The sequence below is a fragment of the Adiantum capillus-veneris genome, chromosome 15 (assembly GCF_014529385.1).
Source record: "Adiantum capillus-veneris isolate H3 chromosome 15, ASM1452938v2, whole genome shotgun sequence".
Taxonomy (NCBI): domain Eukaryota; kingdom Viridiplantae; phylum Streptophyta; class Polypodiopsida; order Polypodiales; family Pteridaceae; genus Adiantum; species Adiantum capillus-veneris.
Window position 1 is genome coordinate 105,744,301 of NC_140945.1, and position 144,179 is coordinate 105,888,479.

Genomic DNA, 144,179 nt, shown 5'->3' on the forward strand with positions numbered 1-144,179 from the left:
ATTGAGTTCCACTGGACCGCGGAGTGTGACCATGCTTATGAGTCATTAAAAAATACCTTGACTAGTGCTCCTATTATACAAGTGCCCGATTGGAATGTAATTTTCCATGTGCATATTGATGCATTGAACTTTGCTATTGGATGCGTTCTAGCTCAGCCAGGAGAACATAAATTGGACTACCCCATTAGCTTTGCAAGTCATCAATCAAATTATGCTGAGAGAAACTACACCACTATAGAGAGGGAAGGTTTAGCTATGATGTACGCAACGAAGAAATTTTGCTACTACCTTCTTGCCAACAAGTTTGTTTTCTATGTTGATCATCAAGCGTTGTTGTATCTAGTAAATAAACCTTGTCCCACGGGAAGAATTACACAATGGTTGTTAATTCTTCTTGAATTTGAATTTATTTTTGTGGTGAGACCTGGTAAAATATTGGTCATGGCGGATCATTTGTCTCACGTACCCAATGGTGAGTCCCCTAGTGGAATGGACAATGAATTGCCTGATACTTGCATGTTCCTAGTCAAGACTATGCATGAATGGAGTGAGAAGATTGTGAACTTTCTAGTTAATGGTTTTTCACCTAAGGAGCTTCATAAGGATACAACTCAAAAATTGTTAAAAGAAAGTGAACCTTATTCTCTATTTGCAGGAAATCTCTACAAGCTAGGGAAGGATGATATTATGATGTTGTGCTCATGAGGATGAGTATTTATACATATTGCAAGACGCCACATGGGTATAGCCGGAGGACATTTTTCAGGGGAGCTAACTGCTAGAAAGGTGTTGCAATCAGGCTATTGGTGGACTAATTTACTCAAGGATGCATCACTTTTTGCAAAAGGATGTGATGAATGCCAACGTTACAAGATCAGACAATGAAAGGATAAGATGCCCTTACATCCTATTCAAGTGACTCGACCATTTGAAAAGTGGGGTTTAGAATTTGTAGGCCCAATTAGTCCGGCAGCTTGTAACACTCAGTCTTGATATATTATTGTCGCCACCAACCATGTGACAAAGTGGGTGAAATCTAGGGCGACGCGCAAAGCTGATGTAAGGTCAACCGCCAAGTTTCTCTTTGAGAATGTTATTACAAGATTTGGTTGTCCCTTTGAAATTGTGAGTGACAATGGTACTCATTTATAAATGGCGTGATAAATGAACTCACAAGAAACTTCATGATAGCTGACCATAAGTCTACACCGTATTACCCATAAGCAAATAGCCAAGCTGAGAGCACTAACAAGACCTTAATTTCTATCTTGACCAAAATAGTGGAAGCTCACCCCACAGATTGGGATTTGAAGCTGACATCAGCTCTATGGGCTTATCGTACTTCTTACAAAGTGGCAATTAATTGTACACCATTCAAATTGATATATGGCCAACAAGTAGTTATGCCATGGGAGTTTGTAATTCCTAGTATGCGCCTAGCTTCACAAGAAGGTTGGGATGATAACCCTTTAGTTGAGCGTTTATATATTCCTTGAAAGGTTAGATGGTGAAAGGTAATTGTATGTGCAAAATGCACTTGTGGAGAAAGATAGGAGGAAGAAATATTTTGACCGTCATCTAAAGAATAAAGATATCAATGTTGGTGATAAAGTCCTTATGTATGGAGTGCAACGAGAACAAAAAGTTAAAATATGCGGGAAAATGAGTATTACCGTAGCCCAAGCGAGGTTTTTTGAGTGATCTAAAACCCGAGAAATTTTCTAAATGGTTAGGACCCAATTTGTGCTATGTGTTGCACTCTATATTGCGATGGGTGGAATGATTTTTTCTTTTTTCCCTTATTCTTGTATTATCCACAATGACCCAAGTGTCTAAGAACCAATATCAATCCCTTGAAAAGGGAGAATTAAGCCCTTGCCACTAGGCGTTCTCACGTGGTGATACATGGAACTACATAGGAGTTTGTTTTGCCCAATTCTTCTCTAGTCCAAAAGGGACTAATATCTTGGAAGAGAAAATTACACCCTTTTCAAAGATTCTTGTAGTACCATGTGTCGTCACATGTTGCTATATGAAGCTTTGCAAGGGATTTATTATGGTAGGGTAAAGGCAGTTGCCTTACCCTGAGACAAACACTAGATATGGATGCCCATTGTTTCACCTTTTTTATTGAACATATACAAGCAATAAGGAGTGCTCTTGCTTCACTTTTGAGAGTTCTCCCATCCACTCCCCATGTCATCTCTCCTATTCCCCTTTATGCATCGTGCATGCAAGCATCACACACTCATAAATTAGTCCCTCTAAAGATTCCTACATCACAATGTGATGACATGTGGTGCTACAAGAATCTCCACAAATTTCTTAAATGAGCCCCTTTGAATCTTCCTATAGCACTAAGTGTTAGGAATTGGATCATGCTAGCTAGGGTGGACGAAAGAGAAACATAGTGTCAATGTGTGAGTGTGTGTGTAAGAAAGATTATCACTCAAGTGAATTAGGTTCCAAGATAGGATTAGCTTGGACTCATAAACATAATCTTGAGTATTGACTTAGCTTAGCACAAGCTCACCATAGACAAGCATGTAGTGCAAAGTGAAGTTGTTGTTTATTCATTCATAAAATGGGCTTTAAGTAGCTCTACAGCCTTGCTCCACAGCATGTGGGATAAATCCAGTCTCCTCTCCTTGACTCACACCTTAGGAAAAAGCTCACACTTTACAATCCTCCCCTTGAGGTTTGGACTAAGACAAGATACTGAAGATGCATGATCCACATGGGCTAACAAAATCCACATAGGATGGTGATATCCACACAGGAAAAATCCACAAAGGATGGTGATGTTCACACAGGATGATAAGCTGGTATCCACACAGGAAAAATTCCTCCCCTACAAGTAGAGAGTCTGCATCTTCAAAATGGGTCTTCATAAAAGACAACATTGCTCTCGTCTTCATCCTTTTTTTCTTCTACTATGTGAGCTGATCCTCTGTCAGGTCTCTTTCCTTCGTTGCTTCTACTGTTGCTTTCAACTGCTTCATGGTCTGACTTCGTATCCTCCCCTCGAACGAGGGCTTCTGTCCCCCTTTTTGTTATGCAATCAGGCTTTATTCCATGCGTCATAATGACATGCAACAATATGCTAAAATATCCTATGAAATGGTTTATGCAAAAATTAATGCTCTCTTCCATCTTGGTCATACTCCAAGAGCCCAAGCATGCGGTGTTTCTCATACACTTTGTCACAAAGTCTTCACACACAGAGAGATTTTAGCGATTTGGAGACTCTCCAATGCCACTGTCTATCCCATTACAAAAGCACATAATGTCATCCATGTAGACAAATACAATTACATACATTGCAAGAAATTGTTGTGCTTGGTTGCAAGATTCCAGTTTTAATGTCTTCTTAATAAAATGTGAAGTACCTCTTCACTCGAGGTGAAGTCACCCTTCACAGCCTTGAGTTCTTCTTTGATGATTGACTTTGAAGCTTGATGCCCTTGCATGGTTTGGGAGGCTTCTAAGCCTTTAGGCCATGGGAAATTCCTCTTACAAGGTCAGGGATAGTTTCTTGGTGAGCTCTTGAGGCCGTGGGAATGGTTTCTTTTGTGGGGCACCAATTAATTCGAGGCTTGGAAGAGTTGGCCACATGATGGGAACAATGCCTTGTAACAAGCTTGGGGTTTTGAGCCTCTGGGAATTGCTGCTCCGTGGGAGCAGGGGCTTAAAAAGCCTTGAAAATTTGCCTTGGAGCTTTGAGTCCGGGAGCAGTGCGGGAAGGAGGGCCCAACAAGGGTCCGGTAAGCCATGGGAAATAAGGCCACAGGAACCGGCTCCGGGTAGTCGGGGCAGTGTCGTCGAGCAAGCGCGGGCACGATCGGGCAGACGGGGAGGAGCATGGGCAGCCCGTCGGAAAAGAGTTTGAGCAAGGGGCACGACGCCTGTGGGAATCTGCCCCAACGGACCCGCCAGGTCGAAAAATCCAAGTAGAATCAAATTTCGGGTCCGCCCGCTCTCCCCCACTTTAGGCAATGGAATTTGACCTCGAAACGTTAATGCCAAATATAAATTACTCAAATTGGGCTAGCCAACACGCCAATGTGCTTCCTTGTGAAGTGCCTCCGAAAATTATATTCTTAAGAAAAGCTCAACACGCTTTCCAGACACACACACACCTAAATATAGGCAATTTTGAGGATGGAGTTTGAGATGCTTTTGAGCTCGGATTGCAGAGCTTGAAGGCTCTACGGAGAGCTTGCGTCGAGCACTTCGAGATGAGGTCAATGTTGTTAGGCCACTGCAAAGGTAGAGAGATTAATTGGAGGTGCAAACCACTTGAAAATTGACACAAAAATGACTAGAAATGCAAAAATTGGATGCTAATCTTCTCCCTAATCAAGCCTATCTAGCCATGGAGGGTAGTGGCCTCTTGGGTGTGCCAAGGACATACCCACACATAACTAGATTAGGGCCTAATTAGAGAGATGCAACTAGTTATGAAAAATCTTAATGGGCCGTGACAATGAAATGCTAATCGGTCTAATGGAGATGCTAATGATTAACACACAGTAATGCATAATGAAAATCCTAGCTAGCACACCATGGCTCTGATACCAAATGTTAGGAATTGGATCGTGCTAGCTATGGTGGATGAAAGAGAAACGTAGTGTCAATGCATGAGTGTGTGTGTAAGCAAGGTTATCACTCAAGTGAATTAGGTTCCAAGATAGAAGTAGCTTGGACTCATAAACACAATCTTGAGTATTGACTTAGCTTAGCACAAGCTCACCATAGACAAGCATTTAGTGCAAAATGAAGTTGTTGTTTATTCATTCATGAAATGAGTTTTAAGTAGCTCTACAGCCTTGCTCCATAGCATGTGGGATAAATCCACTCTCCTCTCCTTGACTCACACCTTAGGACAAAGCTCACACTTTACACTAAGTGCCGACAGGTGGTGCTATAGGCAACTCTACAAAGCGCTTAAATTAGTCCCTTTGGAGCTTCCTATAGCACCACATCACACATGATGACACATGGTGCTACATGCAGCTCCATAAAGTGCTTAAATTAGACCTTATGAAGCTTCCTATGGCACCACATACTGACACATGGTGCTACAAGCAACTTTGCAAAAGACTTAAAGCTCCTTTTAAGATTCCTAAAATATCATGTGCTGATACATGGTTCTACAAGCATCTCCCTTTGAATATTCCTATAGCACCACATCCCAGCACGTGGTGGTATAGAGAATTTCAAAAAGTGCTTAAATTAACTGCTTTGAAACTTCTTTAGCACCAGGTGTTGACACTTGGTGCTACATGCAGCTCCACAAATTGCTTAACACTAGAATGGTAACCTAACAGGACATAAAAGTGTCCTTTCAGGGTTTTGGGAAAAAATTCCAAAACCATAGTGGATCCACTCATTTTGAAAAATCCTTTCATGAGCTTATAGTTCAATAACTACTACATATGGAAAAAATGAGAAACTTGTAATTTTTCTCATCCCTTGGTCACTACAAGCCTCCAAAGTTGATGGACCAGTGCATTTTGCCCAAAAGAGAAACTTCTTACGGTTGATTGCATATAAATAAGAGTGGAGATTTTTGTAGGACATGAGATAAAATGCCCCATTAACTTCAATGGGTTGGTGACTAAACATATGGTTGATTTTACCTCACTAATGTTTTTTTTGGGCAAAAAAAATAGGCACAAAGAAGTTGCATTTTTGCCATTCTACGGACCTATCATCAAAGTTTCTATAGTCACGCTCAATACAGATACTATATACATGTTTTCTTAGTTCCCTTTGGGCCTCTGGATTCAAAAGGATCCATGGAGCATGTCAAAAGGATAATGGATCTCTTACAATTAGAACCTTGGGGGCAATGATAAAGTGCTAAATACAGCAAACATGAAAAAACTGGGTTTAGCATTATGACCTCTAGAAAACCATAGAAACTAGTCAATATCTAGCCAAGTTTGTAGTCTATGATTAGATATGGTCACTACCTACAAAATACACACAATTGGCCTAAGAAACTAGCAATATTGAGAAAGTTATACTTGCTACTCTAAAATGTATCGTATTCTTCAGCAATCAAAAAACTCAACAATCATCATATACTATGCTATATAGCATATTAGGTCCCCCAAAACTCAAGGAATATTAGCTTTATGTTATACATTACGCTTACACAATCAAAATTGAATTTGGATATCAAGAAAGCCACCAAAAAGTTCATAAAAGTGCTAATTTTGCCCAAAAAACAGGATTATGCAATTCTTGTAAATTGGTCATAACTTTCAATTTTAACACTTAGCTCTCCCTACAAGCATCAAAACATGTTGAGAACTATGAAGGCCTAGCCTCTAGCCATCTAAACCTCATAAACATGAAGTTTAGAGTGGTATAGGTGCCAAAAATTGGAAAAAAGCCAAAAACAAGACCAGTTTTTTCACACAGTTTAGGTTCAAAAATGTTGTGCAAGAGTAAGGTTAATGGTGAGATCGATACTCAAAAAAAAATGCTAAGTTTTTTTCAGCTCATAAGGAAACTTTGTGGATATATAGCACCTAGAAATTCATCTTCATACTCTTCAAATAATTCAAGCAAAATGGTCACTTAACAGGACACAAAAGGACATAAAAGTGTCCTGTTACCATTCTAGTGGTAAGTTAGCCTCTTTGAAGATTCTTATAGCACCATGTGCTGAAAGATGGTATACTACCAGTAGCTCCATAAATTGCTTCAATTAGCCCTTATGAAGCTTCCAATAGCACCACGTGCCAACACATGGTGCTATAAGAAACTCTACAGATGGCTTAAAGTCTCTTTTAATATTCCTATAGCACCACATACCGACATGTGGGACTACAGAAAGCTCCACAAAGCACTAAAATGAACCTCTTGAAGCTTCTTAGAGTAGCATGTGCCAACACATGGTGCTACAAGCAACTTCATAAAGCGTTTAAATTTTCCCTTATGAAGCTTCCAATAACACCACGTGGTGACATGTGGTGCTACAGAAACTTTGGAAATGGATTAAATCCACTTTGAATATTCCTATAGCACCATGTGCCGCCATGTGGTGCTACAAGCAGCTCCACAAAGTACTTAAACTAGCCTCTTTGAAACTTCCTTTAGCACCACGTCCTGACACGTGGTGCTACATGCAACTCCACAAATCACTTAAATTATCCTCTTTAAAACTTCCTTTAGCACCACGGGTTGACACATGGTGCTACAAGAAGCTCCACAAAGTGCTTAAATTAGCCTCTATGAAAATTTAGCACCAGGTGTCGATACATGGTGCTAGAGGCAACTCCACAAAGCGCTTAAATTAGCCTCTTTGAAACTTCCTGTAGCAACACGTGTTGACACCTGGTGGTACAAGCAGCTCCTTAGAGTGCTTAAATTAGCCTCTTTGAAAATATCTTTATCACCACGTGTCAACACGTGGTGCTACATGCAACTCCACAAAGCGCTTTAATTAGCCTCTTTGAAACTTCCCGTAGCACTACCTGTCAACACGTGATGCTACAAGAAACTCCACGAAGCGCTTAAACTAGCCTCTTTGAAAATTCCTTTAGCACCACGTGGTGCTACAAGCAACTCCACAAAGCACTTAAATTAGTCTCTTTGAAAATTCCTTTAGCACCACGTGTCGCCACGTGGTGCTACAAGAAACTCCACAAAGCGCTTAAATAAGCCTCTTTAAAACTTTCTTTAGCACCATGTGGTGCTACAAACAACTTTTCAAATACCTTAAATCCACTTTGAATGTTCCTATAGCACCACGTGTCGACACGTGGTGCTACATGCAGCTCCACAAAGTACTTAAACTAGCCTCTTTGAAAGTTCCTTTAGCACCACATGTCGACACGTGGTGCTACATGCAACTCCACAAAGCACTTAAATTAGCCTCTTTGAAAATTCCTTTAGCACCATGTGTCAACAAGTGGTGCTACAGCAGCCCCCCAAAGTGCTTAAATTAGCCTCTTTGAAACTTTATTTAGCACCACGTGTTGACACGTGGTGCTACAGGAAACTCCACAAAGTGCATAAATTAGTGTGTTTGAAACTTTATTTAGCACCATGTGTCGACGTGTGGTGCTACAGGCAACTCCACAAAGCGCTTAAATTAGCCTCTTTGAAACTTATTGTAGCACCACGTGTCGACATGTGGTGCTACAAGAAACTCCACAAAGCGCTTAACTTTCTTTAGCACCACGTGTCGACACGTGGTGCTACATGCAACTCCACAAAGGGCTTAAATTAGCCTCTTTGAAACTTTTGGTAGCACCACGTGCCAACACGTGGTGTTATAGGCAACTCCACAAAGCGCTTAAATTATCCTCTTTGAAACTTTCTTCAGCCCCTTGTGTCGACATGTGGTGCTACATGTAACTCCACAAAGCGCTTAAATTGGCCTCTTTGAAACTTCTTGTAGCACCATGTGTTGACATGTAGTGCTACAAGCAGCTAGCACTTAAACATGACTCTTTGAAAATTCCTTAAGCACCATGTGTCACCTCGTGGCTCTACAAGAAACTCCACAAAGGGCTTAAATTAGCCTCTTTGAAACTTCTTGTAACACCATGTATCGACACGTGGTGCTACAAGCAGCTCCACAAAGTGCTTAAATTAGCCTCTTTGAAACTTTCTTTAGCACCACGTGTTGACACATGGTGCTACATGCAACCCCACAGAGCACTTAAATTAATCTCTTTAAAACTTCCTCTGACACGTGGTGCCAACAAGTAGCTCCACAAAGAGCTTAAATTGGCCTCTTTGAAACTTCCTTTAGCACCATGTGTTGAGCCATGTGCTCGACACATGGTGCTACATACAACTCCACAAAGCGCTTAGATTAGCCTCTTTAAAACTTCTTGTAGCACCACGTGTCGACACATAGTGCTATAAGCAGCTCCACAAAGCGCTTAAACTAGCCTCTTTGAAAATTCCTTTAGCACCATGTGTCGCCACATGGTGCTACAAGAAACTCCACAAAGAGCTCAAATTAGCCTCTTTGAAACTTCTTGTAGCTCCACGTGTCGACACCTGGTGCTACAAGCAGCTCCACAAAGCGCTTAAATTAGCCTCTTTGAAACTTTCTTTAGCACCACTTGTTGACACATGGTGCTACATGCAACTCCACAAAGCACTTAAATTAATCTCTTTGAAATTTCTTTTAGTACCACGTGTCGACACGTGGTTCTACAAGTAGCTCCACAAAGCACTTAAACTATCCTCTTTGAAATTTTCTTTAGGACCATGTGTCAACACGTGGTGCTACATACAACTCCATAAAGCGCTTAGATTAGCCTCTTTGAAACTTTCTTTAGAACCACCTGTCAACACATGGTGTTACAGGGGTCTCCACAAACCTTTGAAGCTTTCTATAGCACCACATATGGACACGTGCTGCTCCACTCTGCTCCATAAAGGGATTAAATTAGCCCTTATGAAGACTCATATAGCACTATGTATGGAAATTAAGTTGAGAATAGATGATGATAACACATTGCAAAGAATAGAGTGGATCTTAGCTAATTCAAGCCAAGACAACGCCTCTATCTTGGGTTGACTAGAGTGTAGGAACTAAATAAAACCACGTGTGAATGATTATTAAATTAAGTAGAAGTATCTTGATTAGTTTGGGATTTTCAAAATTGTATATTGATTATTTTTTCGCGGTTTAGTAATTGCTCGGAAAAACTCGCTCGAGATTTGGGATTCCTCCGGGAAAAGGAGGATATAGACTATGTGAAATCACCGCACAAGGTACCATTCCTGTGGGAACTCTTGATGGAGTTGAAACCATTGGATTTCTCAATGGGAGTAAATTTAAAAGATATTATGATCCTTTAAGCCAAGAGGAGCTACGTGCCATCCATCAAAAAAAGGTAGCCAAGGCACAAGCGGAATTGAATAAGATACAAGCTCAAGCTGAGGCTCAGGAGCGATTACAACGCATAAGATGCCAACGAGAAGCGAACCTTGGAATTACAAATGCATTTCACATTGAATGTCATAATAATCAATATCTAATTCTCCTAAATGATTTTCTCATATTAAACTGATCATTTAATGTGGGGAGGTACCAGAGGAGAAAAAGCTAGAATATTGGTTAAGCTAGCAGACCGGCCACAGTAGGGATCCAAAGGAGGTAAAATAGGGATCAAAAGGGGGGGCCATCTGCAAAAGAGCCATGTGTAACAATGGTCTAAAAAGACCCTAAGGTTCAGCCCATTAAGACTTCCAAAATGGTAAGGTTGTGTCCAAAGGTCAACCCTAGGGAAAATTGGATGCTTAGTGTGTGTACAAAAGTCTTCTTCAAAGCCTACAAAGGAGGGGGAGAGCCCATTTAGTAGGGGATGAGAGAGAAAACCACACACACACACACACAGGCTCCCTTTACACAAAGGGAATTAGGGACACATGTCAGCTCCCTAGGCCAGATGCCCACAAGGTGTGCCCAATTCCTATTGGAAGACCCTTCAAGTGGACCAATGAGAATTAAGCTAGATTAAATCTAGTTTAATTATTTTAAAACCATTTAATAAAAGAAACCAATGAGAATTAAGTCTCCTAGAAGACTATTGGGCAGTCTCCCAAGGGGTCTAATGAGCATTCAGGAGCCCAATGGCTTGCCTGATTCGTATTGGCCAGGAGGAAAAGGGGTCCAATGAGAGTTTAGTTTAATTATTTAATTACCTAAAGATCTCACAAAAGGGTAAAGGGGGACACATGTCAGAAGGCTATCACTTATGCTGCTTAACACCCATTGGCTTGACTTGGGGAGGTTCAATGAGGCAAAAGCCAGACCAATTTAGCAGGAAGGGCTCGCCCAAGAGAGAGAGGGGGCTGATTTTTGCTTGGCATTGACACACACACACACACACTCACACTTGACCATGTGTGAAGAAAGAATACTCTATCTCCTCCCAAGCTTTAATGGAGAGCTCATCACCTACTCCAAGCTTGTGAGATAGAAGCCTACATTGATAGTCTCTTGGCATGTGGATGCTCATCTCCTCTACCAATCTAATTACTAAGCTAAGCTATGCTAATATGAGTGATTATGTGAGGAGATGTACATCTTTCTCGTAAGATACTCCTTCCTCTGAATCTACTCTCATATCCTGCTAGCTCTCACCATCTTCGAAGGTGTGTGAGGTCTTGGGTCTGAGAACGGGGATAATTCAAGTTGTGTTTGATTAAGTGCTTTGCTTAGTGCATGAAGCTTCCATCTTCATTGCACTAGGTAGTCTTGAAGGAACACAAAGAATTGTATTGTACAATGTCTCTCTTGATGGGAGAAACCATAATACAAAGCCTTTTGGAGGGGGGACCGGCTCCATGCAAATCCGGTCCTCAACTGTTGTCAATAGCTTAATTTCTCTCTCTTTTGAAAGTATTGTTGATGCTATCTAACTAGGTGTTATGCTTTTTGTTGCTCTCTCCACCCAAGCACTCTTGTAATTCTCATTAGGAATCTATTCTAATGAAATTCCCACTATGTTCATGCTAATTTCCGCTACACATAAGTTTTTGGGCCATTAAATGTTACATTGGTATCAGAGCTCAAGGTTTCTCTTTTCTTGCTCAAGAAGGGAGGTCCTCAAGCTAGCTACAAATGGTTGGTATTATTAATTGCCTGTGAGTAAGTAGAATAGGGATTTTTCAGCCTTGTAGTGCACCTGCCTTCGTGCAGTTAACGGGGCATCACCGTCGAGAGCTATGGTCTTAATAGTGGAGTCCTACGGGGCTTGCCTATGGCTTATCCACTATTGAGCTATTAGAAGCTTGACAGGAGCCGGTGTTGTTTTGGTGTCGAAAGACCCTCTCTTCTATTCCTTGCAATTAATGGTATTCGAGCCGCGGGTACAGTAGCTTGAGTGCTTTTTCTAAAGGGTTAAAGAGGAGTAGCAACTAGGGCTTGAAGTGCCAAAGTACACCTAAAAGTTGTTAGAATGGCTGACAATAGTAAAGAGAGTGAAATTAATGTTGATAACTTTGATTTTGCTCATGAGCAAGCTACTAATGATGCTTCAATGCTTGTTAACTATCTTGTTTCTAGGCTTCAACAAGCCATGGGCAATCCATCTCTCCAAAGTGAAGTGCAACGGTAGCTCCGTGCTCACGGGATTCTTCAAGCTAATCACCATGACGAGAGAACACCTAGGAAACCTCCTTGTGAGACTACCAAAAGAGGTCTCTCTCCGATTCGGGAAGAAGAAGAGAATCCTTATGAAGGGCTCAAGAATTTACTTCTTGATGATGTATCTCCTTCCCAAAGGAGAACTCAAGAGCCTCCACTGAAGGAACGAGAAAGAAGCGAATCTCCCGCCACCTCGGCGGAGATGGCTCCACGAAGACGGCGGGCTAAACGCTCTCCATCACCACCAAAGCGGAGAAGACCATCATATTCTTCTCCCCACCACAATTCAAAGAGGGATGATAAAAAGCAAGAGAAGAAAAAGGCAAGAAAGATGACTAGAAGTTCTTCTCCATCTTCTTCATCCTCTTCCTCTTATGAAAACTATGGTGAAGATGACAAAGATCAAGACAAGAAAAAGGCGAGAAAGAGGTCACCCTCTTCTCCACCTTCTTCAAATTCTTCACCCTCTGAAGAAAGTGATGGTGCAACCTTTGAACCATCAAAAAGAAGAGGCCATAGGAAATCCTATGGCGCATGGAAGAGGTCGTCCAAGCTGAAGAAATTCAAAGAGGGAGGGAAGAGAATATCTTTCCTTACCTATCATGGTACCTTTGGTGCTACGGACAAAGTCTTGGCCTTTATCGAGCAATTCGATGCGGCGTTTGGAGATGAGGGCTTCACGGAGTCCTCTAAGCTACGCCATGTAGCTATGCACTTTCAAAAGTCCGCCAGACAATGGTGTTCTAGATTACGAGCCAACGGTGAAGCTCCACGAACATGGAAGGCTTTAAGATCTTCCATTATGAAGCAATTTTTGGCCACCGATGCCAAAGACAAAGTACTCACCGAATGGCGAAGCTTAAAGCTCTCTCCCAATGAATCCATCCACAAATATGTAGACAAGTTTTGGGACCTACAACTCAAAGCCACTGTCTTCAAAAGGTTGGATTTTGGAGAGCAAAAGCACCAATTTTGTGCGGGCTTAACCGAAGAAATGGCGGAGTATGTCAACTCCCAAAGGCCACGCACCATATCGGCGGTAATACACCATACTATGGTGGCCTCTCGAATCAATTTCCAAATGGGGGTTAAAAGAAATAATAAACCCCTGAAAAACAAGGGTTCCAATGAGCCTAAGGGGAAGGACAATGCCCAAAAGTCTCCTAAGGGCAATTTCAACAAAGCTAAAGAGAAGGGAGTTTATAAAGGTAAGAATAAAATCTCTCCTGAAGAGCTTGAGCGTTATCGTAAAGATAACTGGTGTTTCAAGTGCGGCGAACAAGGGCATGCATACCGCGCTTGTCCCCAAAAGAACAAACGCCAAGATCCTCCTAGAGCTTCCTTGGTTGAAATCCAAGAGGAGGAGACTCACCAAACTCACCACAAAGGATCTCCTCTATGCCATGCTTGGGGAAAGGTAAGATAACATGATTCTTTTATTCTCTTTAACCTGGTTCTACTCACAATTTTATATCTATAGAGTTGGCCACCAAGCTAGGAAGACAATCCTATGAGATGGGAGATGTCCTACCCGCAGACAATGCCTTCAAGGGGCAAGAAGCTTCAGTCACTCCCTTAATTGGGAAATTGAGGCTTCATGTCCAAGGCTATGTGGACAAAGAAGACTTCTTTATCTCTCCTCTCAATCATGAGGATGTAATCCTAGGGGCACCATGGTTTTACCGCCTGGCTGCCGATGTTAAATTTCCTGAAAGGAGAATCTCCTTTAAGTTCAGGGAAAAATACATGTATATAGATGCTAAGGAAATGGGTAACACCATCCCCATTGTACATACACCAGCTTTCAACAAGTCAATAAAGAGCTCTATTTCCGCGTACATGATTTTTGTTAAAGACTTTCAAAATGAACCTAATGCTTTAGCAAAAGAAAATAAAAGCAACCAAAAGGAATTAGAGTTATCCAATTTTCTCAAGGGGTTTCAAGATGTTTTTATTGATGACATCCCTTGTGAGCTACCTCCTAAACGAGGTAATGATGACCATGCAATTGAACTTCTTCCAGGAAGTTCACCGCCTAATAAACCTCCTTATAGAGTTTCTCAAGCTCAAAAAGAGGAGATTATGCGGCAGGTGCATGAGTTAGTTGAGAAGCGTATGGTTAGGCCAAGCTCATCTCCATTTTGCTCACCTGTGCTATTAGTGCAAAAGAAAGACGGAACATATCGTATGTGTGTCGACTATAGAGCACTAAACAGGATCACTATCAAGAATAGGTTTCCCATTCCACGGGTACAAGACCTATTTGATAAGCTACAAGGATCGACCTACTTCAGTAGAGTTGACCTAAAAAGTGGCTATCATCAAATAAGGATAGTTGATCAATACATTGTAAAGACCGCATTTCGTACTACATTTGGTCTTTACGAATACATTTTCATGCCTTTTGGCTTGACAAATGCACCAGCCACATTCAACCGCTTGATGGAGAAGTTGTTCAGGCCTCATCAAACCTTCACTGGAGTGTTCTTTGATGATATTATCATCTACTCTAATTCATTGGAGGAACACAAGCAACACCTCCAGGTAATATTTCAAGTTTTAAGAGAGAATAAACTTTATGTTAATCGAAAGAAAAGTGTATTTTCTTGCAAGAGATTCAGTATTTAGGTCACATTATCTCTCAAGATGGCATCCAAATGGATCCATTCAAGTTAGAGGTAATAAAAGGATGGCCTAAACCAAGGAATCTTCATGAACTAAGAAGCTTTATAGGTATGTGTGCATACTATAGACGCTTCATAGAAAAGTTATCACAAATTGCGGGACCATTACATGACCTAACAAAGAAAAGCATTAGGTATACATGGTCTGCTAAGGAGAACAATGCTTTCAAAAATCTTAAAGAAAAGCTTATCTCTCAACCTGTGCTTACACTACCGGATCTCTCAAAACCATTTGAGGTCCAATGTGATGCTTGTGGTGATTTCCTTGGAGCTGTTTTTCTCCAAGAAGGGCACTCCATAGGCTATGAGAGTCAAAGGCTCGACCCTATTGAGCAAGCTCTAGGCATATATGAAAAAGAACTCCTTGCAGTTCTACATGCCTTACACTCATGGAAACACTATTTATTGGGGACTCCTTTCTTTCTGCGAACGGATCACCAAAGTCTTAAGTACTTCATGACGCAGACCAAGCTCTCCGACAAACAAATGAGGTGGGCAAATTTCCTTTCGCAATTTCATTTTCATATTGCTCACATTGCTGGCAAGCATAATCAAGTAGCTGATGCACTCTCAAGACGGCCGAGAGTGAATGCGGTTTCCATAGCAACTCACAATGATCTATCTTCAATGATAGATGAGTATGCTATTGATCCCAATTTTAGAGATGTGATTTCAGCCCTTGCATTAGGGAAGAAAGAAGAACCATTTACTTTACAAGATGGTTATCTTCTCTATGGCAATAGACTATGCGTTACTAAATCACTACGTGAGAAAGTAATGTATGAATCTCATGCTCCACCTTATGTGGGGCATAGAGGGATTCAGTCTACCTTAAAGGGAATTGAAACATACTTCTATTGGCCTACCATGAAAGTGAACATACAAGAGTATGTTTCCGAATGTGTGGTATGTCAAAAGACAAAATTTGATAGAGGGAAGCAACCTGGATTGCTTCAACCCTTGCCAATCCCTAATTCACCATGGGAGAGCATATCCATGGATTTTATCTTTGGATTGCCTAAGTCTATCCATGGGAATACGGGAATATGGAGGATAGTAGACAGGTTCAGTAAACAAGCTCATTTTATACCTGTCAAAAAGACTATCAAAGCCCATCAAATGGCAACCCTCTTCATTTCACAAATTTTCAAATACCATGGCTTGCCAATGTCCATAGTGTCGGATAGAGATCCTAGAATGACCAGTAATTTCTAGAAGGGTCTCTTTGAGAATTTAGGGACAAGGCTAAATTTCTCTTCGGCCTATCATCCACAAACGGATGGCCAAAGTGAAATAGCTAACCTAACCATTCTCGATCTACTAAAAGCCTATGTAACGGAAGTAGATCAGAAATCCCAATGGGAGAAGTACTTACCCTTAGTGGAGTATGCTTACAATAACACTGTATATACTTCCACGGGAAAAACACCTTTCGAGGTAATTGAGGGAAGATAAAAACGTCCCTTGCTACTTAAGGTACATGGGAAGATCTTTGTTGCAGATGAGTATAGCCGAGACCTACAAGAATCTTTTCAAAAGATTAAAGATGCTATCTCTATCTCACAGCAAAGGCAAAAGGCTGCTGGTGACAAGCACAAAAGAGCCCAAGCCTTTAAAGAAAACGATTGGGTCTTGTTAAAGTTTCCCAAGGCTCGATTAAGGCACACGACGGGCAAGAATCCTACGGGCCACCAAAAGTACTATGCTAAACTAGCAAAAAGGTACTATGGTCCCTTCCAAATTCTTAGGCCAATCAATGACATGGCCTATCAACTTAAGTTGCCCAATCATTGGCTCATACACAATGCTTTTCATGTGAGCCTATTAAAGCCTTACAAAGGAGAGCCACCTCAAGAACCAACTATTGAAGACCCACCGGAGATCGAGGACCAAGAGGAGGTGTTGCAGCCCGAGTCCATTCTCCAACATGAAGACAAGGTATTAAGAGGCGGTAAGACTATCCGACGATATCTTATTAAGTTTAAGAATTATCCTTTTGAAGATGCTAGATGGATGCAAGGCATACAATTAAAGGATAACCTAAACCTTGTCAATGCTTACAATGCTTCCCAAGAGTAGGCAAATGTACAAAATGTTAAAAATGAACAAAGTTTTTGTCTTATAAGACTCTCTTTTTCTTTATTTGTGCACAAAAATAAAGTAGTATGCATGCTTAGATCAAGTTTGTGGAGACGACGTCTCCCAAACACCAAGTAGAGCTTGTCACTCTACTATGGAAGACTGATAGGACTGATGTGCAAACATGCTTGCGGCAGCCTTAGGCTCTCAAGTGCCAAATGGACTAGTCATCCATTATGGAATGATGTCGTAGGGTAACATAGGGATCCTCTACCCGCTAAGAAAAGGACTCATGAATATGCTTTATCTTCTCTACACCATAGTCGAGGACGACTATGATTTCAAGAGAGAGGTAATGTCATAATAATCAATATCTAATTCTCCTGAATGATTTTCTCATATTAAACTGATCATTTAATGTGGGGAGGTACCAGAGGAGAAAAAGCTAGAATATTGGTTAAGCTAGCAGACCGGCCACAGTAGGTATCCAAAGGAGGGAAAATAGGGATCAAAAGGGGGGGCCATCTGCAAAAGAGCCATGCGTAACAATGGGCTAAAAAGACCCTAAGGTTCAGCCCATTAAGACTTCCAAAATGCTAAGGTTCCAAAATTCAAAGGTTGTGTCCAAAGGTCAACCCTAGGGAAAATTGGATGCTTAGTGTGTGTACAAAAGTCTTCTACAAAGCCTACAAAGGAGGGGGCGATCCCATTTAGTAGGGGATGAGAGAGAAATACACACACACACAGGCTCCCTTTACACAATGGGAATTAGGGACACATGTCAGCTCCCTAGGCCAGATGCCCACAAGGTGTGCCCAATTCCTATTGGAAGACCCTTGAAGTGGACCAATGAGAATTAAGCTAGAGTAAATCTAGTTTAATTAATTTAAAAACATTTAATAAAAGAAACCAATGAGAATTAAGTCTCCTAGAAGACTATTGGGCAGTCTCCCAAGGGGTTCAATGAGCATTCAGGAGCCCAATGGCTTTCCTGATTCCTATTGGCCAAGAGGCAAAGGGGTCCAATGAGAGTTTAGTTTAATTATTTAATTACCTAAAGCTCTCACAAAAGGGGAAAGGGGGACACATGTCAGAAGGCTATCACTTATGATGCTTAACACCCATTGTCTTGACTTGGGGAGGTCCAATGAGGCAAAAGCCAAACCAATTTAGCAGGAAGGGCTCGCCCAAGAGAGAGAGGGGGCTGATTTTTTCTTGGCATTGACACACACACACACACACTCACACTTGACCATGTGTGAAGAAAGAATACTCTATCTCCTCCCAAGCTTTAATGGAGAGCTCATCACCTACTCCAAGCTTGTGAGATAGAAGCCTACATCGACAGTCTCTTGGCATGTGGATGCAAATCCAACCAAGAGCCAAGCTTCAATGCATGCTCATCTCCTCTACCAATCTAATTACTAAACTAAGCTATGCTAATATGAGTGATTATGTTAAGGATGTACATCTTTCTCGTAAGATACTCCTTCTTCCTCTGAATCTACTCTCATACCCTGCTAGCTCTCACCATCTTCGAAGGTGTGTGAGGTCTTGGGTCTGAGAACGGGGATAATTCAAGTTGTGTTTGATTAAGTGTTTTGCTTAGTGCATGAAGCTTCCATCTTCATTGCACTAGCTAGTGTTGAAGGAACACAAAGAATTGTATTATACAATGTCTCTCTTGATGGGAGAAACCATAATACAAAGCCTTTTGGAGGGGGGACCGGCTCCATGCAAATCCGGTCCTCAACTGTTGTCAATAGCTTAATTTCTCTCTCTTTTGAAAGTATTGTTGATGCTATCTAACTAGGTGTTATGCTTTTTGTTGCTCTCTCCACCCAAGCACTCTTGTAATTCTCATTAGGAATCTATTCTAATGAAATGCCCACTATGTTCATGCTAATTTCCGCTACACATAAGTTTTTAGGCCATTAAATGTTACATTGAAACATAGGGTAATTGGTTGGAATATGACACACGTCTATGATACCCTATTGAGCTAAGTAGCACCTATGGAAAAGTGCTATATAATGCCTTATTGGATATTGGTGCTAAATATAATCTGTTGTCATATGGGGTGTGGGGTCAGTTAGGAAATTCATCTCTATCTAAGAGTATTTTCCAAGTCAAGAGTGCCAACAAGAAAAAAATCACAGTTTTTGGAATTTGGCACACTTTTGAAAATTATGACAACGGGGTTGTAGCTCAAGACTTTTTGGTCATGCGTGCTGGAACTACAAATGTACTATTGATTGGGGGAATTGGAGTGTCACAACACAGAAACTAGCTCTTAGCCCTGCTACTCAAGCCATAGCTCCTGCGATATTGGCTCTTGAGAAAATAAAACCCAAAACATTGCATGTCTAGGAGGCTCAACCATATGTCCCTATTGCCCAGCTCTCTAGCGCTTCAACTTCTGTTGTTGAAACAAAGCTTGAGACACACAAGACCCATCTTAATATAACGAAGAAAATATACAAGTAGATCCTAAAGCTTCTTTAGCGACCATTATTGATGCTAAAAAATAGGAACCTTGTAAGAGACGTCCCACTTGCTCCCAGAAATGTAAGAAAATGTTGCGTTGGATTCCTAAACGACTATTGGAAGCCGAAGGCTACTATCAAGTAAATGATTGAATCCGGGTGCCAAAATGTAAATTTTGTTCTTAACTGTCACATAACTCATGTGAGACAAATCTTGTAACAAAAAAGACGATTGAAGATCGTGGGAAGGGAAAGATCACAAAACACTATACACTTGATACGGAGATAGTTTGGGTACCCAAGCGAGAAAGGCTTTTTTTGCTCAGCTCAAATAGAGAAAACAAATGAAGCTTCTTTCTCTTCATGTAGTTCATATATGGAAATAGATGCTTCCACATAACCTCCACCTACCATTGTACATATCCATACAAACAAGAAAGAATTTGTAGCTACCGTTGTAAGTTCACCACCTACAACAACGTTGCAAAATAAAATGATGGGAAAGTACCTTACAACCCTTGAAACTAGATGAGATTCCTAGGGTGTTCAACAACTATTGGTCAAAATCTTAATCCATGAAAAATTGGAACAAATGGTTTCAAAAGGTGACGATATCATTCCAAAAGGTATGATCTACCAAAGGAAGGGGGGTGTTTGCTGACATCTATCATTCATTTGCTCCCCTTTTAACCTTTCTCCCTGACCTCTCAACCTTCCAATCTTAGGTAATATATATATATAGCCCTATACTCAAGAGTACATGTAATGGAAATGGCCTATGAACTTTGAGAATAGCAGAATTAAGAGAATTAGAGCGAGCATTTTTGTGTGATTACTTTGAGAACATAGAGGGTGAACTTAATTGATGGTAGCAACATGGACATAGTACTTAATGAACTTGGCATGAACAACACTTTTGCAAGAGAGAGAGTATTAGAGAACATGACAATATTTGAGGACCCGATTTAATTGGAGCTGCGGTCCCCCTTCCAAAAGGCGTTTGTATTATAGATTCTTCCATCAAAAGAGACTTGGTACAATACAATATTTGTGTTCCTTGTGACCTTGGTGATGCTATGAAGATGGAAATCTTCATGCATCACGAGCATAACATAAACTTTGCAAAAAGCATTAACTATCCCAAGCCTCAGTCCCAAGGCCTCAAACACCTTCGAAGGTGGAGAGAGCTAGCGCGGAATGAGGGTAGGGAAGAGGAAGAAGAATCATTCATAGGAGAAAGAAATATTTCCTCACTTATCATCACTCTTCTTGCTTAGCATAGCATAATAACACATTAATGAAGATGAGGAAGATGTCACGCTTAAGCATTGAAGCATGGCTCTTGGTTGGATTTGCATTCCATAGCCAAAAGTGTTGGTGTAGGTTCTTCACTTCTCAACAAACTTGGAGAAGGAGATTGAGTTCTTTCACTTTGCACTCCAAAAAATAGAGAATGTTGTAAGTGTGTGGGAGAGTATACCCCACTCTCATGCTTGGTCACACCTCTCTCTCTCTCTCTAATAATATTTTATTATATTATTTGGGACATGGTATCCTCTTTTTCCTCTTTGAGAGAAAGAACTTAATTATTTAATTTTATGCATCTAAATTCTCATTGGACCCCTTTAAAGCCTATCCAATAGGATTCAAGCACATCATGTGGGCCACATGTGGAGATTTTTTTAAACAATGTTTCTTTTATGCTTCTTAAGTCATTTGGTTTGATTTGAATACTTTAAGCACTTAGTCAATCAAACATGTGTCTTTTATGCTTCTTAAGTCATTTGGTTTGAATTGAATACTTCAAGCCTTAGTCAATCAAGCATGGAAATGTTCATGCCTCTTGAGAATTCATATTTGAATTTAACATTTCAGGAACCTTAGTCATTTAAGCATAAAAATCATCTCAAGCTTTGGGCAAAGTTCCCACAACCACTTTAAGCATCTTAGCACCTCATGCTTAGGTAGGATTCCCACCTCGAGGCTATCCCTTGCTTGCGTAAGGTCAAAGAACTTTTTGACACTAAATTTTGGAGTTCTTTAATGAAGCTAACCCTAAGGTCTTATTAACTCCATTAGATTCCCATTTCTCTTTGATAGACTACCTCCTTTTGGACCCCTATTGATATGTAACTATCTCTCCTCTTGGTCCCTTGCTGAGGTAAACCTAGAAGCACTTGTTGCACATTGCTCTTTGGTAGACCGTTTCCTTTTGGACCCCTATTGAGATGCAACCATTTCTCCTTTTGATCCCCTATTGAGATAGGTCTAGAGGCACATATCTATATCCTAACTCTTGTTCCCCTTTTATCTTCCAATATTAAATGATCAATTTAACATGAGAAAATCATTTGGTAAAGTTAGATATTATATTTTATGACATTACCTCTCTCTTGAAATCATAGTCGTCCTTGACTATGAGGTAGAAAAGATAAAGCCTAATCATTACTTTGTGTTTCTTAGCGGGTAGAGGATCCCTTTTCACCCTACGACATCATTCCAGAATGGGTGACTAATCCATTTGGTGCTTGGGAGACTTAGCTGCCTCAAGCATGTGTGCTCTTTAGTCCATATCATACTTCCAAAGTAGAGTGACAAGTTCTACTTGGTGTTTGGGAGACGTCGTCACCCCCATAAATGATTAGTTTAAAATGAGGAAATCATTGGGTCAAGTTAGATATTATATTTTATGACAGTACAAAAATCAAAAAATTAAAAGAGCAAGAGCCACCAAACAAAAATCAGGAAATACAAATTCTATATATGACACAAAATCATAAAAACACAATATGCACAAGGACACGACCTTTTGACATGACCCTTATAATATTTTTACTCTGACAATCATATATTTGTGTGTACATATATGGCTAGTATGCTAGAGTCATCCACTCCTACCTTGGGTGAGAGGTACCCTCTTTACTTTTCACAAGTGTTTCACATAGTCTAACCGGATGATTGCATGTGAATGGGATTTGGTAGATACGCTAGCATGTGAGAATAATTTTGAGGAGTTAGAATGGTTGATATGTCTCTTGATCGCGATTGATCCATGCTTAGTAGAAGAAGTCTCTCCGATTGCACAAGATTACCCACTTGACAAAGATGACTATAGACACCTAGTGATGTTCTTAGTGAACATTTATGCCTCTAATGATGAGGAAGAGTTACATGATTACATGGATGGCACATATGGTCTCACGGATGATGACTTTGTTTTTCTCAAGGATGATGAGGATAGTAGTTTAGCCTTAGGGTTACCTCTCCATCTCTCAATATCATGTTCACTTGACTCTCTGCGGGGGGGGTGCAAATAATTAGGTTAGGGTTCCTTATGTTGTTTGATTGTGTTGAATAAAGGTTGGTGTCTCTTCCCATTGATGTGCTTCCTAGAGGTATTCCTTGTGTTTTCTAGTGTGTACAAGAACATGTTGCCGTTGTTAGGATTTTGGACTTCATGGAATCTTTCTCTTGTTCACTCTTTGAATCGAGCATGATCATCAACACGAACAAGTATTTCTTGTCCATTAGCATTGTCCCTTGTCTTTGTTTTTGCATCCATGTTTGTTTGCTTTAAATGTGATTGATAGCACAATATTCAACACATTTGTTTATATTAAACATTAGATCCTATATAGATTTTTTTTCATAATCCCTTGTCTAGGTTAAAGAATTAAGCAGTCTGACTAATCTAGTTTGACCAAGTTAGGCGTTAGAGATCTTCTCTTAATACCATGGAGAATACCTTTTTAATAATCAATGGTTACTTTAGGCTCTTAATCTAATTTAGGTCGCATTGTGTGCAATATACTAGGGCTTTCTAGTGGGCTTTCTAGCACACACATCAAAATTAAATTAATGTGAAAAGACCTTGGGGGGTTCAAAGAAAAGGGAATAAGTTAGGCGATGATTTCATGAGAAATTCCTTTTATCATAGCTTAACTACAAGTTCTTCTAGGTATAGCCTCTAGTCAGCCCTGGGACATGAAATACTTGGCTCTCGCAATTAAACAGCTTAATTGACCAGCAAAAATTGAGAATCTTATTACTACTGAGAAGAATCCTTTGTAAATAAGAAGAAATAATCTGTCAGAGGAGGCCCGAATGTCCTCAGGCTCAACAAAGGTTCACTACGTGCTGCCGCTTTCTATCCATCCCTTGCCAACACCTATTGCCCCCCCCCCCCCCCCCACCCCCCTTCCCTCCCGCCATCGCTAGCTGTCCACCCCCCCAACCTCCCTGCCCTTGTGCTGCCAGCAGCCACTGCTGCGCGCGCACTGCCTCCCACCCTCCCCTTGCCGTACGCTACCCTCCTTGTCCACCCCTCAGCTGCCTACTCGATTCCCGCCATCCCCTTGCTGCCTCCGCTGCCAACCTGCTACCCTAACCCTTTGCCCTTTCCAGACCCCCCCCCCGTTATCTTCGATCTCTTCCACTCTCGCACGTCGAAGTTTTCTTGAGATTGTCTCTAACAAGTACTGGTTTCTGGAAAGTGCTCGTTGGGGATCTTGTGCAGAGAAAATTTCTTTCCGTTTCTTCTCCAACACAGTAGTAGACACAGATGAAGGCTCAAGATTTTCCACAGGGGGACTCTGATGAAGTCCCCTCACCCGACCCCGCTCAGCCCACCATTCGACTTGCTCTTACTCCGACAGAGCATGTGAGATTAGTCGTAGAGGTGGATCATCTACAGGTGACTTCCGCCATCTGCAAGATTCTCGGCACCATACCCATTAGAGGAGAGCTACATGACCTTCTCTAAGCCCCCCTTCTTGCAGAGGTGGGCAAGATCTTGGACGTTTAGTTCCTCGGATGAGGCTACTATCATATTGAGTTTGAGACCTCTGAGATGAAATCCAAGGTCATAGCTATAAGCCCCTTGACCATCTGAGCAGTTCAAGCCCACCTTCAACAGTGGAGACATGGTTTTGACCCTTCTGCAGATGTTCTGGTAGAGGAGGCATACCTTCCCATCTCTGTCTGCTTTCTTGGATTGCGGAGGGAGTATCTATCACTTTTGTCCAAGATAGGCTCAGTGATTGGGACAGTCCTGGAGACACCTCGCACGGCAGCATTAGTAGGTTGCCATTAGGAGAAAGTTGGACTCACTTTTGGGCCCTATAAGAAGTTCTACATCGGCTTAAAGAGAGAAAATGAAAATGTTAAATTGTGCATTTTATGTGATACATTTTTGCATCAACAAAAAGCCAAAATGACATTCTTTGGTAGGTAGCCGTCGTCTTTATCATTCTTATCCTTCGTTCTCTTGTCAGGAGTCCAATTAACCATATGACTAACGATTTCAAATTCCAACTTACAAGCGTTCCCTCCAGAAACATAAGCCACACAAACTCTATAAACTCTAAACATGAGAATATGGCCTTCCCTCCCAAAACCTGAGATATTTCATGAGTTTTGAGTGTCTGTCTATTTCTCTATCAACTCTAGGAATGGAGAATGCTTCTTTTTCTCACGAAAACACCAATTTGAACTTGCAATCCTCAACCGCTTCATATTTAATAGTTATCCAAAGAAAGAACACACATCATCTTCATGTTGATGTATTGCAAGAGTACACACCGTTTTGCAGAAACGTATGAGGGAGTCTTGCTTATCTCAGTGGCAGAAAGAACTTAGAAGGACAAACAAGGAACATCATTTGGATTTTTGGACCGATGGGTCTATTTATCCAAAGGATCCTACGACAAATGTGCCACCTCCCTTTGCTAATATCACCAACCTCTTACATTTCATAGGCGATGGAAAGGATGGGCTATTGGGATACACCGAACATTTGGAAATGAGAGGATTGAATGGGGAAAGGCAAAGAAACTTCCTGGAGATGGAGAATATGCAGCTAAAGAAACTTAATGAAGCATGCTCTCGGAAGATTTCACAAACAAAGAGACAATCCAAGGCCTTGAGAAGAAGATCACAAGTTTGCGAGAGAAAGACACCGTGCTTGGTAGTCGGAAAGGAAAACGAGATCTCTGCAACATTGATAATATGAAGATTGGTAGTGGGGGCCTGAAAAAACAAATACAAGCTTTAAGGTAACTCAAAGTTTGGTTCTGCTTTTGTATCTTGAATGTGCTTCACTAAGAAATGGATACACTTTCCTATACATGATCATAACGCATGGTGATTTTTTGGCAGGTCTTACTGTACCCAAACTCGAATGGTGTAGGCTTCAATGCTGGAGTGCATTACAGCCGTCTAGTTCCAAAAGAAGTGGTTGAAGAGATGATAACTTAGAAAAAAAATTGTAAGTTGAAAGGAAGGCTCTTTACCTCCTTCATGAACGAGAACCAATTGGAAACAATGGAAGTGCAAGCAATACTTGATGAGAGTGACATCTCGTAGATGGGGTACAGGGCACTCTTCAAACCATTACCTAAAAAGTATCAAAATAAACTACAAAGAGGATCATTGCTACCAAAGCCATCACATGTAAAGGATGCTCGTCGGCACATAAATGATGAGGTGTTTGAGAAACTTGGGTCACCATTCCATATTGAAGAAACACTTAGGCAAGGGTAGCAGAGAGGTACAGTTTAATGACACAACAACCTCTTCGTTGATCTTGAAGCATTGCAAAGGTATGCAGTTCGCTTCTTTGAGAGGAGTGTAGTGGGGTTCTCAAGTTTGTTTTGAAGCTCGACGAGTGCGAGGTCCTGAAGAACAAGAAGCTGGAGAGAGTCACCATTACCCTCATGAACAAAGCTTTGGATCCATCCATAACGAAAAATAATCCATGATACTTTAGCGTGCAATCCGAAAACAATATTCTAACTCTAGGATCATTCCAGATATACTTAGTTTACTCTATAATAACAAAAATATTGATTATTTGACTGTCGATTTTGCGTTTTTTTTTTCACTCCTACACGTTGATAAGGAAAATTTTGAAATACTTGATTGGGTTTTTAGTCAAACCCAAATTCCTTCTATCATTAGTAAACAAAGAAATGGAGTCGTTCTTGAAGGAGTACGAGCGGAAGTGCGACGCGAGAGAGAGTGCAAGAAGAAGAGCACGACGATATGGTGAACTCGCTCTACTGTAATCTGTAGAGCATAGTGAGTTCTTATTAGGTTTTTACAAAAGAATATGTGTACATACCTGGCGGCCCACCCACTTACCTGGGCGACCACATTGAGCTTTATACCCCAACAACCTCCCACTTAAAGTCCAATGTGGTACTTTAAGTGTGAGAGAAGCTACTATACAAGCTAATATACAAGAGATGTAGAGAAGTGATGTACTACCCTACACCTAACTACTTGCGAAAATGCGCAAAGCTCTCTGAGGGAAGTCCTTTTGTAAGTAGATCAGCAGGATTTTCTGTGGTGTGAAATTTGACAAGCTGAAGTTGCTTATCCTCGAGCATTTCCTTGATGAAATGATACTTCACATCCACATGCTTTGTGTTTGAGTGATAAACTGGATTGCGAGCCAATTGTATAGCACTTTGACTATCACAATATAACACAGGAATCTCTTCTTTGATTCCCAAATCTGTTACTAGTCGATTAAGCCAAATTGATTCTTTGCATGCCTTTGATGCTGCAACATATTCAGCCTCTGTAGTAGATTGAGTAACACAATCTTGTAATCTAGAACGCCATGATATTGCTCCACCAGCCAATGTAAAGACATACCCTGACATAGACCTTCGGTTGTCTAAGTCACCTGCATAATCTGAGTCTGTAAAACCCTTTGCACTTAGCTCCTGACTCCCATAGAATATGCGCATATTCTTTGTAGCTTTCAGGTATCTCAATATTCCTTTCACTGCCTCCCAATGTTTCTTGCCTAGGTTTGACACGTATCGACTTACTACTCCCACTACAAATGCAATGTCTGGGCGAGTAGTAATCATTGCATACATCAAACTACCCACTGCAAACGCATATGGAATCCTATCCATTTCAGCCTGTTCTTCCTCAAACACAGGACAATCTTGTTTGCTAAGTTTCACATATGGTGGCAATGGAACACTCAATGCCTTTCCCTTCTCCATATTGAAACATTGCAAAACCTTGTCAATATACTCTGTTTGAGATAACCAAATCAACTTCTTTGATCTGTCTCTCTCAATGCACATACCAAGTATATGACTTGCATCACCCATGTCTTTCATGTCAAACGATTTTGCCATCTTTGACTTCAAAGCTGAAATTTCTTCCAAGTGATTGCCAGCAATCAACATGTCATCCACATACAAAATAAGGATCAACCAACTTCCATCCTTAGCCTTCTTTGTATATAGACAGTGATCGAACTCACTACGTTTGTAGCCTTGAGAAAGCATAAACTTGTGGAATTTATGATACCATGCCCTCGGTGATTGTTTTAAGCTATAAAGACTCTTTAACAACTGGCATACCAAACCTTCCTTGCCTTTCTCAACAAACCCTTCTGGCTGCTGCATGTAAATTTCCACATCTAAATCACCATGCAAGAACGCTGTCTTGACATCCATTTGGTGCAACACCAAATCTAATATGGAAACCAATGCAAGAAAGCATCTCAATGTAGTCATCTTGACCACCGGAGAGAAAACTTCATCAAAGTCAATGCCTTGTTCTTGCTTAAAGCCCATGGCAACAAGCCTTGATTTGTACTTTGGCGACTATCATGAGCAGTGATCTTATACCTGTAAACCCATTTACAAGGTAGAGCCTTTTTGCCCTCTGGTAATTTAACTAGCTTCCATGTCTGTTTTTAATGCAGAGTTGTCATCTCTGATTGCATGGCCAATTGCCAATTCCCGAAGTCCTTCATTTGCACTTCTTCCTTGTAACATGAAGGCTCATTGCAATCAGTCAACATGACATAGTTCATAGATGGAACAAACCTATCAAGAGGTCGCGTGATACGTCCAGATCTACACACAATAGGTGGCTCAAGCTCAGCCACAACCTGTGGTTCCACTCTATCATGTCCTTGCTCCTCTTGAGCCCTGACATTTTGTCTTGCACGTGCAGGTCCATCTTCTTGGAAGACAACTCTTCTAATCTCCTCAACCCTCTCTGGTTAAGAATGATATTTGGCTTCATTAAAGTGAACATCATTGCTGTGGATAACCTTTCTGGATTCGGGATCCCAAAGTATGTACCCCATCTCACCAGAATTACCATAGCCTAGAAAGATGCACTTTCTACTCTTTGGCTCAAGTTTGTTCCTAAATTCCTTTGGAACATGAGTATATGCCTCACAGCCAAAGACTCTGAGATGCTTGTATGAGGGCATTTTGATTGACCATACCATCTCTGCCATTGAATCCTTTTGCAAAACCTTGCTAGGAGATCTATTTATAAGATGAACAGCTGTTGATACAGCTTCAGCCCAAAACCCATTTGGCAGTTGTGCATTAGACAACATACTTATGACCTTCTCTTGTATGGTCCTATTCATCCTCTCAGCAACACCATTTTGAGGAGGATTGTAAGGAGCAGTAAGTTCACGTTTTATACCTTTTGACTCACAAAAGTCCTGAAAGACCTTTGAAACATACTCTCCACCATTGTGAGTGCATAAGCATTTAAGCTTCTTGCCACTCTGATTCTCCACAAGTGTCACAAATGTTTTGAAAACACTAAACGCTTCATCCTTGTGCTTGAGAAAGTAAACCCATACTTTCCTCGAGTAATCATCTATAAATGTCATAAAGTAAGAAGCTCCCCCTAGAGATAGGTTAGGCATAGGTCCACACAAATCACTATGAACAAGTGCCAACTATGTATCTCTTCTACTGCTTCTATGCTTATGTGGCTGCTGTGTTTGCTTACCATATAGACAATGTTCAGAGAATTCAAAATCGTTAAATGACAAGCCAGACAAATAACCAGAACGAGACAAGATTTCCATTCCCTTCTTGGACATATGTCCTAACCGGCTATGCCACAAAGAAATGTTCGACTGCTCTGTTAGATTGATTACATTTTTAGAGACATTTGATACATAAATCATGTAAAGTCCTCCAGACTTTACTCCATGTGCTACTGTCATAGAACCCTTGGATATCTTCCACATGTTCTGTCCAAAAGTGGTGACGTAGCTAGCATCATCAAGTAAACCTGTGCTCATCAAGCTCTTTGTAATTGCGGGAACATGTCACATTCTTGAGCGGGAAAGAAGAGCCATTCTAAAACTTCAATTGAACATCTCCAACACCTAAGATATCACATGTCTGCCCATTGCCTAGCCGAACATGATCTTAGTGGTCACATAAGAGGTAAACCACTCCTTGTTTGGAGACACATGAAGTGATGCCCCTAGGTCTATAATCCAGTCACTCAGTGCATTTCCATCAGATGCTGTAAGAAGAGCTGAGTCCATTGTATTTTTCAAGAATTAGATATCTCCTTACACTAGACTTTCATCCTTTGCAACAGTGTTTGTCACATTTATTTCTTGAATCTTCACTGAGGACTTGTTCTTCTCACCATGCTCTTCTGCTTTCTCTTTGCCTTTTTCTGCTTTCCATTCTCTGCAGTCTCTTTTCATATGACCCTTCTTGCCACAATGGTAGCATTCTATGTCACTCTTGCCTTTAGCACTGCGGCACTTGCTACGAGACTGATCCCTCTTTCCACCTTTGTACTTTTCTTTGGTCCTTTCCCTCACAACTAAGGCTGTTCCTTTGCCTTTGTCCATTGTCTTTCTGTTGGTTTCTTCAGTAAGCAGACTGCCTTCTACACCTGCTATGGTCAAACCATCTGGAGGTGCAGAATTACTCAAAGCTGTGCGAAAAGTGACCCAAATTTTTGGCAATGTGATCAACAGGAACATAGCTCTAACAGGTTCATCAAACTTGACACCTTGAGCTGACAACTGACTGTAGATGGTGTTGAATTCATTCAGATGATTGGACATAGGTGTCCCTTCTTTCATCTTCAAGTCAACAAGCTTCTTAAGCCAGTATACCTGTGAAGATGCACTCTGCTTCTCATAAAGATCACTCAGCTTTTTCCATGCTTGATAAGCCGACATCTCGTCTGCTACATTGAAGTAAACGCTTTCTGCCAAAGTCAGCATAATGGTAGAAAGTGCCAATTCATCCATTTCGCTCCATTCATCTTTGTCCATATCTTGTGGTTTTATCCCCTTGAGCTTTATAGGTTTTATCTGCTTATTTTGTACTAACACATGCCAAATGTACTTCTTCCACAATGGGAAATTGGTTCCATCCATCTTCTTGATATTGTAAAGAGCAGTGTCCTGTGATCCAGCCATAGCTACGCTTCACAGTAGTTTACTTTCCTGGGAAAAATTCGGCAGAGTTTCTCCTGTAAACTGGCCTCTGAACCAATATCAACCTGTCAAATGAGCCAATAAAGCTTCAGATTCTGCAGAAATTTTGACAGAGTCTCCTTTGTAAAATGGCTCTGGTGTACTAAAAACAGACCAAAAACAACTCAAAAAACCACTGTCTCTCTAACACTATAAGCTGTGGGTAAACCTGTCCTGCACCTGTATTGTCTCTCACTGTCCTGTCACTGTCCTGTAAGCATAGACTGTGACAATGCCTCAATGGAAGTAAAGCAAAGATGCAATCCCAACTATCTAACTCACTGTCAATACATCCTAGTTGCCTATCTAAGGGTGCTCGAGGGATCGCTCCAAGACCTGTATCACCGAAAGGATCTCAACATTCGAGAATCCCCTAGCTCAATAAAACCTCACTAGACCCTCAACAAAGGCTGCAGTAAATCTGACAGTACATAGACTTCCCACAAAGTCATACATCCACAAATTTCCGTATGCTATACCCGCTACGGCGGTTGTTTGCTGCGTGACTCACAGCCAGCAAACCCTCAACAGACATACATCATCTCTGACAATACATCCCATGTGGAAGTATCTACAATGTCAGGATGAAATTTGGAATATCAAGCAACAAACACAAGCTACCTGATGAACTAGTGGATGTCGCCTACAGTCTGTGTGTAGGTTCGCCCGTGTCGTATGTGACACGCCTCCGAGAATTGTAAGCCGTCCTTCATTGTGTAGATAGCCACAAATCAGCACTCTGGAAGTGCAGATATCCTCAGCACTTGCAGTCATAGGCAGAAACCCCAAAATTGCAGAGTCGGATCTGCACCCGCTGAGACCACGTAGTCGAAAATGGCCTGCGCAGATCTTTGTCAAAGCCGAACGGTGGTCGAGATGACCTCAGAATGAATTGGGGCCGTGTCTTCGCTTGTCGAATCTCACTCCAATCTGAGCAGGTGACTCTGGCTACCTGCAAATGCTGCCTCGAGCCTCAATCTGAGCTCTGATACCAGTTGAAGGAGTACGAGCGGAAGTGCGACGCGAGAGAGAGTGCGAGAAGAAGAGCACGACGATAGGGGGAACTCGCTCTATAGTAATGTGTAGAGCATAGTGAGTTCTTATTAGGTTTTTACAAAAGAATATGTGTACATACCTGGCGGCCCGCCCACTTACCTGGGCGACGACATTGGGCTTTATACCCCAATAGTTCTTTTAGTGGAAGGATTTGGTGACTATACGATGGAATGGCACATGGCAAGTGACTTAAATACTCTTAAGTGTATGTACAACATAACACATGGAGCAGCTATGGAAAATCCATGCAATATTGCATGGCTGATGCCCAATCTCTTGAGAGCGTGTAATGGAATAGAGCTCCCAATAGACATCATCAAAATAAAACTTTTAGGCCAGTGCTTGATATTCCTCTGAGTAGAGTTCACGTTTGTACACTTCATGCACTCTGTCGAATAATTGAAAAGGTGGTTCACTTGTACATATGTTTTGCATGGACATTAAAGCCAGAGAGTGAGTCAAAAAGAGTGATCAAAGCATTAGAGGGAGTGCGCTCAGACATTGGTTTGCATGGAGGCAATGTCAAAATTGAAGAGGACCCTAAGATGTCTCAAAGTTGTTACAAGGTACCTAGGAAAGCATCGATAGGTGGCGTGAAGGCTAGCAGGTTTCTTGGGTTTAGCCTCAAAGATTCAGATAGAGAAGAGAGGAGAAACCTATTCAAAAAATGAAAACAGTTACATGCAGTGGTTAAAGACAGTGTTGGTGGTGGGGCAATCCAAAATCAGAAGGTGAATGTGTGGAAATTAGTAGATAAAATTTTCCACTACGTTGAGCAGCATTCTTGGGAACAATGTAAGCTCACATCATTTCAAGCAGCCTTGCTGGATTGGAAGAAGGCTCACCTTACAGGGTGGGGTGGGAAACATATCACACATTACATGGTGAGTTAGCAGTCTACGTATACAAAAAAAAATTTGAATTATACTCTATTGACCATTTTGTTTTATTTCAATGCAGCACATACTGTTCAACCATGGTCCATATATTGCCAAGACATACAGCTCACTATCAATATGGTCCACACAAGGCATGGAAAAAACCCACTACATGGCAAGAGCAGGTTATTTTAAGCACACTAGACATGGGGGAGGAAAGGATAAGGCCAATAGCCTATTAGAGTTACACCAATGAACTTATAGACGACTAATTCATAGAGCAAGGCAGAAGGAGCTTCTTAAGAGTTCAAAATTACATGGTCTTTACAACACATCCGCAAAGAGAAGAAAAAAATGGCTTGGGGAAATTCAAATGCGAGGAAGCACCATGCAAAGTGGTGAAAATCACGAGTCAGGAGCGCGAGAAGATGGACCAAAGGGATAAGATGGACCTAAACCCGTTGTTTTTATCCTCCTCTATGCACCTCCTTCTTCCTCACTTTTTAACTCTTCGATGTGTAGGCTCTGTGGATGAGCTCATTCCTCTGTTGATGGTAGTATCCCCATGAGCATTAGGCGTCTTCTTTCCCTCAAAAATAGCTGCTTGTTGTATGGATCTAAGCTCTCTGGGTCTTCAACCCCTGGAGTGAGAGCCTAAGCTATGTAGACATGAAATAGGGGGATCTGAGTGCCTAGCACACATACCCAATGCCAAAGATGCATAGAGAATTTTTTTTCTCAATAGGAATTATTCTTTCTGCATTTAGTGGGATGGGGTGCCCACCACACAATCTTGTAACTTTCATTGCAAATAGTGGGAACTTTGCATTGTCCTCGGAGTATTCCTTGTGGTATATTATGATCTACAAAAAAATAATGAAGTATTTATGAGCCGTAAGTGAGATGAGTACAAATTGCCAAGTACTTGAATTGTTTCTACAAACCTTTTTGTGGTTGAAACGCCCAATGTAGTGAGACAACGCCGCATCCTTGCCTTGTACTCCAGTGACAAGCCCTTGCCGTGAGCCTCCCACCCTTCTGAGAAAACTATCGTCATACACTAGTACATGTCAACAAAAATATTGATCATGATCTTTTATCACTAGTCCATCTCCAATACCATATGAATGCCTTTAAAAATTACCATATGATTATCATCCGTTTTCAGCATCGACCTTCCCCACAAGTGAATAGAATGAGTATTCATTACCTGAGCTCTGGGTGCCACGGGCCTACCCATGTTTTCCAAGCTGAGTTGTTTTGTTGTCGATTGAAACTGCTCATCCGTTGGCAAATTGGCCTCTCCAGACTTTGCTTCATTGAATGTATCTTTGATCAGTTTTCACTCTGAAGTAAACTGTGAGTCTAGACAGCTGTGTCAGCAACAATAAGATGTTGGTCCACTCCATCATCATCCACAAATCCCATGTCTGCCTCACAAAAATTTGCAATTGCTTCTAGGAAGTATTCCTCCGGTATATTCAGCTCATGCATGATATTTGTGAGCAGAACGTAGTGGGTGTCGCTTGTCATAGCAAAGCTGGGAGCACAATTTAGAGAAAAATTCACTTCCTTATTTGTTCTTTCTTGCTGCATCCGCAAGAGAAGCAAGAGTTAAGACCACATCAAATGTTTCCTTTAATACTCTACCCACTCTTCTTTTGGGTCAAATTGCACGTCCACATCCTCTACCTCTACCTCTTCCTCTGGCACCAATGGACAACTACCAAAAGTTTTTGATTGGGAAGTCTCTAACTCACCATCCATCTGTAAGTACAAGTAATAGACAAACCCGTGGTAGAATTCCACTAAGAGACACCTTTTTAAGTGCTTCATAAACCTATCTTGTACTAAGTAGTACATTGGAGGGACACTTTTCTAGACAACGATTCGATCTCCTTGAAGCACTCTTGTCAGGGTCAAGGTCGGCTGGGTGCACATATCTCATGCCATCAATTGTCATGGCATTGTCACAAATGATTGCCTCATACTGTTGCAAATGGGTTTGTAGGTACTCAAATGAGCAATCTATGATACTCTGTATAGAAAACTCTGCATTAAACATTCCTGATAGTTCTGGTGTACGGTGATGAGCACAGACGTTGTATAAGAATGTGAATACTTTTTCATCACATGTATCCTCACCCACATCGTCTGTCTTCAGGGTTATGATCCCCATGACTGAAAGAAAAAGCAAGCCAAAACTACTATTCAAAATTGATCTGTATTTGGTGTCATAACCAAGAAATATTGAGCCTCGAGTATCTGTCAAGGTCTCTATTCGCTTGGTTTTGTCCCATGCGCTAATGTCATAATAGGTTACGTCACTTGAGTCAAAACGAGGCGAATAAGGATCCCAAGAATCTCCGAAGGGCCCTATTTTCTTGGTTCTGACCCAAGTTGAATTTACATTGTACCCACATCCATTTGGAACAAGTAAATTGGAACAGATAATTTAATGTTATCGGTAATAAATATATAGGCCTACTCACTCACTATGCCCAAACATAGAATTGAATAACAACTCACGTACGCTCACATAAGGAGTAATTATTCCAACCATGCGGTGCAAAAATTCTAATCTTACCCTAACGACCACTTTGTCCCCTGGAGTGGTGTTCCCCTTGTGCTCTAACCCCGTAACGCAGTGGCTTCCGTGCACACACAGTTAACAACACACAGGTAGGGGGGGGGAAAGAGAGAGAGAGAGAGAGAGAGAGAGAGAGAGAGAGAGAGAGAGAGAGAGAGAGAGTCTGAGGGCCATACCCAGACTCAACCCTACTCACCTCCCTCAGTCCTCTAGACCATTCCAGGGAATGACGTAGATCTATCTGCAGGTATCCCTGCCACTTGGGACCGACACTCAGACAGGACTCATGTCTATCTCGAATGCCAACCCAACGGGGTACATTGCTTCATTCAACAATTCTATCCGCTTCTCTTTATCAATCTATCCTTGAAAATTTTTCTCACACAAAATTGTGGTCCTTAGTCTTGATTCTCTTGATCTTTAACTTGAGGATCTGCTCTTAATTTCTTGTTTTCCCTTGGTTCATGGCGATAACCCCTTTTTCCTGACAAGCAAGCATGGCAATTATCACTTTCCCCTAACAAGAGGGATCTAGCAAGCCTATCTAGTCTTGCTCGTCCCCGATTACCCATTTTTATTCCACGTAGTCCTAGCGTTTAACATAAAAATTTTAAATCAACATCCGGTCATCTGACCCTCCAAATCCTCCCCCACCCACCGAACCATTTCATGAAAATCTCTTCCCGAGGTAGTACTTAACTACTACAAAATCAGGAAGACATTTTATCAGACATCATCAGACAACAAGCAGTATACAATCTGTTGCATACCCTCATTTAGGGAAATTCATATGGTTTTTCCCACCAGATATTTATTTAGAAACTTTTAATTCATTTCTTTACCTTTATCTGCTACAATTAGCTTGTAACTAGTTTCCTAATTAATCATGGAACACATTTAGTTTCAACCAATTCAACTTGCCTCACTCAGGACCAAGATAATCGGTTACAAGCCATCAAAATGGCAGCACCTTGACAATATTTCCCAAAATTAAGTGTTTGGGAAAGGCTCATCAAGTAATATAATCATTCCTAACTAAGCATTTTATTTTGAGAGGTATAGCACCATCTGGTGACAGATGCACAGGATAGCCCCTATATTCTTAGCCTTTCCAGTTCCTTTTTAAGCAACCAAATCGAACAAATTTCTTTAATTAAATTCACATCATCCTCCCTAAGCATGAGCTTCTCATCCAACTATTAGCATCAGGCCATACCCGGATTATGGCCATTTTCCAATAAGAAACTGCGAGTACTTCACCAGGCGAGGCAAAAATAAAACAAACCCATTCATCCCTTATCCCTCGGGTATGAATGACCTAGGTATAAAAAACTTGCCGGTTACGCTACCCTAGCCATAAAGGGCCAATCTCTGTCAAGTTCCCCAAGAGAATCCTCTCAATGGGCCGGCCTTTCAATCAAATTGACCCCAAGAAGGTCCATCTTGGTTTCCGATCATTTCCAGGCAAACTTTAAAACTCTTAGTTAAATCTATGTTTTGCAATGGGCTATCCCTATCACCTCTCTAGATTCCTTTTTAATTCCTAGTTGGTAATTTCAAGGCTCATTCATTTATCAACCTTAATTCATACTTTCGTTAATTATCTACCAGCCAAGTTTATTTAGAAAATACAAGCGAGTTTTTGTCATAGGTATTTGATGGTTAATGTTTCTTTGGAAATGCCGACTTTTTAAGTTCAATCCCTGTTTTGTACGATTCCCAAGTTTTTTTGTAATCCTTTTCCATCGATGGGGAATCTCCATGGAAGCTTCTAGCTTTTTCAGTTCAAACAACACGGAGATCAATTCTGCGAAGTTATCCCCTATCTCCCCCATCCCGTATTGCAAACAAACGTGAAATTGACAAATGTAGGAATGCTCTTCAATACCAAAAATTTAACTACTTCTATCGAGCTTAGACAACCAGTTTTCTCTTATGGTGCCTAGATTTTTATTTAAGAATCTAGAAGGTCGTTCTATAATTATGAGTCTTTGAGCTTTCCATTATAGCTCACTTTGGAGATAAAATGGGAATCTAGAGCTTTCCATTAAAGCTTGGAAGAAAGGATTATAACCATACATTCTTCATACCGTAAAGAGACATGCAAACCCTAAGATAGATTATCATAATGAGACTAAAACTTTCTCTTTTTAATGAGACAAGGTTTCCATGGAAGTTTAACCCTAATCACACACAAAGTCACCATGGAAGCTAAACCCTAAATTGCAAGCTTGTCTTTCAAAGCTTTTCCTAAGTGAAAAGCTACCATCAAAGCTTAGCTTAAGGATGAAAATCTACCTTTGAAGGTTAACTTAATGATGCATAGACACTCTTAGCACTTACCCCTAATTGCGAGGTTACCATTAGAGCTTAAACCTAAAATACAAAGGTAGTCACTAAAGCTTACACCTAAGTGCAAAGTTACCATTAAAGCTTAGCTTAAGGATGCAAATCTACCTTTGATGCTTAACTTAATGATGCAGAGATACTCTTAGCATTTAACCCTAACTGTGAGGTTACCATTAAAGCTTAAACCTAAAATACAAGGTAGTCACTAAAGCTTACACCTAAGTGCAAAGTTACCATTTAAGCTTAGCTTAAGGGTGCAAATATATCTTTGAAGCTTAAGTTAATGATGCATAACTACCATTAATACTTAATCTTAATTCCAAGGTTATCATTAAAGCTTAAACATAAAATGATGCACATAAATCTTTCTAGTATTAAATCACATGGTTTAGGTGAATTAATCCTGATAGAAATGAAGATTACCTCCTCTAAGCAGGAGGGAAGTGGGGTTGAATTCCTTCTTGAAGAGATGTGACGCTCAAGGAAGAAAGAAAGGGATGTAGGATGAAGAGGAAGGAGAGAGGAACTTCTTCACAAAACCCTCAAGGGTTTGGCATTCAAGAGAGTGGGAGAGCAAGAGCAAGGTTTAATGGAAACCTTGATTTACTTAAGCATAATCTTGAGCATGGCAAGTATGCAAGTAGCTTAGCAATATGTGTACTAAAATTACAAAGGAGAGGGGGTGCTTATATAGGAAATGGTGGGTAGAATACTCAATTCATATTGGACCCCAATTCTCTTCTCAACTCCTATTGGACCCCAATTATCTTCTCAATTCTTATTGGACCCTAATTTCTTCTCAATTCCTATTGGATCCCAATTCTCTTCTAAATTCTTATTGGACCCCAATTTCTTCTCAATTCCTATTGGACCCCAATTTCTTCTCAATTCCTATTGGACCCCAATTCTCTTCTTAATTCTTATTGGACCCCAACTTCTTCTCAATTCCCATCTCTTAACTTTGTCTTCCAATCAAGTTAGTCCCTTTTTCTGCCAGTTCTCGATCTAGATCAATTCCCATGAGGCTGTTGACGAAGAAGTATAAACATAATCTTAATCTTTTTAGAAAAATTTAGGGACGACGTAATTTCTTATCCAAATATCCTTGTCTTTTGATTCTGGAGTAAAGTCTCGTTGTTCGCATAACTTCTTTGTCGATATTGCTTTTTCTCAATTATTTTTGAGGCTAAAAAAGTCCTGAATGGCTCTAGGGTTTAGAATGGGACCTTACAAACTCCCCAACAAAAAGAAAGAGTTGTCCTCAACTCAGGACATGCTTTAGAGAGTAGACAGACTCAATCTTCAATCAACTTATGATTGAAGATGGTCAATAACTTTAGGGTATTTAGATTAAAGTACAATGAAGCTGGTACGGACCTTGAATAATACACTTCTCTTCCATTTTTAGCATTGACTCAAAAGTCTTAATCATAAATGGTCTTAATGACTCGGGGTTACTTTAATTACTGAGTATGATCTTACTCAACTAGGTATTTTTCCTTTGGTGTGACCGGATTGTCTTTCTCTTGTGAGGTCTGAAAATCATTTTTTCACTTTGCTCTCTATCTAGTCGTAATACGCATTGTAAAAATCTTACCATTCTTACATAGACTTTAATTTTTTCCCGTTTTGAGCGTTGACTCATTTCTCTATTGATATCATCCAACTGATAGCATGTTCTTGACAGTGAAGGATTTCATACTGATCTTTCAATTAATCTTGCAATATCTCCTCCCTTGTGTACACAATTTATTTCCTCCATCCTTATTTCTCTTATGTATATAGCTTACTGCCTCATCTTTCACTTGATAATCAGATAATTTCATGTATCATAACAATTAGACTTGTAAAACGCCATAGACAATTTGAGTTTAAAAAGAATTGACTGACTAGAGATGTTTGAATTCCATAAATATGAAGATTGATTACATCCGCATAAAAGTTACATCAAAAGTTCCATCGATATCTTGAAGAATAATTATAAGTTGTTCCGAAGAACCAACCAAAAATATGATCAAGGTTTTGGAGAAAAGGGAGATATTGATTTGATTCCAAAAGATCCACAATATCTGAATGCAAGCTTATGGAATTTCTCTAGCTTTAAGGAGCTGCGTTTGGGTTTGACTCTGAGGAAAACTTGTTCGCCTTTGCTAAAGCTTCTAGCGAAGCGGTGAAGATCAATTTAGCTTTTCTACCTATCACTAGCTCTCTTCAGGTTGTCTCTAATGACTAAAAGTTGATGATCCATCTCATCTAGGTTAGACTTAGCGGCAGGAACATGGAGAGCTGGGTCGACTAATCAAAGAGGGATTAAACATTCCTGACCATACAAGGATTTAAAGGGTGACATTCCAAGGTTAGAAACCACTTAATCAGTCTTCTAGTGGTCCAATTTCAATTATGAAATGATGGTTGGGATCTATATAGAGAGTATGTTCTAGTAGTATAGTCACAAATTGCAAAAAGTGTCTGATTCACTACTTCCTTAGTCTATCGCGATAGACTGACAATTTGCTCTGGCACAAGTCAATTCAAAATTGTGACTTTACCCTTGAGTTCCAGTTACCCTCTATAGCCTATCCCTCAAGTTTTGTGAAGTTTGGACACTTGGGTTGGGTTTTGGTCCCATTTTAGTGTTTCAGTTGGAGCTTGATTCTCTATCTGACCCTCAGCTTGACCTTCAGTGATCTAAATGCCTTGAATTTTGGTGTGTCTGCTATTTAGGCCCTGATAAAGCTCTCCCTTGGGAAAATTTGAAAGAAAAGATCCCCAACAGAAAGTTCCTTGGTCTATCGCAATAGACTGAGCACTTTCTTCATTTTCAGCTTTTTTCCAAAGTTTTCTCCACAGTTAGTTTAGTCTCCCCTTGTGTAGTGCATTGACCAATTTTGGCACTGTTTGGACATTTGGTCAAAGACTTCTTGCCCTTGTCTCTGAATTCAGACTCCACACACCAGTTTTGAAGTTTTGGGGTCAAAATTGGTGTTCAAATTCACTCAATTTTTGTGAGTACCCTTGTATTGATGTGTTAAGCTTGTGGTATCAGGGTTTTTTGCTTGTTGCTAGACAAACACCACCTTCACCAGTCTATTGCGATAGACCAGGCAGTGAGCAATGGAGACTTAATTTTTTGTCTGTTTTTGCATAGTCTTGTTCCCTGAGTCCATATAAGTCTATCCCTCAAGTTTTGTGAAGTTTGGACTTATTTTGACCTCAAACTCAAGCACTTCACAAATTTCACTCTTCTCTGAGAATTCACAACTCCATTGCACTTGAAGTGATGCAAATTTGATGACACTGCATCTTAAACTTGTGCACATCAGTCATACCTCATGACACAGTCAGTTTACCCTTGGCTAATGTTTATATCTCATCTTGGCCTCTTTTAGGTTCACTTAATGTTTCCTTATGACAATCATCTGTTTCTTTTTTTTTTTTGTTGGTTTTGGTCACAGTTTTAATTTATGTTTTCTCGAGTGTTGGATCATAAATTTCAATGTCGACTCTTTTCACCCCTTTCAAGGGTATATGGGGTGGGTTTTGCTTTCAAGGCAAGCAAACAGCCTTATTGTTCCTTCTTTTTGTTTATTTTTTGTGGTTTTACAACGTTTTTCTACTCTATTTCTTCATAAGTATCACAAGCACTCAAAACCAAAAACCATAAATCCTCTTTATTCTATTTAACTAAATCTAACTAGTCGCAGACCCTCGGCAAGACACAGGCTTCCTGGCTATCCACTAGACCTCAGGATACTCTATCCTAGATCTTTTCCTAAAAGTTTAAGCTCTCTCTAGTCAAAACTAAAGTAAGCTAACCATCACACGAGTGACGTAGATCTCCCTCCTTAAGGTGTTCGGTCCCCGGCAGCGGCGCCAATGTTTTGTAGGGAAAAACTACTCCCCTGTTCATACTCACGAGCACGACACAGACAACATACTTATCATCCAATGACACGACTAACCCGTAGGTGCACGTAGGCAATCTCGTTAGCTTGTCAGGCTGAGACCAATCTACACATAGGCACTTTTATGATGCATCAATCACTAACCCTGCTAGATTGCAACCCACTCTATCCCTTAACGCTCACAACACAGTTCACACGTCCAATGAACTCGGAATAACATTAAACTTACTAGGCACCATCCTCTCACTAGGACATATTTACCTATAAGTCTAATCTCACCAGATTTGAACCCTAGCTATCTCGAATGCTGTCGCGATAGACCAACATGTCATAATCCAAAAGTGGGCGAAACTTAAGTTTATCAGTATCTATGTGTAGCTAATCTCTTTCTCATTCCATGAAGCACTTGATTATTGAAAACAGGCACCGTTTGTGCTACTTACAAGCAAAACAAGCTAGAGGCAGAATCGATCGCGATCAACTCGAAACGGCGAATGCGTGGCGTGGGTGCGTAGCTCTCGGAGAGACTACTGCGATGGTGTGGTCGCGTCGTGAATCCGGTGAGGGAGAAGCGCGTAGCAAAGAGGATAAGACACACTCACTCTCTCTCTCTCTCTCTCTCTCTCTCTCTCTCTCTCAGACTCCTACGACACAGGATTAATTCAAATGTTATCCAAAAAATGGTTCTAAGGTGACTTTTATACTTTAGTCACCTTAGCTAAAAAATGTACATGGGGTTCTCTTGCTCATGATTACAAAGTGGGAATAAATCTGAGTCTTGACTAACTGACTAATATTTACATAATCCAGACGAATGGATCAAAATGATAAGACGTCTTTGACATAAAAAATGGAATTTGATATGCTTTACAAGATGGGCTCATTACAACAGTTGTACCAATGGGCTCCAACATCTTCCTATATGCATTTCTCACTTGCAGAGTGCAGATGAGGAAATTAAAAGATAGTTCTTAGAGAGATACAAAGATCTCCGCTTTCCTCAACCAAATTCTTGTGTTGTCCAGACGATATGGAGGACATGGCGACATCTCACAAAAGTGACTCTCTGGGGTAGAGACCATTTCTGCAACAATACCCGACTTGCTATGGTTTTAGAGGCTCTTAGACTTGGCCCTCGATACTACTGCGTCAAAAGGACACGAGATCCTAGGTTCTGCCCAAGGTTGTTCTTGCTTGTGCCGTTTATTCCCCATTCCAAGATTGGCTCGATACCATCTGGAGTCTTCCTCTTAGAGGTCCTTTTCTTTTCTCAGCTCATACCCGAGAAATTGCTCAAGTTGTTTATCATAGAAGCATTCCAGAGGGTGAGTGTCCTAATATATGCGGTGCTTGTGATACTTGGTATGTGACCATATATTAGAGGATCTTGATGATCTGTAATTTTTCTTGCCTCTCTTGTAATTACTTCCTGCCTCCCTTGTAATCCCTTTTGTCTTTAATTGAATAAATTATCCTTTTTTGAAAAATTTGAGTATTGTTCGTAGTCCCTTGTCTTAAAATTTCAGTCTCTCCTCTTTAATTAAATTCTTAAGAACATCTCTATTTAGTGCATTTTTAAAAAAAATTCAGCAAAGGGTCTCTTGTCTATGATAGTCCTGAGTAAAGATTCCAACTTTGAGTTCTTGGCTAACTCATAAGTTTGTTTTCTCTTTCTCTTCGGAGTTTTAAATGTCTGCAATATTTATGAGCTTATCTATTGCACTTTCCCATCTTGATGCCTTGTGAGTTTTTAAGCACGTCTCATTTAATATCTTTTCTATTTGTCAATGCACAACAATAATTTCTCATTGCACTACAAGAACTTGAAAGCAGAAGATTGGATTGATCTTCTTTTCCCAAAATTTACAACATCACGAGCTTACATATCGTTGGAAAATTGTATTTATCTTATAATTAAAACATCAAGATCTTACATATCGCAAAGGGATAGTAACACTAAAAGAGAAGTGGTTATAACATGCGTTGGATAGTTTTTCTTGGGGATACTAAGCCCTCAAGATTGAGGAATCTCAAACTCGGAGCGAACTTTTTCGAGCGATAATAAAACCGAGCGAGTTAATGAGAGGCACTTTATCAAAACACACATAGCCAAGAGTTAATGAGTTAATGAGAGGCACTTTATCGAAACACACATAGCCAAGAGTTCCTATAAGTCATGCATTTCTTCACTTGAGAGACTAAATAAATTTGCCCTAGGCCTCCTAAATATGGTGGTTAAATTTAAGAATGGATATGCTAAGCAAGAGATAGGTGTTAGCAAGACTCACATTGGACAACTCTTGAGATTGTTCTTTCTTGTATTTATTGCTAGAAAATAAATAAAAACTTTCTATTGTCCAAAGGAATTTTGTAAGTTTGTGATCTTTAAAAAGAAAGCAATGGTCTAACATTGTTAACATGCTGTCTGCAGGCATTCCTGTGCATCAGCGCTCGACCTTGCAAGAACCCCCCCCCCCCCCCCCCCCCCCCCACCTTCTTTCCCTATTTTTGTACTATATTTGACTATTTTTTATCTCTTTGCACATGAGGCAACCTTATTAGCTGACTATCATGAATATTTTAGGGTGCTGCGAATTGAGACCGTCACGTTATTTGTTAACTAGTATCAGTATCCTTGTTTATTTAGCTTTTATGAGAAATCTAACAAGATCCCAAAAGACAAAATTGAAGGTCGATTGCAGGCAAGAAGTTAGTGTTGAAACGACTACTACATGCTTGTCTCCCCGCGTTTCTTAAAAGGAAAGTTTTTTTAAAAATCCATCTCTCTCTCTGTCTCTCTCTCTCTCTCTCTCTCACACACACACACACACACACACACAAACAAACAAAATGTGGAGTATGTTTTTAATGACTCTATGGGAAATTCTTGTGTTGTAGCCTCCACACAAAAATACCCTGCTCCTGCTCAGCAAGGTTGTGTGTCCGCCACCACTTCCACATCTAGTAGTGCCACCACCATCCTCAAGTGCAAAGATTGTTGCGGATAAGGGCTATAGTAGAAAAAAATGGAGGGGCAATTCTCTCTCTCTCTCTCTCTCTCTCTCTCTCTCTCTCTCAATGTGCTTCTAGAAAACTTGTGATGAGTAGGCGGGGGAAAGTGTCTCTACCCAACTCTTAAAGGTGTGTTTCCTTACCAGAGAGGTAGTAAAAGATTGCTGTTGTGTGACTTGCTAGTTGTGGGCTACTATTGGTAAAAGACATAGTGAGAATTGAAGTGCTAATCATCACAAGTTTTTGTTAACAATAGATGCAGCCGTGTAGTCCAGTTTCCTTCCTCTCTCTCTCTCTCTCTCTCTCTCTCTACTAAATGTCAAAGTGAATACACTTTTCTTTTTTTAAGCTTTGTGATATAAACAAAAAAAACCTCAAGGGTCTCTATCAGTGCAGGGAGATTTTTTTCTATCTCTCTCTCTCTCTCTCATTGTATAGTAAAAAAATCTCCCTGCACTATAGAGACCCTTGAGGTTTTTTTTGTTTATATCACAAAGCTTAAAAAAAGAAAAGTGTATTCACTTTGACATTTAGTAGAGAGAGAGAGAGAGAGAGAGAGAGAGAGAGAGAGAGTAAAAAGACTCTATTCACTTTTTTTTCCGGTACTCACAATAGTTACACGTGCCCCCCCCCCCCCCCTCCCCCCCTTCCCCCCCTTTTTGGCCTCAAGGCTTGGGGAAGCATCTTTGGTGATTCCTATTAACACAAATGCAAAGAAAAATATAGAGACATACTCACTTTGTATTAACTACAAAGATAGAATTCAAGCAAACTTTAGTCTTTGAATTCAAAATTGAAATGAAAATGAAGGAAAAGTAGAGGTTTGCCTGCTGTGGACAGGTGTGGTGCGAGGGAGGATGTGTAGCAGAGACATGAAAGAATGTACGTGTCACATTGCAGACAGAGCATGCGCGAGGTAATAGGCATAGTCAAGCATAAATTTTTTAATATACTTGGATCGTACTCAACTCACTGAATTGCTCACGGTGGAGTGGCTTTGGAAGCAGATGTAGTCTACACGGAACCTCTTGAGCTCAATATGGTAAAGCAAGAGAGAGTTTTCCTTATGAAAAAAGATGACTTTCGAATGTGGAATCTGCACAAATTCTATCTAATTGAGAGGGAGCGACTAGGAGAGTAGGAGTGCACAAATTTCTTTTTCAAGGAAATCAAGAGTAATTCCCCTTTAGTTCTACTTTAGTTTTGCGTGGAAGGTAACTCAAATGAAAAGACAAGGCCCCGTTTATTTTACCCAGAAGGTAATTCAAATGAAAAGAGAAGGTCATGGCCGGGTTGGGTCGGTGCACGCGACGAAGGGGGTGGAGGGAGATACAAGTGGCAGGACACGTGTCGGGTGGTGCATGCATGTGGAGTAGCGTGCATGAGGTAGGAGAATACTCAGGTCTGTTTTTTAAAATTCTTTCTACAGAGCTCGAGAAGTAAGAAAGCGCTTGCGGTGATCTAGCGTAGCTTAGTACACGCTTTGTTGCTTTCAAACCGTGGGTTGAGCTTTAGGTGACAAACAATAGAGGACATTCCCAAACTATGTGAGGAAGTGAGATTTTGCCTAATAGATTGAGAGAGACCGAGTAGGATGGAGCTAAATTTTTAGGAAATCTGAAGCTTTTGCCAAGAATTACACTAAAACTTGTGTAAATTTCCATGTCTTTTTCTAACAATGAGAGAGATTCTCACTTCTTTTTGATTTGTATACACATTGAAGAGTTTCAAAAAAAAAAGATCCATTCACTTTCGTATTTTAGAATGGCTTCTAAGTCTTTTGTCACACTAGGGTGCCTCTGAAATGAACTCCCACGTACAATTTTTGCAGTTGGTGTCTACTTTGAGAACCTGGCCGAGGGTGGGAGATCATCCCTCTGACAAGGGATGTAGGCCAGCTCTCTCCTTTTCATATGCAAATGACTATCTACCACCTCTGCATGGCCTTCGTTTCCTTACCTTAGTGTGACTTGGACCTAATACAAATCTCCCCCTCATTTTTTTCTCTACTAATAACCCTCACCCATACACATGCCTTGCCTAGTCTATGCAACATTGCACCTTGGGCTTGCCTTCCTCGTCTAGTAGCTTCCACCTTTGCTACATTCACGAGCACATGTGTAGAGAGAAAGAGAGCATGTGTGTGTGTGTGTGTGTGTGTGTGTGTGTGTGAGAGAGAGAGAGAGAGAGAGAGAGAGAGAGAGAGAGCATGTGAGAGAAGACACAATCTTGTGTGATATGGTCAAACAAAGAAGAGAGCACATTTGTAGCAAGAGAGAAAGAGTGAGGGGATTTAAGAGGAGTGACAAAGAGTATGCAAAATGTATGTGCCCTAGAACTCTTGGAGTCAAAACCTCATGAGTTGCCTCTCTTTAAAAGGGATGTGAAGACAAGAATCAGGACTCATAGATCACTACTCTTTTAGGCCTTGAAGGTGTTTCTGCATATGCTATATATGAGAGAGAGAGAGAGAGAGATAGAGAGAGAGAGAGAGTAAAGAAGAAAATTGTGGGCATGGTCCCTAGGTGGCATGCCCCCTTTGCTTCATCCTTGATGTTGAGGATGGGGCTCAAACCGCACCACATAGGACAAGATGGGCCCATGCCATATAAATATTTGCTCGTATTTTTGTTCACTCGAAAATTGTCGCTCGATGTATGGTAAGACTCCTCAAGATTCATAGGCTACGGGGTAAACTTCTTGCTGTAGAATCCCTTTTATTTATAGGGGACATGATATCTGCTACTGGAACTTCAAAAACCTTATCAAAAATTTGGAAGCTTCAAAATAGGTTCAATGGTTTTCTAAGACATTGTCATAGATATTGTTTACGATCTTCTTGGCTTCTGAATAAACCAAATGCCATCCGCAAAGACCAAAACAAATACTTCTAACTTCTTCATGAAGAGATTTGTCACTATGTGATTAAAGGTAGCGGGGGTAATAGCTAGACCAAAGGCCTAACTGTAAAATTGTAATACCCAAACTTGGTGTTGAAGGCGATCTTGGGAATGTCTCCCTCCTTGATCCTAACCTAGTGGTAACATGATCTGAGATCTATCTTGGAATAAATTGAGGATAGGTGAGGAGTAGCATTAACAGTGGTGGTTTTAGGTATAGAGGTTACTGGAACATCAAGTGACACTTGTTCTAAAGGGTTTACAGGTCTTTCAAGGCCAGTTATCGACACAACATTAGGTGCAACTCGTTCTCTCAGCTTTCAACGGGGTGGCATGGTTACTATCAGCAACAATATCATATTATTTATTTAGCAAGAGAGACTAGCATAATTTTGAGACAGAATTCTAGCTTGGATAAATAAACACCTTGTCATGAGGCAAATTAGATGCTATAAGTGAAAGTTTACTTTCAAAATTTGGAAATAAGATTTGACCATACCATATCTCTTTGGTCCCAATCCCTGCTTTCTCTCATCATTGCAATCCGTAAATTATTCAATAGTTGTACGCGTCCCCATAGGCTTAACCGTGTAATTCCATTCGACCCACATGTTCTCCATTTCTTAGTAGAAATGGCATTTTTCTTAGGAGAGAAAATTTTGATAAGGTGTCTAATGGACGGATACGCCGTGATGGACGTCGGCACAATGAGAACTCACCTAACATGTAATGTCAGCTAAGGACGAAGCTCGACCCGCAGGCGCGTGGAATCAAGCATAAGGTGTCAACCTACACTCGACCGACTCCTAACTAATTCCTACAGAGGTCTCTACCAATTGTCTAAGTCACAGCCTTCAAGAGTGCATAAGAGGAAACTTCCTACAACGCTTTCTAGAGCCGAGCACCCATCAAACAATCTCGAAACACCATAGAACTTGAAGGAGACCCTACTAATACCAATAGGTCGCTCTCCCTAGGGTCTATGAACCAAAATCCAGACCCAAAACACCTGGTGCAGAAACACGTAGGATATCTGGCCGAAATCTACAGGTCTTCATTTCCGAAATCTAAAGTGCCTAATGTGTAGTTCTACTCAATGTGAACATGTGGATATATATGCTGCAATGCGAAATCGGACAACGTACACTCACCCAAACACCCGATGAAGCTCGTAGAAGGAGCTCGCAAGACCAAACCATACGCGCACAATGTAGGTATCGGTGCGTAGCTCTCGTCGGGGGCAACACGTAGCACTTCTCCGCACTGAATTCCGATCATTGGAGCACACGTAGCATCAAGATGAAGCTCACACACTCTCTCTCGTACACAATACGCTCACTCATAGACTTCAACTTGTTTTTTAAAATGACAAAAGGTTTTTTTCATTAAGGTCAAAAAGTGGTATATATACCTTACAATTTCTCAAACCCTAAAGTTCCAAAATCAACCATCTACTCAATCTAACTATCAAAACTGGGATACAATCTGAAAACTTATGTAAGTCCCAATAATTACAAGGTGAAAAATCAGGTTTCCCTCAATGAATGAATAATTACAATAAATAATAGTCCTCCGAGTAGTTACTGCCGTGGGGTGTGTCCAGCTTCTAACACTCCCCCCCTCCTTGCTCATGTCGTCCCCGACATGGCCTTGATCGCCTGCTTCATCTTATCGTTTCTCGCATCTTTAGCAGCGATTCGTACCTGGCATGTAGGTTCAGCATTTTTGGGCCAAAGATGTCGGTATTCATGGTGAAGAACCCTGTATAGAATGCTTCTTCAAAATCTTGGAGGTGATAGGAGGGTAGAAACATGATTCTTTGATACAGCGCATGTATCACCTCCTAGGAAGGCTGACCTGATAGATCATAGGCGCATCTGTATGTATCTTGGAAGAAGAATATGCTGTTGATCACCTGGACTGGCTTGAAGGTCTCGAACACTGCTAAAAGGGTTCTACAGATTTTCCTCATCATAATGCATGTAAGGTCAGGTGAGCCAGTGAACAACTTTATGGCGCCCGTTAGGGTTTTCACCATGTATTGGACACTTATTCTCTCACCTGCCTTCACGCCCGGCAGCTTTGGGTAGTTCAGCCAAGTGGGTTGGCTTCTTTGCAAAATTTCTTGTGCCTTCCACATCCTAACCCTTGGTAGAGGATAGAAGCTGAGGTTGTCTCTGATATCTTTAGGTGCCTCTACCAGGTGGATTAGGTATTGTGGGTACTTTGTGAGCCAAGCCTTTCTCCACTTTGGCTGAGAATCCACTATAAACTTAACTCCTTCTGGCTTCGAGGTGTCTGCATTGTAGAGAGGTACCGTTGGCTCTTCTCTGATCCGCTTGTTTATTGTAGCTGCCTCATATTTCAGCAATGGATATGGGAGAGAGGGTTGAAGCCACTCGCGCCTGAGATTGCTGGTGTCAATATTTTGAATTGTCATAGATTTGAAGACCCTCTACTCCCATTCCAAGGCTTCCTTCGTGGTTTCTCTTAGCTCTTCCTCTATTGCCTTACGCAAATTTTCCTCCTCTTCTTGTGTTAGATCCTGTGGCTCTTGAGAGGATCCTGCTATGATTTCCTCTTGCATAGGAGTGTCCACAGGATCTACCACATTTTCGAGGTCGATGCCCTCATTGGCGGCTGCCCCTAAGCTTTCTGCCTCTCCTCCTTGCTGTCCTTTCAACTCCTCAATTTGCCCGAGGAGTGTTTGCTTTTCCGCTTCAGCTTGTCCGCCCATATTGACGAGGAGGTCATTAAGTTCGGTGTTTATTCTTTCTGACTCCTCGAGCTTTATCTTCATGCTTTCCACTTCTTCTTGCAGGGCTTTTTGGTCCTCTTCCATTCTCGTTTGCATGACTATAGAACCTTCAGCTATCATCAATCTCTGCTTTTTCTCGACAGTCAGCTCCTTCTGAAGTTCCTGCATTTTCTCTTCATGTAGTTGACTCTCGGAAATGATTTGAGTCTCTGACTCTAGCAGGTGCTGCTCGCAGCCTCTAGATGGTTTGATATTTGACTTTTAATTGGTCCTTGAGCTCAAGGATTTCATCCAGGCTTGCTTCTTGTTCTATCTTTGCTTTTTCCTTGGCATTCCTCATGGCCTCTACTTCTTTCGATTCGTCGGCCAACTGTAGTGTCAGATTATCTCTTTCTCTTTCGGCATCTCGCAATGACTTGCTGAGCTGCTAACAATCTTCTTCAGCTGCTTGTATTCCTTTTACTGCTTCCTGATTTACTTCTTTCATTGCTTAGCAGTTTTGTAGAGCCGTTGCCAAGCTGGCTTGCAGGTCATCTTCTCTCTCCTTTTGCCTTTGGCTTTGTGCCTGCAGAGAATCTACTTCCTTTTTTATCTGTTCTTCAGTGGTTTTGAGAGTTATCAGTTCTTTCTCTGAAGCCATGGATTGTGCCCTCAATCCGGCTAGCTTTGTCATCACCATGTCCTAGTCATTGGAGGGCGGGTGCAGGTCTACCGTGTTGGTAGCAATTTCTTTTAGCTCAACTAGCCTGATGCGTTGCATCTGTTCTTTAGGCCCTGTCCTCGCCAAGTCGAATGCAACTGTGGCGGCTTCTTCCTTCAGATAGCCTGCAGCTAGCAGGTCCAAAAAAGCATAATAGGCCTCATCTAATCCTTTTTGCTGAGATTCAGGCTTGGTCTCTTCTTTTGGCTCAGGTTCTTGCCTTTGCTCTTGCTCCTCTGCTTGCCTTTCTTCTTGTTTTTCCTCAGTCTCCTTGTGTTCTTGTGGAGGGCTGCTAGGAGGTGGTGAGGACGGTGGGCTGGGTTTAGGACTGGTTGGTAAAGTTGCAGGTTTGCCCTTTAAGTCCCTATCTACTTTTGTTTTTCTTTCTCTTTCTTGGCTTTCTTGTTTATCTAGCAGTTTCTGCCTTATCTTCTCTACTTCCTCCTCTTGTGAAAGGGACATGGGGGATGTTTTCTGCTGGCTGTAGCATCAAGAATCTCCAAATTTTTGATATAATCTTCAAAGCGGTCCCTTTGCACTCTTCTAGAGGATTTGCACATAGACTTGAGAGATGGCTTCCAGAGTTCGTTTAAATCACCCTTGAGGGCTCTCTCTACTCGAAAACTCTCCATCAGCCTCTCGAGTCTTGCCGCTTTCTGAGACCTTGTTTCTTTGGCCAACACTTGAGCAAACTCCTTCTTTCCTTTCTTCTGCTAGGGTTGCTCCTCTTCAACTGGCTCCAGCCGTCTCTTCAATCTCGTAGCCACCCTTGGTGCCCTTTGCGGCTCATCTTCCTTGTCTTCTTTTACTCTCAGCCAATCATTCTGAGATGGGGGTCAGGCCACCTTCCTTTTGCGTGTAGTGCCCCATGAACCACCTTGGTGATCAGATCTCCTGGCACTATATAGGTTGGCTTTTTGTTGCCCATCTTTACTAAGCTTTCATGTATATATGCCGCATAGTTGATCATCTTTGGGGTGCCTTTTGTCATTGCCCAAGTAAACGTTGTGGCAATTGCACCTGGCGGCATCTTGTACTTCTGTGGCCTCTTCGTGCACATGTGGAAGTACTGGTTGTATAATTGGCTCATGATTGCCAGCTTTGGGTTGGCAATGTCTTCAAAGGTGTAATTTGTATTTTTCTATTTGTACACCTTGACTTCATCCCTTCTTTTTATTACATTGTCTCCCTCATTGGAGAGGTTTAGTGCATGGTCTACAACCCGCTCAGTGATTATTATCTCTGTATCTGGTCTGCCTTGTAAATCTGCTACCTTGGCCACTCCATCCTCTTTGATTCTTGTTACAAACTCCCAGACTCTTTTGATGTCCACCCTTGCCGGTATTGCTTCGAAGTAGTTGTGGAGGTCAATTTTCTCCAAGTAGCCGGCCATTTTGCTTCGTACAAACTCATTGAGTTCTCTCGGCAACATTGGTAGCTCTATGACATTGCCTTCATTGTCTTTGAACACTCCCTGGTAGATCTTTAGGTCATTGGACTCCAACAGATCCTCTTGTATCCAGGTGCTGGTGGGCATTAGTGTTCCTTCTGGAATGACAAAGGGTTCCACTTCATCCGGATAATCCTTGATGGTCATTCTTTTCTTCTTTGCCGGTGACTTGGAAGCTGCCATAGATCCTGTTGCACTCAGTAGTCCGAAGTTAGCGTTTTTTCCATATTAGCTGCAAAACTGAGTTTTACTTATCCAAATGCTTGAAAATTGAAAATAAAGCTTAAAAGGAACTTGTGAAGTTGTGCATGTGCTCATAGTGCAAATCTGGCCAAAAATTTCCATATAGACATCCTATGCGTAGGATGTCTTTTTCATCAGAATTGGTTCATACTTGACATGCAGGTAGTGTAAGGCTCATGGAACATGGCTATATGCTTGGATTTGGATTTGGATATCAAAAAGTAGATTTTTGGGCTAATTCATGCTTCAGGTCAGAATTTGGGTAGAATGTCCATCATAGGTAGCAATTGATGTCCAAATGGGTTGAAAATTGGTATATGGGCTCATTGCACCGTGGTATGCTGTGGGATGTCTTTTTCATCAAAATGACATGAAACTTGTTCTGTGGGTTGTCCTTGGCCTATGGAACATGGCCATGTTCTTGGATTTGAATTTAGACAGGATGTGATGCTTGTAAGGCTCTGTGAGGTGTTTTTGGGCTCAAAAAGTGTATCCTGAGGATGTTGGGGATCAAAAGTGATTAGAATGGCTTCAAACTTGATATATGGGCTCCTGATGATGAGGTGATTTGATCTAGAATGATAAAACATCCATTGCATGTCAAAAAGTTCAATTAGACATCCTACGCGTAGGATGTCTATTTCATCATTTTTTCTACCTGACCACACAGACTGTTTGCTGATGTGTTGGTGAATGTGCTGTGCAAGTTTCATGGGATTTGGGCAAGATTTGGTAGGTGAATGGCCCATTATTGCCTCTATGACTTAATTTTGCGTTTTTTCATGCATATGAGGTCAAAACTTGGTCCAAATGTGATGAAACTTGGTGTATGGCTTGTAAATGTCATTCAGAACATGTGCATGATAAAAAATGATGGAGTTTGTGCCAAAAAGTGTCCTTCAAACATCCTACGCGTAGGATGTCTCTTGATGATTTTTTCATTGATGGTGCTCCCAGTGCTTGCCCTTTGGCCCCCTAAGTCCCTTTTGAGCCTAATTTCAACAAAAAACTCAAATGGATAGAGTATAACTCCCTGTGTGGGCTTCAGAGCCTCCGAGTCATTTTCTGACTTTTGGAGTGCTTTTTGGCGATGAAATTTCTCAATGTTTGTCTCCATAGCTTCCCGATCCCTTGGGGATCCTTGCCGTATGGTTTTTGTCGACTTTGGATTCACCGGAGCTCCAATTGGCAATTTGTCGCTCTAGAAGCACTCGTGGTTGCGTTTACATACCTTTGATGATTTGTGGTGGTCTACCACCATAGGAATTGGTTGTTGATGGCCTAGGAAAGCCGATCGTGAAGTTTGGTGGCAAACAGACTTGCGGTTTGGCCGCAAGTGCAATTTGACGCTTTGTGTGTCTGATGCCGTTTCTGAAGTTTAGTGCCGCTTCAGGTCACTTTTTGGTCATGCAGGTCAGATAGACTTGTCGAGCATGTCGAGATGCTCCTACCCATGAATTTTGGTCGCATTTGGTCGCCGTTTCACCGATTTCCCATTTGGTGGCCTTTTGCGGGTTTCTGGGACTTAGGGTTTTTTCCGATGGTTTCCTACTACCTTTGGATATCTAGGACTGGTCTCTTAGACTAGGGTAAGCTGCCAATGAAGTCTTGTTGCTTTCGGGTTAGCCGTTAGGCTGCCGTCTCTACTTGTGGGTCTCTACCGCCCGCTTTGTGGGTCTCTACCGCCCGCTTTGTGTGTGACCCCTACGCTAGTTTTCGCGACATAATGACAAACATGCACAAAAAGCTCAAGGTGGTGAGCCTACCTCTCATGTCTGGAGCTTTGTCGGATAGTCGTGCGCGTCGTAGAAGCTACCGGAAGGTCGATCTGCTCTAGGTGGCAGAAGCTCTCTCCACAAAGTCAATAGTGAGAACGAGCTAAAAATGGGGTGAAAATTTCTTATAATGGAGGTCCCCAAACCACTTTTCATGAAATTTGACATGTGCTCCTATCTTTTTGCGAGATGCGGTTTAGGCTCAAAAATTTCTTGATTTGGACTCCATTTGCTCTGTTTACCAGAAATTTGGTATTTCGGTCAAAATCTGGCCAAAACACACTTTCCGCTCCAGTCTCATAATTGCACCCCCACTATACCATAGGTTGTCCTATAGTCACTCATCATCACCATATTGTTTTTTTTTCATTACGCGACTGTTTTTCACCTGCTTTTTGTATTTTTGAAGTTTTTCTGACGAAAATTAGCAAAATTAAAAGAAAAGTAGCAAATCAAACCCAGAAAATCCCCAAAAATCATTATAAATCACAAACATCACCGCAACACATTATTTACACTCACATGCAATTTTTATGGCCGGATTTCTCCGTTTTACCAATATTTTGCCTGAAAAATGGCTATTTCTACCTATGGGCTTGATTTGGCGTTTGGCCCCATATACCTGTAGCTTTATGCTGTATAAGGGCATATGTACTTGGGTTACTCCAGAAAAGTTCGCAATCAAACAACTACCCTTAAAATAGTCGAAAATCATGCCCTTTTTTGTTGTTTCTGTTATTGGTTCCGCATTTGAGAGTGCCTCTAGAATGCCTCCCCCCCTCCTAGCCGGAGTCCTCCCGGACGACATGGTATCGCCTCGGAGTATGTGCCGTTCATAGGTTGAAACAGTTGTGCTAATTCCTGGCCGATTAATGTGGCCCTATTTTATGCATACTCTGTCAATGCATAGAAAAATTAATGTTGTGCAAGAGAAGGGAATAAGCAAGATGCTTATTGGCATTCGCCGTCGAGGTTTTCTGCTTTCTTTGCAAGTAATAGCTGTAACTCTACTGCTCTCTGTTTAATTGTCTTTTTTGCAAACGGCAATTGCTTTGCCGACACTGTTCCTAAGGATAGAATTGGCTGGGCCGGAATGGTTATGGGCCGTATTGCCTTTGCTTTCCATTGGTATTTTGTTGCTGCCGATCTTTGTTGATGGTTTGGCATTTTTTTGTTTGCCACTGGTTTGTCTTTCATTGGCATCCACATATGTCGGTTTTTCTTTTTGAAATGCAGCTTTTTGCTTTCCGTTGTTGCTTGTACTGAAAGGAGTTCCTTTGGCTTTTGCTTTGGTATCCAAATGTGAGTGACATTTGGGTTATGGCTAAGAATTTTCTTTGGGATCCATATATGTTTGATGACCTTGGTTTGTGGTTGAACCATCTGCTTTGTTGGAATTTTGTTGTTGTCGTTCATGGCATTTCTATCCTTTTGCATCCATACTTGTTTACCTTGTTTTGGTAGCCTACATCTTTGCATTGCGGCCGGTGACTTCATATGTCTGTAGCTAGCATGGTAGGCTTTTACTTGATTGTTGGTTGCGGGTATCATGTTGTTCTTTAATGGCATTTGTGCTTTTGGCTTTGTTTTCAGTGATTGCATGGCTTGCAGTTGATCATGCTGGTATTGCTGAGAAAAAGCTATTAACTGTTGTTCATGTTCGTTCAATCTATCTGTACATTGTATGCTTTTTGCCAAGGTTGCCCCAGCATCATTGAGTGTTGTGTGCTTTCTTCTGTCACCACATAGAATTTGTGTGGATAAATATATTGATGTATCTATACATGCAATATAGTCCATCCCAATGTTTTCAACGGGTGTGATGTGCTACTTTCCAGCAGATGAGGAGTAGGATGAAGTTGACTTGCGACTTTGAGCTGTTGGTATAATCCGTTAGAGATCAAATTTTCTTGAGCACCTGAATCAAGAAATTCTATTGATTCAACTTGATTGCTGCCCACTTTGACCGCAATTATTGGCTCCACTGTTTCCTCCTCCAACTTCGTCAGTCGAATGGCATTGATTCGCAATGGTGTTCCACTTTGTTGTTGTTGTCGCAGAACCTGTCTTTTTGCAATGCGTTCTTGTGCTTCGGCTTGAGCTTCATCTCGTACTCTCTGTTTTTCCTTCGTTCTTTCTTTTCCTTGATGAATTTGTTGGAGCATCTCCTGTGTGAGTGGTAGATGATACCTCCTCAGTCGACATCCACTAATCCAGTTTGACATTTTTTCACCTGCTAATGTAGCAAGCTTGACAACTCCACTTTGTGATAGATCACTAATCACAAATGGTCCCATCCCCCGCTTTTTAAGTTTCTTGGCATGTTGCTTCAAGGTATAAACAAGTACGTAATCACTTGTTTTAAACTCTTTAGCACGCACATGTTTGTCAAAAAATTCTTTTTGTCTTCTCTTTTTAGCATAGATTGAACCGACAGCTCGTAAGCGGAGTTCATATAGCTTTTCAAGATCATCAATTCTTGAACAGAGCTCATGCCCTATCCATTCTAAGCTTTTTGCTACTCGTAGAGTTGGAATTAAAAACTATATGGGTAGTATAGCATTTATGCCAAACACCATGTTGTATGGTGTTGTTCCGATTCATGTTTTGTAAGCTACCGTATATGCCCATAGTGTTGAGTGTAGCTGCTGATCCCAATCTGTTCTTGATTCTGACACTATTTTAGTGAGAACCGTACATAGTGTTTTATTAGTGACCTCAGCTTGCCCATTGGCCTGTGGATGGTATGGTGCAGATTTCCTATTGATAGCCGTTTTTTGGCTCTCCGTAGTTGCCATAGTGAGTTAACCCACCCTACCAAAATCATCCAAACACTGTGGCTATCCCTACCATTTCACTGTATATAGGTTTGTGTGAGTTAGGGGACTTTTTCCATATCTTCTTAAAAACCCTCAATTAGCTAGTCATTGGGCTAGTTGAGCCTACAAAAATAAAAAAATAAAAAAAATAAAAATTAAAAGTATATTATGGCCCATTTATGTATAAATATTTCATTGTATATAGGGCCTAAATAAAAGGATTTTTCATAATTATTTTGATATTTATTTAAATATTTCTACCTATGGTGTGTTATTTATGCTATGTACATTGACTCACCATTTTCATATTTTTTCTTACCATTTTGCATACTCTTTGTTCCATATAAAAATAATTTCATGCAATCTTCTCTTATTTTTGGTGTAACTCCATCCCAAAAAAAATCCAAAAAAACTAGTTCTATTTATGTGTATATTTTTTCACTATTGTGATTTTTTCCTTCCTACATCTATTCTCTATTACTCTCATAAACTAGACCACCAAAAACATTCATCTTTTTATGGTAGACTTATAATGAGAGAGATTTATTTTGACCCCTTTATATATTTTTTCCACCTATATTACTTATATTTGACATGTACATATTTTTTTAGACCCCTCAATATTTGATTTTCTTAGTTGTACTATTCACTTATATCATGATCTCAACAATATCTTCAACTATAGACCTACCAAATAAGGTCAAGGGTATGTGGCATGCATGCATGCACTATGAGGGGCTCACTCTTGGAGGTATTCAAAAGAAGGACCTCACAAGGACTTTGTGCAGTGGAAAAAACAGTCAGTTTTACTGAATTTTTAAAGATCACATGCTCCCCGAATTTTAAAAGGTAATACAAACAAAAGTTGTAGCTCATGAGCTGAACTTTTACCTCAATTTTTTTCATATTTTTTTGAGCTACGAACTGTGAGCTATGATTTTATTGGTGGACCCCAGTTGGCCCATGCTATGCAGCCACACTCCCTCTTCCACTTTATCATTTTCCTCTTTCACACACACTTCTCCACTCATCATCCCTACCTCTCTCACTACTCCTCTCTGCACCCTACTCACCTTCTTCTCAACCTTGAAGAATAAGAGAAACCATGGTGAACTCATGTCTCCTACACACACTTCCATTCCAAAATTGACCACCTAATCTCATTTTTCCTCTTCCATATTACCCATATCTATCAAGAAAACCACAAAATTCAGCCTCTTCTCTTGAAAGACAACACCATGTTGTTTGATTAATCATATTCAATCAACTTGGCTCTCAAGGAAGGTGAAGAGTGGAGAAAAAACGTATCGTCAAAGCTAGTGGACCATCAACAAGCGTCAAAATTGACCCTACTCAAGACACTTGGAGCATCAACATTGTAAAAAATCCATATTTTCTTACCTATTAAGAGTTTTTTTCTTCCTTATTTGTATCGTATTTGGTTACTTCCATTGTAAATATCCAATTCCATTTGTAATTTAATAAAAATACTAACTCTACTAATTTACTAACACTAACCTACTATGAGAAGTCCTATCACCTCCACTTCTCTCCTCTCTCTCTTCTTCATCTATCCACACCAACTTCTTGATAATTCCAAGAAAAATAAATTAGATAAGTGCTGAAAATATAACCCAACCATGGTTAGAGTAGTAACCCTAGCCCCAAAATTTCTATAAAAGGAGGGTGTAGCTAGCACAAAAGGAGGGAGCCATAAGCAAGAGCACTATGCTATAGCTTGAGAATCCAAGCTCAAGCTCTCTAGAAGGAACTCTTGAGTGTTAAGCTCATTGTCTTATGCATATGCATGTGTTGTATTAGGGGTGATTAGCAATGGAACTGTATGCCATTGTAAGAGAGAGTGATCATTCAATTGAGAGTAGGAAATCTATCATTTCTCCTTCTAGTGTAAGCCCAACATTTGCTGAATCAAGGAGGGTGGATTTGGAGTAAGCTTAGATACTTTGTCTCTCTTCCAACGTAAAGTAATGGACAACCATGATGTGTAAGTGTCTTGGTGTTTTTTTTTAAAGTTCTTGATAGCTTGTCTCTGGGTGTTGTCATCAATTTATTCATAAATCCCACATACTGTAAGAGGGCGACAGGGTGGAGAGGACTCCCCTGGCTTTAAGATAGTGATTGGGGTGGCTTTTCTTGTGATGTGTTGTGGTGTAATTTACTCAAGCTATGTTGAACAAATACTAATCTCACTTTGATTTTTCATGACAGATTTGTAAGAAGGTATTAATGCAATAAGCACCCCCTCCCCCTTCTCTCTCTTTCTTACATATATAATTGTGTTTGCTTGATCATTGCCGATACATTTCAAAGCAGCCCGAGCTCTCTCTCTCTCTCTCTCTCTCTCTCTCTCTCTCTCTCTCTCTCTCTCTCTCTCTCTCTCTCTCTCTCTCTCTTTATGCGTCCTAGTTCGCATCCAAAACTACGTGGTTCCCCAAATTTCTGTAGGGTTAGGTTGCGGGTTTGTTGTTTTTTCCAACTCTAACCAATTGAGCAGCACGGGAGCCTAGAAGGGTGCTTAGAGGCCACTCTTCTTGTTGCCCGCCCCGGACCGCCTCAAATTGGTGCCCCCACTAAGGGACGGCTTGTGTATGTTTTGTGAAGGCTCAACCTTTAGCATAATCCAGTAGCTTGCATGAATCACGAGAATTTGTATGATCCCTTCATTCCCATTGCAAGGCAAAAGGTACACATAGTTGTTAGTACTAAGTTGAAATTTCAACGTTTAATTCGTAGAATTTTAGGTCCTCTTAGGTTGGCAGAGATAAACGCATCAGTAAATCCTTTTATTTTGCCTCTCATTAGGTACGACCTTAGTTTCGACGTCTATATTTTTGTTTTGTTTGAAGAATTAGGTCATGCATAGACCATGGATAATGGCCTAGGAATACAGGTTTTCCCCTTTCATTTCACTCCACACATTAGAGTAAACATTGCAATTAGTAGAAAAATCCATTTTCAACAACGTATGGTGTTCATGTTTGGTGCCCAAAGAGTAGGAGAAATTCTCGCGTCACCAAACCCTGTCATTCTACCTCTTATTGATTATCATAGGTCATTTGATGTGAATATTTTTATTTTGTTGTAGAAGAGATTGCAATTTAGAAAATATTACTGTGTAAATCTTTTAAAGAAAGAAAAAACAAAAACGCGTCACTTTGAAATCAATTCAATGGAGAGACAACGCCAAATGTCTGGATATCCTCTTTTCTTTGGAGAGCCTGGAGAGGATGCAGAATTATTTTTAGCGAATTTCAAGATGTCTTGCCATATCAAGAGGATAGTAATTGATCAAGAACGTATAAAAATGTTTGAGGTGGTCCTTAGGAAAGATGCTAGCACTTGGTTTGATTCTTTGCGTGAGGAAGTTAAGGGGAATTACACAGAAGTAATACTTATTTGATCCCCAAAACACTCAAAAACTATGGCAAGACATTGTTTCTTATAAGCAAGAAGACTTAGATGACTACTACTTGTACAAGCAAGAGTTTCTACGTCTTTGGGCTCTATGGATACGAAATGTTGGTAACCCTGGTGATGGTGCAATATTTCTAAAGAAGGAGAGGTTCATAGCCGGACTCTTTCCTGACCTTAAGATAAAAGTTGAGGCGGGTGCACCTGCTACCTTTGATGCAGCTGAAACTAGGGCTGCTGAGAAATATAGAAAACTCAAGTGCCTAAGGGGAGAGGTTCCAGACCCAAAGGTAAGTCACAATCATCAACATCTAGGGAGCTTCTTGAGGTAACGGAGGAAGTGATTGAGAAGTTAAATGAATATTTAAGGAGCTTGTCAATTCACCTTGCACAAGCTGTAGGTCCAAAGGGACAACAAAGAAGTCTGAAGAGCGATATCCACGACCTAGGAGATTCTTGCAATGTTGGAATTTCGGAGAGTCTGGACATGGGATGTATAATTGTCCTTGGCCCCGTGGGGAGCCAGGGAGACCTAACTTGAATTACCCAGTGATGAATGCAGGTGAAGGAACTGGTCAACAACCAAGGCTTCTACAAAGGCCAAATGGAGCAAGACCACCTCCACAAAGAGTGGAAGGAGTTCCACCTTTGCCAGACCCAAACGTGCATGTGGTAGAGGTGACAAACTCAAATGAGGTTGACATGGAAGAAAATGGCATTAAGCGTGGCCGAGGAAAAGGTAAAGAGAAAGAAGGTGTCACATCACAGAGTGACCATGGACGAGGCAAGAAGGAAAAGGAGACCAAGGAAGCTAAGAGGACTCGACGTCGTATCAATATCCAAGACTTCCCTCTTGGACATGGTATGGCTCCATACAACCTATTGGAAGACATGAGAGGTAAGGGTCCTGATATCTCATGGCCTCAGTTTCTTGCATTATGCCCACAAGTTAGGAGGGATTTAACGAAGGTAGTTAGCACTAGGAGAAAGATAAAAGAGAGTGTTCCTATTGTAAAAATTGCACGTGCTGAAATGAATGAGGATATTACACATGTGCTAGATTGTTACATCAAAGGAAGATTCGTTAGGAAAGGTCTAGTGGATGGGGGTGCACTTTCTTTATAGCATAAATCATTCCTAACCCTTCCCGCTCCGTTGTTGTGTAGTTCTTTTCTGCACTGTTTAACTGTTGGCTCGCATAGCAAACCGGAAAATCCATTGTTCCGTCTCCAGGTTGAGCTAGAATACTTCCAATGGCATATGCTGATGCATCAATGTGCACATGGAATATCTTTTCCCAATCTGGTGCCTTTAGTACAGGTGATGATATAAGGTTTTCCTTCAGCTTTTGGAATGAAGTTTCACACTCCTTGGTCCACTCCAAATTGACTAGCAAACGATATAGAGGTTGTGCGATAACTGCATACATGTATATGAATCTTCGATAATATTCGCAGTGTCCCATGAAGGGTTGCACTTGTTTCGCATAAGTAGGCCAGGGTAGGTCTACAATGACTTTGACTTTGTCTAGGTCTGTGTTTATGCCATTTCTTGAGACAATGTGTCCTAAGATTCGTCCTTGCTTAACCATGAATACACACTTTTCCGGGTTAAGACAGATTCGATATGTCCTGCACTTTTCAAAGACCTTTTGCAAATGGTCAATATGTTCCTCTCATAGAAGAGAGTGTACACACAGGTCATCCATGTAAATTTCTAAGAATATTCTGAGGTATTCTTTGAATGCGTGGGTCATTAACCTTTGGAAAGTGGCTGGTGCATTAGTTTAAGCCAAATGGCATAACTCGATACGCATAAATCCCCCATTCTGTGGCAAACATTGTTTTGTGTTGATCCTCCCTTGCTATTGCCAGTTGGTTGTATCGTGAAAACCCATCCAAAATGGAATAAGCCCGTTTCTCGGCCACTCGCTCAAGTACATGTTTTGTGATTGGCAAGGGATAATTATTCCTTATGGTTGCTGCATTCACCTTCTTGAGGTTTACACACACTCGCAGTTTTCTATTCTAGAAGGGAACTACCACAATGGGTGACACCCAATCTGTATGTTCAATCTCATAGATGAATTCAGCTTCCATTAGTTTATCAATCTCTTCTTTGATTCGTTTAACAAATGTGTCATTATATGTATAAGGACGTTGTTTGATAGGTTTTGCATCCAATTTCAAAGGAATTGTATGTTTACATATCAATGAATCAACTCCTTTGAGGTCTTTATAGGACCAAGAGAACACATCTTTATACTTCTTGAGAAGTTGTGTTAGTTGTTCTTCCTCCTCGTGCTCTAAAACGTTAGCTATATAGACCGACTGAGGCTTTTCACCTGGTTCTGTGGGGTCTATCTTTTTTGCATTTTCAGGCCTATCGTAAGACTCTTGGTTGGTTCTTTCTCTGACTGGCGGTGTCATTATGATTTTTCTGTCTTGGATAGTAAATTTCCGATAGTGTGATGGTACATTCATGTTCCCCTTTTCTGACTCCCCTTTACCATCACTATCTTCTTCAGTAGTCCATATCTATGTCAAAGACCGTTTCAGTTCTTGGTGTTTCTGTTTATGCTCCAATTTGTCCATTGTTGGTCTTTTGTTGTTTCTTTTTTTGATTTTTTTGATTTTTGTGATTTTGTTTCGGTTTTAGCTTTTCGTACCTGTTTTATTTCCTCTCGCGTTCTTTCTATTCGATTTTTTGAGAATCTTCCTGATATTTGATCTTTTACACAATCCTCTCCTTTTACAAGCATCAGATAGTGAGTTTTACCTTTTATCCTTGGCATCAGGTTCTCTCTCGCTTTGTTTCCTGCTCATTTCCTCCTGTAGCATTCTTGGCGTCTAGGGTGTTGATTAGAAAAATCATAAAACTTGATATTCTCGGTTTCATTTCCACGCTCACTTGAGGTGTCTGAACACTCATTATCTGCATCATCATTTACTTCCAAGTGTTCAGAGGAGTTGTAAAACTCTTCTTGTTCTGGTGGTTCTACCGTCTCTTTTTTTGGTATAACGCTTACCATGTAATAGGGTAACACATCATAGCCATCCTTATCACAAAATTTTGTTGTTGGACTATCGATAATGGTACAGACATCCAATGTTGCTAGTATGTGTTCCCATTCTAGAGGTTCCAAGGCATCTTCAGGGAAAGGTTCCGGAATATACTCCTTGTCCTCAATTGCTCTTTCTAAGACACATTTCTCTCTTCTTAAGCTTTCAGAATGTGAAGCTCCGCACATCCATAGCTCTTTTGGTTTCCCTAACCATGCTGGTAGTTCTAATCCTGCTACTTTAGCCGAATCAAACTCTTCCACAGGTGTTTGGTTCACATCTTTGTAACTATGGTCTTTCAGGTGTATTTTAGTGGTTGTCTCGCCATGTCTGAGGTATATGTGATCATAACCCCAATCTTGGACCATCTTTAATTGTCGCATGAGTGGTCGTCCCAAGATGATCTCATAATTGTTCTTTTTGTCAAAATCGACTACTGCAAATGTATGCTCATACTCGATTTCGCACAAAGTGACAATCACTTTTTCTAAGAGTCCTAGAGGCTTCTCCATGAACCCATCTGCCAACTGCAGTTTCATTCTGGTAGCCCTCAAAGCTGGTTTTCCCCATTTTTTCCAGATTTCCTTGGTGGCGATAGCAACTCCCGCTCCATTGTCAAGAATAGCTTTGGAAACTACTCCTTGGAATTCTACCGGTAGCGTGGTGTTTCCGTCTTCTCCCTCGCAATATTCTCCAACCTTATTCAATGGTACTGGACTAGTGTTTAGTTGAGTCCTCTCCAACTCTCTGATCCCTTCTTGTAGCTTCAAGGTGGGGTCTTTCACTCCAAATTTTTCTAGGCATTTTCCTACTGTGGTCCACATGTTTGGCCTTAACCTTAGGAGTTCTGCTAACGTGATTGTGCATGCCACCGGAGTGGATAACAACTCAATCAAGCCTTGTGAATCCATCACCTTGTTAGAAGAAAGTCTTTGAGATGGGATTGCTCTCACTTCCGACTTAGCTTCATACTCTCCTAGGTAAGAGGGTAAAGTTCTCAATGAGTCTGGTTGGCTATTCCCCGAACTAACCTTACCCATTTCTACCAATATTTTAGGCTGGAACCCGTCACTTTCCCCATCCGTGGTATTTGGCACTATGATAGGCTCTCCTCTGGAATCATAGGCATTAGTGAGTCTTTTCTTTGTTTCCACATGTTTCTCTAAAGTTGGTTGGGTAGGGGTTGGAGCTGGTGCCTCATGCCAATTTGCAGGTTTACCCAGCAGGTCTTCCATCAATGATTCAGCCGTCTCAATCATCTTTTTACACATATCCAGCCTCTGTTTTTCTATTTCTGCATATGGATAAGTCATCCACCTTTGCTCTTGGGTTTGGTTCTTTTTAAGTCGAGCTTCATAAGCTTTTAAAAGCGCATCCAACTGCTCATTCACCTTGTCTGCCAGTACAGATCCTCCTGATCCTACACTTTTGGGCTCTTCTATTTCCTTGGGTGCTATGGTTGCTATGGTGTGTGAGCTTAAACTAGCTAGATCCTCTAACCGTTCCAATCTATACTTTGTATGTTTCAACTCCTCGGATAGGGCTGTTTTCTCTCGTTCTTTCCTGGCTTTCCTACGTGCTTTTCTAGCTTTCCAAGTGCTTCTCTGATTTTTCATTTCTGAACTTTGGGCATCGGTTTTTGGTTCTTCAACTATGGGTTCATTCGTCCTTCTTTGGGCTTGGGCTCGTGTTACCGCCTGAAAAGGTATGATTGTTTCATTTTCCGATCCTCCGCTAGAAGGCACTGTTTCTAACATGTTCAAGGTGGTTTTTGCTCCTTTGCTTGGGATTTTAGGGAAATCGGGAATCAAATCACTAATTCCACATTCTGGGCAATACGCATTGACTCTAATGATTTCCTCATGAGGACAGTCTCTCAGCCAATGGTCTCCACCATACTTGTAACAGGGTCCCTTGGGTTGTTGATGTGCTCCTTGAGCTCCTCTTTGTTGGTAAGCATGTCTCTGTCCGCCCATGCCTCCATTGTCTATGAACAACAATGTTCGTTCATCTAGGCTATACCTTCCTTCTCCTGCTGTCTGTGCAGCAGTTGGTGGTCCTGTATTTTCTATCATGCTCCATGGTTCTGGTGTCGAGGGTTCTTCCGGTGGATAATAGACAGGGTTTGCCGCATATCCATTGGGATCTTCATAATATGCATGCATAGGCACCAAAGCCTTATCCTCTGATTCAGTTAATGTTGGTGTGTATCTGATACCAACTGGTCTTAATCCTGGTAGGGGTGGTTTTTGCCCCAACACCGGTTGTGGCATTTCTACACCTACAGGTCCTGGTAAGTTGCCTGCTTGATATCTAGGCATCGGTGGAACTTGAGGGGAAGCTACTGGAGCTTGGGGAGCATAAGGTCTCTCTCTCACATATCCCTTGTTATAAGAACATTCCTCGATCCCATGGTTTGTCCATTTTTGTTCAATAGCACACCACTTGGGCTGTTTAGCCTGGGGTTTGGCGTACAAGTTGATCTTTTTTATCACTTAATCTACAAGCTGCTCCTGATTTACCGCTACTTCTCCTTTCGTTGCTGTCTTAGAAGACTTGCTTCCACTTTCCTGTGAAGACAAATCATCATCAAGGTCCTTGAACTCCCCTTCTTTGTAGACCACACAATTGTCCACAAGGTAAAGAGCCTCTTTGGTCAACTCATTCAACGTCGTGCTCCTTTTCATATGTAAGTCTTTCTGGAGATCTGCATTCGTTAGTCCTTGGATGAATATCAGCATAAGTCTGGACTGAGTTGGCAGTTCTTCAACCGGACAGAACTTAACATATCTTTTTAGTCTTAGGGCTGCCTTTCGTATAGATTCTCCATCTTTTTGTTTGAATTTATGGATCTGTGAAACGGTATTATGAGCTATTCCCCTTTGAGAGAATTCCTCGATAAACTCGTCAAACACTTCTTCCATCAACTCAAAGTCTCTACGCTCTACAGAGTCAAACCAAGTGGTAGCATCATCCTCTAGGGTTAGTCCAAACCCTGCAAATTGGGTAGGTAAATCTAACACCTCTTCGGCTCTAATTACGCACACAAAGGCTGCTACATGATCTCTTGGGTCTCTGCTTCCTGTGTACTTCTTGTTTACCCATTTTTGCACTTGAGAAGGTCTAATTCTTCGATGGTCTACAAACCTCATCATTGGATCCCCCCGTCCTAGTCGATAAAGATCCTCAGGCCTTCTGTAATAGGTTGGTTTCTCTCCCATTGGTGCTCCTAAGCCATAATTTCTAACGGTTCTTATTGGAGGTGGTTCTTCTCTTCGAACTCGTTCCATAGGTGGTCCTCCAGTCTTTGTTGACCCCTGTGTCTTTGGCTTACTCTCTGCCTGATACCTTGAATAAAGTGGTGGTTCTTGCAAATCCCTGAGCCCTTGTGAGGCTTGATAACCATCTCGGTTTAGGTCTGATTCCATTGTTGCACTCTGTCAAAGCCATGCCTGCAATGATGGCTGGTTTTCTGGTTGTTCTTGGTTGTTGAATGCTTGTGGTTGGGTGGAATGTGAGGTAGCGTCATAGTCATCTGAAAAAGGATTCGTTGACTTGCTTGGGGTGTAGGCGGCTCTTGGCACTTCCTCAGGGGCATATGCTGATGCTCTTGGACCTGTTGCTCTCTCTACTTCCTCTGGGAGAATACGTTGGTATTCTACCCGTATCTATCAACAAAAACTATGCCTTTCCCCATAGCACTTTCATAAGAGAATAGGTAAAGAACCTTGTCTTTGATTAATTCGTTTACGTATGGTTCTTTGCTGTGAAAGTAAGAGACTATACCCTCACTCTCATGCTTGTAGATTCCCACGTTTTCATTATAAGTTAGAACCCTGGTTGTTTTCTTATCATACATAAAAATAGCTCCAGGCCGATCAATGTTTGGTGGCGGTTCTTGAGTTTCTAAAATCATTTTCCCTTTCGCCATGTTATCTCCATATCTGTTGTAATCTTCAGAGTTACTAACTATTAAATAGTGGTTCCCCTTTTCATCTCGGAATCTATCTCCATCATCATACACTCGGATTATCTCCAATATTTGAGCTGGCCTCTCTTCGATACAAATGCACTTGCGGCCTCGATAGCCAGAATAGACTAGGGATCCTCTCGAGTTTGTTCCCTCTAAGAAGATCACCGTGAGCTTGGAATCACTCAAAGGATTTTGGGAGGTGCTTCCTCCTCTCATAGGTCCATCATATGTGAAACCTCCTTGTTGTTGACTACCCATCATGAAGAAAGATTTGTATGACAAAGTGTCAATATCACTACCTTCTTCAATAATCGGTGCTAGCAGATCTAGCCTTGCCTGAGTTACACTCTCTTCGATGGACACTAGGCTACCTTGGTCACCTGCCACCTTCTGGTCTCTAACAATGTATCTTCCTGATCTTAAATTCATCAAACTTATCAATGAAATTCATCACAAATTCAACCACTCACCCGGCAAAGGGTCAGTTTCTGCACAACTTCTTGCTTTGTTGGTGAATATACCTGTACACAAGCGTTTTAATTTTGGCAATTGAATCAAATCATTTATCTGCTAGAGGTTATCTTAGTAATGATTGGTATAACTGGAGAGTTAATATCAACCACTACTGTATTTTATACACTGCTGATGTTCTGGATTAGGTTTGCTAATCTTAAACAGTACTACCCTCAGATGTTGGTCAATTTACGTGAAAAAGTTTGAATTCAGTCTTTGCTTCATCAAATGGGCGAATTAAGCCAGCTGACAAAAATTGAGAACCTGTCATCTTATCCAAATCTTGGTATGTGTTAGAAGCCTATAAACATCTACTAGATTTCTCTACCTACGTACCCATCACTTCAGCTCCCCTCTCCTTTGTCTCCTCTCTTCTCTCCTCCATTCTTACAAATTGTACTCTCCTTTCTTCTAAGGAGCGGGATTTCATCCTTAAGCCTCTTTCTGATGAACCCAAGCCTTGTCCCTTTTTTCTACTTCCTAAAATCCACAAGCCCTCGTTAGTAGGACGCCCCATTTTCTCTTACAAGGGTTATGTTCTGGAACATGCCTCTCTTCGGCTCCACATCCAGCTTCTCCTTATCCTTCTTACAAAGAAGAAACACCTTAAAGACTCTATTTTTGAGATGGATATAACCCCTTTAATCTATGGAAAAGATTCTTGTAGTTCTTGGCTATATTTTACTTAACATTCTGTCTAGCAACTCAAAGCATGTCAAAATGGTCTTGGAGAAAATCCTTTGCTTGTTGTATCTTCTCCTTAGCGAACCCCATTGAAGCACAAACACTCAGAGCTATATGAAGCATTGGAGATTGTGTTAGGAAAAAATGCATGGCTAAGTAGAGATTAGAGTGGTTTACTTAATGGAGAGAAATAATTGTCAAATGCAAGAGACATAGTAGAGAGAGAGAGAGAGAGAGAGCACATGATATACAAGGTTCACCCAAGTGTAGTCTACATCCATGGGAAAGTAACCGCTCGGTGGCTTTATATTTCTATCTTGGAGGTAGGCTAGAAAGGGATTAAAAACCCTCAATGTAACTCCCACCTTGCTTCACCCTCTTACACCACCACCACCTCCACCACAACAATGCTACAAATTCATTCTGTGTGTAGAAGAAGAATCTTTTTAGAGACAAAAGGAGCCTCTATGGGTTGCCCCATGTGTGTATTTTCCCTCGTGTAGACAATTTCATCTTGAGCTCTCCCATGCGTCCATGTGTGTTCATCTTTAGGTAGACAAGTCAGCCTAAGTGACTCGGCAAGTCTGCCTAAAACTCGGCAACCAGATGCTGAACACCAACCTGAACATTGAATTTTTCCACCAGCCATAAACTTCCAACCACCAGCCACCAATCAATGGTTTGTTGATCACTTTTTGGTCATCGTTCGGCCATAATTATTTTGGCAAAAATGAATATTCTGGGCATGAATTTTTGGTTTTCCAACAATTGATTTTTCTCACACACGATGGCAAGATTCATACTTAAGAGGCCGGCATGCCAAAGTCATATTAGTTTGACAAGGAAGATTGGAAGGAAAAAAAGAAAGGATTATACAAAAATTCTTACAAGTATAAGCATCAAGAAAAGGCAGCGAATACATGAGTAGAGTCGAGGTGTTTGCAGCACTTGGGAAGTGGCAGATGGGCAAGCTTTCAAAACAATTTTGTAAGTACACTTGCATTTAATTTTTATAGTTAATTGATATTTAACTTTTGTAATTAATATATTAATTTAATTTTTGTGTTGCTTTCAATGCTTTCAAATAGAAATTGATGCCAAATTGCAAGCCTACCCCATTCGAGCATAGTTATAGCCTATGCCATGAGCTTTTTAAGGTCATGGAGCGTTTGAGATATCAATGTGGTGAGGTAGAACATACAATCTTTAGTCATTAATTTAATTTATGTTGAACTATGTGTTTGTATATAGGGTTGTTAGCTCGAATGCCCTTGTAGCGTAATGAATCCTCACTCTCCCATTTTTTTTAGAAAGCTGTACACAACATTTTGTAAACTTTGAACCATAATCAAAACAAAAGTAAAATTTCGATCCATTGCTTGTAATCAATTTGTCAAAAGTACATTTCATAATCTCCTTCTAATCTTGTGCGTGCGGTGATGTGGGGGCTGTTGGTTGAGGTTGAGGAGAGGTAGTGGCTTGGGGGTTTGGGGGCTCTGGAGCTGCTTCATGAGTAGGAGAGGTGATGGGTAGGGGGTTTGGGGGCTCTGGAGCTGCTTCATGAGCAACAGAGGTGTTGGGTGGGGGGTTTGAGGGTTCTGGAGTTGTTTCTTGAGGACACGAGCTGGTGGGAGCTTGGGTTGGGGAGGCATCTAGGGAGATATTGATATGTGCTTGTGTTGGTATGGCAGACAAGGGGTATCTTGTCGGCGGAGGCCTAGGCGTGGGCCTTGGTGCTGGCGGGATAAAAGCATCACGTGCTCCATCTGGACGCATGGCCGCGCAATGGATCAAGTTTTCAATCATTTTGTTTCTAAACGAAGAAACATCAGTCTTTGAATAATCTACCAAATTTCTTACCTGCGTTAAGAACATCATGTTTATTAACATAGCTACTAACTTATTAAGATACAAATCCGTAAACGAGTGTCAAATGCTTACACTTCTACGACTTCCATCAAGCGTGGCCCCTAACAAAATTTCTTCATTGATTAAGACCCTCTATCCACAAGAGTAGGCATCGTCCTGCTTAGGTACTTTGCAATTAATAATCGTAAGATTCTCAGATATCTGTTCTTGCGTTAAAGCTTCAAGAGCAGAACAAGCTTCCAAACAGATCTGCGCAAAATACAATTAAATTTCATTAGCGTCTTTTAACAAAATTCTATGCGATGTCGAACAAAATACAAAACCTCTTACCTACGTACTTCACCATGAAATCCATGGGATGAATTAGCAAGGTAGCACCGGTTTCGTTCAAGGGGTAAGAGAACAAGACTCCAATGAGCGCTGTTACAAATAAACATAAGCAAAACATATGTCATCACAACAAATTAGAGTTCAAGATAAAATAATTTCACTATTGAAAACATTGTGTACCCTTCATGATAAGCCAGAACAAAAAAAATTTTCCGTCTCCATGTTCACTGACTGGAACTAGCCAACTACTTCCACTAAAGATGTATCCTCGGCCGTCAAAACGACCGAGAGGTTCGAGTCAAGGACAGCGACATCATCTTGCATATTCCAAGGCAAATTTGAAACTACAAAACTGTAAAGAAATTCGTGTCATACAAAATTGCATATATTAGAAGAATTTATTGTGAAAAAAAGAATAGCACGCACCAAAGCAAGCAATTGATGATTGAGTCTATGAGTTCCCTCGTTCGGTTCTATAAAATTGCAATCTCGTGCGGGTGATAGGGAAAATACAGAATGCGTCCCCAGAGAGGAAGGCCAACATGGAAATAGGGAAACAGCAATGACAAATCATCAGCGTTGGCATCACTGATGGCATCTGCCATTTGTTCCTCCATCATCTCAAGACGTAACTGCTCCAATCTTTCACTATCGTCTTCTGTTGTGTCCCGCTCGGTGTTGAGACGGGTGCTGTATCGATGCATTTGTGTAGACACTTCATGAACTTTGACCTTGTCAATAGGTGGCATTCTAAGAATATTGTCCATCTTTTGGTCTGAAATACCGGCAGGCGGTATTGTTTTGTCATACCTGAACTTGAGAAGGCGAAGTGTGTTGATGTCTCGCGGCATCAATGTTGCCCTATGGGCGTGGGCCGAGAGAATGTAGCTGTCCTAGAAAAGCTCTACAAATAAATCCTCGGCGGCCTCGTGCAAGCACCCCATTGCACTTCGAGACCTCCGGAAATTCAGGTTGTGTTGCTCACAAATCTCGCGAACAACTCTCTAGAATGGCAGTTTAGGTATTGCCAATGAAATGTGCTTTTGGAGCTTACGAAGTTCGAGTAGAACGCTCCTATTTTGCTCGTATCTTCTTCTTTGCATTGTTGCCCGTAACTGCGGCATGGTCTTGCCCGGAATCACCTGCGATGTTGACGGTTGCACTGCAGACGAGCTAGCTTGGCCCTGTGGACCAGACTGGCCAGGATAAACCTTCCTTGCTGTTTGCTTTGTGCGGGACATGACCTGAACGAGGAGAATGCAAGGAAATATGGAAATCTGGATGTGGGTAAAAATGCAGAGTGACTAGAGACACTTCGAAAAAAACGATGAGAAAAAAGGGGGGGGTGTTTATATTAGATGAATAAGTAAAATGAGAAGAGGTGGCTGCATTAATCATGACATTGCGAGGTATGACGGGAAGCATGCGAGCATAATGATTACGCGCCACGTGCTTTTGTGACTGGTTGTCTTCTCTTGGCACAAAAAATTATATTGTGTTACAATGCCCTATCTTTAGGAAGTCTCAAACAACTTGGGTCGGAGTTGTCCAAGTTTTTCCAATGCGTTCTTTTTGAAGTCGCCACTCTGCATGTCGCGATGCCGCAGAAGATGCCTACCATATTTTCTTCTTCCTCGTTTGCTTGCTAATCTCATTGCTTGGCAAATCTGATGGTCTTTGACACATTCCTTTCGGTGTGTTCTATGCATAAGTTTTCGATAAGTCCATTGATGTAGTTCCTCCAAACTGTTGGCTTTGTTTCCACTACCTCCGTGTGACGAGTGTGGCTGAAATAGCCAGTACGGTCTTGGTAGTGAGTTTTCTCCATACCTTGTGTAGACCATATAGCCAAGCTACCATACTGCCTAGCAAACCAAGGCATGTGGTTGCATATGATATGCTGCAAAAAAGACCAGCCCATTGTTTATATGTAAATATATAATCACAATTTTATCAAATAAAGTAATATACCATGTAATGAGTTATGTGTTGATTTGTCCATGCAGCTATGAAAGACCTGTGGAAGGTCTCTAGAGCGTCTTGAAACAATGTATAGTCAGTATCACTCCAAGTATTGAGCTCACAATACTTGAATATGGAATCCAAACTTTTCCACACATTCGCTTTGCCAGTCCTTGCTGCACCATTGTCTACGTGGTCAACCACTGCATTGTGTAGGTTTCTCCACCGATTGTATCCCAATGTCAACCTTTCCTGAGCACTTTGGCTTTTGCGTTGTCTGCCACTTGTTGGCATCGACAAGAAGAGACGGGATTTCACACCGCCAATAGAAAATTTCTTTGGCACATCTCGACCATTCTTAGACCTCTTCTCGTCCTGCTCTATTTTCACATGTCCTCCATGCAAGCCCATATATGAGAAAACTGTTTCCAATGATAATATAGCCCTTTTTTATCTCAATGTCAACCTTTCCTGAGCACTTTGTCTTTTGCGTTGTCTGCCACTTGTTGGCATCGACAAGAAAAGACGGGATTTCACACCGCCAATATACAATTTCTTTGGCACATCTCGACCATTCTTAGACCTCTTCTCGTCCTGCTCTATTTTCACATGTCCTCCATGCAAGCCCATATCTGAGAAAACTGTTTCCAATGATAATATAGCCCTTTGTTTTGCTGATGCTGGCCGAGTGGTCCAAGCAAAACAAATGTACAGAAACATAAGTTTCTCAATGATTCTGCAGAGTGCATTCATTGTGCAAATATGTACTCTGGATAGTGGAATATCCAACAGTGGGCGGAAGTTAAGGTCCTGCAAGTGCCTGTTCGGTGCTCTCCTCCAATTTCTTTTATCAAGACCAATGACTCCTCCCATGCAATACAAACAAGGGCTTTTACTTGTTTCTCCTTTTGAGATGTTGTACATACACTTTAGGGTTTTGAGATCTCCATCCATATGCCACTCTACTGTGTATGAACCCATGCCTAATACATCGAGTGTCTTTCCATTTCTCTGTTCGCTTATGACTTCAGGAATACTTGTTTGATGAAAAACCAGTTGAGAATATTGAAATTCTCTGCAGGAACCTGAAATGGGAAAACCAAACCAATCAAATGAAACATGTCTAACCATTTTTTTAAGCAAAAGCTTGTTGATATCAAACCTTGAATGTGGCTAATAAGAAAATATTGTTTTCGGATTGCACGCTAAAGTTTCTAGGGTCGTCTGAAGCAATGCTTTCATCTAATGCTCTATTCATAAGTGTTATTGTGACACGCTCAACCTTTGTCTCTTTCACTAGCTCGCACTCATCCAGTTTAAGCACGAACTTCAAAACTCCATTGCATTCCTCTTGAGAAACCTCATACAATTGAACAATATATGTCTGCAAAGCTACTAAATCATAAAATATATTATTGTATTTGTCATAGACCACTTCCTCTGCTGATGGCAATCTATACATTGCTTCAATGTGAAAAGGAGTGCCCAATGTCCAAAGCACGTCCTGGTTGACCTTCAGTCTTGTCTTTCGAATGGAGAAAGGATTTCACAGCAACGTGTTCTTGAGAATGAACTTCTTACTTTGTTGCTGCATAGTTCTATAAACAGAAAATTAAGTAAATGGACTATTTCCAAGTTTTCAAATGCTACACATATCCAATATACCTAAAAACTGCAGACATTTGATTTGATAGGTGAAGACAATTGATTCAAACACTAGACATAGCTAAAAATTGCAAAATAACCTTTGTTGGATATTCCGGTTTCATCCAGAATTGACTGAACCTCACGTGTTTGGAGTTGATTTTGTTTCAAAAGAGTGTCAAGTTGTTTAGCAACAATCTTGCAGTAGCGCTTATCGTCCAAAAGTCCGGCGACATCTTTGCATTTTAGTATAAGACCATAAGGAATCGAAGAAGTTGGTGTGTTGCTGTCAATATTTGACTGAGGATGTAGCAATGATCTAAGCATAAATATGAAAAGTAAGATATAAAACTACAAATGTAAAGATGAATTAAACCTGCTTGAATGATAATCTTACTTGATTGCTTTAACCCTCTTCTTCAAACCCCCAGAACCAGCCTTCAGTTGTTCAATGTCTTGTAATAAGCGTCGTTCTCTTAACCGAGGACCCAAGACATTATTTTTTTCTCTGAGATCCTACGTGAGCTGCGTGATGCTTTCGCCCTTGCCTTTCACTTGCTGAGCGCAGTCTGTCACAATTTGCTTCAAGCAAAATTTTTCTTTGTATGCAAGGTCTCTCAAGCTTAAGAATATCACTTCTGGCCAAATGCTTGGTGTAGCCATATAAACCAGAATAACCGTCTCCTATGTAGCTCAGCAATGACATTATGTTTTTGAACGGTGGAGTTGAGTTGGTGATAGGATGCTCGGGATAAATCCTGCCATCCACCCAAAGATCGACGCTTTTTTTACCTTCAAATATGAAGTTCTCTTTTGAAGCTTCGGAAAGGATGCCTCGCTTATTCTTCTTGTGGAGGGGCTCGTATTCTCTGGAGAGTTTGATATGCATATGATACACATCGTTTTGACTCCTCGTCTGAGTTCTGTGTGAAGATGATAATGACATTGAGACGACTTGGTGAATGAGAAAGCTCAAAACAGAGGAGAGCGCAAGAGTGGAGCAAATGGAAGAGAGATCAAGGGAAGAGACTACGCGCAGGCGAAAAGCAAGAGAGACGCGAAAGTTAGGAGAAGAATAACATTCAATGCACCTCGTTGAGCGCCAAATCTTAGTTTTGAAAAATCCAAAAGATTGAGATAATCGGCGTTTAATTCTGAGCCGTCGTATGTTATCATTGTTTGAAAACTTTTTGAGAGTTTTAATAAACGTACCCCCCAAATCTGATATCCGAGTTTTTTTGAAAGTGAATATCAAAAATGAAATTAGGTACTTTTTATTATCTCTCTCTAAACTGACCTGGCATTTCTTACAAGGCTCATTTTTTAGTCCAAACTTTTCCTAATGAAATTCTACGATTATGTATAAATCTAGAGGAATTCGAGTGTTATCTTGAAGAAGCACACATCCAAGATTGTGCATTTCATTGTTTAATAATGAAAACACACCAAAGATTGAAACACTTAGGAGTTTATTGGTCAACTATGTATGCTGACACACATGCTTATGTTAACAATTGTACTATATGTAGTGCCAAACGACCGGTGGATCACGCAACATTGTTTCAGGTAACCATTGCATCTGCATGAGTCAATATATCATTGATTTCTTAACAACAAGGACATTTCCTGAAAACATAACAAAAGCATAAAAAAGGGCTATAGATTTGGAGGCTCGAGAATTTAATTTAATTGGAAATCAACTCTACAAGAGAAAGGACAATCAACTTAGAATCTGTGCAAGTGAAAGTGAATACCTGTTGATTCTAGAACATGCACATGGAGGAATAAGTGGAGGCCATTTTTCAAACGATAAGACGACAAAAATTGTCTTAATCGTAGGAATATGGTGGCCTACATTGCACATGGATGCTGGGGAGTTTGTAAAGCGTTGTGACGCATGTCAGCGCACTAAGGTGCTGATAAAGAGAGATGAGATGCCACTACGGACAATGATGGGAGCACGGGCATTTGCAAAATGGGGAATTGATTTTGTGGGGCCTATTTCACCCCCTACATATCGCACCCATACCCAATATATCATTGTGGCTACGGACTATCTCACAAAATGGGCTGAAGCCAAAGCAACACAAAAAGCAGACACAAGAACCACAGCACCATTTTTGTATGAGAATGTCTTTGTACGATACGGATTACTAATAGAAATTGTCAGTGATCGAGGAACACATTTTCTTAATGAAGTCATTGAATATCTGCTAGAGGAATTCATGCTCATACATAAGAAATCTGCTCCATATCATCCACAAGCAAATGGACAAGCTGAGGCCACAAATAAAACCCTATGCACGGTTTTGACTAAAATTGTATCAGAGTCAAGGACAGACTGGGATCAACTATTACACTCAACACTATGGGCATACTAGGTAGCTTATAAAACATCTATTGGAACAACACCGTACAACATAGTGTTTGTTCTAAACGCTATATTACCCATAGAGTTTTTAGTTCCAACTCTACAAGTAGCGAAACGCTTAGAATGGAGAGGCCATGATCTCTCTTCAAGAATAGATGATTTTGAAAAGCTAGATGAACTTCGAGTGCGAGCTGTAGCTTTGATCTATGGTAAAAAGAGAAGACAAAAAGAGTTTTTTGACAAGCATGTGTGTACGAAAGAGTTCAACATAGGTGATTATGTACTTATTTATACTTTGAAGCAACATGCCAAAAAACTTAGAAAGCGAGGGATGGGACCCTTTGTGATTAGTGATTTATCACAAAGTGGAGTTGTCAAACTTGCTACATTGGTAGGAGAAGAAATGCCAAATTGGATTAGTGGGTGTCAGTTAAAAAAGTATCATTTACCACTAACACAGGATATGCTTCAACAAATCCATCAAGAAAAACAACGAATGAAGGAGAAATAGAGGGTACGAGAAGAAGCACAAGCAGAAGCAAAAGAACGCATTGCAAAAAGAAGGCTTCTACGACAACAACAACAAAGTGGATCACCATTGTGAATAAATGCTATTTGATTAACGAATTTTGGTGAAGACATAAGGGAACCAATAATTGCAGTCAAAGTGGGTAGCAATCAAGTTGAATTGATGGCATTGCTTGACTCTGGAGCTCAAGCAAATCTGATCTCTTACAAATTATATAAACAGCTCAAGCTTGAGGAACAACTCCATCCTACTCAACAAGCCCTGGAAAGTAGTACATCACATTCGCTAGGAACATTGAGCTGGACAATATTGCATGTACAAATACATCAATATGTCTATCCCCACAAGTTTTTTGTGGTTGAGGATGCGAGCACACTACACCCAATGTTGTTGGGACAACCTTGGTAGAAAGAATGTAATGTGAAGATAGATTGGGATTCGGGTACAGTCAAAATTCAGCATGCACAAGAACAATAGGTGGTAGCCTTTGCTCAGACAACCCGAAAGAATCAGATAATAGCACCGCCATCACTGGATAAAGAACAAAAAGGATGGGTGCCAATAAAGCACAACACAATACCCATGGAGAACAACCAAGGAACTGCCAACCATGTTCACTACAAAAATAAGACAACACAGACCACAGTGAATAGATCAAGGTTAGCAACACGCGAAAAACAAGTATGGGTACGGAAGGATAGAGGTGACCAGGCATACAAACCACAATACAACAACAGAAGTCAACATAAGAACACAATTAAACCAACAAACAAGGGAATAAAAATGATATGGATTCCGAAGAGAATGCTCAATAACCACTTAAAATGCGACACGCATTTGGATCCCGAAACCAAAGCACCATGAACTCCCTTTAGTACAAGCAACACCAGCAGCCAGACAAACACCATCGGCAAATCAATCTGTGCGGAAGCCAATCAACAAAAAAGCCACCAAAACCAAAAAAGAGGCAATAAACCTGCAAACGCATCCAAAACAAAGCTACAAATGGCAAGCAAAAGATAAAAATATTACGGCCACATCAGCCATGACAATTCTCTCCATGGAGACAACCATGGCCATATCAACAGTAGCGGTAACCCAAGCAACTTTTACAAAGAAGATGATCAAACAAAGAGCTGTAGAGTTACAACTTTTACTTGCAAAGAAAAATTGCCAACCCAACCAAGAACACATAGGAAACCTCGACGTTGAATGCCCATAGTCATCATTCCCTCCTCTCGCATAACATTAATTTTTCCATGCATTGACTGAGTATGCATCAAATAGGGCCACATTACAAGGCCGCGCATTAGCACAATTTTTAACCCACGCACTGCACATACCCTGAGGTGATACCTTGTCATCTGCGGGAGGACTCCGACTAGGAGGGGGGGAGGCATTCTCAATGCGGACCCAATGAAGGTAAAAAGAGCAAAAAAGGGCATGTTTTCTGACTATTTTGAAGGGTTTTTGTTTGATTGCAAAATTTTCTGGACTAACCTAAGTATATATTCCCTTATACAACACGAATCTACAAGTAATGATGGGTCCAAACGCCAAATTAGGCCTCTACGTGTGTGTATATATGTAAAAATAGCCATTTTTCGGGCAAAATATTGGTAAAACGAAGAAATCCGGCCATAAAAATTGCATGTGAGTGTGCATAGTGTTTTGCGGTGATGTTTTTGAGTTATTGTGATTTTTGGGGATTTGTTTGGGTTTATTTTGCTATTTTTCTTTTTAATTTTACTAATTATCGATAGAAAAACTTCAAAAATACAAAAAGCAAGTGAAATACGCTTGTAATGAAAAACAAAAAATAAGGGGATAATCAACGACTATAGGACAACCTATGGTACAATGGGGGTGCAATTATGTGAATGTAACAGAGGCGTGTTTTGGCTAGATTTTGATCGAAACGTCAAATTTCTCGGAAACTGGGCAAACGGAGTTCAAATCAGGAACTTTTCGAGCCTAAACCGCATCTCACAAGAAGTTAGGAGCACATGTCAAATTTCATAGAAAGTGGTCTGGGGACCCCCATTATAAGATTTTTTTAATTCACTTAGAGCTCATTTCTACTATTTCCTTCTTGAGAGAGAGCTCTAGCCACCTAGAACGAACCGGACTTTCAGCTGCTTCTACGACGCACACGACCACCCAACATGCTCGAGATATGAGAGGTAGGCTGAGCACCTTGAGCTTTTCGCGTATGTTTAATGTTTTATCGCGAAAACTAGTGTAGGGTTCACACGGGGAACGGACTGTAAAGACCTACAGGTAGAGGTAGCCACCTAACGGCTAACCCAATAGAAATAAGGCTTCATAGGGGGTTTATCCTAGCATAGGAGACCACTCTTCAATGCACAAAGGCAGCAAAAAACCATTGGAAAAAACCCTGGCACCACAAGCTCTTCAAGAGGCCACCAAGTGGTAAATCGGTGGAAAGTCGCCCAAATGCTACCAAAACTCATGGGTAGGAGCATCTCGACATGCTCTACAAGGCTATATAGTCCACATGGCCATAAGGTGACCCAAAGCGGGACTAAGCTTCAGAAACGACATCGGACACACAAAGCGTCAACTGGCTCTCACGGCCAAACCGAATGTCCGTTTGCCACCAAACTTCACGAGCGGCTTGCCTAGACCATCAACAACCAAGTACTATGGTGTTAGACCACCACAAGTCATCGACGGCATGCAAAACCAACCACGGGTGCTTCCAGAGCGACAAATCGCCAAACGGAGCTCCAACAAAGCCAAAGCCAACAAAAATCATATGGCAAGGTTCCCCAAGGAACCATGAGTCTATGGAGACTAACATCAAGAAATTTCATCACCGAAAAGCACTCCAAGAGTTAGAAAATGACTCAGAGACTTTGAAAGCCTATCTATCTTTTTGACTTTTTTATTGCAATAAGGCTTAAAAGGGACTCATGGGGGCTAAGGGCATATACTAGTAACACTTCTTCCAAAAGAATTCCTCAAGAGACATCCTACGCGTAGGATGTCTCAAGGCCATGTTTGGGCACCCAACTCAATATCTTACCTCATACATAGCTTAAACATGCTAGCCATCAAGTTTCATCACATTTGGACAAGAGTTGACCTCATATGCATCAAAGAAACGGAAAGCCGGAGCATACAGGTAATAAAGGGTCATAGACCTACCAAAACTAGTCTAAATCACATGAAACTTGCACAATATACTCATTATCACATTGCCAAGCTAACTGTGGAGTCGGATATGAAAAATAGTGAAATAGACATCCTACACGTAGAATGTCTAAATGCCCTATTTGACCTCCAGCTGGTGCTTTTATAACATCCTCACAAGCTCATATATCAAATTTCAAGCCAGACCCATCACATTTGGCCCCCAAAACCTCAAAGATGCACTTTTCTGAGACTAAAAACACTAAACATGCTCCTAACAACACCAATACTTATCCAAATCAAAATCTAAGAACAGGGCCATGTTCTACATGCTAAGGGCTACCCACAGAACCAAAATCAAGTCATTCTGAGATAAGAGACATCCTATGAATAGGATGTCTCCAGGATCATATTGACCTTCTGTGCAGGAATTACATGGTATAAGAAGCCTATATATCAATTTTCAATCCAATTGGATATCATTTCCCCATCCATATAGGACATCCTACCCATTTTGTGAGCCAAAAGCCTAAATCTGCTCAAAATTGCACTTTTTTGATATCCAAACCAATTCCAAGTACATAGCCATGTTGCACAGGTCAAGGGCCACAAGCATGTCAAGTTTCATCAAAATCAGAGGAAGTAGACATACTAAGCGTAGGATGTCTACATGCTTATTTTTTAGACAAAAACCTACTGTGGGCACATGCATGGCTTTCCTAGTCCCTTTTGAGTTCTTATTTCAATTTTCAAGTCATTTGGGTAGTCAGAACTCAGTTTACCAGCAAATCTGTGAAAAAAATGCTAACTTTGGACTACTCAGTGCAACAGGATCCATGGCAGCCACAAAGTCGCCTACAAAGAAGAAGAGGATGGCTATCAAGGACTGCTTAGAAGAAGTGGAGCCTTTTGTTATCCCAGAGGGAACCCTGAAGCCTACAAGCACTTGGATTCAAGATGACCTACTAGAAGCCAATGATCTCAGAATCTACCAAAAAGTGTTTAAAGATCCGGAGGGAAATGCAGTGGAGCTACCCATGATCCCTCAAGAGCTCAATGAATTTGTCAGGAGCAAGATGGGGGACTACTTGGAGAAACTAGATCTACACAATTACTTTGAAGCCTTGCCAGCAGGGATTGATGTTAAAAGAGTGTGGGAATTTTTGACCGCAATCAAAGAGGACGGCATAGCCAGAGTTACAGGTCTGCAAGGCAAGCCTAATAAGATGATTGTCATCACAGAGAAGGTGGTGGCAGCAGCACTTGACCTCTCTAACAAAGGAGACAGTGTGACTAAGCGGCGGGATGACATTAAGATCAACTCAAATAAGAAAAATAACTATACATTTGAAGATATTGCAAACCCAAAGGTGTCCATCACGAGACAATTATACAATCAGTACTTCCACATGTGTAGCAAGCGGCCACAGAAATACAGGATGCCACCTGGAGCTATTGCCACCACTTTCACTTGGGCGATGCAGAAGAGCCGCCCGAGGGAGATAAACTATGCCACTTACATTCACTACAACCTTGTGAGAATGGGGACCAAAAATCCCACTTATATTGTCCCTGGTGATTTGATAACCAAAGTCATCTATAAAGCATTGGATGCCAAGGGAAATTGGCCTCTACCTCCCTCCCAAAATGATTGGCTCAAGCTGAAGGAAGACAAAGAAGAAGAACCTCCTAAGGCTCCAAGGGTAGCCACAACGTTGAAGCGCCGTTTAGAGACAGTGCTAGAAGAGCCCCCACAGCCCAAGAAGGGGAAGAAAGAAACTCTACAGGTGCCAGTAAAGGAAACAAAGTCACAAAAAGTAACAAGGCTGGAAAGACTAATGGAGAGTTTCAGAGCTGAGAGGATGCTAAAAGGGGATCTAAGCGAATTATGGAAGCCCTCACTTGAGGCTATGTTTGGATCTTCTCGAAGGACTAAAAGGGATCTCTTTGAATATTATATAAAGAAATTTGAGATCTTAGATGCTATAGCTAAGAATATCCCAAACATACCTTTTACCGAAGAAGAAGTTGATGATGTGAGGCGGAAGCTGCTAGAAGAGCAGAAAGGGGAAGAAAGAGAGAGGAAAACAAAAGCTGACCGGGATTTCAAAAAGAAACCATCAACCCCGCCATCAAGCCGAGAGTCAAGTCCTCCACCATCACCACTTGCTCCTAGTCCTCCTCAACCCCGACAAACTGAGGAGTTGAACAAATCTGATGGGCAACAAGACTCCAATAAAGAGGAGAACAAAGAGAAAGAGAAGGAGGAAAAAATTTGGACGAAAAGAGGAGAAGCGAGATCCAGAAGAAAAAAACTATAGAACACTCCTTGATTTACTAGCTGTTGGATACTCTCGAGAAGAGGCAGCTCATGCAGCTTTTCAGTTGTCTAGCACTAGGCCCAAAGAATATATGCTAAGCCCTAGATTGGTGGAGTTGAAGGAAATGGCCACAGATACAATGGATTTACAGCCCCAAGCCAATGATTGGGATGAGGTGATGCAAAGACTCACTTGGATCAGAGAAAGGTCTATGGCCACTGAGATTAAGTGTGATAATCTCAAAGCAAATGAAGCTCAAATCAAAGCCGAGGTGGACTTGCTGCAAAAGCAGGACCAAGAGAACACACATAAGCAAGCCAAGATGCAAGCTGATCTGGACATGGCACTAAAAAGATGCCAAGAGCTAGAAAGTCAAAGTCAGGCAACAGACCAAAAGCTTAAAAGAGCAGATGAGGAGTATAAGAAAATCAGCAAATCACTGGCGGATGCGGAGAAAGAAAGGGACAACTTGATACTCCAGCTTGGTGATGAGTCCAAAGAAGTGGAGACTTTGAGGAATGCTAAGGAAAAAGCTGAGCTACAACATAAGGCCAGCCAGGGCAAAGTTATAGATCTTAAAGATCAAATAAAAGTGAAAGATCAGATAATCCAGAGGCTAAGGGCATCACCGGGCAGAGTCAAAGCTACGGCCTCAACTAGCACTGCTTCAGAGAAGGATATGTATGAAGAACAGATGAAGGAACTCCAAAAGGAGTTGACACTAGAGAAGAGACAAAGATTGATGCTGGCCGAGTGCTCCTTGGTTATGCAAAGCCATTTGAAGGATGAGAACAAGGCCACGAAAGATGAGCTAGCAGCCTTGAAAAAGAAGATGGATGAGGATCTCAAGAAGATGCAAACTGCAAAATGAAGACACCAAGAAGAAGCTAGAAGAGGCTGAGAAAGCCAATGCTGAATTGAACGACCTTTTAGTGACCATGGGGGATCAAGTTGAACAGAAAAAGAAAGCATATCAAAAGAAGATTGATGAGCTAAAAGGAAAACAGCAGACTAAAGAGCCACACTTGAGCACATGGCCAGGAGCTATGGAAGGAATTGATATAGACAATGTGTCAGATCTAGTGGACACAACAATGCAAGAGGACATCCTTGTGGGACCATCCCAAGAGCCCTAGGATCTGACACAAGAAGAAGAAGACAATCTACAAAAGGAAATAAAAGCGGCCATAAAAGACACCGCCAAAGAAGCAATACAGTGGGAGCAGATGATATTGAAGTCTATGACCATTCAGAAATTAGATGCAAATGTCATTCGACATGAATGGCTAAAACGCTCTCTCCCATATCCTCTTCTCAAGTATGAAGCTGCTACACTAAACAAGAGGATTAAAGAGGAGCCGATAGTGCCACTATACGAAGAAGATATCACCAAACCAGAAGGTGTTAAGATTATTGTGGACTCTCAGCCAAAATGGAGGAAGGCATGGCTAACTAAATATCCACAGTATTTAGCACATCTAGTAGAGGCGCCTAAAATAATCAGAGACAACCTTAGCTTTTGCCCTTTACCAAGGATGCGAACCTGGAAAGAAGAAGAAATGCTGAAGAAAAGCCACCCCATGTGGCTCGACTACCCAAATCTGCCAGGCTTGAAGGCAGGTGAGAGAATGAGTGAGCAATACATGGTGAAAACCCTAACGGGCGCCATTAAATTGTTCATTGGCTCGCCTGACCTCTCTTGCATTATGCTCAGGAAGATATGTAAAACCCTTTTGGCAGTTTTTGAGATCTTTAAACCTGGACAAGCAACAGACACCATATTCTTCTTCCAAGATACATATATGTTGGAATTAGGGTTCCAGAGAAACACACACAGCTTGGAGAAGACGAAGGAAGCTCAAGGCACACAATAGAGAGTGTGTAACTTAGTGTGCAATGGAAAGATAGATAGCCCTAGAGTGATGGGCGTATATACAATGCATGGGGGGAAAAACCTCCTAAAGAGGGGAAAAATGCCCCAGCGGTCCTAGTGTGTTCACACACATCACTACCACATGTATATGGTAACAAATCCCCCCTGGAGTGATGTGGTGAACGAGAGCTGGCACATGAGTAAAGGGAAGTGCCATGCACTGAGGACAGGATCAGTCCACAAAGGGGAGTAAGACCAAAGCTTTGCGGAAAGCTTCAAGCTTCTCACGAGACAATGCCTTTGTGAAAAGATCTGCAAGGTTGTCCTGTGTTGGCACATAAGCCAAGCTGATCTCTCCTCCTGAGAGCCTCTCCCTGACATAGTGGTAATGCACCTCAATGTGCTTTGTGCGAGCATGAAAAACTGGGTTCCTCACAACTGCCAATGCGCTCTGACTGTCAGTGTAGATAGTGTTAGTGTCCTGTCCAACACCCAAATCAGCCATAAGGCGTCTGAGCCATACACACTCAACCGTAGCTGTGAAGACTGCCCTGTACTCAGCCTCACAACTCGAAGTGGCCACAGTAGGTTGCTTCTTGCTCAACCACGATATACATGAACTGCCAAGCATGAAACAAAAACCACTTGTGGACACTCACATGTCAAAACAACCAGCCCAATCGGAGTCCGAAAAAGCATGTAAGTCTGGCGGCAATGATCCCCCCTTGGGATAAAACAAGCAAAGATGTAAAGTGCCACTAAGGTAGCGGAAAATCCTCTTGACAGCGTGCCAATGCTTAGACCCTGGGCTATGCATAAATCTGGTGACCTGTGAGACTGCAAACTGAATATCTGACCTCGTGTTGCATACATAAATGAGGCAGCCAACAACAGTTTGGTAAAGAGTGACATCAGCAGGATCGCCAGCATCATGTAGACTTAATTTCAAACTTGTTTCCATGGGAGTGTCAATAGGTTTGCAATCCTCAAGTCCAAACTTACATAGCAATGTCTCTATGTAACTTTTCTCACACAAGGAAATACCACCATCACACTGCTTAAACTGTATACCCAAGTGATGATGCAATAGCCCCAAATCTTTCATCTTGAAAGTAGCATTCAAATCAGCCTTAAATTCAGCAATATGTCTCTCATTTGGTCCAGTGATCAGCAAATCATCAACATAAAGAACCACAATGAGAAGTACATCACCCTCATGCTTTACATACAATGTGCTTTCTGTTGGACTGTTACGAAAGCCTTGTTTGACCAAATGAGTGTCAGCTTTCTCATACCAAGCACGAGGAGATTGCTTCAACCCATACAAAGCCTTCTTACATCTGCACACTTTGTCCTCTTGTCCTTTTATGAAAAAACCGCGAGACTGCGTTACATAAACTTCCTCAAATATGTCACCATTCAAGAAAGCAGTAACAATGTCTGATTGATGTACATCCCAACCAAAATGAGCTGCCAATGCACATAGAAAACGCACAGTAATCATACGACAAGTGGGAGCAAAAGTCTCTTCATAATCTATGCCTTTTTGCTGTGCATAACCCTTTGCAACACGTCGAGCCTTATGGCGATCAATCTCACCATCCAGCTTGCATTTCAACTTGTAAACCCACTTCGTACCAATGGCCTTTTTGCCAGGAGGCAAATCACATAAATTCCATGTGTCATTCTCTATAAGTGCATCATATTCTGATTGCATGGAAGCCATCCAATTTTTTGAATTCTATGCTTCATCAAAAGTCAGAGGCTCTTCAACATCATGTAAACTAGACACAGCCAAAGCATAACAATCTGATGCATAAGATGCATGGCAAGAGCCTGAACGAGTACGACTAGACAAAGGTGCATCCAATTTACTGTCACGCAAAGTGTGCACCAGCCATTTTGGCATACTTCTAGCCTGCTCATTTTCAGCCCTTTCCTCATCAAGTACATCATGTACATCTGCATCAGTAAAAGGCTGATCTAAAACATTTTCAGAAACCCCCATAGGATGTACATTTGCCTCATTGGAACTTACATTCGCATTTCCACCACTGAAAAGAGGCAACAAAGTGTCATAAATGTCCTGTGATCTTACATTACTGTCTCTAGTACATGACAGCAAGGGCTGAACAGAATCTTCCACAAACACTACATCCCGAGAAACCAGAATACATTTTGTTTGCGGATGATACAACCTGTAACCTTTGCTTTCAGCACTATAACCAACAAAAATACATTGGATAGCCTTATCATCCAATTTTCTACGCTGCACTTGTGGCACCAAAGCATATGCCAAACAGCCAAAAACACGCATGTGCTCAATAGAAGTCTTTCTATCATGCCATGCTTCATATGGAGTAATAGACTGAAAAGCTTTCATAGGACACATGTTAAGTACATAAGTGGCACACATGATGGCCTCAAGCCAAAAAGAATGCGGTAAAGCTTGACTTTTGACCATACATCGTGCCATTTCCATCAGTGACCTTTTTTTCCTCTCAGCAACACCATTTTGTTAAGGCGTATAAGGCACTGTACATTGGTGTTTTATCCCATGACTAGCCAGAAATGCATTAAATTAATGAGACATATACTCCCCCCCTCGATCGGAACGGAGGGTGCCCATAGTACATTTCGAGACATTTTCAGCCATAGCCAGAAATTGTTTGAAGCACATAAAAACTTCGGACTTCGCTTTAAGCGGAAATACCCATGCATGCCTGGAGTAATCATCAATGAAAGTCACGAAGTACAGGTAATTGCCCAAGGACGGAGTTTGCATGGGCCCACAAACCTCACTATGCACAAGCTGCAACCTGTATGTGGCCCGAACTGAACCATCCTTTGGAAACTTAGAACGCTGCATCTTACCCAATATACAGCCTTCACAAATATGTTTGACAGGTGCTTCAAGAGGTGGCAAAGAAGCAACCATGTCAGATTTTTGCAAACGCAGCAAACTTGCAAAATTCAGATGACCAAAACGTGCATGTCAAAGTTTTGCATCTGAAACAGCCCTTGAATCTGCAACAGCATTTGCAAAATTTTATCCACACTTGTCATACAAAGTGAGCTTATACAGCCCACGGCACAAAAGGCCAAATGCAACAATTTCATCGCCAAAACTGAGATCATGAACTGTACATCTGTCATCCACAAATTTGACTACAAGTCCAAGTCTAGCAAGGGTGGATACAGACAAGAGATTTTTCTTGATCCCAGGTACATAAAGTGCATCAACAAGTGTGAAGGAACTTCCATTAGCAGCAGTGAGCACAATCTTTCCAACTCCCTGAACTGGATAAGAGGCGTGGTTGGCACAAGTGATTGAATTCCCATGAGAGACTGACTCGAGAGAGGTAAACAATTCACGATGTGAGGTAATGTGCTTTGTAGCACCACTGTCGAAATACCACACATGTGAATCTGCAGCAACTGACAAGCATGCATCATGGACAGCAGGATTGTAAGTGCACTCTGCGCTAAAAGCCCATTCTGCATCAACATCAGCAACACAGTCTCCTTTCACAGAAGACTCAACAATGGCTGCATTTGTAGTGGAACCAGCATTTGCAGTGGAACCACCCTCTTTCTTCTTAGCCTCTTTGGCCTTCAACTTAGGACACGACTTGATCAAGTGATCATTGGCTTTACAATAATGGCAACACATCTTCTTTTTGCCCTTATCACCAGAAATTCTAGACGAAGTGCTGCCAGCAGAAGCATTAGGAACATAAGTTTTGCCACTCGCTGCAGAACCATAAGAAGTGGCTGCATTGCTGTTACCACCCTTTCTTTGAGAATCAATAAAAGCCTATTCAATTGCACGCTGTCTAGTCTTTTTTTTTTTGGAAAGTGACTCTTGCAACAGCAATGTGCATAATGCATCAAACTTGACAACTTCAGGACTTCCTTGGGTCATCAGTCTCCAAGTACTAGCAAAAGTCTGGTAGGAATCTGGTAAGGCATCAAGAACAGTCTGCACAAGGGAACTGTCTGAAATGACTTCACCTGCAGAAATAAGCTGCTCATTGATATCCTTGACACTAGCAAGGAAAGTGTCCATATCATCTTCCTCATGCATAATCTTCGACTCCAGCTCTTTACGGAGCAAAGCAATTTTAGCCTAATTGCGGCTTGCATAAGACCTGCTAATCCCAAGCCTGTTTTGCAGATTTTGCTGAACGGATGTGAGGAACAATGGTGCACTTCACTGAAAACGCAATCAATGCATGAGCCTGCTCATCCTTAACATCCCAACGAGCTTGTTTTGCCGTAGGCAAAACAACTCTAACAACTGCAATCCTTGCAGCAAGACCTACAACATCCTCAACATCGCCTACATCCTCAGAACCAGGACGTACATCAATGCCCTGCACAATGTTCCAGACACCCTTTGACACAAGAACATGTTGCATCATATAAGCCCACATAGGGTAGTTATCCCCATCCAACCTGTCTTCAACAGAAAACATCTTGAACACATCTGTGTTGTTGTTGTCAGCCATGGTAAATGCTGCACGTGATGTGAAAACTGCCCGAAAATACGAGAAACGGAGCGGGAAAAACCTGTGCTATATAGTGCAAACCGTAGAAGGCTATAAGGCACCTGTAATGCAGAAAATGGCACTGACAAAAATTCTGCACTAAATGACAAAATAGCCTGTGCAGTACTGCCTGTAGTGGAAACGGAGGCCAAAATGAGCCCAAATCAAAATTCTGAGCAGACCAAGCTCTTTGAGCTTCCCAAAATATTTGTTGACCTACGAACTCTCGCCAAAGCTCACTGAAATCGGAGAAAGTGAGCAGGCGTGTGCTAGAGCAGCTGGTGACTAAGCCCGGGAGGATGTGACCTGCTCTGATACCAATTGTTGGAATTAGGAATAAAAGTAAGCATACAATAACCAACTATCTACCCCCAAACTTTCTTACCTCTTGTGAATTAGTAGTAGAAAAATAATATATCCATCTTCCATCCCATATAGATAAATTACCATGGAAAATCAACTCTCCACTTGTCTTTACCAAAGATTATGGTCCATCTCTACAAGTCTTCTATGCCCCCTACATAGGTGGCCCAATATCTCTTAAGAATATACATATAGTTTTTCTCCTTTAAAAAAGACTCAAATTGTATATTCTTTTCACAAGAAAATAATATTGGGCCCTCCTCTATTTGTTTAAGCATCATACCCTTTTGAAAAAGCATGATTCACCTTGGATGTATACAAGCAAAGGGCCCATACAAGAAGACTTGGAAGCAAAAGGTTCCCTAGCCTAGTGTGGACCTTCCAAACCAAATTCCTTGGTGCATGGGCATGAAGAATAGTCCAAATTCATATCAAACATGTTGAAAAGGTCAAATTTGCCTTTTGAAGCATGTCATTCCGAGCTACAGGTAAAAAGTTATGGTCAAAATAGTGTAAATCTGTCAGATTCGCAGCAAAAGGGAACTGTAAATCAAGTAAATCAAGAGGGTGAGATCTTATTTTTCCCCTACTCATCTTCTAGAAGAGCAATGAGTGTTCAAGGTCACTTGCATGTGATGGGACCAACCTAAAGATGCTTTCTAAACGCCAAAACAGACAAGTTGAGATACCCCGCGGGAGCCACCCGTAGGGCCTCATGGTGGGGCCCACCTACATTATGCACCCCTATGGAGACTTCACGATCCAAAATGATATTTTTGGTGAATAAATAGTCCCTTTTATGTCCAATATTCAATGAGTGGTCAAAGGACACTTAATTAGGGCTAATCACTCACCCTAATTAAGTGTAGCATAATCCCACTCCTACACAACTATAAATAGCCCCCCTTGGAGAGACTCAAGGACACACACCTATATTTTCAACTTCATGTTGTTTCTTGATCAATAGTAGAGAAAACCCCAACTCTCCCTCTTTCACATCCTCCCTCCTAACTCTCCTCTTTGGAGGAAGTGCAACTCTATCCTCCCTCCTAACCCTCCTCTTTGGAGGAAGTGCAACTCTATCCTCCACTCTTTCTATTCCACAATCTCTTACTCCATCAACCCAATAAATCATTTGTAGAACCTCAATAACTTGTAAATACATCATGATATCTCTCATGGTTATGTTAATGATCATTAACTCATCTTCCAAAATTTCAAGTGTCGCAATTCGTGATGGTTAGCCAGCGTCTATCCTCCCCTTAAAAGGTGTGCGAGAAATCAAGTAAGTGTTCTATTCTCAGTTTACCATTGGTTTGTTTCTCCACACTTATTCAATTGGTCTAAAGAAATTTCTCACTCCAACTATCTTTTGCTTCATTACATATGCATGTGGCTACCTCTCATGGTGATTTTATTTGTGTCACGGCATTGCATAGATGGAGATGATCTCTCTATGCAAAGTGTGTTAGTTTGATGTAAGTGATTCTCTTGTGTGTTTGAGAGGCAAGTCTTGTGTGCATGATTTTTTGATGAGTGCTTGAGAGAGGAGGAGTTTGGATGTATTATGGGTATTCTTATGGGGAGAAGATGAATGCTATTCCACAAGTTGCATATTTCATTTGATGCACGGCATTGGGTTGCATAATCGTTGATGGTGTTTAAGTGTCCAAAGTGTATATAGAGTAAAGGGGTTTTCAAAGTGAGTTGCTTGAGTGGGTGAGTGCAAGTGTTATTTTGATTGGTTTCCTTCTCCACTTCCAAAAGAAGGTGGTGCCCCAAGTAGTGTGCGTACCTCTTTACAAACATTTTGTGAGGGTAGGCCCATTGGTTTTGGGTTTAGAGGCCCCATTTCAAAAAGCTCGCCCTCAGTGGATACGCCGCGATGGACGCCAGCACAACGAGAACTCACCTAACAAGATTTGTCAGCTAAGGACGAAGCTCGACCCGCAGGTGCGTGGAAGCAAGCATAGGGTGTGAACCTACAGTCGACCGACTATTGACTACTTCCTACAGAGGTCTCTACCCAATTTCTAAGTTACAGTCTTCAAGAGTACACAAAAAGAGATTTCCGACAACACTTTCAAGAGCCAAATACCCATCAAACGTTCTCGAAATGCTACGGAACTTGAAGTCAATCCTATTAACACCAATAGGTCGCTCTCCCTAAGGTCCGTGACCCAAAACACCACCCTAAACACCCAGTGCAGAATCACGTAGGATGTCTAACAGGTTTTTGCAAGTCGGCGTTTCTGAAAACTAAAGTTCCTAATGTGTAGCTCTACTTTGCAAATGGGTGGATATGCTGAAATGCAAAAACGGACAACGTATGCTCACCAAATCACAAGATATAGCTTGTGGATCAATCTTGCAAAGCCGGGCCGTACACCTGCAATGTAGGTGTTGGCGTGTAGCTCTCTTCAGGGGCAACATGATGCACTTCTCCGCACTTGATTCCAACCACCAGTGTGCGCGTAGCGTCAAGATAAACTCTCACTCTCTCTCGTACACAGAGTACACTCAACTCACACAGACAAAACTTATGAAAAATGACAAAAGGTTCTTTGCATTAAGGTAAAAAGTGGTATAAATACCTTACAATCTCAAACCCTAATGTTCCAATTTAACCGTTTACTAAGTCTAAATGTCAAAAATGGGATACAATTTGGAAGCTTCTGCAAGCCCCACTATTTACAAAGGTGAAATGACGGTTTCTTTTGAATTAAGGAATGATTACAAAGGAAATTAGTATCCCGACGAGCAATCATCATCTGTTGAGTGTGTCCAGCCGCTAACACTCCCCCCTCCTAGATCATGTCGTCCCCGCCATGACAGTAGAGCTACTTCTTCAGTGGAGTCTTTCGTGCATCTTCAAAACAGACTCATACCGTGCATGTTGGGCCAGTAATGTAGGGCCGAATATATCTATATCAATGGTGAAAAAACCGGTGTAGAAGGCTTCTTCAAAGACCTGGAGATGGTACGAGGGCAAAAACATTATTCGCGCTGGTAGAGGGCATGTATCACCTCATTGGAAAGGTTGAGCAGACAGTTCATACGCACATCTATATTGTTACCATATACATGTGGTAGTGATGTGTGTGAACACACTAGGACCGCCGGGGCATTTTTTCCCTCTTAAGGAGGTTTTTTCCCCGGTGCATTGTATATACGCCCATCACTCTAGGGCTATCTATCTTTCCATTGCACACTAAGTTACACACTCTCTATTGTGTGCCTTGAGCTTCCTTTGTCTTCTCCAAGATGTGTGTGTTTCTCTAGATAACTTAATAGCGTAGAAAAAATATATACACATATGAGGAAGAGGACGTTGAGTAGGCTGAAAAATGTTGCAAAAAGATGGTTACCATTTTATGCCACTCATATTAGCCCTCCCCCAAGCCTAGAGATATTCATATCTTTAGGAGGACGGTGTTGCTTCTTTTTCTTCTTTTTTTTTCTTTTTTTTGTCATTTTCCCTTTTCCACTTTTTTTTTTTTCAATAGGAGGAGTGTCATGCACTCTTTTACTCCATTAGACCTGCTTTTCATTACCTCAATTCCATAAATCGGGGATGGGAGGGTTGCCTTGGGTATGTTCAGATTCCAAGGCTGGTTCTTCTTTGCACATCAAAGCTTTAAAAATAGGTGGAGCATTTGCCAAGCCGAAGCGAGCCATGCCAATTTGGAGCTTAGACGATGTAGGCAGATGACTTCCTATCAACGGATTGATACGTTGAAAGTAGGGCTTTAATCTCCATCCATTGACTCTGGTCTTGTGGAGTTTTCTTGATAAATCTGCTAATCTGTAACTACCATTCCAAACTTTGTTCAGATTCCAAGGCTGGTTCTTCTTTGCACATCAAAGCTTTAAAAATTTGTGGAGCATTTTCCAAGCCGAAGGGAGCCATGCCAATTTGGAGCTTAGACGATGTAGGCAGATGACTTCCTATCAACGGATTGATACGTTGAAAGTAGGGCTTTAATCTCCATCCATTGACTCTGGTCTTGTGGAGTCTTCCTGATAAATCTGCTAATCTGTAACTACCATTCCCAAAATTTGTTTTTATCATGAAAGGTCCCTCATATCTTTGCAAAAGCTTTTTGTCAAGTTGAGTATCAAGTCGGTTATCATAGCGAAGAACCAACATACCTTCCTTCAATCCTTTCCCTTTGAGCTTCTTGTTGATTTTGTCCCTTTGGCTTGTCGCTTTGGTGATGTAGTGATCAATGGACTCTTCTCTATCTAGCTCAAGTTGTTGGAGATCTAAGATCCTTTCGTGTAGAACCTCTTTTGGTTTTTTTGCCACTCTTGCAAGAACGCGCAAGCTTGAGAGCTCTACCTCAATGGGGATAAGTGCCTCCTGTCCATAAACTAGATGAAAAGGGGTGAATTGGGTAGATACCTTGAAAGATGTCCTATACGCCCAAAGAGCAGCCGTCAAATGGCGATCCCAATCATTAGGCCGGTCCACAACCTGCTTAGAAATGATCTTACATATCATTCCATTCACTTTTTCCACCAATCCATTGCATTGAGGATAGTAGGGTGTGGAATGCAGGTGTTTCACTTTTAACCTCCTCAAGAGATCATTCAGAAGGTCAACCCTAAAACCCGGGCCTCGATCTGATAATATTTCTAGGGATGTTCCAAACCTACTACAAATATGGTCAAAAATAAACTTTGATACCTCTTCAACTGTGATTCGGGTTGTGCTTGTTGCTTCTGCCCATCGTGTCATGTAGTCAACACCCATGATGATGAAAACCTTTCCTGTAGAAGAACGAGGTAGGGGACCTATTGCATCCACACCCCACTTTTCAAAAGGGCCATAAGATATTATTTGGACTCGAGGCTCATATGTTAGTCATCTATCCCCAGCAATTTGGCATGGCTTACATGCCTTACACCAATATTGGACATCACGATGTAAGCTCGGCCAAATAAACCCTGCTTGTAATATCTTGAGAAAAGTGACCACCATAGACATCATCATGACATGAAAGAAGATTTTTCTCTATCTCTTGCACACTTGGTACTCTCCTCAAGACCAAATCTTTCCCTTTGTGATATAAATCATCCCCGATCAACTGGTAAGGTGTGGCCTTCTTCACTAGTCTATGTCTTTGCACCTTGTCTAAGTGTTTGGGACATTCACCTGCTTGTAGAAAGAAGATAATGTCTTTTAGCTCCTCTTGACCTTGATATTTGGGTTCATATAGTTTCACACCTCCTACCGCCATTTGAAGCTTTTCATTTTCGAGTAAGTTTGCTTCCTTGTTATGAGTTCTCACAATGTGTTGTACCTGTGTTGCTTTAAAACCTTTCATCAAAGCTCTTACACTACTAAGCCACTCAAACAATGTACGATTCTTGCACCTCCAAGTCCCTTGGATTTGCCTGACCACTAGCAAAGAATCACCTTTTATAATAAGTCTTTGTATGCCTAATTCTTTGCATTCTTCTAACCCAAGGGTTAGAGCAACATACTCAGCCTCATTGTTAGAGTGAACATTGGGTAGAGTGATACCTTATCTAACCATTATCTCCTTTTGTGGGTTCAAAATGATGATCCCCCCTGCTACTTTGTCTTGTTGGCGTTGATAAGCTCCGTCAAAGCATAAAGTATGGGCATTAACAATCTCCTTCACTTTGAACTGTTTTGAGCCTTCCTCTCTTTGTAGTCGTGATCCTTCCCTTTCTCTCACTTTGTAGGTGAGAATGTCTGCATGTCCTTCTCTTGTGCTATCTTCTACAAGGAAAGTGTATTCAAATTCTTGGATTTCAAGCACCCATTTTGCTATTCTAGATGAGAGGCTCATGTGTTGTACTACATATGGTAGATTGTGCTCTAAGGTGAGAAAAACAAATGGCACAGGGAGAAGATACGATCGAAACTTCCTTACCGCAAACAAGACTGCAAAGACCACTTTCTCCATTTCAGTGTATCCCTTCTCGGCCGGAGTCATCACCTTGCTTGCAAAATAGATCGGCCTCATGTATGATGTTTTAGGATCTTTTTGAATCAAAACAACACCAATTGCTTCGAAACCTACACTTGGAGTGACATAGTAGGTCTCCTTTGGATCTGGTGTCATTAGGATTGGGAGAGAGCTAAGAATGCCCTTCACTTCCTCAAAACATTTTGCATGTTCCCTCCCCCATTCAAATGTAGATTGGCTTGAAAACCTATGCAAAGGGGCAATGGCTTCTGCTAGGAGATGGATGAAGCGAGACATGTACCTCACTTTGTGGTTGAAGGTCATTAGCTCCGTAGTTGTTGTTGGTGGAGATAATGACAAAAGGGCCTCTACTACACTTGGAGTGACATAGTAGGTCTCCTTTGGATATGGTGTCATTAGGATTGGGAGAGAGCTAAGAATGCCCTTCACTTCCTCAAAACATTTTGCATGCTCCCTCCCCCATTCAAATGTAGATTGGCTTGCCAACCTATGCAAAGAGGCGATGGCTTCTACTAGGAGATGGATGAAGCGAGACATGTACCTCACTTTGTGGTTGAAGGTCATTAGCTCCTTAGTTGTTGTTGGTGGAGATAATGACAAAAGAGCCTCTACTTTAGAGGGATCCACTTGAATTCCTTGTGAAGAAACCACATGGCCTAGCAAAACCACATGAGATTCATCGATATGACACTTCTCTGGGTTGAGTTGTCCCCCAAATTGATGGAGCCTCTTAAGCCCCTCTTCAACCTTTTGGCAGTGAAGTGATCTACAACTATAAATACAAAAATCATCCATAAAGACTCTTATAGATTTTCCAAAGAATGGCTGAAATACAAATATTTTGAATCTCATCATTGCTGGATGCAGCCTTTTTTGACTCTTAATATCACCAGGTGCGGGGGCTTTTTGGCTGTACCTATATTACATTCACAAATCATGACCTAAACCTGCTTCAAGAAGCTTGTCTACCTCTTCCTTTAAAGCATTAAGTTGTACCTGTCCCATTCTCCTTAGCTTTTGGCGTACGGGCTGAGCTCCTTCCTTGATTGGAATGTGGATTTCCTCTCCCTTAAAGCCTCTAATTTCCTCATAAGAAGTGATGAATAAATGGGGAAATTGTTGTATCATATGTAGGTACTCACCCTTCTCATGACTAGTCAAGTCGGAAGACAACATAGGTGCTAGGAGCATTGGTGAGCCCAAAAGGCATTACTCTGAATGCAAAACATCCCCAAGGTGTGATTAAGGTGGTTTTTGGTTGGTCCTCTTCTGCTATTCTAATTTGAAAATATCCTGAATACCCATCACACACAGTGTAGCATTCATGACCTGCTACTGATTACATTGAACCTCCTACCTTACCGCATGAATCTGAACGTGTTCTTGATTATCATGAGTTGCTTACATGTCATCACTTACGACAACAAGCCTTAATCAAGTGGAAAGACCGACCTGAATAAGGTGCCACTTGGGAAAACATTAGTGTTCTTAAGAAGAATTTTTCCACTTTTGTTTTCAAGGACGAAAACTCTTAAGAAGGGGGGAGTAATGTCAAGACACCGGCAAGGCCGGACTCGATAAGACAAGGCCGGGCTAGGCGATGTGGAATGGGGAGTCCAACTAGAGCAAAGCTGGAATGACATACATATCCACTCGTGCATCTATGTTACATACAGAGACTTTTACATTTTCAATGATCCCCAAACACTTCACACTTGAGTTGTTGTCTAGCCTAGCTTGACAATTAGAGGACTTTGTAATTTCAAGCCCTAACCTGTTCATTGATTTTTCCGTGATCACACACATTTGAGCTCCACCATCAACATATACATTAGACACCTTTTTACCCCTTATGTAAGCATCCACAATGGGTTCCACATCTTTTTGTAGCTTTGAGGCCACAAACTTAATGGAAAGATTTGCTTTCTTTTTTGGAATTCTTGTCCTTACCAACTTTGGCCATTGCCTTCTTACTTTGGCTGATAGGTGTAGAAGTTGAGGCCATGAAATGTTTGGCTTTTGGGTTTGTAAATCTTCCAGGATGTTGTAGGGCTCTAGCTCCTTTCCCAATGGGAAGTAGTTGATACCAATTTCCCTTCGCCTTGATCTTTTCTTCCTGCTACTTTCAGCTTCTTCCATCTTTGACTTCTTCTTATTGTCCCTTCTGGATGAATTTGTTCCTTCACTTCTCATGTCCTTATCCTTATCATGTGCTCTTATGCGTTTTTCTGCCGGCATAACATCAAAGTTTAGAGTATGCTCATCTATTACCTCTTCTAGCTTAATGATGTTGACTCCTCTTTCTTCCTCCTCATGTGGGACGGGAGGTATATTTGCTGGTGGTGGTAGTCGCCGAAGGATTTGTGGGCCTTGAGCTAGTTCTTGTTGCACAGTGAGAGGAGGCAGTCTAGGGGGATATATGTCTCCCGGATTCACCTTGGATGTGGAGAATTGTACATTCCATGGCCCATTTCATTGCAATTTCAACATCACAACTCTTGAGCCTGTCTTCGTTGATTGCGATTCCCTTCTCTTGGTTGTCGTTGTTGAGGTAGGCCCTGTACTAGATTCAGAGTGAGGTTCTCAAGCTGTTGAGTTAGCCTTTGTAAAACCTCTTGTTGAGAGTTATCTCCTATTTGTGAAGATTGTGCAAGAGGGGCCCTAATTGGTGATTCCATGGTTTGTGAAGACTCCCTCTCACTCACTTCATTAAAACCCCTTGCTCTATGTGCTTGGAAGTGTAGTTTTCTAAACTTGATGATGGATACCTCATGTGCTTCTTCGAAGGTGGATGGGAATTTTAGCTCTACTTTAGCCTTTAAAGTGGATACAAGCCAACCATGAATCTCTCTTTTTTTAGAAAGTTAGGTGCACCACCATGATTTTCTAATGTAGCCTCCCACCTACCCCATAGATTGACAAAGGTTGCTTCATAAGAGGGATAGTCTTCAAGTGATACGTGCTTATGTCCAAATAAGACATTTCCATAGTCCTTCAGAAGTATCACCTTGCCCAAACTTGGAGAGGAAGCTTGCTCGCAATCTCTCCCAATTGGACTTGATTTGGGGTTGCAAGGTTTCATACCATGCTTTAGCTTCTGCTTTTAGAACCAACGGGAAGGCTCGTAGCTTTACTTCCTCTTCATCTCTCCCGGATATGAGACGTGCCATCTCCAAGTTGTCAAGAAACTCTTGCGCATCTTCCCCACTTCTTGCATAGAACGTGGGAAAATACCTTGACATTTTGTTTAGACTTTTTGAATTTTTTTTTTTTTAAAATAAACTTTTCTCTTACGGGCCGCACAAGATTGTTGACACTATAAATTTGATTACATTAAAATGAAGATGTACACATCCATTGTTAATTCGTACTTTATCATAGGTAGAATAAATGGATTATTTGAAGCATTGATTTCATTGAGGCGAGTGGATCCAAATATCCTCCTTATGATAGATTGAAACCTAAACTTAGTTGCAATGATTATATGAATGGATTGCCAAGCAATAGGCCTGAAAGGTTCATTGTTTTGATCGTGATTCATGTGCTACTCCTCGTTGTTGTTTTGAAGACCTCGTTCCTTCATGTGGCCCTTGAGCATCCCTCCACCACTCCTTGTTCCTGCCTTTAAAACAAAATGAAAATGTGAACACCAAAAGAAGTTTCATAATTGATGATTGGAAGTATAATTGGATTGGGTGCAGTATTTCTCTAAGTCTTTCTACACCAAACATAAAAACAATGCGTTGCTGGAAAAAGACTTTTCTATCTATGTGAACATTTAGTCTAATGTGTTGTGCAAAATGAAATGGATAGATGGGAAATCCATTGTTCATCACTAAAAAATTTGAAGGTAACTTGGAAATATGTTCCTCCGTGGGGGTACCACTTTATGAGGGCGAGCTTTTTGAAATGGGGCCTCTAAACCCAAAACCAATGGGCCTACCCTCACAAAATGTTCGTAAAGAGGTACGCACACTACTTGGGGCACCACCTTCTTTTGGGAGTGCAAAAGGAAACCAATCAAAATAACACTTGCACTCACCCACTCAAACAACCCACTTTGAAAACCCCCTTACTCTATATACACTTTGGACACTTGAACACCATCAACGATTATGCAATCCAATGCCGTGCATCAAATGAAATATGCAATTTGTGGAATAACATTTACCAACTCCCCATAAGAATACCCATAATACATCCAAACTCCTCCTCTCTCAAGCACTCATCAAAAAATCATGCACACAAGACTTGCCTCTCAAACACACAAGAGAATCACTTACATCAAACTAACACACTTTGCATAGAGAGATCATCTCCATCTATGCAATGCCGTGACACAAATAAAATCACCATGAGAGGTAGCCACATGCATATGTAATGAAGCAAAAGATATTTGGAGTGAGAAATTTCTTTAGACCAATTGAATAAGTGTGGAGAAACAAACCAATGGTAAATTGAGAATAGAACACTTACTTGATTTCTCGCACACCTTTTAAGGGGAGGACAGACGCTGGCTAACCATCACGAATTGTGACACTTGAATGTTTCGAAGATGATTTGTTGATAATTATCATAACCATGAGAGATATCATGATGTATTTACAAGTTATTGAGGTGCTACAAATGATTTATTGGGTTGATGGAGTAAGAGATTGTAGAATAGAAAGAGTGGAGGATAGAGTTGCACTTCCTCCAAAGAGGAGGGTTAGGAGGGAGGATGTGAAAGAGGGAGAGTTGGGGTTTTCTCTACTATTGATCAAGAAACAACATGAAGTTGAAAATATAGGTGTGTGTCCTTGAGTCTCTCCAAGGGGGGCTATTTATAGTTGTGTAGGAGTGGGATTATGCTACACTTAATTAGGGTGAGTGATTAGCCCTAATTAAGTGTCCTTTGACCACTCATTGAATATTGGACATAAAAGGGACTATTTATTCACCAAAAATATCATTTTGGATCGTGAAGTCTCCATAGGGGTGCATAATGTAGGTGGGCCCCACCATGAGGCCCTACGGGTGGCTCCCGCGGGGTATCTCAACTTGTCTGTTTTGGCGTTTAGAAAGCATCTTTAGGTTGGTCCCATCACATGCAAGTGACCTTGAACACTCATTGCTCTTCTAGAAGATGAGTAGGGGAAAAATAAGATCTCACCCTCTTGATTTACTTGATTTACAGTTCCCTTTTGCTGCGAATCTGACAGATTTACACTATTTTGACCATAACTTTTTACCTGTAGCTCGAAATGACATGCTTCAAAAGGAAAATTTGACCTTTTCAACATGTTTGATATGAATTTTGACTATTCTTCACGCCTATGCACCAAGGAATTCGGTTTGTAAGGTCCACACTAAGCTAGGGAACCTTTTGCTTCCAAGTCTTCTTGTATGGACCCTTTTCTTGTATGCATCCAAGGTGAATCATGCTTTTTCAAAAGGGTATGATGCTTAAACAAATAGAGGAGGGCCCAATATTATTTTCTTGTGAAAATAATATACAATTTGAGTCTTTTTTAAAGGAGAAAAACTATATGTATATTCTTAAGAGATATTGGGCCACCTATGTAGGGGGCATAGAAGACTTGTAGAGATGGACCATAATCTTTGGTAAAGACAAGTGGAGAGTTGATTTTCCATGGTAATTTATCTATATGGGATGGAAGATGGATATATTATTTTTCTACTACTAATTCACAAGAGGTAAGAAAGTTTGGGGGTAGAGAGTTGGTTATTGTATGCTTACTTTTATTTACAAAGCAAAAAGAAAAGGGTGGTAATATAAATATATGACTAAGGTGACATTTTTGGAAAGAGTACAGTGTACGGCCACAAAGGTTAAACAAAGAGGGGAAATTTAGTCTAGATAACTTAATAGCGTAGAAAAAATATATACACATATGAGGAAGAGGACGTTGAGTAGGCTGAAAAATGTTGCAAAAAGATGGTTACCATTTTATGCCACTTACCGCCAACAATTTCCTTAATTAGATTCACAGCATCCTCCCTGAGTATGACCTTCTCATCCAACTATTGGCATTAGTGCATACCTGGATTATGGCCGTTTTCCAATAAGAAACCGCAGATATTTGACCCAGCCGAGAAAAAATAAAACAAACCCATTCATCCCTTATCCTTCAGGCATGAATGACCTAGGTATAACAAACTTTCCGGTTATGCTTCCCTAGCTAAAAAGGGCCAATCTCCGTCAAGTCCTGTCAATGGGCCAGCCTTTAAATCAAATTGACCCCAAGAAGATCCATCTTGGTCTCCGGTCATTTCCAGACAATCTTCAAAACTCCTAGTCAAATATATGTTTTGCAATGGGCTATCCCTATCACCTCTCGACATTCCTTTTTTTCTCCTAGTTGGTAATTTCCAGGTTCATTCATTTATCAACCTTAATTCCTAATTTCATTAATTATCTACTAGCCAGGTTTATTTAGAAAATACAAGCGAGTTTTTGCCATAGGCATTTGATGGTTAATGTTTCTTCGGAAATATCAACTTTTTAAGTTCAATCACCATTTTGTACGATTCCCAAGTTTTTTTGCAATCCTTTGCCATCCATGGGACATCTCCATGGAAGCTTGTAGAGTTTTCGGTTCAAACAATATGGAGATCAATTCCGTGAAGTTATCCCCTATCTCCCCCATCCAGTATTTGCAAACAAACTTGAAATTGACAACTTTAGAAATACTCTACAATACCAAAAATTGAACTACTTCTATCAAGATTAGACAACTATGCTTTTCTTATGGTGCCTAGCTTTCCATTTAGGAAGCTAGAAGGTCGTCCTATAATTTATGAGTCCTCGATATTTCCATTAAACATTGAAAGAGAGGATTATAACCATACATTTTTCATACCATAAAGAGACATGCAAACCCTAATCTATATTACCATAATGAGACTAAACCTTTCTCTCTTTAATAAGACAAGTTTTCCATGGAAGCTTAACCCTAATCACACAAGGTCACCATGGAAGCTTTGAAGAGCGCGTGCGAGAGCGTGTGTGTGTGTGCAACAATGGAGAAGAGAGGAGACACAGGTTTGGGTGGACTCTAAACACAATAGTGTTAGGGTTATGAGTCCTTATTATTTTATGTAGAATGAATGGTCAGTGTTAGTTCCCGGTAGTCTCCGGCCACCCAACACTTAGGCGTAGCACATTGGGCTTTACCACCCTAACAAACTCCCACTTAAAGGACAATGTGTCTTTAAGCTGGGGTGACAATGTATATATACATGTAATACAGGTAGACAATGACCGTCATCTACCCAATTCCCATGAGTGCACGACAATGTGCAAACCTCTTTGAAGCTAAGCCCTTTGTGAGCAAATCAGCAGGATTCTCAATGGTGTGAATCTTGGAAAGCTGCAATCACTTTTCCTCAAGTACCTCATGAATGAAGTGATACTTCACATCCTGGAATTGGAGCTGATCTCTTTAGATAGCTGATTCCAGTGTTAGAAGTTTTACAGCTACTCGTGGTGTGTTAGTTCAAAAAGTGGACTAGACAAGGAAACAGAAACGTAACTGGAATGAGAACTAGACTGAAGTACTGAGAATGATATTCAGATTCAGATTCAGTCTCATAGAGAATAAGTACAAAGTATGTATGATTGAAATATACTGCTCTGCTATATTTGGGATTATAGAAAGATTACAATGAGGATGATGTAGCTCAAGAACAACTTAGGGCTATGGATTATGAATCAAAAGCTTAACAAAAGTACAGCCAACAAATGACTCAATTCATGCCCGTAACTTATGCCAACCCGATTACAATGTAATGGGTCCTATTTATATGCTTTGGGAATTACTGTGGTAACTGTCATGGTGATTACTGACTGCTCCATAGTGAGTCACTCATGAGACGGTTCCCACATAGTGAGACTGTCTTAGCCATCTATATCCTTCCCTCCTTTCTTGAATTTTGGCAAGTTTCCAAAATTTCTGAAAAAAATCCACCGTCTGATTCTGATTCTGATTCTAAGGTCGGGACTTGACCAATGATAGAGTGGCCATACAAAGATTGCGAGAAGCAGCTGAAAAGGCCAATGTAGAGCTCTCATCATCTGCACAGACTAATATCAACCTTCCACTTGAGAAGAAGGGAAAAATTCTTGACCGAATTTTGAGATGGAAGTACCCAGTATCCTTCAACTGAACCCGCTTTCGATTACCCTTTGGCCTGGATGGCGTCTAAGAAGTCCCAGTGCCAGCATTCTCCTTCTCAATGAGTCTGAAAATGGCCTCCTACTCAAGCTGATCCCTCCTTTCTATGGTCATCTCCATTTCATACGGTGTAAGAGGATGATAGGTTTCGGTGTTAGGATCATAGAGCGTGCGTCTGCCTTTGGTGATCCTAGTTTTGGCCAGCTTGTGACAATGCGAGGCTCTATGGATCCATCCTTCTCGGAGAGGCTAATTGGTTTTGATATGAGATTCAAAAATAATATCATCCATCTCTCTATACTGAGGTTCCAAGCCTATTTTAGCCATGATGTCCTTTTCAGGCAGTTTGGAGGACTCTACCGTGAGTTGCAGCAGTTGGTTGGTGATCTTAGTGAGGCCTCTGATATGAATTTTCCACTGGCCCATACATAGTCTGATCCTCTGCACCTCCTCTTTCAGCTCCTGAATATCATTCAGTTGGAGAGCATCATTGAATAGCGTTTGCCAAGTTTTCCATTCCACAGTCGATTGCTCATACCAATCCTGAAGTTCATCAGTAATCTTGAAATATGTTAGCTGATCGACTGGTTCTAGATGTTGAGGGTAAAGTGCTGGAAAAAATCTTGGCAACTTTGCCTCTCTTGCTGGTAAAGCATACAAGAGAACTGGGGAATCAGGCAAAAATTCTAAGAAGTTAAGGACAACCTGGTTCTCTTGCTGTATCATTTTTCTGGTTACTTTAACCAGCTGAAATAGTTTTCGGAGAGCAGTTGCCTATTCTCCCAGTGACATTCTAGTTTGAGGTCCCTTGCTGGTGGCAGTCTGGTCTTCAAGAATGGTCCGCACCCTTTGATCTAGAACTCCCGTGCCAATCTTCATTTGCACTAAAACCTCTTTCAATTGATTCCTGACATCCTTCATGCATCTATATGTTGTCTTGTTTCCCAACAGAAGATCTAATTCCATAGCCAAAGATCGACAATTTGTAGTAGACTGTCATTGCCAATGTGGATTGATTACTCTCTCTTCAGCAGCAGTTAGGATCCATTCAAGCACCCTTTACAATAGTTGTATTATGCTGATATGCACAGGTAATTGGCAGCCTCTTGATCATGGAAAGAAACTGATTTCCAATGCTCAACCATTTCCCTAGCTCCGACATACATTTGTCTCATTCCAGATCAGATATGAGATCATCATCCTCTAAATACCGCCTGTTTATAGGAGCCTGTTGATGTCTCAATCTCTTGTTCAACGTGATGAGCTATAATGAATGTTTCTCATCACCTATTGTTCCCTCAATCATCACAGCTTTTTCTTTCCCTTTATCATCCCTGTTGTGTTGTGAGTGTGACTGGTTTGTCGGTGGATTCCCAGTGTTGCTGGGTTGTTGCTCTTCAGGCTACTGATTGCTTGACCTCTACCCTTCATGCTGATTTGGCTGGTTTGATTGGTCTGCGTGTGGCTGATTTCCTCCAGTTGGCCCTATGCCACTAGTACCAGATCCAGGAGGTGGAGATAGAGGAGAGGAATCATCATCGTCATCATTATTATGCCCTTTATCTAGTTCATCCTCCTCCTTCTCTACTTCTTCTTCCTTATCTTCATCCTCTTCAATGGCAGTCTGTTGTTCAATGTAATCAAGGATAGCTTGATTTTTCAGAGCAGTGTTATATTCAATAACTTTATCCTACAAATCACTCTGCATTGTCTCCATAAGAGACTACAACTTATATCGAAAACAGCATTGCCTGATGGATTCAAGATCTCGTCCAAATGATTATAGATGTATCTTTCTGTTAAGGAGGTCTTCAGAGCATTGTGGAGAATCAATAAAGAGTTGAATTCAAATATCTTCATTCTTAACCGGGTTTCAAACCTATCAGTAGCTCGTTGTGCTTCAACCTTTTCTTCCCTCATGGTCTGCATCTCAGATTCTACCTTGGCTAGCTTACTTTGTAACAGCTGAATTGACCATTCTGAGTGAGCTTCAAGGAGATTGTGGTGCAAGTTCTGGGATGCTCTTGCTTGCTCCAATTTTTCAATCTGCTCCTCAGCCTCCCTCAATTCAGCTTTGACCTTAATTAGTTCATCTTGTGACCCTGCAGCATCCAGGATTTGTCCCATACATTTGACAATAGTATTCCAAGATGTGCGTGTCTGTCGCACGTGTCAATGCAAGGAACTTGCCGATACACTGTGTGCGATCCACAAATGGCTCCAAGCACGGAACTAGCCTAAACTAGTAAGCTCAAAGATGGCAATGGTGTATCACTCACCGCTCTACGCTTGTTGTCGTGGAGGATTCCTCGTCACGAAGAAGAAGGATCCGCCACTATGCTGCGCTCAACCGCTTCATCATCGCCGTGTCGTAGTCACAATGCTTGCTCGCACTCTCTCTCTCTCTCTCTCTCTCTCTCTCTCTCTCTCTCTCTCTCTCTCTCTCTCTCTCTCTCACGCATGCACACACACACAGAAGGAGATGAAGAAGAAGAAGATGAAGATGGAGCATGAGCACTCTTCAATTGCACAAATGAGAGAATGAGTGAATTTTAGGTTTAGTTGACTTTTATATGAGCTCGCCCCATTCACTCTTGGGCGCCCATGCTTAGCCAACTAAACCCTTGAATGTTCCAGTTAGAGTTCTCTCATTGACAATTACTCTTATCCTTTTCCTATTGGACCGACAATCCCCGTACCTGACTCTACCAAATAAATAATGCGGCATCCGTTGTAGGTCATAGGAATGTGCATGAGGTTTAACACAGGATGATTGGATGAGCACTGAGCATCCATCATTAACTGTTGCTGGGTCAGAATCAGTTGGCTCATAGACTGTGACATGAGCCATGTAAGGTAAAGCAACATAATCAGATTTCTGCAACAGAAGACGTCTCTTGAGTGGATGAGTTTCCAGCTGCTGTAACCTGTCTCTCTTGGTCAGGTGTAGGGCTTCTTCATTATATGGAATGGAGACTCGGCCAAGTGGATTTGGGGATGCTGGGCCTTTGCCCTTATCAACCTGGTTTGTTGATTTCTTAGGACTAGCCTTTTCTGTCTTGTGTTGGCCAGTATTGTGGTCACTGAAATCTGGCCTGCGGACTGGTTGATTCCACCAGTGGTCTGGTCAGTTTGTTGTGCAGTCTAGCTAACTGGAGTCTTGTCAGTAGATGCTATCTTGACTTGACTTTGCAGCTTTAGGAGAGCATTGCATTTTGGTCAGTGTTGTCCTTGGCTTCTTTGAACTGCCAGGTTCATCTTGTTTAGCCTTCCTTTTCAGTCCAGTAGGAGTGGACTCACTTTCTTCCAGTTAGAGTGCGCCTCTCATCGGCGATCACTCTTACCCTTTTTCTATTGGACCGACAAGCCCGGTACCTGACTCTACCAAATAAATAATACGGCATCCATTGTAGGTGATAGGAATGTGCGTGAGGGTTAACATGCCCACCTTCTTGATGTAGATTCCGTCCTCGGAAGCTATTGAGTTGAGGCATGTTCTTCAAGGTGGGACAGTATTTGAGATGAACGTCCTTAGCCTTCTTTAGTCACTACAAAATCAAAAAACATTGGCACAGTAATTGCATTCTCATATACAATTAAAAAGCATATGCAGTTTTAGGCAAACAAATTGATTGGTAGCAGAATTTCAAACCATTTGTCAGCAATAAACATTAAATTGCAATATAATCAAACGCATAAACAGTTGTAAAGGTAAAAATTAAACAATTCTGGGGTCGCTAATTTAACGTTCGAAAGGTACTAAAGATTGACTATTCATACCATGGGCAAGCTTCTCAATTTTCTCTGGTCAATTAAGTTGTTTAATTGTGAGAGCCAAGTATTTCATGTCCGAGGGCTGACTAGAGGCTATACCTAGAAGACCTTGTAGTTAAGCTACGACAAAAGGAATTGCTCATGAAATCATCGCCTGACTTATTTACTTTTATTTGACCCCCAAAGTCTTTTCACAGTGATTCAATTTTGATGTGTGTGCTTATTTTGTATGCCTTGGGTTTTTTGCCTTTCAAGGAAAAGCACCCATAGTGGGAACCTCTAGGGCTCTAGTACCATAGGCGATACATGTGAGTGAAGTATCCAATCAAGCTGAGATTTCTCTTTCAGCTTAAGATTTTACATTGTGGCACTTTGATTTTTTTTGTTTGTTCTTTTTTAGCATTTTAATTTTGTAACTTTGGGGGGTCATATAATACTGTTACCCTCCCCAGGCTCATCACACTAGTAAACTCCCTTTATAATACTTAAGGCAAAGGTCAATAGGGAGTAAGCCCACTAGAAATCCCTAGTACATTTCACACAATGCTGCATAAATTGAATTAAGAACCTAAGTAACCATTGATTAATAGGAAGGCATTCCCCATGGTATTAAGAGAAGATCTCTAACACCTAGCTTGGTCAAACTAGCTGAGTCGGACTACTTCATTTTTAAACCTAGACAAGTGATTATGACAAAAAATTACATTGAATTTAATTTTGATACTAAGAAAATGCATTGAATATTATGCTACCAATCACAATCAAAGCAGACAACATGGATGCAAAAAAGATAAGGGGCAATGCTAATGGACAAGAAACACCTGTTTGTATTGATGGTCACGCTTGATTTGAAGTGTGAATGAGAGAAAGATTCCATGAAGATCCAAATCCTAACAACAATAGAAACATGTTCCTGTACACACTAGGAAATACAAAGAATACCTCTAGGAGGCACATCAGTGGGAAAAGGTACCAAGACTTATTGAACACAACAAAAAACCATAAGGAACCCTAACCTAATTATTTGCACTCCTCCTACAGAGTCAAAGGAATAGGATATTGTAGAAATTGGGGGGAAACCCTAAGGCTAAACCCCTATCATTGTCATCGAGAGAAACAAAGTCATCATCCGTTAGACCATATGTGCCATCCATATAATCATGTAAATCTTCTTCATCACTCATCAGAGGCACAAATGTTTACTAAGAAGGTCACTAGACACCTATAGTCATCTTGGTCAAGAGGATAGGCTTGTTCAATGGGAGATACACTCTCTACTAAGTATGGATCAATCGTGGTCAAGAGACGTATCATCCATTCTTACTCCTCGAAATTCCTCTCACATGCTAGAGTACCTACCAAATCCCATTCAGAAGCAAGCAACAGAAAGACCATGTGAAACATTTGTGAAAAGTAACAAGGGTACCTCTCACCCAAGGCAGGAGTGGATGATTCTAGAGTACTAGACATATCTGTACACGCAAATAGATGATGGTTAGAGTGCAAATATTACAAGGGTTGTGTTCTTGTGCATAATGTGTTTTTATGATTTTATGTTATGGCTCTTGCTCTTTTACTTTTTTATCTTGTTTTTGTGAGTATAAGGCTATATACATTCCCTAAGATTGGATATTGAGAGGTCAGGGAGGAAGGTTGAGAGGGAATCAAGTGAATGATGGATGTCAGCAAACACTCCCCCCTTCCTTGGGTAGATCATACCTTTTGGAATGATGTTGTTACCTTTTGAAACCAATTGTTCCAAGTTGTTATGGGTGAAGGCTTTAACCAATAGTTTTCGAATGCCGTATGCGTTTCATCTAGTTGCAAGGGTGGTAAGGTACTCTCCCATGATATTATTTGCAACATTTTTGTAGGTTGTGAACTTACAACGGGAGGTGCAAACTCTTTCTTGCTTGTATGTATATGTACAATGGTAGGTGGAGGTTGTGTTGAAGCTTCTATTTTTGTATAGGAACTACATGAAGAGCAAGAAGCTTCATTTGATTTCGTTGTTCTTGAGCTAGGTGGAACAAATCTTTCTTTCTTCGGTACCCAAACTAGCTGTGGAGCAGGTGTGTAGCATTCTGTGATTTTTTCCTTTCCATGATCTTCAATTTGCTTTGGAGCCACAGGATTGAGCTCACATGGAACCGGTGACAAGTAAGAGCACAATTTACATTTGGCACCCATATTTGATCATTTCCTTTATAGTAGCCTTGGGCTTTCAATAGTTTGTTAGGAATCCAGTGTTACGTTTCTTTACATTTCTTGGGGCGAATGGGACATCTCTTACCAGGCTCCTGTCTTTTAGCACTGTCTATGGTTGCTAAAGAAGCTTTAGGGACCCACTTGTATGATTTATTTATTATATTGGGATGGGTTTTTTGTGTCTCAAGATTTATTTCAACTACATCAGTTGAAGCTCTAGAGAGTTGGGCTATGGGGCCATATGTTTCAACCTCTTGGACATGCAATGTTTTGGGTTTTATTTCCTTAAGAGGAAATATCTCAGGGACTATGGCTTGAGTGGTAGGGCTAAGAGTTGTTTTCTATGTTGTGACACCCCCTGTCCCCCAATCAATAGTGCATTTGGTGGCTATCATCCACGCGCATCCTAGGTTTATATTACCCTCCATAGTTCCAACAGACATGACTAAAAAGTCTTGAGCTACAACCCCATTGTCATAACTATTCACAAAAGTGTGCCAGATTCCAGAAACCACAATTTTTTTCTTGTTGACACCCTTGACTTGGATAATACTCTCAGATAGAGATAGATTCCCTAATTGACACCACACCCCATATGATAGCAGATTATATTTAGCACCCGTGTCCAATAAAGTGTTATATAGCACTTTTCCATAGTTGCTGTTTAGCTCAATCGGGTATCGTAGAGGTGTGTCAGAGTGCAACCAATCCTGGTCCGTTTTAACGTGGAATGCATGTGTGACTCCAAGGTTAGCCTCTCGTTTTCATCTTATGCATTGTTGTCGCTCCTTAGCCTCAACTTAAGCATGTATCTTCTTCAATTCTGTTTGTGCCTTGGATACCTTTTTTGTATGGATGGCACGTAGCTCCTCTTGGCTTAAAGAATCATAGTATCTTTAAAATTTTCTCCCATTGAGGAATCCAATGGTTTCAACTCCATTAAGAGTCTCCACACGAATGGTTCCTTGTGGGGTGATCTCACATACTCTATATGGTCCTTTTTCCGCATATTTCAACTTTTTCCTCTCGTTACGCACTCCATACATAAGGACTTTATCATCAACATTAATATCTTTGTTCTTTAGATGACGGTCAAACCAATTCTTCCTCCTATCTTTCTCCACAAGTGCATTTTAAAAATCTAATTGCCTCTCTTCATCTAGCCTTTCAAGGATATATAATCGCTCAACTAAGGGGTTACCATCCCAACCTTCTTGAGAAGCCACTCGAAGACTAGGAACAACAAACTCCCATGGCATAACTGCTTCTTGGCCATACACCATCTTAAATGGTGTGCATTTAATGGCAACTTTGTACGTAGTACGATAATCCCATAGAGATGATGTAAGCTTAAAATCCCAATCTGTACGATGAGCTTTCACCGTTTTGGTCAAGATAGAGATTCAGGTCTTGTTGGTGCTCTCAACTTGGCCATTTGCTTGTGTATAATAAGGTGTGGACTTATGGTGAGTATTCATAAAGTTGGTAGTGAGTTCTTTTATTACTTCATTTATAAAATGAGTACCATTGTCACTCACAATCTCAAAGGGACAACCAAATCTTGTAGTAATGTTCTCAAAGATAAACTTGGCAGTTGACCTTGCATCGGCCTTATGTGTCGCCCTGGCTTCCGCCCACTTTGTCACATAGTAAGTGGCAACGATAATATATCGAGATCGAGCTCTACAAGCTGCCGGACTAATTGGGCCTACAAAGTCCAAACCCCATTTTTCAAATGGTTGGGTCACTTTAACAGGATGTAAGGGCATCCTATCCTTTCGTTGTGTGATCTTGTAACGTTGGCATTCATCAAAAAGTGATGCATTGTCATAAAATCTAATATCTAATATCTAACCAACCCAAATGATTTTCTCATATTAAACTGATCACTTAATGTGGGAGAATAAACAAAAACAAGGGTTAAGATATAGACATGTTCTTATAGATCTATCTCAACACGGGGCCAATGGTAAGGGAGCCCAAAGGAGAGATGGTCTATCAAAGAGCAAGGTTAAACAATGAGCATAAGACCTTAGGGTTAGCTTCATTGAAGACCTCCAATAATGTGTGTAAAAGTCCTTAGATCTAGGCCCATAGTCAAGCTAGGTCTGAGCTTGAGGTGGGAACCCGGCCCAAGCTCGAGGTGCTTGTCCTCCTTGAAGTGCTTGTCGTGCTTGAGGTGCTTGAGGTACTTGACCTATTGCATGATTAAGGTGTTTGAGGTCTTGGGACTGAGGCTTGGGATAGTTAAAGCTTTCTTCAAGTTTATGTTATGTTTGTGATGCATGAAGCTTTCCATCTTCATTGCATCACCTAGGTCACAAGAAACACAAAGATTCTATTGTAACAAGTCTCTCTTAATGGGATAAATCATAATACAAATGCCTATTGGAGGGGGGACCGGCTCCACATGAATCCGGTCCTCAACTATTGTCATGTTCTCTAAATTCTCTCTCTTGCAAAAGTATTGTGCATGCCAAGTTAACTAATTGCTATGATTATGTTGCTATCTTCAACTATGTTCACCCGCTATGGTCACAAAGTCATTTCTCAAAAGTACTTCCATTAATTTTTGCTACTCTCAAGTTAAATAGGCCAATTCCATTACATTTCTATCAGGGCATTTGGTTTCTCTTTTCTTGATTAACACTAGAATGGTAACAGGACACTTTTATGTCCTTGGACACTTTTGTGTCCTGTTAAGTGACCATTTTGCTTGAATTATTTGAAGAGTCTGAGAATGGATTTCTAGGTGCTATATATCCACAAAGTTTTCTTATGAGCTGAAAAAAGCTTAGCATTTTTTTTGGAGTATCGATCTCACCATTAACCTTACTCTTACACAAGATTTTTGAACCTAAACTGTGTGAAAAAACGGGTCCTATTTTTGGCTTTTTTTCAAGTTTTGGCAACTATACCACTCTAAACTTCATGTTTGTGAGGTTTAGATGGCTAGAGGTTAGGAATTCATAGTTCTCAACATTTTTCGATGCTTGTAGGGAGAGCTAAGTGTTAAAATTGAAAGTTATGATCAATTTAAAATAATTGCATTCCAAATTCAAGTTTGATTGTGTAAGTGTAATATATAACATAAAGATAATCTTCCTTGAGTTTTGGGGGACCTAATATGCTATATAGCATAGTATATGATGATGGTTGAGTTTTTTGATTGCTGAAGAATACGATACATTTTAGAGTAGCAAGTATAACTTTCTCAATATTGCTAGTTTGTTAGGCCAATTGTTTGTATTTTGTAGGTAGTAACCATATCTAATCATAGACTACAAACTTGTCTAGATATTGAGTAGTTTCTATGGGTTTCTAGAGGTCATAATGCTAAACCCAGTTTTTTCATGTTTGCTGTATTTAGCACTTTATCATTGCCCCCAAGGTTCCAATTGTAAGAGATCCATTATCCTTTTGACATGCTCCATGGCTCCTTTTGAATCCAAAGGCCCAAAGGGAACTATGAAAGCATGTATATAGTATTTGTATTGAATGTGACTATAGAAACTTTGATGATAGGTCCGCAAAATGGCAAAAATGCAACTTTTTTGTACCTATTTTTTTTCCCAAAAAAAATTTAGTGAGGTGAAAGCAACCATATGTTTTGGTCACCAACCCATTGAAGTTAACGGGGCATTTTATCTCATGTCCTACAAAAATCCCCACTCTTATTTACATGCAATCAATCGTAAGAAATTGGTGTTTTGGGAAAAATGCACTGGTCCATCAACTTTGGAGGCTTGAAGTGACCAAGGGATGAGACAAATTACAAGTTTATCATTTTTTCCATATGTAGTAGTTATTGAACTATAAGCTCATGAAAGCATTTTTCAAAATGAGTGGATCTAATATGGTTTTGGAAATTTTTCCCAAAACCCTGAAAGGACACTCTTATGTCCTGTTAGGTTACCATTCTAGTGTTAAGAAGAGAGGTCCTTAAGTAGCCTATAAATGGTTGATGTTGTTAATTATATTAGGGTAAGTGGAAGTGGGATCTATTATCGGTTTTGTTGAGCCCACTATGTGGGGGATGGTGCACACCTCGGGAGCTTTGGACTTAATAATGGAGTTTTTTTAGACTTGCCTACGGCTTTACCATTATTGAGCCGTAAGAAGTCCAAAAGGAGCTAGCCCTTGGCAACTCTGCTATGTTAGACCGACTCCTCTACTCTCTATAATTAACCACTTCGAGCCGTGGGTGTAGATACTTAAGAGCCGATTTTCAAAGGCTAAGAGGAGTGGCAAGTAAGGTTTTGAATTGCCAAATCATACACTAAGTACATACATAAATTTTGTTAACATGGCTGACAATAATCAAGAGAGTAGAATGAACATTGATAGCTTTGATTTTGCACATGAAGGTGCTAATGATGATGCTCCCATGTTTGTGAATTATCTCGTCACTAGGTTACAGCAAGCTATGGGCAACCCTGCTTTGCAAGCCGAAGTTACTCAACAACTTTGTGCTTATGGAATTTCCCTTCCTCTCAAGAGGAGAGAGAGCTTAGGAGGCCTCTTGAAGAGACCCCCAAAAGAAGACTCTCTCCCATTCGAAAGGAGGAATCCAAAGAGCAAGAAAGCAATGAAAGTTAAGTTCGTCTGAAGATGTGGCTCCACGAAGACGGCGGTCTAGACGATCGCCCACTCCTCCCAACAGGAAAAGATCAGTACATAGTCATTCTCCTCATCACTCTGAAAGGCAAGAGAGGAAACAAAGGAAGAAAAGGGCTAGGAAGAGGTCACCCTCTTCTCCTTCTTCTTCACCTTCCTCCTCTTCTGATGAAATTTATGGTTATTCTCCTAGAGAATACAAGAGGGGAGGACATCGCAAATCATTTCCTGCATGGCGAAGGTCACAAAAGATAAATAAGTTCAAGGAGGGAGGAAAGAGTATCTCTTTTCTCACCTATGATGGCACCTTCGGTGCTACCGACAAAGTGTTGGCCTTCATTCAGCAATTTGATGCGGCCTTTGGAGATGAGGGCTTCACAGAGTCCTCTAAGCTATGCCATGTAGCTATGCACTTCCAAAAATCAGCTCGTCAATGGTGGGCTAGCCTTTGTGGAAATGGTGAAGCCCCAAAGACATGGAAAAATCTACGAGTTTCCATCATGAAGCAATTCCTTGCAAGCGATGCAAAGGACAAAGTACTTACCGAATGGCGCAGCTTGAAGATCCTCTCCCATGAGTCTATCCAAAAATATGTAGACAAGTTTTGGGATTTACATCTCAAGGCTACTGTCTTTCAAAAGATAGACTTTGTCGAGCAAAGGCAACAATTCTGTGCAAGATTACCTGAAGAGATGGCCGAATACATCAACTCTCAATGGCCTGGTACAATTAGCGAAGTAATCCATCACACCATGGTTGCTTCACGCATCAATTTCCATCAAGGGGCTAGACGTAATGTCAAGCCCATGGAAAACAAAGACAAAAATGATACAAAGTGGAAAACCAATGTTCGAAATAATTCCCAAGTCAATTCCAACAACAACAACAATCGGTCCAAGGAGAAGGGAGTTTACAAAGGTAAAAACAAACTCTCTTCTGAAGAGCTTGAATCTTTTCGCAAGGACCATAAGTGTTTCAAGTGTGGGGAGCAAGGACATGGCTATCGTTCTTGCCCCAAGAAGAATACTCGCAATGAGACTCCTAGGGCTTCAACCATCGAAGCTCCAAAAGAGGATGCTCATTGCAAAGGATCGTCACTCTCCTATGCTTGGGGAAAGGTAAGAGAGCATGATTCCTTCATCTTGTTTGACCCTGGCTCTACTCTTAACTTCATATCAATGGAGTTGTCCACCAAGCTGGGCATTCAAGCTTTTGAGATGGGAGATATAGTAGTGGCTGATGCAGTTTTCAAGGGACAACAAGCCTCCGTTACTCCATTGTTTGGGAATTTGAGGCTTCATGTCCAAAGCTAAGTCAACAAAGAAGACTTCTTCATCTCTCCTCTGCAACATGAGGATGTTAGAGGATGTTATCCTAGGGGCACCATGGTTTGATCGCATGGCTGCCAACATAAAGTTCCCTGAAAGGAGAATCTACTTCACCTACAGGGGAAAGAACATGTATATGGATGCTAGTGAGCGTAATTGCACTATTCCACTTGTAAATCCTCTTGCTTTTGATAAGTCAATGAAGAGCTCAGTTTTTGCGTACATGATTTTTGTCAAAGAGTCTCTAAAAGATACTAATGCTTCATTAAATGTAAATGGTAGGAATCAAGAAGAGTTAGAGTTGTCTAATTTTCTAAAAGGATTCCAAGATGTGTTCATCGATGATAGACCTATGGACTTACCTCCAAAACGAGGGGATGATGACCATTGTATTGAGCTCCTTCCTGGAAGCTCACCACCTAACAAGCCTCCTTATCAAGTCTCACAAGCTCAACAAGAGGAGATCATGAGGCAAGTACGAGAGCTGGTAGACAAAGGGATGGTGAGGCCTAGTTCCTCTCCCTTTTGTTCGTTAGTCCTTTTAGTGCAAAATAAAGATGGTACATACCGTATGTGTGTGGACTATCGAGCACTAAACCATATCACTATCAAAAACAGATTTCCCGTACCTCCAGTAGAAGATCTGTTTGATAAGCTACAAGGCTCAACCTACTTCAGTAGGATTGACCTTAAGAGTGGCTATCATCAAATAAGGATAGTGGATGAAGATATCTTAAAGACTGCGTTTCGCACAACGTTTGGTCTTTATGAATATCTAGTCATGCCTTTTGGCTTGACTAATGCACCAGCTACATTCAATATATCATTTGATGGAGAAAATTTTTAGACCATACAGCAAATTCACTGGAGTGTTCTTTGATGATATCATCATCTACTCAGGGTCTTTGGAGGAACATAAACAACATCTCCAAGTGATTTTTCAAGCATTGAGGGAGAACAAGCTTTTTCTCAACCAAAAGAAAAGCAAATTCTTCCTACAAGAGATTCAATACCTAGGTCATATTATCTCTAAAGATGGTATCCAAATGGATCCATCAAAGTTAGAGGTAATAAAAGCATGGCCTAACCCAAGAAATCTACATGAGCTAAGAATCTTTGTTGGTATGTGCGCATACTATAGATGCTTCATAGAAAAATTCTCTCAAGTAGCAGGACCACTACATGACTTAACTAAGAATAACGTTAAGTTTGTGTGGACTGCTAAGGAGCAAAATGATTTTGAAAAGCTCAAAGAGAAACTTACTTCCCAACCAGTCCTTGTGCTTCCGGATCTCTCAAAGCCATTTGAGGTCCAATGTGATGCTTGTGGTGATTGCCTTGGAGCAGTTTTGCTTCAAGAAGGGCATGCCATAGCATATGAGAGCCGAAAGCTCAATATTGATGAACGAGTCTTGGGCATTTATGAGAAAGAGCTTTTAGCTGTTCTACATGCCCTAGACAGATGGAAGCACTACCTATTGGGGACTCCATTTATCCTACGAACCGACCACCAAAGTCTCAAGTATTTCATGACGCAAACCAAGCTTTCCGACAAACAAATGAGGTGGATAAATTTTCTTTCGCAATTTAATTTCCATATTGCTCACATAGCTGGAAAGCACAATCAAGTGGCCGATGCACTTTCAGGACGACCCAAAGTTAATGCGGTGTCTATAGCTACTCACAATGATTTATCCACTATGATAGATGAGTATACTGCTGACCCTGACTTTAGAGACATAATGTCAGCCCTTGCTTTGGTAAGAAAGAGGAACCATTCACCTTGCAGGATGGTTATCTTCTCCACGGCAATAGGCTATGTGTTACCCATTCCCTTCGTGAGAAAGTTATGTATGAATCCCATGCTCCTCCATATGCGGGGCATAGAGGTATTCAACCTACTCTCCGAGGAGTAGAGACGTACTTCTATTGGCCTACCATGAAAGTGGACATACAAGAGTATGTTTCAAAATGTGTAGTATGCCAAAAGACCAAGTATGATAGAGGGAAGCAACCTGGATTACTCCAGCCATTGCCTATTCCAAATTCAACATGGGAGAGTATATCCATGGATTTCATCTTTGGATTACCCAAGTCTATCCATGGGAATACAGGAATATGGACAATAGTTGACAGGTTTAGCAAGAAAGCACATTTTATTCCTGTCAGAAAGACTATTAAGGCACATCAAATGGCAACTCTCTTCATATATCAGATTTTCAAGCACCATGGATTACCCACATCCATCGTGTTAGATAGAGATCCTAGAATGACCAGTAATTTCTGGAAAGGTCTCTTTGAAAATCTAGGAACAATATTGAATTTCTCTTCGGCCTATCACCCACAAACGGATGACCAAAGTGAGATAGCCAATCTTACAATACTCGATCTACTCAAGACTTATGTTACAGAAGTAGATCATCAACGCTCACAATGGGAAAAGTACTTACCTCTTGTAGAGTATGCCTACAATAATACTGTACATACTTCTATGGGAAAAGAACCTTTTGAGATCATTGAGGGAAGACCTAAAAGTCCCTTGCTACTCAAAGTACATGGGAAGATCTTCGCTGCCGCAGATGAGTATAGCCGTGACCTACAAGAATCTTTTCAAAAGATTAAGGAGGCTATATACATCTCTCAACAAAGGCAAAAAGCTGTTGCTGCTCATAAGCACAGAAGAGCCTTAATGTTTAAACAAAATGATTGGGTCTTACTCGAGTTTCCTAAGGCTCGATTAAGGCAAACGACGGGCAAAAATCCTACGGGCCATCAAAAGTATTATGCTAAACTAGCAAAAAGATACTATGGTCCTTTCCAAATCTTGAAGCCCGTCAATGAGATGGCTTATCAACTCAAGTTGCCCAACCATTGGCTCATACACAATGCCTTTCATGTAAGCCTACTTAAGCCCTACAAAGGAGAGCCACCATCTGAACCAATTATTGAAGACCCTCCCGAAGTTGAAGACCAAGAAGAGGTGCTACAACCCGAAGCTGTTCTTTGGCATGAAGACAAGGTATTATGACATGGTAAGATTATCCATCGGTATCTTATTAAGTTCAAAAATTATCCTTTTGAAGATGCTAGATGGATGCAAGGAATACACCTTAAGGATAGTATGAACCTTGTCAATGCTTACAATGCTACATTAAAGTAAGCAAATGTACAAATCTCTTTTAAATGACTCATGTTTTTGTCTTATAAGACTAGTCCTCTTTTTAATTGTACAAAAATTGAACTAGTATGCATGCTTAGAATCATGTTTTTGATGATGACGTCTCTCAAACACCAAGTAGAATTTGTCACTCTACTTTGGGAGAATGAAATGGACTAAAGAGCAGACATGCTTGCGGCAGCTATGTCTCCCAAGCACCAAATGGATTAGTCATCCATCTTGGAAAGATGTCGTAGGGTAAAAAGGGATCCTCTACCCGCTAAGTAAAATTGACTAATGACTAAGACTTTATCTCTTCTACCTCATAGTCGAGGACGACTATGATTTCAAGAGAGAGGTAATGTCATAAAATCTAATATCTAATATCTAACCAACCCAAATGATTTTCTCATATTAAACTGATCACTTAATGTGGGAGAATAAATGGAAACAAGGGTTAAGATATAGGCATGTGCTTATAGATCTATCTCAACACGAGGCCAATGGTAAGGGAGCCCAAAGAAGAGACGGTCTATCAAAGAGCAAGGTTAAACAATGGAGCATAAGACCTTAGGGTTAGATTCATTGAAGACCTCCAATAATGTGTGTAAAAGTCCTTAGATCTAGGCCCATAGTCAAGCTAGGTCTGAGCTTGAGGTGGGAACCCGGCCCAAGCTCGAGGTGCTTGTCCTGCTTGAAGTGCTTGTCGTGTTTGAGGTGCTTGATTAAGGTGCTTGAGGTACTTGACCTATTGCATGACTAAGGTGTTTGAGGTCTTGGGACTGAGGCTTGGGATAGTTAAAGCTTTCTTCAAGTTTATGTTATGTTTGTGATGCATGAAGCTTTCCATCTTCATTGCATCACCTAGGTCACAAGGAACACAAATATTGTATTGTAACAAGTCTCTCTTAATGGGAGAAATCATAATACAAATTCCTATTGGAGGGGGGACCGGCTCCACATGAATCCGGTCCTCAACTGTTGTCATGTTCTCTAAATTCTCTCTCTTGCAAAAGTATTGTTCATGCCAAGTTAACTGATTGCTATGATTATGTTGCTATCTTCAACTATGTTCACCCGCTATGCTCACAAAGTCATTTCTCAAAAGTACTTTCATTAATTTCCGCTACTCTCAAGTTAAATAGGCCAATTCCATTACATGCATCCTTGAATAAGGTAGGCCACCAATAGCCTGATTGTAACACCTTTCTAGCTGTTAGTTCCCCTGAGAAATGTCCTCCGGCTACACCCATGTGGGGTTCTTGCAGTATGTATAAATACTCATCCTCATGGGCACAACGTCTAAGAATATCATCCCTCCCTAGCCTATAGAGAGTTCGTGCAATGAGAGAGTAAGGTTCACATTCTTTTAACAATTTTTGAGCTACGTCTTGACGAAGCTCTTTCGGTGGAAAACCATTAACTAGAAAGTTCATAATGTTCTTACTCCATTCAAGTATGGTTTTGACTAGGAATAGAGAAGTATCGGGCAACTCATCATCGACTCCAATAGGGGCTTCACCATTGGGTATGCGAGACAAATGATCCTCCATGACATGTCTTTTATGAGGTCTCACCACAACGGTAAAATCAAACTGAGAGAAAATTAACAACCATCATGTAATTCTTCCCGTCGATGAACAAGGTTTATTTACTAGATACAACAAGGCTTGATGATCAACATAGAACACAAACTTGTTGGCCAGAAGTTAGTAGGGAAATTTCTTCACTGCATAAAACATACCTAACCTTCTGGCTCTGTAGTGGTGTAGTTTCTCTCGGCAGCATTCAATTGACGACTTGCAAAGCTAATGGGGTAGTCCAATTTATTTTCTCCTGGTTGAGCTAGAACACACCCAATAGCAAATTTTGATGCATCAATATGCACATGGAAAATTGCATTCCAATCGAGCACTTGTAGAATAGGAGCGCTAGTCAAGGTCTTTTTCAATGACTCATAAGCATGGTCACACTCCGCAATCCATTGGAACTCAATAAGAAACTTGTACAAAGGACGAGCTATCTCAGTAAAGTTTAAAATAAACCATCGGTAATAACCAACATGGCCCATGAACCTTTGAACTCCTTTACAGTTTGTAGGTGGTGGGAATTCAGCAATGGCTTTAATTTTTCTCTCATCTGTTGAAATCCCATTTTTGGACACTATATGCCCCAAAATGACTCCATGTTTAACCCAAAATTGGCATTTGAAAGGGTTTAAGGAGATGCGATACAATCTACACTTCTCAAACACTTTCCGTAAGCATGATAGATGTTCTTTCCAAGAGGAATAAACACTTCACAAAACTTCCTCAAATATTCTCTAAAAGTAGCGTTTATTAATCTTTGAAAGGTAGCCGGGGCATTGGTTAAGCCAAAATCCATAACACGAAATGAAAACACTCCAAATTCAGTTATAAAGGTTGTTTTAGCTTGGTCCTCCAGCGCAATTGTGATTTGATCGTAGCTAGAGTACCCATCTAAAAAGCTATAAGCTTCCTTCCCTGCAACTCTTTCAAGCACATGTTTTGAATATGGAAAGGGGTAATGGTCCCTCCTAGTGGCAGCATTGACCTTCTTGAGATCCACGCACACTCTAAGTTTCCCATTCTTTTTTGGCACAATCACTATTGGAGACACCCATTCTGAGTGCTCAATAGGGTATGTGAATCTGCATTTCACAAGATTTTCAATCTCTTCTTGAATGATTTTTGCATATTTAGGATTCATTGGGTAGGGTGGTTGCTGAACTGGTTTAGCCATGCTATTCATGGGGATTGTGTATTGCACCATGGAATGTGGAACACCTTTTATATCATGATATGTCCAGGTAAATATATCCCTCAATTCCTTGACAAAATCTTTAAGTACACACTCCTCAGTCTCTATCAGATCTTGGGCAATGAAAACAGGTTTGGACTCTTCTCCTCGGTTTGCTAACTCTATATCCTTAACTATCGTTGGACCGTCATAGACTCCATTGCTCCCATCAATAGGTTTTCTTTGAGCCTTTGTATACACAACCTTAAGTTCCTTTGTGGTGTAGGATTTGAAATGTTTAGGTGCAGGGTGTACGTATGTGGGGTCCTGTTGTTCTGTGGACTGTGATTTCACTTCTGATTCCTTTTGTTGTTGAGCTAACTCTCAATTTTGTCGTCTCCTTACAGTACGGATCAACTTTGGCTTCTCTGTAGCCTCTAGTTGTGCGATGTCAATGGGTTGTGGAATACACCACATAATGCTTTGAAGGTATTCACCCCAGTTATCTACCAACTTTCGATGAGCATCACATGCCCCTTTATAATTAAGCCATTCTACGGTAGATTTCTTTTCATTTATTCTAGCACGCACATTTGCTCGATATCTTTGCCTCTTATATCTCTTACTTTTCTTGTCTAATTTTTTATTACAACAGATCTCTAGTGAAGAGTCACTAGATGAATCGCTTCTTGTGTCTTCTGCTCCCTTGGATAGATTTTCATCTAAGGTACCACTGGGCCCTGAATGGTTTGTCCCCACATTTTCACTAAAATTTAACTCAGATTCTTCGTCCTCAGAGTCAATTTTAATTGATGATTCTGACCCCAAATCGTGTGGGCTATAGTCTTATGAAGCGCTACTGGTTCCAATGCGAGTCAAACTTTCATATTGTAGGCCATCAGAAACTATATGCATTGATTCTAGCATACTTAAGGGTACGAGTGGTGGCATTTCATCCCCCTCAGGTGTTACCCAGGTCTTCCCCCTATTTCCCCAAGTGTCTATGGTTGCTTCTAGGTGGACCCAATCCACATTGTCCGACTCAGTCATCCCAGGTAGTACATCCATATAAGAAGAATGTTCCCCAACATCAGTGTCCACTTTACACGTGTGAGAATACTACAATGGGGCCGAGTGAACTGTGGTGTCAGATCTATGATCAATGATAAACCTGTTTCCTAGAGGATGTGCTAGACCAGTTACAAGATCCACTCTAATGACAGAATCTTGGAACTGCAGGTAGACATGGTTTTTAGACCAGTCATGCACCGTTTTTTCTTCCCTCATGAAAGGACGTCCTAAAATCATCTCCGATGCCATAGTGTGTTTGGAGAAATCCATAACAATGAAGGTAATCCTTATTTTATGTCCAAAGAACTTGACCTTGAGATCTTCTAGCATCCCAATAGGTTTAACAATAGACTCATTAGCCATCTTCACTACTATGGTTGTGTTCACAAGGGGAGGTCTTCCCATAGTTTCCCATCAATTTTTAGTCACAATGCTTACCGCAGCACCCCCATCAAGGAACCCCTTCACAGTTAATCCCTTAGTAGTGATCGGTATGGTCACATTGGATTCATCACCCTCAAAGTATTGTCCCAGCTTGTTAACATGTATTTCTATAACAAGGTTCTCATCTAGGTTGGTTTGTGGATCAAAGTATTCCTCCTCTATTGGCATCTCCCCAACTCCATCCATCTATGCAAATTGTGGTAGCCCAAACTTTAGTTCTCCATAGAGGAAGGCTCAAAGAGCTGAGACTAACTCAGGGTATTTATATAGTTTGGACATAATGGTGGTTCTAACTTCTGAAGACATGAAATCCATCAATTTGGCAATGTTTAACGGCACCTTTTGGCCTTGAGTCCCTTGACGTGGGGAAGATGGGATTTCCATTTCTTTGATAGGATCAAGTAGTCCCTCTGTAAACATTCTTTCCATCAAGAAGTGAGTACGCCCACTTTCCCATGACTCTAAGTCACTTTCTTCTTGGATGACACTAGGTATGGCTAAGGGTCTATGGTCTTGGTGAGGTTGTTGTTGTGTAGGGAACACGGTGTCTGTAATCTGGATCTTCCTAGGTGCTGGTTCTAGACCCCTTTGGGTATCTTCTACCAAACTGCTTGATTGCTTGACTCGCTCAATATCCTCTGTAGGGTTTGGATAAGTTCCTATCTTCTTCTTAGATCCTGGCCATTATGGCTCATAAAGATCTTCCTTGTTGGTTTCTAACTTAGTGGTCGTTTTGGTCTCCATGGTTTCACCTGAATCCGAATCCTCTTCAGCGTCGTTCATATATACAAGGTCGTCACCAGTCCCTGTGTTGGTGTTTGAACTAGGATCTGACTTCGCTGTTTTTTGCGATCTCTTCCTTCGTGTTTTCTTCTTTTTCTGAGATTGGACAATTGATGCCGTGTCTCTTTCCTCAAGAATATAATTTTGTTTTTGAAGCATCGATCATGTGAGTATGTTTACTGGTACCACATGTATACTTGGTAATGGCTCCTCGGTAACTTCAATCAAGTTTAATGGCGTGATCTTCGGTGCATTTGGATTATTTTGACATTGGGCAATCAAATGATCTATGCCACATCGATTACACATGAGTATCGGCATTGTAGACATGCTCGCTTGATTGATTTGCATTAGTGTGGCGTTTTTTGTAGCCTAATAGGACACTCGGCTACACGATGTGAACCTCCACACTCATAGCATTGAAGAGGTGGTCTCTTAGCAGTGTAATTGATATTTTGGCCTCTTGCTGCAAGAGCAGCTACTTGATATACAGGTTTGACTTGTCCCCAATAGTCGTCCATGTAGTATTGTGGACTTTATTCAAGCACATCCATCCCATAGGCAATATTAGGATCTTTATCTTCCTCATAGACTTCCAAACAAGCAATAGATGACTCACAATCCACTTGATTCAGATAAGTGATTGGCGGATATGGTGGTTGCGGTCCTAGCACTGGAGGTGGTCAGGGTGTTGTTTGAACAACCTTTTGGGCCCTAGGGACCATGTGTTGTGACGTTTGTTCAAGAGGTGGGGCTGGCATCAATGCAGGCACTCAAGGTGTGTATGTCCATTGTGTACTTAAATACTATGCAATCCTTAGCTTGATGACCATACCTCCCACAGGCGTTGCAGTTCCCATTGAATTTTACTCTAAAAGTCGGGCATTCACTAGTACTATGCGGTCCATAGCATATTGAGCACCATTTTTGCTCCCTTCTTGGATACATATGATTGTTTAGCGGAGCACGATTGTCTCTAAGACTCTCTTGAATAGCCTTGGTGAGATCTGCTAAAGTCATCTCAAATATCTTTGGCTCCTTAACAATAGGCTTTCGGGTCATTGGCAGATGCCCTGATGCTTGAGAGCAAATAGATTTAGGCTCAACAGACACTCTTTCTCCTTGAATCATTAAATTATCCTCCAATTGGATCGCATTTGTGGTGACTGCTTCCCAAGTGGTGATACCTCTAATGACTAGGCCATTGTAGATATCCTCATGTCGTAATCCCCTAATGAATCTATCAAGCATTTGGTTATTGTTGAAGCACTCATTTGGATTACAACGAGAATTCAAATGCTTCAAGCGACTAATAAAGTCTCTCACCGACTCTCCTTCCTCTCTTTGGGCTTTCTGGAGCTGAGAGGCTACACCCCAAAGTACTCCCTCTCGTATGTATTCTTTTAAGAACAGTCTCCTAAGAGTAGGGTAAATCGTTTTTTCTTCCACCCTTAGGGTTCTACAAAAATCCCCTGCCTTCCCACTTAAGGTTAGGCTTAAAGCATTACTCTTATGCAGGTCTTTGTGTTCTCCTAGAGAATCACATATTTATTCAACTTCGATATGCTTTCTCACATCCCCGTCTCCACTAAATTTTTCTGTGAGCTTGGCTATTTGTACTGCCTTACTTCTAGGCTCTCTATCAGGCATGTTACGCATATTCTTAGCAATAGATCGACCAATAGCTTGAGCAAATGTTGCCAAGTCACCTAAGTGAGCAGGAACCATGGGTGAAGGCGCTCCAGAGACTACATGTGGAGTAGGTATTGGCATTGGACTTGGCGCATAGGAAGCCCTTGGGTTCCACGTTGGGTACGATGTTGTGCCATGTGGTGGTCCATAGTTCATATGGGTCCCTAGGCATAGCAGACGTCGGATGTGACATGCTAATGCTAGCCGGTATGGTCCCATGGAAATAAGAGCTTGGGTGTTGTGGTTGTGGAGCATAGATAGTTGAAAAAATGGGAGGAGTAGGGACTACATGAGTACGAGGACCCATGGGTGTATACGATTGGTACACACTTGTAAGTACTATTGCAGGCATTCAGCTACCATGTAGTGATGATTTACTAACAAATGAGATCCATGGCGTGTTTCTCGGCATGCCCATTATTGGGGTAGGCATGGTAGCCGTGGTGTCATGAAGGGAAAGATGATCTAGACTTGGAAAGGTAAAGTTATCACTTGTGGGCTCAGATTGCACTGAGACCCCTGGCGAAACAACATATGGGGGTTCCATCGGACTTACCAAGGGAGTCTCCATTTGCAATAAGGTCGGTTGTTTAGCCTTTCTTGTATCCAAGAATCTCATGAGACCCGTTGAAGCATATTGATCCCCTTGTTCTGTCTCTCTAACTCAATGACCCTATGGATGACTTCACAAACTCTTTTTTGTTGATCCTCCACACTAGTAGCACCCATTGTGGATTGTAGGACATCTAACCAACCCACGTGATAGGTGTGACCTGTGTATAGGTCCGTTAGAGTTTTCGTTTGTAGTTCTTACTCCCAACTCTCATTTAAGAACGCTCCATCTAAGATTGAGGTGCTAGGGGTGTCCTTTGAGCTAGATGCGATGTTGCTCTCTATGGGTTGGCCCTTAGTGGTTGCTAAGTCAGGAGCACTCAATTGATCTCCTAGGAAGGATATTGACATAGGGGATTTCATTTTTAACTCTCTTTGTTGCTCCGCCTTGCTTAAGCTCTCGACTTTCTTTTCCCTAGCCGCAATGATATATCGCTCAATCTCTTGCACTTCGACAAAGCTTCTACCATCAGGTAATATGACCGCAGAGGGGAATTGCTTTGAAGAGTCAGGAGGTACAGTCAAGGAAGTATTCACATGCACATTCTCTCAGGGCATAGGGTCTACATTGGTCATGAATGAAGAATTTACTTCCCCACCTCCCTCATTTAGATCATTAGCTCCATGTTCGGAGCGAGTGGCTCTACTAAAGGTTTCCTTCAAGCGGCTAAGCACGCTTGGCCCAGACTGCGGACCCATGGCATGCAAGTCTTGGCTTAAGCTATCGAGATTAGGCATTGGGAAACCCTCCATGATGTCGTAGTTAGAGGAAGAGTCACTAGCCGCTATGTTCTCGGGTCTTGGTTTGTACTACTTTGGGTCCCTGCTGAGGGCCCGGAACCTAAGGTAGGTGGATATTGAGAACTCGCGTAAGTCAAAATTCTCTCTAGTTGCTCCGTCTCTAGCACACGACCAGAGTGCAGATGCATGTGTCTTTGGCACCCTCGAAGGGTCGAGAAACAACCTTGAAGGTTAACCGCTTACTTTTTAGGGCATCCATTTTTACTCGTTTTTTTTATGTTTTTTAATGATCGGTTTTCTTGATTAAAGTGTGTGATAGCTCAAAATGAGCGTATCACTCAGAGGGTTGCGATGTGCTTTACAACACAACGTACAGTCACCTGAAGCTCCGTTGGTCCTCAAAAAAGTCAATTTTTAGCTACATGTGAAGCTAAAATACATAATTTTAAAGGGCGACTGAGGCCTGATCCTGAGTGTGAGCTTGGGCTTGGGTCTGGGAGATATTCCCAATCCCGGTCCTACCCTTTTTTTCTTTGGATAAGGTCGCCGCGGCCTGTGCGCAAGCACACACACACTCTACCTACCTACTTACAACTAATACAACTACTGTTACACACTAACACACTTCATAGCTCTCCCAGATCTACTTCCTACTTACTGTACTTTACATTACATAGAACTAAAAACCTTAATACTAAGACCTTATCACAGAGAAAACACGGTAACCTTTCAAAACAACATTAACAAAGAAATACACAGTAGCAACACAAAATCCTTCTTCTCAACACACACACCTTCATTCCGTACCCTTCCTACAATTTAAATTGAACCACAAAAGAAGCACAGAGTGCCATTCAAGCTTAGTGTATGGCATTCCTCGGCAGTGGCGCTGTCGCACATGTTAATGCAAGGAACTTGCCAATACACTGTGTGCGAGCCAAAAATGGCTCCAAGCACCCAACTAGCCTAAACTAGTAAGCTCAAACATGGCGATGATGTGTCACTCATCGCTCTACACTTGCTGTCGTGGCAACTAATCCCTTGAATGTTCCAGTTAAAGTGCGCCTCTCATTGGAAATCACTCTTACCCTTTTCCAATTGGACCGACAAGCCCGATACCTGACTCTACCAAATAAATAATACGACATCTGTTGTAGGTGATAGAAATGTGCATGAGGGTTAACACAGGATGACTGGATGGGCACTGAGCATCCATCATTAACTATTATTGGGTCAGAATCAGTTGGCTCATAGAGTGTGTGGCAAGAACCATGTAAGGTAAAGCAACCTAATCAGAAGACGTTCCTTGAGTGGATGAGTTTGTAGTTGCTGTAACCTTTCTTTCTTGGTCAGGTGTAGGGCTTGGCTTCTTCATTATGTGGAATGGAGACTCGGCCCAGTGGATTTGGGGATGCTGGGCCTTTTCTCTTATCAACCTGGTTTGCTGATTTCTTCTAGCCTTTTCTGTCTAGTCTTGGCCAGTACTGTGGTCACTGAAATCTGGCCTTCCTGCGGACTGGTTGATTCCACCAGTGGGCTGGTCAGTTTTTTGTATAGTCTGGCTAACTGGAGTCTTGTCAATAGATACTGTCTTGAATTGACTTTCCACTTGCTTTAGGAGAGCACTATTCTTGGTCAGGGTCGTCCTTGGCTTCCTTGAACTGCCAGGTTCATATTGTTTAGCCTTCCTTTTCCGTATAGTAGGAGTGGACTGACTTTTTGTTTCTTCTTCATCCAATGACAAGTCGATAATTTTGGATACTGGAAACGTCTTCTGACTCCAAGCCATTCTCACCTGATCATGGGAATATGGAGCAGTTGCCCAGTACAGAAATTGCCAAACATACCAAGCCTTGAATACACTCTGAGATTTCGGCTTGGCAGTTTGCTGAAGCACATTGTGCGACAATATCTGGAGAGGTTGATAGAGACTTTGGAATCTAGTCTTTTTGCTAACAGCATGGCAAAAATCTTCTCTGACACATATGTCGGATTATTTTTTAGACTTACAACCTCAATGACAAACCCATAAGCACCAGGAGCTTCCAATCCTATGGAATCCCTTGTGCATTGGCTTTCCTTTTCCTCTTGGTAGCATCATCCTCTTTCAAAGCGGCAGTGACCTGCTCTGCAGTCGCCACAGATGGCTTAGGCTTGTTTGGCATCCCGGGGGGATTCACCATGGATTACTTACCACACCACGTAAGTGCAAGGGAGGTTTTTTTTTTACAAGTTACATAAGCATATAAGTTAGGGGTAGGCCCTGAATACTTTATCTCCCAAGCTTAAAAATAAGGGAGGGGGTATCATATTTAGGGGGGGGGGATAAGTGAGAAAAGGGAGAAATGAGAGGAAGTTTTGTGTTTCAAAATCATGTCTTTCCAAAAGAGTCTGCCCTCAAACTTGTGAGTCAATAGCTACAAAGATACATGCAAGAACTGACATTGCTTTGTATCAATTTCTTGTTTTGTAATTAAAGTTCATTTGTTAAGGGATGAAAGCTATAAAGAAATCGTATAGATGCAAATTTACATGGAGAACATAGCGCAACTCTATAACCATGTTTTTTGTGTAATCCAGATGGGTCATAATTGGACAAGTAGCTAGAGTGCAGGCTGAACGGACACATAGTTTGAAAGTCAAACTAAGACATATTGAGGGTACATCTAGTTATCAACATAAGTGGTTTCTTAGTATGTTGCCAGTCATTATGCTATACGCTCTTTGACCTAAAATTTATATTTCAGAGAGGGATATGATAGTTTTTTGCATTGATTTTCGTATAAGCGTAGAAAGGGGGGTCATATTCCATAATATGAGTCGTATATAGGGGTTTTATCAAAGTTGTCCGCTCGTAGGTGGCGTCTCGTTTTGTATATAGAGTGAATCCCCCGGGTTTGACATACGGAATGCAAAAGCGATGCTTTCTGGTGTTAAAGACACTTTTTGGCCATAAACCATAGCACTGCTATCCTCAACATTGAAAGAGTCCAAGACTTTCCGGATGATAGCTGTGTCAAACTCAATCCTTGTGTCTTGCAGAACCACACGCAAGTCCCACAGTTGGAGTAGAGACATAGCTTGCTTAGTAAACACATAACGCTGAATTTTGTTGTACGAAAAGAGTGGATGTTAACCCTCACGGCTCACGGACACCATATCACCTACGAAGGACGTTGGTGCAGCCAAAGTTGGTCCGCGCTATAAAGTGTGCTATGCAGTGCAAAGGATGCTAACATGTGCATGGTAAAGGGCTAAAGCCAGTGTGGGAGACCTCAGCAGGACAATGGCAATGGAAATGCGGGCTTAAAGGGGTTTTTAAGAACAGGGGGGGCCTCCTAAGTGGGCTAATTGGGACGGCACGTCAAGTGTTCGAGATGCGTGAAATGTGCCCCAAAATGTGGTGTTCAAGATGCTCTAGAAGCTCGTCCAGACAGCTCGTCAAGTGGAGTTTCGGTGTGAAAGATATGCCAATCCAAAGATGGAAGGCTTCACAGGTCCCGACGGACAGGGCAGGTACAAACAGGTGGCGAAAAAATGGGATCAATAGATACATGTGTAAAGATCGAGCTACGGAGAATGCATGTCTTCTCGGATTGCGAATCGGAGCTATGGATAGAAAGTTATGGCCGTTTGAAGATTTTCTGGGGGTCGGGTGTGAGCCCACTTGGCCGCATTGGACGATGTGCCGTCTTGCATATTTTGGGCCTCGCCAAGGTTCTCGATAATAGCTTGCGGTATGTGGAGTCAACACGAGTCGACCGCACGTCCATCGGATACTCGGTCAGTCAAATACGACGAGATGAAGTTGGGAGCCGTGGGAAGTAAAAGGCCACATATGATTTTTTCCGATTTGGGTTACCTCGGATTGCGAGACTGGAAGAGTCGAGAAGCGATGGTAATTGTGTTAAAGCAAGTCGGCGATGCAAACTTACATCCGGACTTTGCGGCTTGGCAGTAGGATATTGCGGCAAGGGTAAACTCAATTTTTTTCTTTTTTGGATGTATTGTCCGAGGCTAGCGTGACATTGAGTGGTGGACGAGAGCTGGAATTGGAAATTAGTCGGTGAAGTTCCCATGCGGTGTGGCCGGTAAAACTCATTTGGTGAATTCAAGCACATAAAAGCACCGACGGCACGTGAGTCAAAGGCAGGAGCTCCCTTTGTTTTGCAAATGAAAAAAGGAAAGGGGTGGCTGGAGCTTAAAAAAGGAAAAAAGAAACTTGAGCCTCAAAAGGTTAAGGGAAAAATTACAAAAGAAGGGAAAAAAACTAGGAGGAGACACAAGAGGCAATAGCGCCGGGCCGCTGAGGAGGTGGCTTTTTTCTTCCTTGGGTTTTTTTGTTGGGTTAAAGGGAAAGAAAGAAAAGGATGGAAGGTAGCGTTTTGGAGTAGGTTTTCATTTGGGGGCTTAAGGAAGGAGAGAGAACTTCATGCGCTCGCATTCGGCAATCGGAAGCTAGCATGTTTGGTCCGTGATGTGGCTCAAAGGAGCGAAGGCTTTGCAAGAGAGGCGGCCACAACGAAAACTACGAAGAGGAAAAGAGGTTTTTTGAAGCGAAGACAGAGTGGATTTTTCATCGAGGATGTGCCAACGGATGCGAGTTTGGAGGGAGGTGTGTGCCCCTTGGTATGAAGTCGTGATGGCTATAGTGCGGCCAAGAGCAGGCCACACGAGTTTGGTACATGGTGTGTAAAGAAGTTGTCATTGCCGATTTTTTTTGGTGTCGTCTCTCCCCCCTTCCCCCCTTTCTTCCTTGCTCATCTCCTAGGTATGTGGTGCCGGTGTGTGTGAGCGTGTGCGCCCCCCCGGGCCCCCTGTGTGTGTGAGAGAGAAAGAGAGAGAGGTGTTGAGTTGTGGAAGTGCGAAAAGTTGGCCAAATCGGTGTGATCACTATTCGAGGATTGTGTAGGCGTGTGTGTGTTGGGTGAAGTGCAGGCGAGGCCCTGCTAGTGTGAATAGTTTTTTTCAAGGTGTTTTCGAGAGGACAGTGGTGCTGTGGATACCCTGAGCTAGATAGGGGCTATTGTTTGTGTGTCGGGTGTGTTCCCCATTCCCCCTCTCCAATGTTGTATTATTTACTTGGTAGAGTCAGGTACCGGGCTTGTCAGTCCAATAGGAAAAGGGTAAGAGTGATCGCCGATGAGAGGCGCACTCTAACTGGAACATTCAAGGGATTAGTTAGCTAAGCATCGGCGCCCAAGTGTGAATGGGGTGAGCTCATATAAAAGTCAACTAAACCTAAAATTCACTCATTCTCTTATTTGTGCAATTGAAAAGTGCTCTTGCTCCATCTCCATCTTCTTCTTCTTCATCTCCTTGTGTGTGTGTGTGTGTGTGTGTATGCGTGAGAGAGAGAGAGAGAGTGTGCAATCAAGCATTGCGGCGACACGACAGCGGCAAGGCGGTTGAGTGCGGCGTCTCCCTCTTCTTCGCGGCGAGGAATCCTCCACGAAGCAAGTGTAGAGCAATGAGTGACACACCATTGTCATCTTTGAGCTTACTAGTTTAAGCTTGTTGTGTGCTTGGAGCCATTTGTGGCTCGCACGCGGTGTATCCGCAAGTTCCTTGCACTGACACGTGCGACATACGTGCACATTTTTAGTGCCGTTGTCGGGGAATGCCATACACTAAGCTTGAATGGCACTCTGTGCTTCTTTTGTGGTGCAATTTCAATCGTAGGAAAGGTAAGCAAGGAGGGTGTGTGTGTTGAGAAGAAGGATTTTGAGTTATACTGTGTATTTTTTTTGTTGATGGAGTTTTCAAAGGTACTGTGTTTATTCTCTGTGTATTAAGGTTGTTAGTTTTCTGTGTATGTAATGTACAGTAAGTAGGAAGTAGATCTGTGAGAGCTAATAGAGTGTGTTAGTGTGTAACAATAGGTGTATTAGTTAGAAGTAGGTAGATAGAGTGTGTGTGTGCTCTCGCGTAGGCCGCAATCGACCTTACCCTTAAAAAAAAATTAGAAATAATAATAATTTAAAGGAAGGACCGGGATCAGGAATATCTCCCAGACCCAAGCCCAGACCCAAGCCCAAGCTCACGCTCAGGCCTAGGCCTCAGTCGCCTTTTAAAATTACGAATTTTAGCTTCACATGTAGCTAAAAATCGATTTTTTGAGGACCAACGAAACTCCAGATGCCCGAAAATTGTGTTGTAAAGCACACAACAACCCTCTAATTGATACGCTCGTTTCGAGCTATCACACACTTTAGTTAAAAAAATCAAACATTAAAAAACATTAAAAATGTACAAATAAGGTAAGCGGTTAACCTTCGAGGTTATTCGCCGCCGACGCTTGTAGGGTGCCAAAGGCACATGCATCTGTGCTCTGGTTGTGTGCTAGAGACGGAGCAACTAGAGAGAATTTCGACTTACGCGAGTTCTCAATATCCACCTACTTTAGATTTCGGGCCCTCGGCGTGAACCCAAGGTAGTACAAACCAAGACCCGAACATAGCGGCTAGTGACTCTTCCTCTGACTATGACGTCATGGAGGGTTTCCCAACGCCTAATCCCGATAGCTCAAGCCAAGACATGCATGCCATGAGCCCGCGGTCCGGGCCGAGCGTGCTTAGCCACCTGAAGGAAACCTTTAGTAGAGCCACTCGCTCCGAACATGGAGCTAATGATGTAAATGAGGGGGGTGGAGAAGTAAATTCTCCATTCATGACCAACGTAGAGCCTATGCGCTTAGAGAATAAGCATGTGAATACTTCATTCACTCCACCTTCTGATTCTTCAGAGTTATTCCCCTCCGAGGTCATATTACCCGATGGTAGAAGCCTTACCGAAGTGCAAGAGGTTGAGCGATATATCCTTGCAGCGAGGGAAAAGGAAATTGAGAGCTTATGGAAGGCGAAGCAACGAAGAGAGTTAAAATCGAAAGGTCCTATGTCAATATCTTTGCTAGGAGAGCAATCGAGTGCTCCTGACTTAGCAACCACTAAGGGCCAACCCCTAGAAAGAAACATTGCATCTAGATCAAAGGACACCCCTAGCACCTCAATCCTAGATGGAGTGTTCCTAAATGAGAACTAGGAGTACGAACTACAAACGAAAACTTTGACCGACCTATACACAGGTCACACCTATCACGTGGGTTGGTTAGATGTCCTACAATCCACAATGGGTGCTACTAGTGTGGAGGATCAACAACAAAGATTTTGTGAGGTCATCCATAGGGTCATTGAGTTAGAGAGACAGAACAAGGGGATCAACATGCCTTCAACGGGTCTCATGAGATTGTTGGATACATGAAAGGCTACATAACCGACCTTATCACAAATGGAGACTCCCTTGGTAAGTCTGATGGATCCTCCATATGTTGTTTGCCAGGGGTCTCAATGCAATCTGAGCCAGAAGTGATAGCTTTACCTTTCCAAGTCTAGCTCATCTTTCCCTTGATGACACCACGGCTACCATGCCTACCCCAATTATGGGCATGCCAAGGAACACGCCATGGACCTCATTTGCTAGTAAAGCACCGCTACATGGTAGCTCAATTCTTGCAATAGTACCTACAAGTGTGTACCAATCGTATACACCCATGGATCCTCGTACTCATGTAGTCCCTACTCCTTCCATTGTTTCAACTACCTATGCTCCACAACCACAACACCCAAGTTCTTATTTCCATGGGACCATACCGGCTAGCATTAGCATGTCACATCCGAAGTCTGCTATGCCTAGGGCCACCCATATGAACTATGGACCACCGCATGGCACAACATCGTACCCAACGTGGAACCCAAGGTCTTCCTATGCGCCAAGTCCAATGCCAATACCTACTCCACATGTAGTCTCTGGAGCGCCTTCACCCACGATTCCTGCTCACTTAGGTGACCTGGAAACATTTGCTCAAGCTATTGGTGGTCGATCTATTACTGAGAATATGCGTAACACGCCTGATAGAGAGCCTAGAAGTAAGGCAGTACAAATAGCCAAGCTCACACAAAAATTTAGTGGAGACGGGGATGTGAGAAAGCATATCGAAGTGTTTGAACAAATATGCGATTCTCTAGGAGAACACAATGACCTACATAAGAGTAATGCTTTAAGCCTAACCTTAAGTGGGAAGGCAGGGGATTGGTATAGAACCCTAAGGGTGAAGAAAAAACGGCTTACCCTACTCTTAGGAGAGTGTTCTTAAAAGAATACATACGAGAGGGAGTACTTTGGGGTGTAGCCTCTCAGCTCCAGAAAGCCCAAAGAGAGGAAGGAGAGTAGGTGAGAGACTTTATTAGTCGCTTGAAGCATTTGAATTCTCGTGGTAATCCAAATGAGCGCTTCAACAATAACCAAATGCTTGATAGATTCATTTTAGGGGATTACGACATTTTAGGGGATTACGACATGAGGATATCTACAATGGCTTAGTCATTAGAGGTATCACCACTTGGGAAGCAATCACCACCAATGCAATCTAATTGGAGGATAATTTAATGATTCAAGGAGAAAGAGTGTCTGTTGAGGCTAAATCTATTAGCTCGCAATCATCAGGGCATCAGCCTATGACCCTAAAGCCTATTGCTAAGGAGCCAAATATATTTGAGATGACTTTAGCAGATCTCACCAAGGCTATTCAAGAGAGTCTTAGAGACAATTGTGCTTCATAGAACAATCATATGTATCCAAGAAGGGAGAAACAATGTTTCTCAATATGCTATGGACCGCATAGTACTAGTGAATGGCCTAATTTTAGAGTAAAATTCAATGGGAATTGCAATGCATGTGGAAGGTATGGTCATCAAGCTAAGGATTGCATAGTATTTAAGCGTGTGATGGCCAATAGACCAACCTTAGCATGGACAGACACACCTCGAGTGCCTGCATTGATGCCGGGCCCACCTCTTGAACGAACATCACAACACATGGTCCCTAGGGCCCAAAATGTTGTTCAAACAACACTCTGACCACTTCCAGTGCTAGGACCGCAACCACCACATCCGGGAATCACTTCTGTGAATCAAGAGGGTTGTGAGTCATCTATTTCTTGTTTCGAAGGTTGTGAGGAAGATAAAGATCCTAATATTGCCTATGGGATAGATGTGCTTGAACAAAGTCTACAATACTACATGGAGGACTATTGGGGACAAGTCAAACCTGTATATCAAGTAGCTGCTCTTGCGGAAGGAGGCCAAAATATCAATTCCACTGCTAAGAGACCACCTCTTCAATGCTATGAGTGTGGAGGTCCACATTGTGTAGCCGACTGTCCTAGAACGCCACACTAATGCAAACCAATCAAGTGAGCACGTCTACAATACCAATACTCATGTGTAATCGATGTGGCATAGATCATTTGATTGCCCAATGTCAAAATAATCCAAATGCACCGAAGATCACGCCATTAAACTTGATTGAAGTTACCGAGGATCCATCACCAAGTGACTTAAAGTCATGGGAAAGTGGGCGTACTCACTTCTTGATGGAAAGAATGTTTACAGAGGGACTACTTGATCCTATCGAAGAAATGGAAATCCCATCTTCCCCACGTCAAGGGACTCAAGGCCAAAAGGTGCCGTTAAACATTGCCAAATTGATGGATTTCATGTCTTCAGAAGTTAGAACCACCATTATGTCCAAACTATATAAAGACCCTGAGCTAGTCTCAGCTCTTTGAGCCTTCCTCAATGGAGAACTAAAGTTTGGGTTACCACAATTTGCACAGATGGATGGAGTTGGGGAGATGCCAATAGAGGAGGAACACTTTACAACCCAACCTAGATGAGAACCTTGTTATAGAAATACCTGTTAACAAGTTGGGACAATACTTTGAGGGTGATGAATCCAATGCGACCATACCAATCACTACTAAGGGATTAACTGTGAAGGGAATCCTTGATGGTGGCGTTGGGGTTAGCATTGTGACTAAAAATTGCTGCGAAACTATGGGAAGACCTCACCTTGCGACCGCAACCATAGTAGTGAAGATGGCCAATGGGTCTATTGTTAAACCTATTGGGATGCTAGAATATCTCAAGATCAAGGTCTTTGGACATAAAATAAGGATTACCTTCATTGTTATGGATTCCTCCAAGCACACTATGGCATCGGAGATGATGTTAGGACGTCCTTTCATGAGGGAAGCAAAAATGGTGCATGACTGGTCTAAAAACCATGTCTACTTGCAGTTCCAAGATTCTGTCATTCGAGTGGATCTTACTGGTCGAGCACATCCGCTAGGAAACAGGTTTATAATTGATCATAGATCTGACACAACAGTTCACTTGGCCCCATTGCAGTATTGTTACACGTGTGAAGCGGACACTGATGTTGGGGAAGATTCTCCTTATATTGATGTACTACCTGGGATGATTGAGCCGGACAATGTGGATTGGGTCCACCTAGCAGCAACCATAGACACTTGGGGAAATAGGGGGACAACTTGGGTAATACCTGAGGGGGATGAAATTCCACCACTCGTACCCTTATATATGCTAGAAGCAATGCATATAGCTTCTGACAAGACTCATCCTAATATAACGAAGAAAACATATAAGTGGGTCCGTAAATATTCTTTAGTGACCATGGTTGATGCTAAAACAGAAGTCTTGTAAGAAATGTCCCACTCGCTCCAAGAAATGTAAGGAAACATGGAGTTGGATTCCTAAACGACTATTGAAAGCCCAAGGCTACTATCAAGGAAATGGTCAAATCTGGGTGCCAAAACATAGATTGTGTTCCTACCTGTTACCTGACCCATGTGAGCCCAATCCTGTAGCTCCAAAAAAAATTGACGATCGTGGAAAGAAAACAATCACAGAATGCTACACACCTGCTCCAGAGCTAGTTTGGGTACCAAAGAAAGAACGATTTGTTCCACCTAGCTCAGGAAGGGAGGAGTCCCATGAACCTTCTAGCTCCTCATGTAATGCATCCATAGAGGTAAAAGCTTCTCCACAGCCTCCACCTACAATAGTGGACCTCCGTAAAGCTACAAAGGAATCCACACCTCCTAGTGTTCAAGAATCACCTGATGAACCACTTCAAGTTCTATCCTGGGAGAGTACTTTACCACCCTTGCAACTCGAGGAGGCACCTAAGGTAATAGAAAACTAATGGCAAAAATCCTCACCTATTACCAACTGGAACAATTGGTTTCAAAGGGTGACAAGCTCTTTTCAAACGATATGATCTACCCAAGGAAGGGGGGAGTGTTTGCTGACAGTCATCATTCACTTGATTCCCTCTCAACCTTCCTCCCTGACCTCTCAATAGCCCAATCTTAGGGAATGTACATATAAAGCATTATACTCACAAAAAAATAAAAAATAAAGAGCAAGAGCAATTAGCAAACGAGTATGCACAATAAAAGTCAAAACATTGACCATACCTACACATTCGCATCCGGTACACTGAAATAGAAACCTATGCCATAAAACACCTTTGATCCTCATCACTCGAGTGATGGAGGGTAGGTAAGATTAGTATGAGAGGAGTGTTTTTGTTTTAGAGTTGAGTGATTAGCAAAGTTCTTTTTTCCCACTGATGTGCCTCCTAGAGGTATTGCTTGTGTTTCCTCGTGTATACAGGAACGTGTTGCTGTGGTTTGGATTTGGACCTTCATGTAATATTCCTCTCGTTCACACTTCAAACCGAGTGCAATCCTCAACACAAACAGGTGTTTTTTGTCCATTAGAATTGTCCCTTATCTTTTTTGCATATATGTTTGTCTGCTTTAATTGTGATTGGTAGCATAATATTCAGCGCATTTGCTTAGTATCAAACATTAAATTCAATGTAATTTTTGTCATAATCACTTGTAAGACATATTTAGGAATTTTGGGAATTATTCAAGTCCCAATTTTTAAAATGAGACTTAAAATTAGAGTAATTTGTTTAAGTTTTACCTCATGACGCCCTTTGTGCTGTATAGAAACGAGGCACTAGCTCATGAACAGGGGGCTCAATCTCAAGTTCACGTCTTACTTTTGTTGTTTTGTGGGATATTAAGAAGAGGATTGAAGTTAGCTTTGAGCCTCACATGCCACACTTAAAGTAGCAAGTGGACATGCGCAAACTTAGCTCAAGGCACTAGCACATGAATGTGAGGCTCAAATGTAAGTTGAGGTTTTACTTGTTTCTATGTAGGATACTAAGATGAAGGTTGAGCCTAAGTGCCTCACATTACTTACCTAAACTAGCACGTGGGTATGAGGCTCAACTTAGCTTGAGGCACACATGCTAGTTATTATTAGTGCCATTTGAAAATGAGGCACTATCACATGCATGTGTCTTACGTTCAAGTTTTCTCCTCAGTTGTTGGTGGTGCTACTTAGTATGTCTTGCATGCCTCTCATGAACTAGCAAATGAGCATGAGGCTTGTACATATATCTAGATGCACATGCATGTCTTTTTTGGTGCCATATAGGAATAAGACATTGTCACATGGATGGGAGGCTCAAACGTATGTTCAATCGTTACTTGTTGGTCCTGCTTAGGACACTAAGTTGAATATACGACATAAACTTGAGCCACACTTGCCTCACACGTGCAAGTACTTAATAGTGACTAGAGCCTTAGATCATAAACTTAACCTTATCACATAGACATGGCCTCAACACAAAGCCATATTGTTGTGTTTTTGTATTTACCTCTTTATGAATAGCACTTTCACCCAACATTGTGCTAATTAAAACAGTTTAATGCCAACAAAATCAAGACAATTTAAAAGTAGATACTAGAGTCAAAATCATCATCAAGGATTATAGTGTTAAGAAACAGTGGGATCACAAGAAAGGAACAAAAATGGACTTATTCACAAGCCCTTACTAAAGAATGTTTCATATCGACGGCATCTTGAATGAGGATGATGTTCAAAAACACCGAGATAACAAATTAAGAACAAAGAGATATTATTGATTAATCTTATTTATCTAGGCAATTCATATTTACAACAAGCGATAAATGTGAGCTTGGCACCGATATCAAGGGGCTAACCCTATACATAGGTATCCTCAAACATTGTGCTTCTCTTGTACAGACTCTATTTATCTATTACAAGTGGCTTCATTTACTACAATATTGCAAGTAATCTTTGCTTGTACTTTCATATATCCATGCAAATAGCCATGTAGCTATTTTTCCCCTCAGAAAGTAAAAGGTTTGTTCCCCTCATTTATATATGCATATGTCCATCCAAATAGCAATGTAATTATTGCTCTCCTCAGAATGTGAAATTATTGTTTTTCTCACAAAGTTTTCTATCTCTTCCCGTAATTGATTGCATAATTTTTGAAAAGTCATGTATTCCCATGCATATTCTTTATTATGTGAGGGTAGACGTCATCTCTTTATTCACAAAGATAGGAACTCTCTCTTATGGAGAGAATGAGAAATAGATAAGATCTCACAATTGGCTTTACTATGTTGAACAAGTAGAAGATCTTGTGTTTAAGACAAAGCTTCATGGTATCATAGATGTCTACACCATTGAAAATATCTTCCAATATATCCAAGTGTATGTACCTCATGATGCTCACTGTAGATCTTGGGGACTAGAGACACATGAAAACTCTTTTCTAGTTGATCAACCTTCATGAGTTTCTAGCTCTGAGACTTGACTGATGAGTCTCTAGGTCACAATCCTCACAGAAATTCAAGCTTCGTAAGATAGAGTCTTTTGAAGATGGCTTTTAGCTACTAGAAAGATTCCTACCAAAGTGCTCATCAGACTCAAACAAATAAGTAGGGCCTAATGAGCTAACGACTCATGAAGATTGCTTTCAACGACTCATGAAGATTGCTTTCAACTAGAAATTGTTTTACAAGAGTCTCTAACTCATGAAACTTGACCTAAAGTTTGATCCATAGAAAAGTAGAGACTTTTGCATATGGTTTCATGCTAGAAAGAGTCCTACTAGAGTGCTCATGAGACTTGAATATTGAGTCTCTAGCTCATGAGGCTCACTTGAGCCTCATAAGCTAGAGAATTCCAAAATAATTTTTCAATTAAAAAGAGTTTAGAAAGAGTCTTCAAGTCATGAGACTCTTTCACTTAGTGTGATAGACACTTTTGTAGATAGTTCCTAGCTCTAAAGAGTCCTTCTAGAGTTGTCATGAGGATAATGGAGTATTTAGGTCACAAAGTTTAAGATACTCGTGAGCTAGAGAGTTTTAAAGATGGATTTTGACTTGAAAGAGTTTTTTAAAAGTCTCTAGATCACGAGACTCTCAATTTTAGTATGATTGACATTTTTACACCTGGTTCATAACTAGAAAGAGTCCTACTAAAGTTCTCATTAGTTGAGTGTCTAGGTTATGAGGCTCTTGTTTTAGTATGATTGACACTTTTGCACGTGGTTCATAGCTACAAAGAGTCCTACTAAATTGCTCATTCAACATTAAAATTGAGTCTCCAGGTCATGAGGCTCAAAATTAAGTTCAAGCATCATGCACTAGAGATTCAGGAACATGATTAAATACAAAAAGTTTTGCAAGGGTCTTTAGCCTTAGGTTTGAGCCTCATGAGATAGGACTCCTATGGATGGATTCTAGCTTTGAAGAGTCCTACTAGAATGGTCATGATGCCTAGAAGCTCAGTCTTTAGATCAAATCAAACACAAGCTTGCACCTCATGAGGTAAAAACTCAGTTCAAGCCTTGTGAGATACTCTTGCAGATGGTTTCTAGTTGGAAAGAGTTCTACTACAATGTTCATGAGGCTTGAAAATTGAATGCATAGGTCAGGAGGCTCGAACTTAAGTTTGAGCCTAAAAGATAGAGACTAAACTAGAAGATTTTTCAAGAGGCTCACATTTTGAGCTAAAGGCTCATTAGCTTGAACTTTTCAAATGATTTCTAGCTAAAAAGAGTCCTTCTAGAATCTCTAGCTACTAATGAGGCTTGAAAATTGAGTCTCTAGGTCATAAGGCTCAAGATTAAGTTTGAGCCTCATGAGCTAGATACTCTAGGAGAAGACATTGTAGCCTATGTGGATTCATGTTTATGAGCTAGAGACATTTACCTTATGATGCTTCAAACTTTTGATGTTTTAGTTTATGAGGTCCAAGCTTAAGTTTGAGCCTCATGAGCCAAAGACTGTAGGAACAGATATTGTAGCTTATAATACTTCAAGCTTGAGATTTTCTCAAGAGTCTTTGTCTCAAGAGGCTCTCAAGCTTAATCTCAAGCCTCATGAGTTAGAGACTTTTACGAATGGTTTCTATCTAGAAAAAATATTTGTAGGATCTCTAGCTTATGAGACATGTAAATTGATTCTCCAAGTCATGAGGCTCAAATTTAAGTGGAAGCCTCATGAGGTAGAGACTCTGAGAGCACATATTTTAGCTTATGAGATAGAGACTTATAGCATACTAGGCTTCAAGCTTATGAGCTCGATATCTCTAGTTTATGATACTTCAAGCTTATGAGGCTTGAGCCTCATGAGCCAGAGACTCTAGGAGCAGATAACGTAGCTTATGAGGCTCCAACCTTATGAGTTTTTCAAAAGTATTTGTCTCAAGAAGCTCTCAAGCTTTTGCTCAAGCCTAATGAGGTAAAGAATCTTGCAAATTCTTTCTATCTAGAAAGAATCCTCCTAGAATTTGTGGCTTATGAATCTTGAAAGTTGAGTCTCTAAGTAATGAGGCTCGAACTTAAGCTCGAGCCTCATAAGACAAAGACTCTAGGAGTAGAGATTGTATCTCATGAGACTTCAAGATTAAAAGTTTTTCAAGATTGTAGCCTCTCAAGCTTAAGATTGAGCCTCACTAACTATAGAATTTTGCAAATGATTTCTAGCTAGAAAGAATCCTCATGACCTAGAGACTCAATTTTCTATGAAAATGTTTTTAGTTGTGAAAGAGACCCTTTTTTCTTAGTGAGAAATATTTTTAGGTATGAAAGAGGCATTTTTTCTCACTCAAGAGTAATTTATTTTCTCATTGAGCAGTCGGGATGACCATGGCTGCTTCTTTTTTCTCCAATGGGAACAAGAAAACTCAAAAAACTTGAATGCGTGGAGCTTATTTTCACCTTGGAGTGAGAAAACATCTAAAACTTTTAGTCATATCTAGCTTGTAAGGCTAGATACAAGTTTTAGTCATATCTAGCTTGTAAGGCTTGTAAATTGAGTATCTAGGTCATAGAGGCTCAAACTTAAGTTTGAGCCTCATGAGCTAGATGTTGAAAGAAGAGATTTTTGCTTATGAGGCTTTAAGCTTGTGAGTTTTTAAACAATCTTTGTCTTAAACATGTAGCGATCTATAGCTCATTAGGTTGAAAATTGAGTCTCTAGGTCATAGAAGCTCAAACATAAGTTCAAGCCTCATGAGGTAGATGTGACATCGTCACTTATAAGACTTTAAGCTTGTGAGTTTTTTCAACATTGGTTTTCTAAAACATGTAGTGATATCTAGCTCATAAGGGTTGAAAATTGAGTCTAGGTCATAGAGGCTCGAACTTAAGTTCGAGCCTCATGAAGTAAATGTGAGATTCTCAGTTATAAGGCTTTAATCTTGTGAGTTTCTTATCAATGTTCTTCTAAAACTTGTAGTGATCTCTAGCTCATAAGGCTTGAAAATTGAGTCTCTAGGTCATAGAGGCTCGAACTTAGGTTCAAGCCTCATGAGCTAGATACTCGAACAAGAGATTGTCATTTTTGAGGATTTAAGCTTGTGAGTTTTTCACGAGTCTTTGTCTCAAGAGGATCTCAATCTTAAGCTTGAGCCTCATGAGCTATAGACGTTTGCAAATGCTTTCTAGCTATAAAGAAGCTTGCTACAATGTCTAGCTCACATGAGGTTTGAAATTTGAGTCTCCAGGTTATTAGGCTCAAACTTAAGTTTGAGCCTCGTAAGCTAGAGACTCTAGGATCAAAGTCTATAACTTTTGAGGTTTCAAGCCTCTCATAAGCTTGAGGCACACGCACAGAGAGAGAGAGAGAGAGAGAGAGAGAGAGAGAGAGAGAGAGAGAGAGAGAGAGAGAGAGAGAGAGAGAGAAACTTGCAACAAGACATTTTTATAAAACTTAGCAACAACTTAGTCGTCACATCATGCTTTTGTGCACCTTCAGTTAAGCATGATATATGACTAGGAACTGGGACTAGCTTTGCTCTTGGCTAAGTTTGGCTAGGCTCTTTGAGCAAGTGTAATAAGAGAG